This window comes from Alligator mississippiensis, chromosome 15 (genome assembly GCF_030867095.1).
Source record: "Alligator mississippiensis isolate rAllMis1 chromosome 15, rAllMis1, whole genome shotgun sequence".
Lineage (NCBI taxonomy): Eukaryota > Metazoa > Chordata > Crocodylia > Alligatoridae > Alligator > Alligator mississippiensis.
Window position 1 is genome coordinate 9,809,810 of NC_081838.1, and position 141,559 is coordinate 9,951,368.

At 49.7% G+C, this 141,559-nt stretch overlaps 4 protein-coding genes and 2 long non-coding RNA genes across 8 annotated transcripts; 1 reads left to right on the forward strand and 5 right to left on the reverse strand.

The window, feature by feature from the left end:
- Positions 1-874: 874 nt before the first annotated feature.
- LOC109281560 (uncharacterized) lies at positions 875-4,113 on the reverse strand. The gene is made up of 4 exons (XR_002088230.2): positions 2,131-4,113; positions 1,714-1,774; positions 1,480-1,628; positions 875-1,143 (listed from the first exon to the last, which is right to left on the reverse strand). It is a non-coding gene; the product is annotated as an uncharacterized LOC109281560 (long non-coding RNA).
- A 5,591-nt stretch (positions 4,114-9,704) lies between these two features.
- Positions 9,705-24,919, reverse strand: LOC102570139 (keratin, type II cytoskeletal cochleal). The gene is made up of 9 exons (XM_006275687.4): positions 24,420-24,919; positions 23,388-23,596; positions 19,134-19,194; positions 17,745-17,840; positions 16,148-16,312; positions 15,896-16,021; positions 14,393-14,613; positions 13,353-13,387; positions 9,705-12,104 (listed from the first exon to the last, which is right to left on the reverse strand). The coding sequence occupies exons 1-9, from the start codon at positions 24,828-24,830 to the stop codon at positions 11,920-11,922; spliced, it is 1,509 nt and encodes a 502-aa protein (XP_006275749.2). The 5' UTR covers positions 24,831-24,919; the 3' UTR covers positions 9,705-11,919.
- Positions 24,920-24,969: 50 nt separating this feature from the next.
- On the reverse strand, positions 24,970-88,873 carry BCDIN3D (BCDIN3 domain containing RNA methyltransferase). 2 transcript variants are annotated; one of them, XM_059718359.1, is made up of 3 exons: positions 88,617-88,873; positions 84,716-85,189; positions 24,970-25,053 (listed from the first exon to the last, which is right to left on the reverse strand). In XM_059718359.1, the coding sequence occupies exons 1-3, from the start codon at positions 88,845-88,847 to the stop codon at positions 25,003-25,005; spliced, it is 756 nt and encodes a 251-aa protein (XP_059574342.1). In that variant the 5' UTR covers positions 88,848-88,873; the 3' UTR covers positions 24,970-25,002. The 2 variants fall into 2 exon arrangements, with proteins under 2 accessions (XP_059574342.1, XP_006275768.2); XM_006275706.4 differs by lacking the exon at positions 24,970-25,053 and having other exon boundaries at positions 83,594-85,189.
- On the reverse strand, positions 31,339-41,709 carry LOC109281567 (uncharacterized). The gene is made up of 2 exons (XR_002088235.2): positions 37,892-41,709; positions 31,339-35,422 (listed from the first exon to the last, which is right to left on the reverse strand). It is a non-coding gene; the product is annotated as an uncharacterized LOC109281567 (long non-coding RNA).
- On the forward strand, positions 42,549-60,078 carry LOC102565006 (keratin, type II cytoskeletal 80). Its single transcript, XM_006275688.4, has 9 exons — positions 42,549-43,053; positions 46,693-46,907; positions 50,946-51,006; positions 52,036-52,131; positions 54,951-55,115; positions 56,004-56,129; positions 56,757-56,977; positions 57,470-57,525; positions 57,615-60,078. Exons 1-9 carry the CDS (start codon positions 42,736-42,738, stop codon positions 57,845-57,847), a joined length of 1,491 nt encoding a protein of 496 aa, XP_006275750.4. The 5' UTR covers positions 42,549-42,735; the 3' UTR covers positions 57,848-60,078.
- A 17,091-nt stretch (positions 88,874-105,964) lies between the features above and the next one.
- FAIM2 (Fas apoptotic inhibitory molecule 2) lies at positions 105,965-130,427 on the reverse strand. 2 transcript variants are annotated; one of them, XM_019481103.2, is made up of 12 exons: positions 130,170-130,427; positions 126,154-126,334; positions 120,346-120,449; positions 119,697-119,761; positions 119,042-119,095; positions 116,461-116,511; positions 115,931-115,970; positions 114,740-114,777; positions 112,965-113,052; positions 112,298-112,393; positions 111,320-111,373; positions 105,965-107,813 (listed from the first exon to the last, which is right to left on the reverse strand). In XM_019481103.2, the coding sequence occupies exons 1-12, from the start codon at positions 130,182-130,184 to the stop codon at positions 107,664-107,666; spliced, it is 936 nt and encodes a 311-aa protein (XP_019336648.1). In that variant the 5' UTR covers positions 130,185-130,427; the 3' UTR covers positions 105,965-107,663. The 2 variants fall into 2 exon arrangements, with proteins under 2 accessions (XP_019336648.1, XP_059574014.1); XM_059718031.1 differs by lacking the exons at positions 126,154-126,334; positions 130,170-130,427 and adding an exon at positions 121,907-121,982.
- Positions 130,428-141,559: the final 11,132 nt, after the last annotated feature.

Below are 141,559 nucleotides of genomic sequence, written 5' to 3' on the forward strand. Positions count from 1 at the left end.
CCTGTTTCTCTATAATTTTAAGTGGGAAAATTGTTTTCTTCACTGGAAAAGAAACAAGCCTGGAGACATTGTGCATACTATGCAGCTGCCAAGATGACAGAGTCCTGTGTTAACCCACTTGCAATCATAGATATTGGTTGACAAGGTTCCTTGGGTGAATTTGATCTTTTATTAGACCAATTATTATATTGGGTGAGCACTGTAGCATCTCGATGAGGCTTGTGATGTGGAAATAATTTCCAGGAATTTATATAAAGTACTATTACAATAGAGAAATTACAGTCTTGCTACAGTCTGAGGGGGGCAGTCTGGGGCCTAACCTTGTGTGACAGTCCTAGAAACAGATAGTGTCTAGGAAGCCTGGCACTCTGGGAGACAATGTGGGCAAGGCAGCTGGCACCAGAAGTGTCCTGATACAACACTTTTTAGGTGCTCTGTGTCATGTTGTCAGCCATGACCCCGCAGAGAAACCTTTTTGCAGGTTCTGCCTTCTAAAAACAAGGCGCATATTTTATTTGGAAGTGTGTTATATGCAAGAAAATATGGTAAGAGGACAGCTGGGCTGGGTGATAGAAATCAGTCCTAATGGTCAAACTCAATCCTACTGCAACTGGATACAGCTCCACTAGTTGAAATAGAGAGCTCCATCCTCTTTTCACAGGGCTGACCGAACATTTCCCAGCACACAATGAACGTCTCCATACAGCCAGCAGTACTAACTCACCGATGCCCAAGAGGCCGTGCTTACATAGGTTTTGGCACGTGAGATTTCTCCCTCAAGTACACGAACTGTCCGGGTCAGATCACCCATTTCAGCTTTGATTTTACTCAGATTATCACTATACCAGGCAGCAGTCATGCTTAGCTCCTGACATTATGGAGAGAGAAGACAGAGGGAGTCTCCATCAATGCAGCAGCAGGGAGAGATATGGGGTTGTTTCTTAGGAGGATCCACCCAAGGGAAGAGCCTCGATCACTCACCTCTCTCTGGCACCAACCTCCTGCCTCAGCTCGGCTCCTGGAAGCAATCTCATCATATCGAGCTCTGAACCCACTGATGACGTTCCCCATGTCCAGGCCTCGGCTGTTGTTCATTTGCACAGTCACAGCAAATGAAACACAGCTCTGGTGCTCACCGAGTTCCTGTAGTCAACACAAAATACAACACTGGCTCCACTTATTGCTGTTCTGGTTTGAGCCCCCTGTTCTATTTCTTCATGTTTTATTCTGGTCAAGTGCACCCAGTTGCCCATGAAGTATTTCCTTTTTTATCAGTGTCACCAAGCACCATGGAAGAAGTGTAAGTGTCCCACTGAAGGTCACATACAGAGTTCCCATCTTGGGCTGGCCCTAGGTCCTGACACTTGCCCATTCTCTTCTACAAGAACATATTGCTGTCATGCTCTTTTCCTTTGCCCTTGCAAAAGCCATTATGTGAATTTGCTAACTGAGCAGCGGAGGATGGAAAAGATCTGATACCTGTTCAAACACAGCTCTTGAGAGGCTGAGATTTTCAACCTGGGCTTCAGACTTGGCTTCTAGTTCTCCCATCCTCATGAAGACACAGTCTGTACCTTGTAGGGTGGTAAAAGTTGCCGTCAATTTGCTGTGTTATCTCATCGGTCTGTCTGCAGAGCACAGATTAGATAGCAGAAATCAATATGTGTACGCATATAAACAATATCTGACCTGAATTCTTTGCAAATCACTGACCTTCTTCAGTGCTACAAACTCATTATCAGCATGTCTTCACTGACTACGTTCCTCTTCGTACCTGGGGACACAAAGGAAGTAACTGTGTGCTTTAATAGGAAAAACAATGTTGGGTCTCCAAGGGAGCTCTGTCTCTCTATGTTGCACTAGTATAAAACTTTCCGAACACCTCCAAATGTTGAATACCTGCTTTTTCTTTCTTTCTTTTCTTTTCTCTCTCTCTCTTTTTTTTGTAGTCGGCAGACAAAATTGGGCTGGCTTTCTTGAAATCCTTGGAAGTACATGTACACCAGTACCTGCAACCTAAAATCTCATCCTTTGATTCCCTTGGTAGACATGCATCAAAGGAGGCATGTATACTATTTTTGGAGTAGTTTATTAACCCATGCAATGAAGAAAGAGAATTTTCGCACTTACTTTGTCTTGTTATGCTCCAAAGTCGCCTGCCATTTCTTCATTTCTACTTCCAGCTGACTTCTCTCGTTATCAAGAAAATCAGTCTGCTTCTCCAGATTACTGATATACATATCAAGCAGGGGCTTAGTGTGATTTTTGGAGAGCTTTCTCTTCTGGATGAAGTCCCGCTTGGTCTTCAGCCCTATGTTGTGTTGCTCCAGGATCTGCACCTGAATAGCCACAGGAAAAGGATTAAAAATTGTTAAAGCTAATGAGGTGGAGGATGGCCCAGAAGAATCTATGGGATTTGATTCCCAGACTGTGGGAAAACGAAGAAAATCAATTCAGATCAAGGACTTAGACAACTCAAGTCTTTCAGTCAAATAAGATAAATGAAGATGAGAGGGAACTCAATTCCCGTTGAATCAATCTCTGCTGCCATTAGGGGATATTCAGAAATATATCCTTGCACAATAAATAGCCCATGTACAAGTACTGCTGCCAAAGTCAACACCAAGTTTGGGTCAAGTTTATTTCTATGGCTCAGCCTCAACATCAAACTCTGAATCCTTGGCTCACCTTGGTGATGAAACAGGCCAGTTTGCTGTTGAGAGACTTGAGTTCTTCCTTCCCCGATGCTTCATTGCTGAGGCAGTGGCATTGATTTCCAGGTCAAGAAGTTGGAGCAGGTTCTTGTCGATGGTTATGGGTGCAACGGCCCATGTGCATGGTCCACCAGTTCCAGAGCCTGCCAGGCCATAGCTGGTATCAAAGGAACCATAATGCACATTGCCATCACTGTGTTGAGTGATGCAACAGCCATACCCACTTCCAAGACCACCATAGCCAAATCCGTAGCTCGCAGGGTTGCAGCGGCTTGTAGCTGCACCACGCCTGCCAGACCTCATCCCGCAGAGACTTCTGCTGCTAAAGCAGCCTGCTCCTCCATAACCCAGGAGGAATCCCCTTGGTTGGTCGGCAGTAGCGATGCCGCATTGCTTCCTGCTGTTTCTTATTACAGCAGAGCAGGAACTGAAATTTCTGCGGCCCAGTCCAAGTTGGCTGGACATTGCTTCTTAAGACAGTAGAATAGGAGGAAGGGGGGAAGAAGGAAATTACAGAGACCAGGATGTGCAAGCTGAAGCATCCTGGTTGTCAATGAAGAGGGATGAGCTTTATATCTATATGGAGAACTGGGTTTTAACAGCACCAGAATAGGGAGGGCATAGCAATTTGACAGCATTTATGAGCTTGGGATGCTGCATTTAAGTACCTAATAGAGTTTTCTTAAAAGGCCAACTGCAGAATAAATGCAGGACTTCTTTTAAGCAACTGAGTCAAACACATATGTGGAACAGCCTCACTAGCTACTATCATATTACTGTATTATGCCCAGGGGTGGGTTTATGCCTATATTTAGCAGCTGCTCCTAAAGAAAATATTTATCATCCTCCTATTATTAATAACCTAATTATAGAAAATTGATAGTTAAGAGTTGGGACTCTGGATTATATACTCGGAACTGTCCATAATTTACTCTCTTACCTTGGCCTTCCCATTGCTTCAGGTCAAACTTCGGCGGGATCACAAGCTAGCGACTGGTAAATGGCAGACATGTCAAGATGCTTAACTGCCATAATAACATTTGTAAAGGGTTTTGAGATACTCAAACAACAGGCAGTGCACTTAAGTGCTCAGGTCATTATAGTGGGGGCTAGTAAATAAGTGACTCACATTTTTTTGCTACTGCTGCAGATACTCGTTAGCAGTAAAAAGCTAGGGTAATCATTACACACCTGTTGATCTCTGAAGCTGATATTCACACCTAATTAAGGACTTAAAATATTAAGAAAGGCCACATAAAAAAGATAATAGGCTGGTACCTGAACATTGCAAAGTCAGCTGTTATTAGCAGCTGAACTTACATGGGCTGCTCCAGGTGTATAGAATTGTCTCTGGTCAATAATTATACCCATAGTTCAAGCAAATATGGTCTCCCCCGGATAGTGAAAGAGTCCCTGCTTCCATGCACCTTGTCTGCCATATATAAATAACCTCACAACAGTCCTCCAAATCATTTCCTTGCCTTGATACCACATAAATCAGAAGAATACTTTAGATTATAGGAGGAGTAAATGACATGCAGACAAAACTTTAATACAGGAGCTGGTCCAATGTCTTCTAACAAAACATGGAGGAAGAAAGGATAGTGCCGCTACCGGTCAGGTGAGTTATTCACAATAAACAGTGCCATTCATTTGAATACTCAGATTACTGAACTCATATCACATAGGCACAGTGGAGTTATGACAGGCCTCAATCAGTGCACGGTTTAACCCATTGTCTCCAGTGTCTTTACAAAGATGTCAGATCAAAAGCTGTGCCCTTCTGATGCACGGTTTCTACACGTGTTCCAAAGGTCATTTTGAACCTTCATCACATCAACCAAAAGCCAGGGAGGCTGGAAAGGGGTGTTTTCTGAGTTCACTAGTAGGGCTTCTTAGCACCTTGGATATTTTTAAGGACTTTGAGAGTCCTAGCTTTCCTCTCCACTAAATGCAACATACAAAGAATAGCTTCTAACCACTCCAAGTTCATAAGGGTCCTAACAGTGTGGTACCCTCCTGTACCAGCTGTGGCTCCTGGGATGGGGTGCGGTGGGGGGGAGGTATGTCGTGATGCCCCCTTGTAACTGTCTCAATCCTGTCTGGCTCTTGCCTTTGCCTCCCAGGGTCTTGCCCTGCTTCTTCGCCTGCCATGTCTTGTTGGAAAATGATGAGGGAAAGCTAGCCTCAGAGGCAGGTGAGCTTAGGTGCTCTGTCTCTCTCTCATCCTTTGACTCAGTCTCTTAGTCCCTTTGTCCCTACGTTCCTTATGGGCTAACTTCATGGCCTCCTTCTGCCCCTACAGCCATGCCCATGCCTCGCAGATGTTACTCTGTCCACCACTCCATCCCTAGTAGAGGCCTCGGCCCTCTTGGCTTTAGCCTTCCTTTCCTCTGGCCCACTGATTTGAGCCCAGCTCTTTCAGGCACATCCTTGTCTGTTCTCTGTGTCCCTGGGTCCCTTGGCCCTATCTTGTGCCTTGTCTCAGCCTCCCCCCCCCACAACATCCCTGGCCCAGGCCGAGGCTGATCTCAGTTTGGCCCTACCTCCCTGGTGTCCCTGACCCAGGACAAGGTAGGTCTTCCTTCAGCCCAGTCCTGCTGCTCTGGCCAGACCTGATTTGCTCCTTTGAGAAGTATTTTGCTTTTGTATCCTGCTTGCTCCCAGTCTTTTCCTCCTTCCATGTATTCTCTTAAGCAGTCAGGTCCCACCAACTCAGCTCTGGAAGGGGCCCAGGGAAACTCAAAGTCTGCTCATCTGTTATAACAAGCAGTGGGAGTCAACACTGTTGACTTCAAAAGACCTTGGCACAGCAGACACAAAGAGCAGCCCGCTTTTATGACCGTGGTCTGCATGATATGAATATTGTGGTCTATAATAATCAGTGACACTAGGTGCCATTCTTGGGGAAGGCAGACACAGCTGAGGTAGTGGCAGTGGGTACCATTTGTAGACATGGCCATGGGGGTGTCAGTCATGGTTGTCTTATGCAGATGATGGCTTCAAGTGCCCCCAAGTCCCTGCGCTGTCTTTGTCAATGTGATACATACAGACAAAACCTGACAATGGCAAGGCTGTTTGTGTGCTGAGATTACTACCCGCTGTAACCAGCCTGGTTTGTCTGGACTCATTTCTCATTGTTTGGCTTATATTCCTCTCGTAGGCTCTTTGGGGCTATTTTTGCACTCCATGTTGGGTCCCAATCCAAGGCGGGGCCCCCTAGGCTCGAGTGTAAGATGAATAAATAATCATCCCACCTATAACCATCAATGACAACCAGCACCGATCTACCAACCTGGAGATCAAAACACCTAGAGGAAACACGCCAGCACCTCACAAGCAAACCGGCCTCTTTCATCGACATGGCGAGGCGAGGAACCAGACTGCAACTTGAGACCAGGCTGCAAGAATAAACTGGAGCCCTTGGGATACATTGCCGACCTTACAACACCAGTGTACGTTTCCTGCCAGGCACTGTTCTCTATCTGTAGGCAAAGGCGTGACCTAGACACGATGCTGGTTTTATTGCCAACACTGATACACTGAGCCCCTTGTTCAACAAAGCTCCTTTCACTGAGTGTCCCCCGACAGCAGCAGAAACGAAACTTCTCCATCTCTCTCATCTGTCTGGCTCATTTAATGAGCCGAAATCACTGAGCTCCCCCCGCCCTTTTCCCTCTTACACTGGGAATCGGTTTCAACAGGATCCCCCCTGCACCCCTCCATTTGTTGATTAAAGTATATGTTGCTTTAAAATATTCCAGCTTTTCAGTGTTTCATTGGGACGTTCAGATCTCATCCTGGGAATACAGCTCTGATTAGCTAATGGAGCTCCTTGCGGAAAGGAAACCGGGGCGGAAACACTGATCCCCTGTTTGAGACGGATATCTGTAATCTGAAGATGTTCAAGTCTCAAGGACGCACAAAAGAGACACAGGGGTCTCTCATCCACCTGTCTGGGCAGCGAGAGCCAGCCACAGTTTCGGGCTCTTTTAGGCAGCTTATTCTCAAGCATAAACAAATCACAGTCCGGCCCCAAAGCCGGGATGCCCTTGCACGCCCTAGTGTGCCCTTATTACCTTCCAGAAGCCTGTACAGCCCTCTCCACCTCCCTCTTTCCTCTGGAAAGCTCTCTTAAGTCTCCCCATTGGGCAGCACCCTAATCTAGGAGTCCTTTTCACCTGCCAACAAGCTTTGCTCCAGATGAGGGCTGCCTACTTTCTGGTGTTTCAGCAATTAGCAAGTCAGACAGCCCAGCTACAACTTACCAGTGAGTTCTGCTGGGAGATATCCTTCTCTTGCTAAACGAAGGCTGCTAATAGCTTCCTCACAAGCAAGCAACGTGTTGAAGCACATGCTGATCATTCAAGCATAGTGCAAAGCTTCGGGGAGATGCATAACCTAAGAATGAACCATGATGCGGAGACAAGGTTCAGAGCTGTCTGCCGCAAGCACACGCCATGGCAGCATTTCTTGGGCATGGGAAAAAATGGTCAGACCTCATGTCTGTTTGAAGTTACTCCACATCAAAGCACTCCCTACTGTTGCTCTGTTGTCTAATGCCGCATATAACCATGCCCGGGGGGTGAAACCAGAGACTAGAACATCTCACACCTGGCATATGCAGAGGTGAAGCTTGCACGGTAGCACCGGGGAAAAGAGTATCTCACGTTGGCTTTCCCAAAAGGCAGAGAAGCGGCAGGAATCAGAGGTATATTGCAGAGCCTGAGGACGGTTGATCCCAGTCACTCTGCCCCAGCTTACGCTTACTGAGATGAACGAGAAAACCCACCCAAATGACAACGAGGTCAAGTAGCTACAATGGAGAATAAGGAATTGGCCCATCCTAGGAATACACTGCACCTTCCAGCTGAGGAGTAGCTACTGAAGGGCGGTGATGGCGGGGTACAAAACAAGCCCTTTTCTTGTAGTTTCTTACTCCTTCTCGGGATACTTTTGAGGCACACTGGGCATGTCTACACATTCATTAATGTGCCATAGTTATTGGGCATTAAGTTTAGTACTTGGTTAACCAAGTACTACATCAATGCGCAGCAACTCATGCTACCGCGCAGTAGCGCTGGCGCATGGGTTTTTAGTGACGTTTACTACACAGTAGCCCAATACTACTGCGCAGCAGTATATTAGCACAGTTTTTGCCTGACACGCTACTGCACAATGTCATCAGGCTACTGCACAGTTAGTATCTCATGTAGACACACCCACTGAGTCTGGGCAGAGGAAGGGGTTTTGTTTTGGGAAAGTTCCCAAGTATCTGTCTTTCCCCAAAAGGACTGACTTGCCAGACTCGGAAGAGCATTTGCAGGGCCCCAGTATCTGGGAAGCACATAAAAAGGTTCAAAACAATCTTTCCTTCACTCCTTCCACCAACACGGTCTCTGCCCCAGCTGCCAGTGCACAAGAACCAACACTGGAGAATTCGACCTCCATACCTATTATCCTGGCCCAGTATTTGCAGCAGTGTGGTGTGTGCAAAGAAAAAAATTGAACGCACCTAGACAGAGCAACATGCAATCAGAAAATGCCCTTTTCTTCCTTCCTTCCAGCCCGGCTGGACTGAGCAAGCTCTTGTATACCGTTTCTGTTAGGAGAACTGGATCAGGATTTGATTATCTATTGCTTGCAAAGGAGGTACATAAAGTCCTCTTGCCCCAAGCCTTGATCTCACTATTGAGATCACAGTAACCAGTCTGAACTGAAGCTAACTGTGGTGCTGGCATTTCTGCCATGGATATTTGTTTGCTAGCAATCAGATCAAATGCCAGCCATTCCTTTTACCAGAGGTCACCTAAAAGCCATCAGTACCCTTGCCTCTCAGTGCTACAGAAAGTAAAAAGAGCTCACCTCTGAATGCAAGGTGGCTGGGATGAATAATTCTGGGAGCCAGCCAGGCAGATAAAGTAACCTTGTCTTCAGACCGATTCCTTTAGGCCGAGTCAAAAATTAGACCGGCAAGTAGAGAGGGTTGACCCCTAGTGGTTACCAGGAATGGTACAATTCATGCCAAAAATGTTGTCGAGGAGGGCAGAATGATTCACCGCCTCGACAGAAAAGGGCAAACGGTAAAAATCATCAGATGCCGTTATTACCGGGGGCTTACCTGAGTTGGCTGGAGTCTACAGGCAGAACCCAAAGCTTTATGAAACTCTTCCTCCAGGGACAGTCATACCCTTGGGAGATGTTGGGTGGTGCTGGGTCTCTTGAGACATGGAGGATCATTGGGTGTACCTGGGGAGGGGGGCGGGTTTGGGGTATCTGAAGTAGGTTTGCTTCTTTAGCGGCAACTGAGGTCTGGATAATCTCAATATATTTGTTTATTGAGAAATAAAGCCCTGGGCCTGGCGAGCGAAGCTCAAACAATGGAGCCTTATTGTTTAGTAGGGCAGGGCAGAGCCTTCCCGGTCTCGTTTAACTTTGCATTTTTCCTGCTCTTTCGTCTGAATAGAAAGGCGGCAGCCTGAGCGCACCTGAGCTCCAATACGCCCGCCGTGCCAAGCAGATGAGGTGACTCCACCAACCACCTCTGGCTAATTTGAAGCCCACCCAAAAGCAGCCTCAGTCCCTGGCGGACTGTGGGAATCCCCAGAGCGTTCCTTGACACAGCTGCAGTGACAAGGCTGTGCAGTACTCATGTCTACAGCAATGCCTTAGTACCCGGGCAACGTTTTGGCCTCTGGTGCTTTCAGCTCCACTCTTCTAGAGGAAAGGGCCTGGCGAATGGCTGCCACATCTCACTTGTCCCTAATGCCACCAAAGTAGAAGGCCAAACTCCCACGTACTGCAGAAGGGACATGGGCCTGCCCCTTGGACAAGGCTCGGGCAGTTGTACCACGGTCCTGCCTAAGGGGATTGCACCGAGCAGTGTTTGCAGACAGGCAGGCAGTGGTTACCAGCTCCCACGCTTTCCTTTCCCTACTATCAAGGAGTAGAAAGCCACAGAGAAGAAAAGAGACCATGATGGCAGAGGGGTACACTGGGCAAACTTTATTAAAAGCAGGTGACATGCACACACCCATACCACAAAGTCAGGAAATGTTAACCACAGCTACAATACAGGGAGGATATGGTTGATAATCCAATACAAAAGCTGTGTGTGGCTTTTTCTTTCCTCTAAGACAGAATCAACCAAACAATGAGAATGAATGTCATTTAGCTTGAATGCACCGTGGAAAGAGCTAGAGAGCTAGTTGGGCTGCAACAACTGTTTAGTGTAGCAAAACAATGGACTGTGCTCTCTTCTAGCTCTGTGACAGCTAGAAGCACCAAAGAACTGTTTCAATGGTCTCGGCTTCGCTGGAGCTGTTCCCCAGAAAGCACGAATCCACGAAACTACCCCTATTTCTATGCTGAGCAAAGGTACCCGAAGAGAGAATGATACAATTTCCAGCAGTCCTCCTGACGCCCATGCAGCCAATAAGCTCTGTATAACCTCTTTGTTATAAAGCAGCCAAGATCTCAAGTCCAAATGATATCGTCCACATTGGAGCAAACCCACGAAAGAGTTGGGATGACAGGGCATTTGCTTTACAAACAACAAGGCCAGGTCAGTAATAAAGCAGACCAAGAAAGGAGAGAGAGATTCTGTACCGTAGATTAAGTGTCTAAATGTCTAAATGGTAGGCTTCTTGTGTGTCTTATTGCTTGAATCCTTGCAAACCTATTAATGCAAGAGGTGCGTGGGTCCCATTCCTCCTCCTTGCTCCTTTTTGTGACTTTGCTCACGACTAAATTGAAGGCATGTTACAAAACTAAATAGGTCACAGTGTTTCAGAGACATAGCCAGGGTAGCACAGGATCGCACTTAGACACCCATTTGCCACTCAAATACCTAACAAGCGGTACGGCATCTGGACCCTCCGACTCAGATGCTCTGCTGATGTAAATGTGCGTAATCCTACTGAAGCAAATGGAGCTGTGCTGATTTATCCTTGCTGTAGATCTGGCCCATCGTCTGCTGAATGTGATATAATGCTGTATAGAATAGGACCCTGATTCCCAACCACCCAGGGCCTTGCCACCAGCATCTACGCTTAGGCAAAGCATTTGCAATGTGCAAAATGCCAGGGTCCACGTTTTCATAAGCACTTTTCCCAAGCATAAATGACAATACAAGATGCAATACAGGAGTTTTGGTTCCTTCTGTATTTCTCTTTGAGCCTGAGAATCTCCTCCCTTGTTCCAATTTTGCTCTACTGTCCTTAGTCAAGTTATTCTGGGTTTACATCAGCGCGAGGACAGAAACCCATTTATTTATTTTTTTACAAGCTAATTCATTCCTCCCTTCACTACAATTGCAAAGCAAAATTTCCAATGGGCTCTGCACTGAAATGAGAGTAAACCACGGCTGCTTTTACAATGGTCTCTTGCAAGTGTGGAAATTAATGGAAGCTACTTGTTGTTTCTTGATCCTGCACATCAGACTGAAACACAGAGTTGCCAATAGAGAGGCCTAGGCTGGGATATATATTCTAAAATTATATGCAATTTTTTTTGGGGGGGTGAGGGGAGGAAGAGGGAACATTTCAGTTTTCATAATTTCTTGACCTTCATTTATAAGTGAATTTTTGCATTATAAAAAGCCAGATTTAAATCTGTCTACTAGGTTTTCTATAAGAAATTACTTTAATTCAAAGGAGGGTGGTTTAAAGTTTGTTTCTGTTTCAGAAATGTGGGGGGAAATCACCACATTTTAGCAAACTTCTCCTTTCTTTCTAAATAAAAACTAGGACCACTTTTGTGTTCATTAAAAAGGGGGCTTGAGTTTGCAAAGTAGCCTAAGGGAGTTGGGAACTCAAACCTCCTTCACGGGAAGTTAAGCACCCTACTTTTTTTACTCCTTTGAAAACCTTCAGCAGATACGTGGGAAAACTCAATATTGAAATGATTTTGCCTTGGGTGAAATTCAACCTCAAGCAGAGAGGTCATCCAAAGGGTTCAGGAGCATGTAGGGATAGCTTTGCCCTCTGCACGAGGATGAAATTCACCCCAGAGGCTTAGTCAAGTCGTGAGTGGCAAAGCTCACTTTGGGTTCAAGAGCTCAGGATCGAAACTGTGGTTGGGTCGTAGACTGGGATGCGTCTTATTGCTCTTTCATTCATCGTTGCAGGGTTATTGGAGCCATTTTACCTATTGGGACACAACAAAAACCTCTTTCTTTCGGCAGTGGCGATTTAGCTTCTGCAGCTTATCTGATGCTTGTCCTGCTGCTAGAGGTCGTTGTCATGGAGTATGCTTTCACCGGGCTGGAGCCGCCTCCAGTGCCAAAGCTCAAGGCCCCGCTGCCCATGGCTCCTCCCAGGCCAAAGCTGCTTCCATAGCCGATTCCACCTGCGCTGCCATATCCACTTCCACTGCTAGAGCTGACCATCGCTACGGGACAAAACCGACATGATCTTCAGTGCCCGGGGGACCAGAACAGATTTCAGCCTCCCCATGAACAGTGCTTTCTGAACACAGAGTCTGGCGCTGCTTCTCCAGGGGCGGATACTCACCTTGTGTGCGCAGCAACTTGTTGGCACCGGGCTTTTCAGTGCCAGTGCCCCCAGAAATGACAGGGAAAAAGGTCCTGAATATTTTCCTGGGATAGGAAAGTCACTTCCCCTTCCCAGCTATAATGAAAATAGCAGTTCAATCAACTACTCTTGCTTTATCATGCACTGATATACAGAGCCTTCCCATAAAAGAGGCATCTTATCTCTGGTCTATGGGATTTTCCAAACTGTCTGATCAACCTTTCAACTCTCTCCTTGGTTGTGGTAGAGCAGGCAATCCCTGTGCAAAATCCTACAGGGTCGTACTAAAGATAAGCCACAGACTGATTTGCACTTGCAACGAAACTCTATGAGCCTGATTCTCTGTCACGAAGGCCTCGGCTTACACACCGAAGCTGTCATGTTTTAACTACAGTGGTACAGCTAAGGTAGTGTAACTCCCTTATAAGAGGGCTTATAGGAGTATAGGTAATCCCTGGTAAAAGGAAGGCCCCTATATATTGTTATAGCTGCATGCATATGAGGGGTGTACCGGTATAAAGGGGGCATTGCATAATCACACTCATATAGAAACTTTTATACAAGAACAAAACTCAGGAGTGAACAGCTGTACAGCACTCTGGCGTAAGCAATTTGCTGGGCCTATAACTCATTTTTGCTCACTTTGAGGCCTGTCTAAAGTGTCAGAGGGTGTGTCTACATGAGACGCTACTGCGCAGTAGCAATGAGCTACTGCATGGTAGCGTCTTGCTACTATGCAGTAGCACTGGGGGACACTAACCGTGACGGGATGCTATTGCACAGTAGCAATGAGCTGCTGCACAGTAACATCAGGAAAACACCATGCGGGGACACTACTGTGCAGCAACACTGGTTACTGCACAGTCATGTAGGACTTGGTTATGCAAGTCCTAAATGACTGTGCAGTCCATGGCTCATGAAGATGTGGCCAGACGTGGCCAAAAAGAAGCCTTGGTTGAAATGAGAAGCAGGATCTATAACTCTCAGGGGATTCCCTAGAGATATCCGGGGCACGTCTTTTGGAACTCATTGGTTTCATTTGCTCTCCATGGAGGTAAATACAATAAAATGGCCGTTAGAAATGGAAAATTATAAATCAACTCACAGATGCTGACTTTGTCAGGTCTGTCTCCAGCCAGTCTGTCGGAAAGGAAAAAAAAAGAGAAGATTGCTGGTTAGACATCTGATCAGATAGAGTGCCTGGAGGCCTGCGAGGATGGAGACAATGGGGATGGATGATTCTTGTTATCAATAATTCACAGGAGACAGCTGGGCCATGAGAACCTTTTGTTGGTTACCTATGCCTAGCACAGCCCATCCCATTGCCATTGACTCCTAGGGGAACAGACACAAAATTTTCCACCAAAACACTTGTATTTTTAATGGAAAATGGCTCCCCCCCACCCTCCCCATCAAAAAATCTGTTTCCGTTACAATTATTCCAGTTTTGGTCAACACCCCATGTACATTTCTGCAACCAAAACGTGCCTTTTTTGTTTGTTTCAGTAACTAAAAATATAAAAATTGACAGTTTTTAAACAGAAAAAAACCTGAAAATTCTCAAAAGAAAAAAGAAAATCAGTGGAAATGAAAAAAAAAAAAGGAAAAAAAGTCCTCTTCATTGAATTTTCTCCTGGAAAAATATTAGTCCTGAATCAGCTCTACATGGGAGTTTTACCACTAATGTTAATAGGAGCAGACTTCCGAGCTTAAATAAAGCATGCGTGTTGTATGGGCCTTTGCCTAACTTTGTGGCTAGCAATGGAAGTACGCCCCGCAGACTGGTGTGAGGTGCAAGCCAAAGCTTGAGCACCCGTCTGAGCAGGAAAAAGATGTTTCTTCTGCAAAGGATGGGACGCTCAGCAATGCCAGACCTGCCTCCTCACTGATTTCTACTTGCTGTTGTCACCCCTACCTGCGTGGAGCCCCCCCCAGTGACAAATGCAACCATTTGGAGCAGGTGGTACTGCACACTTTCTTGGTACATCTGTTAAAAACTGTTCGAGGTGATGGGCAATGGAGAATCCAAGTAGTCCATGTAAAAGCTGCTCTGCTTGATGTACCTTAAGAGATCCTTTGCTAGAGGACCTTAGTCTACCTCAGAAGATCCAGCCTTATCATTTTAGGCCTCTGTGTTGCACCCACCTGCTCTCCTCGCCCTCTAGCAGTTTTCGGTAGGTGGCAATCTCAATGTCCAGCGCCAGCTTGACATTCATGAGATCCTGGTACTCCCGCAGCTGGCGGGCCATGTCCTGCTTGGCCTTCTGCAGGGCGGCCTCCAGCTCATCCAGCTTAGCCCTGGCATCTTTGATGGCCATCTCACCACGTTCCTCAGCCTCAGCGATGGCTGCCTCCAGCTTGGCACGCTAGAGATGCAGGACACAGGACTTGAGCACGTGTGCACCAGCTGATGGCAGTGACATTTCTATTCTGTTGTCCATCCCTTCCTCCCTGTATGGCATCCATACGTCCATCCCTCTTTCTCGCTATGGTATACATGGTGTCTATATGTACCTCTCTGCCTAGGCATTGCCAACACATCAATTATCATGGTAAAAAAGGACCATTAGAACATTTAAGAAGAATATCCAGGGGTCTTTTTAGAACATCTACTATTTGACTTTTCCTTAGGACTCTCACCACCTGGAGCTGCCGGGTAGACCCTGAGCTACTGAGCAATACGTGAAGTCCCAAAGAAAGACCAAAAAAAAAAAGACCCTTGTACCATGCCAAACCTGCCTGCCTATTCAGCCATTGTATGCCTACAACAACGTTTCCCGCCATCTCAGCGTGACACGCATGGTTAGTAGAGTACAAACTATGTAGGAAGAACTTAACACTGAGCATACGGCTTTTCAATTCCCATTCATTATTCATCAAAGCCGTTCTGGATCGGCTTATTTGCTCTGCAGACACCCTGCCCTGAAACCAAATAAACAGCACTGAGTGACTCACAATAGCTTATCTCCCCGCTTTGTGTGCAGTCTGGTTATTCACTGCAAATATCCAGCTCTCCCAGGCAAGAATTGAACAATGACTTTGACATGATTTAAAAGGTCCCTTCAATAAATGGATGAAAGCTGCAGTGAAAGGGGAAGGTCAAAAAACAAGCCTGACAGAAGTAGCTCTATATGGGACCTCATCCTGGATGCAGGAAGGGAGATGAGAAGTCAGAGGTGGTGAAGAATGGGAATGTCACATCCATTCCTCTAACCCATGCAAGCCGGCTCCACACACCACCTGGTCTGAACCTGGGGAAAGGCTCTGACCACCGCTCTTGTTAGAGACCGCAGCTTCATCTAGCTCAGTCTTCTGCATCTTGCAATGACAGAGAGCAGATAAGTGGGAAAATATGTATGTGAGGCCTATCCAGACTGATCTGCCCTCTGCATCTGGCATTCAGAGGATGAGGGAGTCCTAGTTCTAGGCTGCAGCTCCAATAATTGTCTTTAAGACCCACTGATGGACCTGTTCGCCATGAACCGATCCAATCCCCGGTTGAACCTGTTTAATGTAACAGCCAGAATTACTCATTTCCCACTGAAGGCATCTTAAAAAAAAGTGTGCAGAGCTTGTGAGTGTTGCTGGACTGACAGCCCTGGAAAGTGGGGCTCCATGGACATTCACGGGGCATAGGCTACTCCTCACCTGGTTTTTCACATTGTCGATCTCAGACTGCAGCCGCATGATCATGCGGTTAGTCTCAGCAATCTCATTCTTGGTGCTGCGCAGGTCGTCTCCGTGTTTCCCAGCAGTGGCTTGCAGTACCTCGAACTGAGATATACAAGGATATAAAGGACCCAACCAGCATCACCAACTCACTACCCATTGCCAACCCACAAAGCAGCCTCTCCAGACACCCACAAATGGCAGAAGCTCTCAGCACCCAAGATTGCTCACCTTGCTCTGGTACCAGGACTCTGCCTCCGCCCGGCTCCGGTTGGCAATGTCCTCATACTGAGCTTTGACCTCAGCAATGATGCTGTCCAGGTCCAGATTACGGCTGTTGTCCATAGACAGGACCACAGAGGTGTCAGAGATCTGTGTCTGCAGCTCCTGGAGTTCCTGCAAGGTACATTAACATCCCTGTTTGTTTAGCCTTCTCTTGCTGTACTTTAGAAGCCAATGAGGAGGAGGAGAGGTGAGGAAGGCAAGGAAGAGAGTCCAGTGGAGGGCAACAAAAATGGTGAGGGGGACTGGGGGACATGACTTATGAAGAAAGACTGAGGGAACTGGGCTTATTTAGTCTAGAGAAGAGGAGACTGAGAGGGGATTTAATAGCAGCCTTCAACTCCCTGCAGGGGGGTCCAAAGAGCATGGAGCTGGACTGTTCTCAGTGGTGGCAGACGACAGGACAAGGAGCAATGGGCTCCAGTTGCAGCAAGGGAAGTTGAGGTTGGATGTTAGGAAAAACTTTCTCACTAGGAAGGTAGTAAAGCTCTGAAACAGGTTGCCCAGAGAGGTAGTGGAAGCTCCATCCTTGGAGGTTTTCAAACCCCGGCTAGACAACACCTTGGCTGGGATGATGTAGTTGGGGGTAGTCCTGCTTGGAGCAGGGTCTTGGACTAGATGTGAGCTCCTGAGGTCCCTTCCCACCCCCATTTTCTACGATTCTATGAACATCACAACACAATAGCTGCTCTCAGCCTCCTCCAGCTCCTCAGCTTTGGTTCCCCGAGAGCAGTGCGATGAAGTTATAAAGATCTGAGAGGAAGCTAAGGCTAGCATCCAAACACCTGCAGAATCCAAGGGTTGGAGTGGCCCAGGGAGCTAAACTCCTGGCTGCAATGAGGTGTCACTTCCAAATGTTTTAAAAGCTGGGATGCAGGGCTGTAGATCACACCCAGGTTTGCTACCCAGATGGGGCCAAATCCTGCTTCCACTGCCCGAGGATGTCAGGTGGAACTTTTTTCCTGGTTGGTCTCTCCACCAGCCATGAAACACCAAGCTGGGCTTTTGCAATAAAAATATTTCTGTTTCCAGCCAAAATATTTTGCTCAAAATCAGCATTTTCTGTACGAAATCTCCATTCTCCAACTGCCTCTAATACAATTGCAATTACAAACCAAGAAGCAACACGAGGGAAGTTCTTTTAGTGCTTCTGTCTTGTGCCACAGGTGCATGAATTCACTGCAAGCTTGCATTTCATCTGTGTTCCCCACATTCAGCTGCTAGGTTAGCCATAGACTTTAAGACACCATGGGTCAAATAGGGTTGGTAGGGCTTCATTCAAAGAAATAGACCCTCGCACCCTCCAGAACCTCCTTTGTGTATAAAAAAAACCTGTTTCTACTCTTTACCGTCCAAGAAGTGAGAGAAAAAATTAGATCTATACCCATCCATCCACCTACCCATCCACAGGGTTCACGTGACATACCATAACATCCAGTAACACCTCCCATCTCCTTGCAAACTGCAGTTGTTTTAGCCATCACCAAAATAGATACCCACTCATCAATAAAGCCAGTCTATTTTGCAAAGATGGAAAGGTCCTTACTGCTTCATAGAGGGACCTCAGGAAGTTGATCTCGTCAGTCAAGGCATCCACCCTGGCCTCCAGCTCCACCTTGTTCATGTAGGCACCATCGACATCCTAAGGGAATGAAACGAGATCTTGGTTGGCTTCTGGGGGGCACACGGGTGCTCAGTGGCTGCGAACCAAGCTGCTTAGCCAGGTTTTAGGGAAGGATGTGGCTGACTCTATTCAAGCATCCTTTCATTCAAAAATTAGCACTAACTCCTCACTTAGAAAGGCATCTCCTGGACTTTCTGAAATCCATGTTGCCAGGCTCTACCATTTTATAATATATAGCATCATACCTCTTACAGTGTGCCAGCATCCTGTAATGAATAAGGCACTCAACTGGGACTCTGGACTCCTGGGTTCTCATTCTGGCTCTGCCATGCCCTGCCATTTGACCTTACAAAAGACATTTTTCTCACTACACCCTCCTCTTATTCAGATGGCATCTATTTGGGGACAGGTATTCTCTATGTACACCTTACACTCCCTTTACACTGGAAAGATCCCTGAAGGGTAATTCTGAGAATCCAGTCCAGCAAGTATTGCTGGAGAATGGCATTACGAGTACTCCTCACTTAACACCGTAGTTACGTTCTTGAAAAACATGGCTTTAAGTGAAACGATGCGAAGCAAATCCAGTTACATCACAGTAGTTCCCTACTAGCAGGCGGTGGCCAAACAATGTTTAAAGTCACATTGGGTGGCTTTAAATGAGTATTTCTTTAATAGATCAGTGACATAATAATGCAGCCATGTTAACTGGGATGACGTTAAGTGAGGAGCACCTGTATAATGGTGCATCTTCACTAGGTCAGGGGTGGGCAAAATGCGGCCCGCAGGCCGAATGCGGCCCACCAGGTCATTTTATCCAGTCCCTAAAAAATTTAGAAAATTAATATTTATCTGCCTCTGGATGCCTGACATGCGGCCCTTGATGGCTTGCCAAAACTCAGTAAGCAGCCTTCCGCCTGAAATAATTGCCCACCCCTGATTTAGATACGTGTTAGGTAGCATGGGATAAAAATCCAACTGAAGTCAAGGTTCTTTGGGTGAATCTGATATCTTTTATTAGACCAACTTAAATAGTTGGAGAACAAGTATTAAGCAAGCGTTCGGGTTCAAAAACCCTTCACCAGGCTAAGGAAGTTTCTGCAGTTGGTGTGTGCTCTTCCAGAAAAGCAACGAACTGAAGTCAAAGCACTTTGTATTTAGCAAATCTAATCAGGACAATGACAGTGGATCCACATCTCCTGTCTCAAGATAAAGACCTGCCTTTCTTTTTCCTGGCTAAAACCGCAGGCCTCAGCTTCCAAGAGGCTTGAAAAACCAGCCTCTGCAGCGTCTCAGGATCCAGCCACTCACCTTTTTGAGCACCACAAACTCGTTCTCTGCTGTTGTGCGTCTGTTGATCTCATCTTCGTATCTGGTTGGGGGAAAAAGATGAGATGCCAAGTTAGATGCCACTAACTAAGTTGGTTGATTTATTTTCATGTTTCTTTTTGCAAATCAGCTAAAAGCAGCTTATGTTTCAACCCAGGTGCTTGTCCTATGTGAAATCATCATTTCAGCAAAGAAACCCTGGCATGCTTCTCAACTGGTGTAAATCAGTGATGGGACAGATCCTTAGCCCACCCAGACAGTTCAGCACACGTTACTCCTCTCAGAAACCCAAGCTATGCACTCCTGTTTATTTTGCTTGGATGCCTAAGCCACAAGGGTGTTTCTGCGTCCTGTTTGGATGGGTGTAACTCAGATGCAGATAAGCAGAATTGCTCATTCATAATTCCCTTTCCACAAATGTTCTCCAGTGTTTTTTTCTTCCAGGCATATTGCAGCCTTGGGTACTAGTTCACTGCAGAAGGCAAATGCAAGTACAAGAAGAGGTGTGCGCTGTTCCCCCTAAATCCATCTAAAAACCCACTTGAGGAATTATTTTTTGGAGCACTTGCCCATTATGATTGCATGCACCTTTAACCCAGGATTTCAGTGCATTTTGCAGATGCGCATTGAGCTAGTGGGACCCAAGCAAATATAACTCATGCCACGGAGAAACCGAGTCACAGAGAAGGTTGTGCCTCAGAGTTTCAAGTGGGCTCCTTTTTAGGGGAAGTCAGCTTCACGCAGGCCATCCTTAGGCATAATGGACAAGATCTTCAGCTGCCATGAACCGGCATGGCCTTAGTAGAGCCACATCACTTTAAAACCCCTGAAGGTCTGATTCCTAGGGCCTGACTCTTAACTGCAATGGAAAAGAGCAAGTACGGCAGGACCTCGGCACATGGGAAATACAGATTGGTGCAAGTCACTTGCCCGAGTGCGTGCCTGACAGAAAGGAGGAAAAGTGGAAAGCTTCCAAGTCAGTGACTTAAATCCTCCGCAAAATCCCACTAAGGCTTTTCATACCGGCTGAGTGGCGCCAAACGCCATCCAGGAAACAGAAGCCATTTTCTCTGGCTTTGTGAGAGCTTTTGGAGTCACAATATCTGCTAGGATGACTTGCACGGCCACTGCGGTTTGCAACGGGCTTGGAAGCCCTGCGATTCCAACGGCCTGCAGCTCATGGAAAATCGACACCGTGCTGACTCCCAGCGACACAGGAGCCGGTGCTGCATGAAGGGCTGCATTACCTGATGTTTAAATCATCACACTGCACGTGCAACATGTGCAAGAGATGAGAAAAGGGACCGATTCTATGCTCTTCTATACAGGCTCAGCATGACAGGAGTGAACAGGTGTCAGGGAATGTATTCAGGAGTGACCTGCCCCACTTTAAGGAAAGGCCTTGTCCAAGTGACTGCGTGCTAAGAGGTGGCGAGTTTGCATCTACCGCACCCTGTCTCCCAGGGCATCTTCTCCCCGCGTTTTTAAAAGCGCAAGTCACTAACTTCAGTTTGAAAGTAGAATAAGTTTCTCTGACCTTAGGACACAGGCAGGCTGGCCACATGCAGAGTGCAAGGTCAACCCGTACCCCAGCTGCCTGTGCAGGCACTTGGACCATCCCAAAGGTAATTCTGCTCTTAAATTAAGTGTACCTAGGACTTGATCCTGAGCTTACCCATCGGAAACAGCAGCAGCTCCAGGAAAGTGGATGGAGTACTGCTGCTGTCAGGGAAGAATTGGACCCATGGTGATTTTGATGCTTCTAAACCACTTAGGGCCACATGCTTGTCAACACCGAGGTCATTTTGCATTATTCTGTCCCTGAAAAGCAGCTGGAAATTAAATTACATGTATGAACACCAAGGCCAGTTTGTATTATTCTGTCCCTGAAAAGCGGCTGAAAATTAAATGACATGTATGCTCAACAGCGGCTACTGCACCCTGCCAGAGGATTGAGGTCCTTGTGCTTGATTCTCCACTGCCCATGCACCTTGCACAGGTCTTTCCACCCGGACTGGATTGCTGCAACACGGAGCCGAACACAGGCCATACCGTCAGCAGGTACAAAGCATCACAGCTCAATGCAGCAACATGGACTGATGCCAGCTGAGGTCCTGGCCTGCCCTGCCCAGGTACCATCTAGGGCTGTACAAGGCACCTGTCCACCCAGAGGACAATGCAGGCCCCCGCCTGAGACGGATTGATCCTTGCAGCTGAATGCCACCTTCCTAGACCTGTATGGGGATTACTAGTTATTGACTTTCCTCCTGGCACACCCTGGAGTTTATCTGCTCTATTTGTTCTCAGTTCCTGCCTAATCCAGTTTGCCAGCTCATATATTTTTCCAAGGTTTCCCCTCGGCAGCTGGGTGTGTCCCGGAGTGAAAGGGGCACAGGGTGGGTTGTATTAGCCTTTCCAAGCGGGCTGATTGAGGCACCGAAACCCCTTGTCAGAGATCCCAGCTTTGCTCTAGTTTTTCCCTGGGCAAGTTTTAGCCAGGGGTGTGAGCATGGGGCAGCACCCATGCTGTGGATGGATGGTGCAGTGGCTAGAGCACTGGGTTGAGTATAGGGCGCCTGGTTTCTAGCCCTGGCCGCACTATTTGCTTACTGGGTAAACCTGGGGCAAGGCACCTTCTTGCCTCTGGCCCTCGCTCTGCTCTCCCCACCCCTTCTGCAAAATGCTCGTCATCTCCTGTGTAAAAGTGCTTCGAGGTCAAATCATGAATAGCTATGCACACGGCAAAAGCATTACTCCACGTTGCCCCCCTTAATGTGTTTTTCACACAATACATTGACTTCCCAGTTGCTGCTCCACTACCCCTGTCTTTCTTCCTTCGCCGGATATTCAGAAAAGGCACCGTTAGAAAAAGAAAAAGGAAGTTGCAAAGTCTGATCTCAGTTAACTAAGAACCGTGTCGCTCCCTCGACTAAAGTTTACTTTATACTGGGGTAACCATGGAGATACTGTATCTCGGTGTTTTTCTTTTATATGAGATTGCAATACAGGATAAATCACTAACTATCTGCTAGCATGCATCTATGAATGGGGACAATCTGTAGTCAAAATGTCTCCTGAAGTCAGTGACAAGCAAAGGTTGCAGAATTCAGCCATGTGTCACTAATATCTGATTTGAATTCAGGTTCCCAGCCAAATGTAACACCTGTATTTGGAGACCTAATGACTAAAAGCCAAGTGATAAGAGTGTTTCACATTTCTAGTACTGCCCTTCATAAGCTCCTTTCAGGTTTTTACACTGCTTTTGAAGATAGAGGAGTAGAGATAAGGAATGACCCACCCAGAGCAAATGAATGAGTCAGGAGCAAGGCTGGGAAGGCACCCCAGAAACCTGCTCTGAACACTTTGCGTTCAGACTACTACAGTGCAGATTGCTTTGGCTCTCCGAAATAAAACAGGCCCAGCTGTGCCTTTGATGCATCCTTTCTAATAATGAGTACAAAGGGAAGTTAATCATATCTGTGCAGAGATAAGAGGAGCTGGAAAAAGTGGTTGGAAATGCACTTTTGCAGCAATCAGAACAGTCTGCCGGAGCATGTTCATTCCAACAAAAAAAGTATCCAGGAATTGCTGAGACACTTTATCACTTATTATTGCTGCCTTTAATTTAATTGTAGCTTTTGAGATCTCTTATGCTTCCTGTTATGTTTTGACAGGATTGAAACGGGTCACTGTTTTTGCATTCAATTTTTTTCCAGAATTTTTTAGTGGGGGTGGAGCTGAATTTTCAACATTTTGGTTCTGGACTGAAAATTAAAAATCTGGATGTCTCACAAAAAAATTCCAGTTTCTGACAGTAGCGTACAGGCCCTGTCTACAAATACAAGCTACAGTCTATCCACTGTTTCTTGTGGAGAATGCCCTCCCCCATTTCCATCAATTAATTAAGTTGAATAATCAGCTACAGTTCAACCAGTGGCCACTGAGCTAGAAATATCCTAGATGAGTCTAACAGCAATGTATTTGCATATGGAAATACATGAAAATCCACCTTTTTCTAGCTTTGGCAGGGCAGTGTCACTGGAAACCTGTAGGATGCTTTGTCCACAAATAACAGGGATTAATTACTGGGTGGCCTATGGCCCCTTGTGAAGGGTCATCCCCGCTCAGCCCCCCCTGGCTAAAAGGCAGCACCCACAGAAGAGCAAAAGACCTCCCAGCGGAGATGCCGGAGAACCTGTGGGGCTCAGCAAACCGTTAGACAAGATTATACGTTACTTGTTCTTGAAATCCTCAACAAGATCCTGCATGTTCTTCAGCTCGCCCTCCAGACGCCCTTTGTCGTTCATCAGCCCATCCAGCTGCCGCCGGAGGTTGCTGATGTATGCCTCAAAGAGGGGAGCAATGTTGCTCCGGGCCGTCTTTTGGTCCTGCAGGAGGCTCCATTTGGTTTCCAGCATCTTATTTTGCTGCTCTAGGAATCGGACCTGAAAGCCAGCGAGGGAAGGGAGCCCGTCAGTCACCCGGCTACAGCGGCACAAGGGCAGGGAAGGCTCTGTCTCATAAAGAGAGCTTCAGGTGTTGTGCTTGCTGGGCAAAAGCACCTGAAAAATTTGGATCACTCAGGGAAGGATCCTAGCTCTGGATAGGAGGCAAAGCCAAGGCTGCAAACTTACAGCTAGAGGGCCATCCCCAAAATGCAGCTTTTTATTATTTAACAGAGGGCCACATTTTGCTCCAGCACCTATTAAGGCGAATCTTCCTCCCTGAACCCAGGCCAGCTGCATTGTATCCGCCATGATCTGAACACATTGCACTTCATATAAAAAAACACCAGCCTGGCTACAAAGCCAAATTTTGCCAACAACCCCTAGGCCGGATGTTCCCCTGGTGCAAAAGCCGCCTCGTTGCATGGGCATGGCTCCACTGAAGATAGTGGAGCAGCACTGATTTACACTAGTAATTTCTTAATGGGGCAACACCACACCCGCCTTGCCCCACCCTGAGCCCCATCCAGATCAGACCGTGCATTGCACCCCAAACCACCAGTAGTCATATAGCTTGGTTGGTACCAGCTTATTCTGTAGGGAGGAAGCCCTGTGGCTTTAACAAAAGAAACCTTTGTTGAAGTTAACCTGGGCAAAGCATTCAATAAGAGCCATAAGATTTACCCCAATTTAACTGCCAATATCCTTTTTCAGCCCAATTAACAGAAGTCAATGGAAAGTTTCCCATTGACTTTGCTGGGGCTTAAATCAAGACCTCCCTTCAGAAGCATCCAGGGTGTGGTCACCTCTTCCCATGTCTCACCTTGTCAATGAAGGAGGCGAATTTGTTGTTGAGGGTCTTGATCTGCTCCTTCTCCTCTTGCCGCACCTTCTGCATGGTGGGGTCAATCTCCAGGTTGAGGGGCGCCAGGAGGCTCTGGTTGATGGTGACCTCTTGGATGCCAGGAGATGGGAGCCCACTGCCAAACCCAGCAGCGAGGGCACCGCCATATCCATATCCAGAGCGGACGCTGTAGGAGCTGCCACGTACGATCGGGGACTCTCTCCTGCTGCTAGAGCCTAGGTTATAGAGACTGGAGCTGCCAAAGCTGCCTACCCTTCCCAAGCCAGCACTCCCTCCCACACCACGGGATGAGGAGACGGTGCTGACTCGGACCTGGCTAATCCCTGGCATAGCTGCAGAGCGAGAGCTAAAAGTCACGGAGCGAGACATGGCTATTCAGCTGGGGTCTGGGCTTTCCCCAACCTCAAGGAAAAGCTCAGGAAAGTGGTGCTGGAGAGGAGGAGAGTGAGTAGAGTCCCTCTGAGGCTCCCAGCTGGAACTTCCTCTCCTTTTATCCACTACAGGAGCTGGGCTTGGCTTGAGGGCAGAGAAGGGGATCAGTTTACCGGGAGTGCTGGGAGTGTCTGGCAGCAGGCCCACTGTATTCAACCTGCTGAAATCGGAGGGGGGGTGGGGAAAACACACCCATGAAACAATATCGCCACCTGGCCAGCAGCTTGCAGTGGGCTCTTACCAGCCTCTGAGGCTCTGCAGCTGCTTTAGCTCCTTCCTGGTTTCGCATTTGCACCTCCGCCGTGATTTATTCATTCCTGTGGGTTCCAGCAAGGAAGCAAATAAAACGGTGCATGAAGGCAGGCTCCCTTGTCCGGCGTCCGGAGCAAAGCGCGCCTGATTCTCACCGACATGGAGAGCCCTGGACGCTGCATCAGGGGCTTTCAAAGGAGACCAAACCTTGGATGCCAGCCTTCAATCTCCCCTCGTAGCCTTTATAGTGCCCGAATGGGAGAAAGGGCCTTAATGTAAGCCAGAATCCTGCCCAGTTGCACATACGAACCAGCTCACTGCATACCCCCCCCCCTTGCCCCCCCCCCACACACACACACTGCATAAATATAATGGAGCAGAACATAATTATGCAGTGCAAGGAAAATAAGCAATGATACCCAGGAAAAACCTGGTAACAGGAGAGACATTACTCTGATCTTTGCCAAAACCATTTGATGAGGCAGCAGGCAAATTGTTTTCAAGGCTATCGCCCCACTTCCCCATACATAATAAGGTCTGAGATAAGGGACACCACCCTTCTGCACTCCTTGCCCCTGCTGTTTGGTTGTCAGGCACACGCAACCCGCTCTAGGCTTCTGGAGGGCAGGGGAAATAAAGAAAGCAGACGTTTTGGAGACAGCATGCTTCAAATATGTGCCTGCTTCTCGGTGGGGAATGTGGGAGGCGGCCGGAGTGGATTCCTCCAGCTTTTGCAAGGGAGAGTCTCCTCTTCATGTGTGCAGGGGAAGGGGCATGAAGCGCAGCCAAGTGCCTGGCTGACACAGTGGGCTTGATTCTTCCCCGCTCTGCGCACAGACCTCCGGTGGGCTAGAAAAAGTAGCTGAGTGTAAACCGGGGTTGGTGAACATGTGCTAGCCCAGCCCTGCCTCAGCTGGGTCGCCTGGTTAGTGTGGATGCAGGGTCTGCAAGTCTTTTCCATTCGGGAACCAAGCTCGTGAACAGACAATTTGGTTTCAGTCCAGAGTCACATCCTTAAGGCACTAGCCAGGATGTAGATGTGGGCAAGTCTACCCTGACACAGCTCAGCTGAGCCAAGTGGATTTCCTCCTGATTGTCACCAACACGAGAGAAAAATCAGGCCAGTAGTTTCTATGCGGGACCAAGAAATTCATTTTCCACAGTGTACGCATTTGCAATACAGTTACAGACGTGACTGCAAAGGAGCCCAGAGCTGAAAGCAAACTAATCTCCCCTGCTTCTTTGAAAGGGTTTTACAGCCCATGCTGGCTTCAATGCTACGATGATGAAGCTCTAGCCATTCCCAAGGCAGCTAGCTTAGGGTATGTCCACAGTACAGCCGTACCCTGAGTTACACCTGGGTTTGCACTAGGGAAAGCGCAAGTAGGATTTAGCCCCATACATTTTCACCGGCAGCTCCAGGAGGTCCAAAGTCAAAGTTGCCTTGTGTTGTTGTGGGTGCCATGGTAACACTGCATAGTTTTGCAATGGGATGGACTGATGAATGCTTGCACACCCATGTGAATGACCCTCTGGGGGCTCTGCCTTGCCCGGTCAACAAAGGGAACCAGTTAGACCTCCCTCTTCCGTAAGCATCAACTTCAGAGGTTCCCGAGCCCTGTTTCCAACCTCAGGCTTCTCCCTGGGTGAGATCTGACAGCCCGGCCGGGATGCAAACAGCCCCTCTGCTCTGCACACGCAATACAGGAGGAGGAAGCAATTGAATGAGTCACAGGAGATATCTCTCAGTAAATATGAAGTCCCTGAGTACACACACGGCATGCATGCTACAGTCCAGCAGGCCTCTGCAAAGCGAGGGCCGATGGAGCGCGCCATTCTGCTTGTGCTCAACAGAGCTTGTGTGCTAAGCCGTGCTTGTACACTGTCCAGAAGGAGCCCACTGCCCCCTTGTTTGTCTGAATCCACTTGCTGCCTCTCATCTTACAAACTCTCTGGGACAGGGACCCTTTTTTTATACAGCGCCAAGCACAATGTAGCCCTGGCCCATGACCAGGGTGCCTACATGCTCCAGTACTGCAAAGAATTAAGCCCTCCATGAGTCCAAAGCCTCGTGCAAGCCTGCTGGAGGAAAGCAGCTCCTTCAGAAAGCCATCTGGCATTCATCTGCCAACCGAGAAATGGAGCATACACCACTACCATCGACTTTTTATTCTAACCAACAATTAGATGATCATCCGACATAACTTTGCTGGGCCAGCCATGTCATCCAGGTGTCCAATTCCAGACTCCCAGAGCAAAAATCTTATTCTCCTAGCTCAGTCAAGGGGTCTGATCAACAGTAGGGCAGAGAAAAGTGCTATAAGGACATCCTCAAGGTCAACTTGAAAAAATGCAACATCGATATCAGCTCATGAGAGACCATCACCCAGGACTGCCTTATAGTTTCATAGTAGTTAGGGGTCAGAAGAGACCTAAGTAGATCATCTAGTCTGACCCCCCCGCCACTGGCCAGAGCACACGTTGGGATCACACGACCCCAGACAGGTGTTCATCCAACCTCTTTTTGAATTTACCCAAGGTAGGAGCGAGGACCACTTTGCTAGGAAGTGGACTCAAATGGAGGAAGCATCTGCTGCAAAGATCTCAGTACTGTGAAACCTCACAATGGCAACAGAAGACAGAAAAATGGGAGTGGAAGAAACAGTGTGGTACCGACCGAGCCAAGAACTTGGAGCCACTCACCCTGTATGGAAACGTGCCCGAGATGCAACAGAGTCTGCCGATCCCAGATAGGCATCATCAGACATCTTCAGATCCACAAATAAGATAATCATGGAAGACAATTGTCTTCCAGGTGTCTTCCATGGTTGTCTTATCTGCGAGGGGTTGCCAATGGGATTGCTGATGTCCCAGTCCCTTGACTGCGAGGATTGTCAATGATGTTGAGTCTAATCACCCGCTCTGTTAAAACGTGTCTGCAGTGGAATTTGCCTGGCACTCGCTTCCAGCCATGGGTCCTTGTTACTCCTTTTTCGGCTGAATTAACGGGCCCGTTGGTGCCTGCCCTAAGAACATATTTACAGACCCTACTCAAGTTACTTCTTCATCTTCTTGATAAACTAAGCTGCTTACCATCCTCAAGTTTCTCACTGTGAGGTCCAGCTTTCTCGACGTGTGTGTGTCTTTTCCAAAGTCTCTTAAACAACACGGATGCCACATTCCATGTGCAGAGTGATAAAAATGATTGGAGGCCTGGGAAGCATGGCTTATGAGGAAAGACTGAAAGAACGAGAAGAGAAGTCTGAGGCGGGCTTTGATAACAATCATTAAATACCCGATGGGCGATTACATAGAGAATGGAGGTAGACTTTTCTCGGTGGCTGCAGGGGTCATGGCCTGAAGCTACAGCAGGGGAAATTTAGGTGGGAGATTAGGAATAATGGTTTGACTAAGAGAGTCCTCCGGCATCTGCTGAAGCTGTGGACTCTCCATCCCTGGAAAATTTCTAGAGCAGGTTAGGCAGACACTTGACTGGCATGGTTCAGCTGGGGATGATCCTACCTGGTGTAGGAGGCTGGAGTAGATGACCTTGTGATGTCCCATCCAACCCTACTTTCCTATGACCCTACGTTTTAGCCTCACCTCCCTAATGCCCCACGCCAGAGCTGTTCTTAGCTCCGCATCAGTGTCTCTACTCTAGGTAGGAAGCCAGATGTTTTGAAGGCTTATTGTTCTTGCACTGAGGGTGAACAGAGCATGCCCTGCCCTGCAAGAATCAGCAGGAAACACCAGCCATTGCAAAATCGAAGGTCAGTGAAGATCCCTGGCTAGTGCAGCAATCACAAGCCCACATGTGGCCAACAAGCCCATTTCGTTCTACCTACCAAAGGACTTAGGACTGCAAGAAGCTGCTACAAAACCCAGAGGTGGAAGAGGAGACTCTCACACCCCATCCATCAGTCCTTCATGCTTTCCCCCATTAAACTGGAGCTGTGGAGATGACACTGGATTGCAGCTGAGACCAGAGAGGGGTTCTGCAGTAGACATTGTGAACAGCTCTGGAGGCATTTCACAGCCTGCGTTGGAATGAGACAGCTAAGTAGCACCCAGCCTAGCTTCTCAGCCCAAATGTGGGCTATGGTTTGCGTTGTGAGTGGCTCTCAGGAAGTGTGGCCTTCATTAACCAGCTGTTTTTTGTGTAGGGCCCTCTGAAGAAAAGCCAAACCTTTTAACTTGTCTTTTGAGGGGAAGAGAAGACCTGCCTCTCATTGCTGTATGGACTACACGTCAGGCAGCTCAATGATGCAGTAACTCAACTCCAAGCATGGCAGTGAAGCTCAGTGCGACTGAAAACCTCAAGCAGGGCTGGTTATTCAGGTTAAACCAGGCTGGGATGGAGGCTGTAGGACTGTTTTGACCCACAGATCCTCTAGGATTGTCACCCAGCAAGAAATTGGTTTGCTTTGGTCTCCCCCCCCATCCCCTAACCCCTTCACTCTTTTGGAAATATGTCCCGCCCCACACACACCTTTCATCCACAGCTTTGAAGGTGCATATGCTAAGACATGAGGACCCTTGGGAAAGAGCCGGATTCATTTCAAACTGATCCAAACTGGGAATCGTATAGAAAAAAAATAAGGCTGGAGGGGATCTTAGGAAGTCGCATCTAGTCCAACCTCCTAGTCTAGGTAGGATCATTGCTGCCTGAACCATCTCTCCTTTTGGTTTTAATGGGGAATGTGACAGACTTGAAGGAACCCTGCCTGGGGCAGGGGGTTGGACCTGATGATCTGTTTAGGTCCCTTCCAACCCTAAGCACTATGAAACTATGAACTGAAGACTGAAATAGGGGCCTCTGGGATGAAAAACACGATGCTTTGCAGTTTGAGCTAAAGTAACTGAGGTCACTCTGCAAAAAGCAGTCAAAGTGTCAAGTTATTAGGCTTTCCCCATAAGTGCCTCAGATCTTTTACTGACTCTTAGTTCATTTCTACCCAGAAGAACATTTACAATCTTTGCTCCAATGCCTGATGAAGGGTGTTTGTGCCCGAAAGCTTGCAATTAAAGATTTTTTTTTGCAAAAACCTTGCTGGTCTAATACTACGAGTCCTGATAGCCTTTTACTTTAGACCAATATGGCTACAACCTGGATATCAGATCTTTTATGTGGATTAGGGATCGGCAACACACACAAGTCACACTGCCTGAAGCATCGGCATGGATAAGTTCCCTGTGGCTCCATTTGGTTAAAGAAGACGTCAAAGGCCATTTTCGGCCTGTGCACTCAGACATGCGCACTGGCTTATGGGATGACTTTGCATTTGCAATTCACATCAGTTGTGACACAGACCCAGACTCCATTTTTCCACTGGGAACTTTTGGCTCTCTCTTATTGCCTCCGTTGGATCCCACCGGTTTAGCCCGCATTCTTGTGTCCTGAGCAAACCCTGTCCTTTGAACACAGATGACTTCTGCTGTAGGTGAAGAAAAAGACATTGAGAAAAGGGCAGAGCGGGGAGAGCAGGGAAGGGGCTGGAGAATTTCAAAAGAGCAGGGTGTGTTCGCCTCCTTTTGCCACATGCTGCATTGATCCATGCACGTCTACACCCCATGCAGGTGGGTGGCTGCTGGGGCGTGGGGTGCACAAGCTGGCTATGTAAAACTGTCTGCAGTGCAACACCAGGAAGGCAGGCAAGTCGTGTAATTAGGATACGTGACTATGAAACAGAGTTTCCTCGGTTCTGCTTCTCCCTGTGCCCCATCTTTACCTTAGACAAGTCCCCCTCTGTGCCTCAGTTTCCCTCAATGGACATCCCAGAAATAAAGGATGACATCCCGGAAATAAAGCCAATGAGCGAGGCACCTCCTTGTTCACTGTGCCTTTGGAAAGCACCCCCCTCAAGGCTGTTTGCACAGATAGACAACGGGCCAACTTTTTAGCTGGTGTAAATCAGTGGCATTACTCCCCAGGGCATCAGTTTCGTCAGACCCAGTATTGCACAAGTCAAGTTTATGCCATGTACTGTGGCTGCTGCCATGGTTATTCAGGAGCAGCTGTACAAAGATGAATGTCACCCACAGAAGCAAGGGATTCGTTTGGGAGTCCACCTTGGGGCGCATGGGGGTGCTGAATGTCCCAAGCTCATTACAAAACCAAATGTATTTGAGGCATGTATTTGGTAGCCGTGTTGGTCTGAGTCAAAAATAAATGCAAAACATCTAGAGCTCTTGGTTCAGAGACTATAACCTTTTTTATTAGACCAACTGAGAAATTGCAACAACAAGAATCATATTTTTCTGCAAACTTTCAGGCTCACGTGTCCTTTATCAGGCTCAGGGTAAGTTAAAGATGGTAAAAAGTCCCCCTGTGGATGGAATAAATAATGTATTGGACGCATTTCAGCCAGGAACCAGTCTTCCTGGGCACGCTGGCTTCTCCCCGAAGTTGCTCTTCTGCAGACTGATTACACTTTGCTTTTCCTGTAACTACACCTTTAAATCTCTTCGATCTCTGCAGAAGTAGTCATTGAAACTTCATTTCAATGCAGATTAGCGTGTGGGACACACACACACAAGTGTGCAGTGAGACTTCAGCCAAATTACAAGTCTTACAATGGCAGGAAGAGGAAAAAACAGAGCACTCGGCTGTGTTTGCCCAACTTTGGCAGCTATAATTACAGATCTTAGAGAAAACAGGCACAGAGAGATAACATGGTTTACAAAACAGGAAATACATGGGAGAGGCGGGATATCGTCTAAAATCCAGGTTCACCTCTTAAACAGTGCTAGGACTGGTGGCCATGACTATTCGTTGAAACTTTTAAGCCAAATGGTTGTGCCCTGTGGCTACTCCAGCAGATAAGCAAAATCCTTAGCTCATACAGGCTGGCGTAACTCTATTGAAGTTAATGGAAATGCATAGATTGAACACCTAGATATACAAATTTACTCAGAGGCAGATTCAAAGCAATTGCACCATATTCTATTTCAAATTTGGAATTGCAGCTGTTTCCATCAGCCTTAAACTCATCCAACAAGGGCAAAGAAACAAGCCCATGTGATCTCTGTATCCAGTCCAAATACCAGCTGCACACTCCTGAGTGAGAACAGATGGCAGAAATTATTCAGCAAAGCAGGAAAAATAGGAATCAAGGGGGGAAAACTATGATCTGTTCACAACTGGAAAAAAAATCAGATAAAAAAATCATCGACTAAATCATTTGTTCTGAAGATTTTGCTACCCATCCATTCGCCAACCTCAAAACATGATCTCTGTTTACAAAGAGGGAAATGCTGGCTGCAAAAACATCTGTATCAGAGGTTACAATTCAGAGCTCTTGATTTGGACTTCAACACTTACATTACACACTTCGACACGCAGCCCACGCTATTTCTGTGCTGTTGCTAGGCTTAGTGTCCCTGTCAATTAGGGGAATACCAGTTTAAAGACACTGCCTTGTCTAGACCTTGCAGAGCTATGCATTCAAGTCAGCTGCAATCCTGGCCCACAGATACCATGTAAGGGGAAAAATGAAGCAAAGGGGAGTAGTTCAAAGGGAAAGAAAGCCTCAGAATACCTTTGCCCTGTTCTTTTCCCAGCCTGAAAACTCATTTCAGATGTTGCAATCATGACACTTGCAAGAAGAATGAAATGCAGAACCTCTTCTCTGCATTCACCGCGGGGTCAAAACACTGGTACGGGCAGAAGCACGGGGCGGATTCGATGTCTGATTGGCAGCCCTGCAGCCTGATGATCAATGTGTTCACTGGACTAAGTGCGCGTGCACCAAGATAATCAAGAGCATTCCTCCATCTGCACCTGTGGAGGCTTACAAGGGGATAAAATAGGTAAAACAGGCGCTTACAGTGTGTGGATCCAGTCCCCCTCTGCCCTGCAGTTCACGCTAATTATTGGCACCTGAGCAAAGGGAAGTACAAGGTTTATCAGCGAGTCCAAAGGAAAGCATGAGGTCCTGTGAGGGCACGGAGCTGGTATTCACTCCTTTCACATTACACTCTAGGGCCTGGATGCACTGAGGTTGCAGAGGGCCTGTGAGTCACTGCTGTCAAGTTCAGCCCCAGGAGTTAAAACTCGGAAGAATTAGATTATGCATCAGAATTAGAGTGGATTAAAAGGCTGCTTTTCAAAGTTTTCATTAGGATTCACCCTGACACATGCACACGCGCGCTGGCGTGCACACCCAGCCATCCCCAGCAGAGCCCATCAAGTCATAAAGCAAAGATTCATTCCCCCTTTACCCCTCAAGGGGCAGCACATTTACTCCGAGCAAAGCTGGGACACGACGTATCACATGAGCCACCCAGGGAGGCAAGTTAGGACAGCAGGTGGCACCAGCTTAAGTGCAGGCTTCCAAAGCAAAGAGGCCAGAAGCTAATTGCCCACAGGAGCCAGCGCATGCTTAAAAACATGGCAAAGAACAATTTTTCCAACTATTTAATCCATCTAATAAAAGATATCACATCTACCCAAAGAACCTCGTCTGCCTACAACATGACACACATCCGTGACCTTCCTAATAGCCAAGCCACTGGCCAGTAGGGTCTGTGCAAGTCTTCCAATAGCATCTATTTACACAGAAGATCATGTCCAACAAGTAATGCCTAGCTCATACAGCCCCACCTGTTAGACCGGGAGCTTCTTGCAACATTTACAAGCTGGTCCGTGATGGAAGTGATGCAAATAGCCCCAGGGAGGAGGTGGGGGCAAGTAGGTGGTATTGAAAACCTTGCACTCCCTGCAAACACCTGTTAATGGCACAAGGTTAAAGAGAGAAGAGAATCAGGTACAATGAAGTTACAGCTGCCTCAATAGCAGGAAAATCAGGTTCTTTGTCGGATAAAAGGCTCCCAGTAGAGGTGTACAACAGGGAGAGAGTAGGCACAAGGCAACTGCAAGCGACTCAGACCCGGCTCAGTTCAGAAGATAGGAAGGAATTGCAAGCGGAGCTGGTTGAGAAGGGGAGAAACAATTGTGCAAGACCGTTCCAGTTTGCAGGGTTGAAAATTGACCAGTTCTGAAATGCTCCCAAAGCCACTGTCAAAGAATTCAAGTCTTTGACAGGTTTCCGTTTAAAACTACATTTTAAAAGGCAGATTCCTGCATTGTGGGCATTTCTTGTTTTCAAAACTGTGAACTCATTTCCCTCTTTTTTGCCCTCTTTTCCCTGCCAAGTGCCACAGAAGGACTGATACCTTTGGACTTTTTGTCTTGTGCACGGTTTCCCCCATTTCCTTTAACTCAGGGGTGTCAAAAACATCCCTGTGAGCCCAAAGAACTGTCTGTCCTTGGGTAGGATGAATGGCACTGGGCCAGCCCCAGAGGCCGGATTGGGTCCACACTAGATCCAATGCACACAGCGTCCACTCCAGCCAGCCAGGACCCGAGCTGCATGCAGCATCAGCCCCAGCCAGTCCAGGACTATGTTGCATATGGCACACATGTGGGGCCACACGCGGCATGTGGTGCTCACTCTGGCTGGTACATGCCCCACATGGTATACATGGTCCACCCTGGAGTGGTTGGGGTGGGCACCACGTGCAGCATGGATCCCAGACCAGCTGAAGTGGGCACCACGTGCAGGTCTTGGGCTGGCCGGAGTAGGTGCCACGTATGGGGCACAGCCAGAGCCGGGCACGTGGGGTTGGTCTGGCATGTATCATGTGCACACTGTGGGTAACTCCGGACCCAAGGGCAGCACCGGCCCCTCGGCCATACATACTTTGACCCCATACTCAACTTTACAAACTCCCCTGTACTGGAAAAGACACCTACTGCTATTCATAAAGCGGGGAAAGGGTGGAGAGGGGAGAGAAAAGAAAGCCCATATCCATCAATTGAATCTAGAAACAGGAATCTTTATTTTTTTGGAAACTGAAAGAATACAACTTTATAGTTGAACATTGATATTTAAATCCAGTCCAACTAGGACATTTCAGCAAGAACAAAATTCCTTCCTGACCCAAAATCTCTCCTCCTTTCCCTGCCCTCCTTTCACCCTTAGACTCCATCAGACTCACGGCCACCACTTCCACTGGGACTCAGCTTATCTCTGCAGTCATGTCCCAGTTTACAGCCGCTCACCTTGACACAGAACTGGCAGAGCCTTCCCATTTCAAAAGCGAAAACCTACCTGCAAATTCCCAGCAGTTGTTTTGTGTCTGTTCCAGACAAAGGCCGTATTCTAGCTTCACTGCAAGCAGGTATGCAGCTCCTAAGTAACCATCCCACCTTCCAAACCGCTGGCTGTTCAGCGCTTGCAGTACCCACTGGAACACAATGCATCCTTATGCACGCCCTAAACCAGGAGAGAGTGAGATCCACCACAGTAACAAAGTGTGTCATTTAAAGGGAATGGTGCAATAATGCAAGCCAGACCCTAATCTCACATAGGGGGTGTATATTCAGGGTGCTAAACATGCAAGGAAATCGCCTGCTTTAGTCTCAATCAGTGGCACCCAGCCTTCTGGCCCTGTGGACTGGATGAGTGATGCAGGGTTGGTCCGTGGGTCATCTCACATGGGGCTGGGTCATGGGGTTGAGCTGTGGGCCTGATCCACCCATACACTGCCCCAGTCTTGCCACGAGGCACCCTGATCTCGTGCTGACTCCATTCAGCCATGTGCCCAGATCCAGCTGGCACAGCATGGTGTGAAGGCCATATTATCTGGCCCATATGGCTGGCCACAGGAAATCTGGCGGCAGGAGAGTAGCAATTAATGCTGTCACCGCTCCCCCACAACCAAATTTTCAGACCCTTAGGGAGCTTCACTGGCTGAATAATGAAGCTCTGCAGGTCAGATTTGGTTTGTGGGCTGGGGATTGAGCACCCTTGGTGCTCAATCCAGTCCATTTAGCTTATTGTTGGACAATACTTATTGTTAAGTATTCATTTCAAAGTAGCATCTAAGGGTGTTTACACATGTACTAAGTCAACTTAAAATAAGGTGACTTAACTAAACCGACTTGAGTTGAACCATGTCAGAGCATATGCACATACAGCTGCTTAGCCATAGGATGGCTGCCACTGTGTCAAGTCAACTTAACTACTGAGACTCAAGATAATACAAGTCAAACCATACCCCACCAGGGAGTCTGATTTTGCAAAGCCAGGCATGTGAAGTGAACATAAATGATACAAGTGGGGAAACTGAGGCAGCACATAGTTTCATAGTTGGTAGGGTTGGAAGGGACCTGAGCAGATCATTGAATCCGACCCCCTGCCATGGCAGGAAGGAGTACTGGGGTCAAATGACCCCAGCAAGGTGTTCATCCAGCCTCCTCTTAAAGACCCCCAGGGTAGGAGCCAGCACCACTTCTCTTGGAAGTTGGTTCCAGATCCTAGCCGCCCTGACAGTGAAGTAGCGCTTCCTGATGTCTAGTCTGAATCGACCCTCTGCCAGCTTGTGACCATTATTTCTTGTCACTCCTGGTAGTGCTCGGGGGAACAGGGACTCCCCCAATGCCTGCTGGCCCCCTCTGACTAATTTGTAAACAGCCACTAGATCCCCCCTCAGCCTTCTCTTGTGGAGGCTGAACAGGTTCAGGTCCCTCAGCCTCTCCTCGTAGGGCCTGCCCTGCTGCCCTGGATCATGCGGGTGGCCCTCCTCTGGACCCTCTCCATGCTGTCCACATCCCTCCTGAAGTGCGGTGCCCAGAACTGGACGCAGTACTCCAACTGCGGCCTGACCAGTGTCGCATAGAGGGGGAGGATCACCTCCCTGGACCTGCTCAAGATGCATCTGTGGATGCATGACAAGGTGCGGGTGGCCTTCCTGACCACGTCCCCACATTGTCAGCCCATGTTCATTTTGGCATCAGTAATGACTCCAAGATCCTTTTCTGCCTCTGCACTGACAAGGGAGTTCCCCAGCCTGTAGGTATGCTGCTGGTTCTTCCCCCCCAGGTGCAGCACCTTGCACTTGTCGGTGTTGAACCCCATCCTGTTCTCATCCGCCCACCCCTGTAACCTGTCTAGGTCTGATTGCAGCCTATTCCTCCCTTCTAGCGTGCCCACATCCCCCCACATCTTAGTGTTGTCTGTGAACTTGAACAGGGTGCTTTCTACCCCCTCGTCCAAGTCGCTGTTGAAGATATTGAACAGTGCGGGCCTGAGGACCGAGCCCTGGGGGACCCCACTGCCCACATCCCTCCAGGTCTAAAATGACCCATCCACACCACTCTCTGGGTGCGGCCCTCCAGCCAGTTAGCAACCCATTTGAAGTCACATGATGAAGTGATTCTCAACCATGGTGCCACAGCACCTTGGAGTGCTGCAAGATCCTTTTAAGGGTGCTGCGGGATGCTATGCAACATTAGCAGTGAGGTGTGCAAACACCTACACGTGATTCCCAAGATCAACCCAGAGATTTCAACAGGGTCAAAACCATTCTGTCCTGTCATGCGTTTTCTGAGTTCTTCGCCACACAAGACTCGATCTATTATTTTTCCATAGTCAAAAAATGAGCGAAAGCCAAGGACTGGCATCTGAACTACCCTGGCCAAGAGCAGCAGAACAGATCATTAAAACCAGACTCCTCCCAAGGCCCCAGCCTTAATTCTTCTCAGGCGAGAGGGACAAGGAGTATCTTGTACAGAGTGTGGGCTGCATGGTGTTTTCTTCTGGCCTACCTATGGAGAGCAGAGAGGAAATAAGCCAATGTCTGCAGAGACAGTGAAGAACAGGAAGAGGCTAATGATCTCACCCCTATTTTAATTAGTGTTATTGCTGCTTATTTTTTACTGTGCAAAATGCTCTGGCACTTACGTGACCAGGGAAGGGGCTGGAAACCTTCCTGAGTGCAGAGCCCAGATCCTCCTGCAGACATGTCCCATCTTGCCTCTTCAACCACCTGAGAAATTCTTTGCAGGTGACGTCTTTTATTTTTTAAAAGGAGCTAATTGCCATGAGCTGCTGCGGGACGTCTGAAAAAGAAGGGGAAGTGGGATGGGAAAGTGAGAGGAAGGGAAAGAGAGATCTAGAGGGGCTGGTAAAAGGAAGGGGAGAGAGAAGAAAGACATGAAAAAAGGGGGAAGAGTGAATAGAAAGGTAGGAGAGCAATGGAGGGGAGATGGGACGTGGAATCAGGCTGGAACGGTGTTTCCCAAGCTCTTTCATAGAAAGGCCCTTTTCCACGCTCTGTCACCACTCACTTACGTGAGCGAGGAAAGGGATGAGACTTCCCTGCCAGTGAGCAGTAAGGAAAAGGAGAAGGGACACTCATACAGACACTCATACTCATACCCAGGCTGAGTCCCTTCAGGCCAGAGTCACAAGCCAGACATGCTGGCAGGAAAGAAAGGAGGGAGAGTGCCCAACCAGAAAGTTGAGTGATTATCTGGATAGGTGGGCAGAGATGAGGGGGATGGCTTGTTGCTTGCCAGACCTGGGGTTGGGTCCCTGCTCTGCCACTGATCTTCTGCATGACCTTAGCCAAGTCCCTTCATCCCTCTGCACAATGGAAGTGACAGCACTGAATGAACTCATGAGGTCCCTTCCAGCCCCTAATGTCTATGAATACAATGGGGGACACTAGGTATGACACTAAAGCAGAGGGGCATAAGTACCAAAGAGCAGGAGCATAACTGGGGCAGGATGAGAGGGGCACCAGCCCCAGGCACTGACTTGGGCCTACCCCCGCAAGGAGTCTTTCTGCAACACACACAGCTCTGAGCAGCCTGGCTATTGAAATCAGGTACAGTACTTGACTTATCAGCACTGTGCCCAGCAGTGTATCTGGTGGGGGAAGTGGGGTGATGCCCCTTCCCCGCGGTGGGCTTTGCAGCAGTAGCAGCTTCCACTCAAGTGAGGAGAGCCCAGGCAGGTAAGACTCCTCTCCTATTTTCCTTTCTCTCCCCTTACCTTCCCCTCCAACTCTGCAGTGGTCAGTGTAACTCCCCCCCACCCCAGGTGCTGACACGTTTGTGGTGCTTCCACCAAAGAGAGACAACACAGCGAGAGCAGGAAGGGCTGGAGACCCAGCAGAGGACAGGAGGTTGCTCTCCTGCACACCAGTGTAATTACTCCAGTCTTGAACTGGGACAAGGAGAGGCTGAAGGAACTGGTCCTGCTGGGCTGTGTGTGAAGGCATCATCCTCTTTGCATCCCTGTGAAGCAAGAAGTCTCACAGCCCCATTCTTAACCCCATTCTGTGATGCGAGTTACTGAGCTAGCTAGCCAGGAGCCGAATCCCAGGCCAGCACCCTGCTCCATGGACTTACCCACTCTCAGGTGACTTGGCTTGCATAGGTCCAGGGAGCTGGCCATCCCCAGGGTCCACAGCAATGAACCCCATCCTGCCCACTTCAGATACAACCCACATGTGGCTTCAGTGAACCCCATTCCCCATACCCTGACCAAGCCACGCCCCCCCCCAAGTTCTCTCCCATATTTCTGCCATTTAGACCCCTTGGAGCAGGAACTGATTGGTGATCTGTGCCATCCCGAGCTCAATATGAAGCTACTAAGATTCATTAGCTAATCAAGGAGACCAGCAAGCAAGGTAAAGCTGGGCCAATAACTGGAGCAGGTAACTTTCTGGGTCAAATGACCCCCCCCAAGCCTGACACCCCATTAGACTGGCATGCTTCAGGCAAGGCCAGTTTCGGTAGCCAACAGCACAAAGGGTGTGATGTGGCTCGTATCCAGGTACCTGGACATCCCAGCTCTCAGGGTGGCTGGGTACAGTGAGGAGCTGCACCGACACCATACAGCACCATAATGCCCAGTCTGGCTCATCCATCACTTCCTCCTGCTCTGTTCACCCGAGACTGATACCCAGTCTGGCTCATCCACCACTTCCCCCAGTTTGCTAACAGCTTGGCTCAACCGAGGAAGACCAGCCCATTCAAAATTGCACCAAATACCTGGCCCAGGCGGAGCACTGGGAACATCAACAGGAAGGGAAGGAGCAACCTGAGTCAGAACTGCCTCTCCCTTTGACTTTGGGCCTGGAGACCAAATAAACATGCAGCATGCTGCCAATGGACCAAGTGATGCGGGGCAGCTCCACGCCACCAAACAGCATGGCCAAAACTGAGTTCGATCAATGGGAGCTCCCACACAGCAGGGTCCTGGATGAACTATGTTGGAGTCCCGCCTGTCTGCAAACAGCCCTACCCAATGGGACCCCAATGATGCCAGCTTGCTAACAGCGCAGCTTCGTTAATGAACAGGTGTTTAAATGTTGGCTGCCACATGTGCGGATGCCACCAGGGCTGTGCACTTCCTTGCAGCAGTGCCCTGCAGATACCAGTGCCTTGCCCTTTCCCCGAGCAGTAGCTGAACAAAAGTCATTCAATTCTTTACTAAGACCAGCTCCTTTCATTTCCATTCCCTTTGATAAGAGGGATCATTCCTAAAGAACCACAACTGCCCTCAAAACCAGAAGAAGCAGAGAACCTGCCTGCTGGTCCAAAAACCTGATGTGATTAATTAATATTAATGAGATGCCCATCTTTAAGCCACAAACAAACAGGCTACATAATGAGAGAGAGAGAAAGAAAGAGTGAGTGTGCAAGTCTTGCCTTGTCTTTCCAGAGCCATTAGCTTTGTCAGTTCCCAGCTATAATTTTGTACTTTGTACCCATAATCATTTATGATTTCTATTGCAATAACCTCATTATTATTAAGTATTGATTTCATAGTAGCATCTAAGGGTGCGTACACATGTATTAAGTCAACTTAAAATAAGGAGACTTAACTAAATCAACTTAAGTTGAACCATGTTGGAGCATACACACATACAGCTGCTTAGCCATAGGATGGCTGCCACCATGTCAAGTCAACTTAACTAATGAGACTCAAGATAATACATCTCAGAGGTGAGTTATCTTGTGCCACAGTTAAGTCGACTTTCTGACAGTTAAGTTGGCTTAGCTGTCAGAAAGTTAATACATGCATATGCACCCTAAACACCCCAACCAAAATGGCAGACCCTTCATACTAGATACTATACAAACACATGAGCCTCTAGAAACTTTCCTGATAGGCTCTTTTTTGCTTTCTTAAAAAGAATTTGCATTAATGTGTCAGCTGGACAAAAATTCAGTTTCAAAAAGAGGAGGGGAACCAACATTTCAGGGAGGTCAACTTCATTGAGATGGCCTACTGGGCTTTTTCCTTTTAGAGCTTACACTTCTCATTATCTGAACACAATCACATTTGCATACATACTATTCTATACAATCACATGATTTCTTAAGTTCAAAATCAAGTCTTTAATTTTATAGAAACTGGGAGTTTCAACTGACCAATTCATTCATCTTCCGGGGAAGGTCCGGCTAGCGGGGGAACAAACCAATGTGGAACGAAACAAAGTTCCAAATGGAAATTGAGAGTTTGGGGCACTTCCGACAAAACCTTTCCACAAGGAAATACCAGGCAGCCCTTTCCCTGAAGGCCTCAAGATCGAAAGAGATGGTAGAAAGGAAGTATGATGTTATCCCAGTGGGATTTTCAAAAGTACTTAGGCAGTGAGAAGCCTTGGAGGTTTTTGAGATTCCCCAGTGGGTGGCTTGAAATGCCAAAATGCCTTAAGGGGTGTTGGTTGTAGCCGTGTTGGTCTAAGGACATAGGCAGACAAGGTTCTTTGGGTAGATGTGATAGATTTTATTAGACCAACTCAAATAGTTGGAAAAATTCTTCTTTGCAAGCTTTTGGGTACAAACACCCTTCTTCAGGCAGAGGTGAGCACAAAACAACCCGCAGACACTCACTGTGCCTGAAGAAGGGCGTTTGTACCCAAAAGCTTGCAAAGAAGAATTTTCCCAACTATCTGAGTTGGTCTAATAGAAGACACCAGATTGACCCGAAGAACCTTGTCTGCCTGTGTCCTTAGACCAACACAGCTACAACCAACGCCCCTGAAACATGGAAGTTATTGAATTTGCCGTCTGAAATGAAAATGCCTTAAAAATCTCTGGGTGTCGACGCATAGCTTGTTTTTGAAAATAGGCTTTGGGCTCTTAAATGCTACTGACAATTGTAACTTTGCCGACCTGCCCGTCACAATTACAAGCGATTCGAAAAGCTTTGCTTTTCAGGTGCCCCACTCAAGACACCTTAAGAAGGCCTGGCTTTTAAAGCCACAGGGCCTCTGCAAATAAAAATTAAAAATAAGAAAAATCAGACCTCTTCGTGGTATCTCCCAACTGGGTACTCAAAGTCGCTGGTTCTGTGACCATATGGGTTAAAAAGGCTACTTCAGAGCCAAGAACCAACCCCACATTCCTGAATCCATCTCTCCCGCCTTAGCTACAAGCTAAGCTGGAGCTTAAAGCCTGTTGTTTTCATCACCATTTAAGGATGAGGAAGCCGACGCTTCGCAGCACGTGAGAACCGGCTGCGAGTGATTTAATTTCTGTGTGTGTGTGTGTGTGTGTGTGTGTATGCTCTCCACCCAAATAAGCTCCAAAAAGGAAGGAGGGAGCAGGGTGAAAAGAAAACACAACAGGTTGATCTGGATTACCTCAGTGGTCACACCCACCCCGCTTAATGAACATAGGAGAACAGGTGTTTGCAATGCATTAGCTCAGGGGAGGCAGGAGTTCAAACGTGCCACTTCTCTTCTTCCCCCCGCAGCAGCAGGCAGCTTGGGGCCCACCGCCGGGATGGATACCCCTTCCAAGGCATTCAGCACCAGCTCGCTCTCCTCCGGGGGCGCCTCGGGAAGGATGAGCAGGGCTAGCTCCATCTTCGCTGCCGCGGACTGCAATGGCTGCAGCAGCTCCGGAAGCACAGCCAGCCGAAATTTCAGCTCCGCCAGCATCAGCGGAAACAGGCCTTCTGCCTACCCGCCCCTGTCAGTGGACAAGACCCTCTTGACGCCGCTGCACCTGGACATCGACCCCAGCTTCCAGGCCATGAAGAACTGGGAGAAGGAGGAAATCAAGGTCCTCAACAATCAATTTGTGGCCTTAATCAAACAGGTAAGAACAGCTCCAGCTTCTGGTGGCCAGGATGGAGTGGATAGATACCCTGCCGGTTGTCGGGGACCTCTCTGGAGCAGATGAATGCCCAGGGTTCTCAGCGAGGTGCTCCTGGGCTCTATGTGTTAGTCTAATTTCCCCAATTTGTTCTGCCTTCCCATGGGTTTGAATCATCATTAGCTAATTCTGGCACAGGCCCCGTGCTGGAGCATCTGAGATCCCCGTGAGGCCTCCTGCTAGTAACTGTCCTGGTGGACCACTGGGAAACTCAGACCCTGGGTTGGATCTGGTACTTGGCTCAGCACCACAGACAGGGACTGTGAAGACGGGGCATGAAAGAGAGGGCACTGGTTTCAACCAAGTGACCAGAGAGCCAATGCAACAGCCAAGGTCAGTAATGCTGCTTAAAGTGCCCACTATGCCCATTTTCCAGAGGCTGGAGGAGAGACGTGAAGCATAGAAGGAAGGGAAACCACCTTCCTCTGTGAAGGCCCGGGGTATTTTGGGCTGCGAGGCCAGCGAAGGAAGTTTCCCTTTCATCTCCGAGTCAAGAGAAGGCAGAACATTTTCTCAGAGGAAAACAATTCATCCTCAGGAGGCAGGTTCCTGCAAAGCCCTGCGTCTCTGTAAACAGATAGTAATCTCCTGAGAGAGGATTGCTTCACGGGGGTGTATCAGGCAGGCAGGCGATGCCAAAGTGCTGCTTTGTTTTGTTTTAAAACTCAAGGCAGGCCTGTGAATGAGCCTCGCGATGTCCCCTTCCCAGCACCATGCATCCATCCTGCACAGATGCCAACAGCGCCTGCTGGCACAAGCGACCACCCAGATGTGCAACGGTGCTCACTTGAGTGTGCAAAAGGCCATGCACGTTTTCAAGTGCCCGTGCTGACAATGCTCCCACGTGCACGGGGCATTGAAAATACCTGCTGGGTGAATTTTACCCCAGTGCAGAAAGGCCGGCACGGAGGCCAAGGCACCAGTGAGTACGGGGCTCGAGCAGGATTTAAGGGGCGCAGCTGAGCAGGTGCCTTTTCTGTTGAAGCAGTGAGCGGAGCAGCCCTGGCAAAGCAGCTTTACTTTAAAATGCTGCAATTCATCTGTTTGGCATTGCCGATCCCTGGTTGAGTCCCGATGTGTGAACCCAAATGGCAGCTACTAAGCATCAGCGCTCTGCTGAGCTCTGCTCAGCTGCTGACTGCCCTCAGAGAGGCTGTAGGTGCTAAGTGTTCCCTGTGCGAGTGTGTGTGGCAGGGCGGATAAAAGCTGGTTAGTGGCTTCCCCCTCCTGACATCTTCTGGGGCCTCAGACATGGAGCAAGAAGGCTCCATGAGCAGTATGCTTGGCTAATCCTTCTGCTCTGTGCTCAGAGATGCTGCTGGAGGGAAAGCAAGCTAATGTTGCAGTCCTCTCCCCTCCACCCCCTACTAAGCATATGGGAAAGGACTCTAGGAAGAGCATGGCATGCTCTCCCCTCCATCCAGATGCACGACAGAAAGTTTGCAGCTATCTGTACATCCCAGGAGCGGCAGCAATGAGCAATGCTCCCTCCAACTGGGGTACCAGAGCAGAGCAGCTAAGATGTCCTGTGGCGGCTCTGGAGGCACAAACTCAAGCTCTGCTCTTTTGTGGTGGTCTCAGACAAGAGGATCTGGGCTTTGAGAGGCCTGGGGATCCATTTCCCCAGGCCGCTGTCAGCGGCTCCATGACAGCATCATTCTGCGGTACTCAGTGAGGCATGGAGAGTGAGCCAGCTGCCCTGTATACCAAAAACCTGGCTTTTGCCAGGACCTTCTGAGCCCTGCATCCATCTGTGGGACTCTGCCCAGTGTTTCAGGTCAGACCTTCCTATAGGAACCACTGCATCTAGTCTTCAAACTGGGTCCTTTAAAACATAAAGAGCCTTCAGGGATGAGAAAGGATGGTCTAGTAGCTAGAGGCGCTGGACTTGGGGCCTCAAGAGGCCTGGGCTCTTCTCCCACCTTTGCAGTCCTGGCTCCTTTGCTTCTTCTGAGATGGAAGATGTTCAGGATAGATGTGCCTCTTGCATAAAGGCAAGCACTCAGAGCTTTGACTTCTTTGATGCTCATGCATGTCTTGGTGGGACCTCCTTGCAGGAGAATGAGTCTCTCAGTCCCAAGAACCTCAGTATTTTGATCTCTCCCCTGCCCTGCAGAAAGGTTGTGGAGCGTCTGTCATGGCAGAGCTTAAGTGCGAGCTAAGGCAGGGATGGTTTAGGCTCCAGGGGTGGGCAATTATTTCGGGCGGAGGACCGCTTACTGAGTTTTGTCAAGTCATCAAGAGCCACATGACAGGTAGCCAGGGGCAGATAAATATAAATTTTCTAAATTTTTTAGGGACCCCATGGGCTGGATAGAATGGCGTGGCAGGCCACATCCAGCCCACGGGCCACATTTTGCCCACCCCTGGTAGACAGAGAGGAGAAGGGGCTAGGTGGTTTTGTAGCACCCCTTCCAGCTCTGTTTGTATGTGGTCACATATTTGCACCCAGCACTTGCCTGTGAGCCACCAAAGTGAAACTTCTGATCTTCCCTATTACTCCTTTTATGACAACACCTTAAAGTCACATGTGGGATCCCATTATGCAAAGGGGCGCACTACCGAATAATCCAGAGAGAACCAGGAACAGAGCAGCAAGGTAAAACGCAGTCCTTTAGCAGATGCTATCCCAAAAGGCAACACATCTTTTCCATCCCATGGAAATATGAAAGGTGATTCAGCCCGCAACTACTCAATATACAGGACTGGCAGGGGGTGACACCATCACATACACGGTGCTGTACCTTTTCATATGAGAAGGATGGATGGGATGTTGTGGAGGAGCAATTCCTCCTGATGGATTTAAAGCCACAATCTACTACTGGAGGCAATTATCGGTACATTAAAGTGATTGCAGACATTTGGTTTGTACACAGAGCAGGGAAAGGGGGGAGGGGGGGCAGCGGTTAAATGCTTGAAGCTGGTCCAGTGCTTTGGAGATGCTACCGCTGCAGGACTGCCAAGCATTAGCACTAGATCACAAAGTTTAGGGAGATTTAAATGGATGGTGGATGGCAATACAGTGCTCTCCATAACCAGGCTTCCCTACCCCAATGGCTGGCCAGGATTATGGATTATTCAGTAGAGCTCCAGAGCTGGGCATGTTGTTTTACATTACAAGCCTCCAGTCCGATTCATTATTCCAGCTTTACCCCAGTGTAAACCGATTTCCCGGCATATGCTGCAGTAGTGACTAAGGTCCACGGTTGCATTTTAGGGCCAACGGTTCCTAGTGGCATCTTCTGTGAAGCAAGTGTCATGTGAAGCCATCCAAGCTGAGGAATATCATAGCAGACTGTGGTGCCCAAATTCCCCAGCTAAGAAACAAACCTCAGTCATGCTGGAGCCCCAGATAGTCAGAGGTAATTAGGCAAACTCCTGTTTAGGAATCTGAATCCCCGTGTCCAGCCTCTGTATGCTCAAATCAGCAAAAGAGGCAGCAATGTTGAAGCTTAGGTTGAGATTTGCCTCTTGAATTTATGCAGGGAAGTCCAGGCTGTCAGCTTTGGAGGTCCGCAGCCCCATGGTCCCCTGCGGTCCCAACCACTAGCCTTCCTAAAATCTCTGGATACTGTTCTGCAGGTCCAAAGCCTGGAGCTGCAAAACAAGATGCTGGAGACCAGGTGGGACTTCCTTAAAGATCAGGACAATTCCAGCTCTGAGGTGGACATTAAGTGCATCTACGATGAGTACATGGGCAGAATGGAACAAGAGATGAAGTCGATTGACCAAGAGAAAGAAGAGCTGGAATCCGAGCTGACAAAGGTGCTGGATTCAATGGACGACTTCCGAGCCAAGTAGGTATCTACACATGTTCATTCAGAATAGGAGGTAAATCTTCTACCTATTGCCAGGTATCAGGTCCATCATATGGCATAAGCAACAGAAAGAACATGAAATTGCTCTAATGCATACATCCCATTATGGATACTAATAAGCACAGAGGGGGCAGATGAGCTTTCCATAGTGGAAAAAAACCAAACACCGTTCCTTACTCTTTTCCTGTTTAATGACATTAAAGACAAGAGGGAAAGGGTACAAAGGAATCCACAGAGAAAGAAATAGCGAGCAAGATACTAAGGAGAAGCAGGATACAGGAGAACTAGGTGATGATGAGACTTATGCTTGGGGAGTATTGCAGCGGAGGCACAGAGAGGAATATTCCTGTGAAAGATTTCCACCACACGATAGATAGATAGATAGATAGATAGATAGATAGATAGATAGATAGATAGATAGATAGATAGATAGATAGATAGATAGATAGATAGATAGATAGATAGATAGATATGGGTTGGGTTATTAAAATAATGTCTTGATCAAAATTGGTCATTTGACCAAAAAGCCATTTTCCATGGAAAATCTACAAGCCACTGCAATGAAAAAAAAATTCTCAATCACTAAGGACCTGCTTCAGCCAAGTACAGCAACCAATCGATCCAAACCCCAAAGGAAAACAGGGACCTATGGGCACAAAGCCCAGCACACCGACCTTCTCCAGTCATTTCATTCCAAGCACAGTCAAGCCGGGATGGCTGAAAAAGCAGCCTCCCAACATGCCCCAAGTCAAGAAAGGCTGATGAGCTTCATTTTAGTTCAATTTACAGAGAAGCTGGTGCAGGACACCTTAGCAAGCCAATGACAGATCCAGGAACGATGCCCAGGAGATGTGGCTCTTAGTCCTGTGGTCTAATCATTCCCTCCAGCAACAAGGCACAGAGGCGCAGCAGATTACTCTAGGAATTCACATAAGTAGCCATTGTTACCAATATTAGAATATAGCTAATATCTTTTAAGGAATGTTGCTTATTCCACCCTTTGCATGGTAGCAAGAACTCTGCAGAAGTCCCAATGAGTGCTGTGTTAGTTCTTACAGATCTAGGCAGGCCTAATTCCTCGATATACATACAAACACATTCTCCTAGCCCTGCAGATCACAATTGCCAGCAAAAAGATGCCTCTCTTTTTATGCAGTGGGGTCAGCATATCCCAGGCAGGCAGAGAGACATAAATACGCCTGTCTGTGCTGATGCACCTCATGTATTACCTACAATTGATGCTTCCTTTCTTCAATGCGCAAGTTTTTCCCCCCATGCCTCCTCCACTAGTCCATAACCTGCAGTGGGCCTTGTCCATGGTCTGAAGGAGGTGATTAGTCTCATCAGTAGGTAGTCAAGTTTCATCACTATCACATCGCAATATTAACCCCGAATTCCAGGAATAAATGAATTCCTGGGCATTGCCACATTGGTTGCAGTTCCACCTTGGTGGGGCAGTGAGTTTTCAGCAGAAGTGTGATGACTACATGCAAACCTGGATCCAAATCAAGTTGTAATCCCCACCTACACATCAGTCCTGTTACCCCCCTGCTAAAGGGCTGGCCCATTGGACCACCTGGCTTCCTGCAGTAAATGGTCTCATGGCTGTAGACTAAAGAAGTGGTAGGGCTTTTGTGAACACGTTGAGACAGCTTTTCCCAAGGGAAAAAAAAAAAAAAGCTTGGGAGAAACTTGCTGCCGGCATGACTAGGGTAACCGCTACATTAATACCTCCTTTTTTAATTGCCATATAATCCGCACATAAAATAAATCAGTTTCATATTAGACACGGTGCAGTAGCTAGAATCTGTTCTCGCTGCCAGAGCCTGGCACCACCCTTGCTCAGTCGCGTTCCCTGAAACTCCCAAGCCAAATTTGCAAGAGGGGGGGGGTCTTCCAGATTAGGCCTCTTAGCTGTTGGTCCCAGCCACCTCAGAGCCAGGTCACCAACTGGGGTGAGATGAAGTCCAGGGTGCAAAGGTGATTTGCATCAGCTGAGCAGCTATGTACATGCCTAACCAGAAGCTGATGTGCAGTCGCACCTGCACAAGTGCCTCTCATGTTCCCAGGGTGTTGGTTGTAGCTGTGTTGGTCTGATATAGGCAGACAAGGTTCTTCGGGTAAATGTGGTCCAACTAAATAGCTGGAAAAATTACTCATTGCCAGCTTTCAGGCAACGAACATCAAACACCAGCAGACTCTGCCTATGCCTGAAGAAGGGTGTTTGTGCCCGAAAGCTGGCAAAGAACATTTTTCCCAACTATTTAGTTGGTCTAATCCAGGGGTGGGCAAAATGAGGCCTGTGGGATGGATGCAGCCTGCCAGGCCATTCTATCTGACCTGCAGGGCCCCTAAAAAATGTAGAAAATTAATATTTATTTGCCTCTGGCTGCCTGTCATGCGGCCCTCGATGGCTGGCCAAAACCCAGTAAGCGGTCCTCCACCCAAAATAACTGCCCACCCGTGGTCTAATCAAAGATATCACATTTACCCAAAGAAGCTCGCCTGTCTCTTGTTCCCATACATGCACAGATCCCCAGTTTGCATGTACGGCATGTCACCTGCATGTCCAGATGTGGGAGTTTTAGATGCATAAGCACCCCTCTACCCAAGTCAATCACGGGTGTTGCACTGCATCTTACCTATTCCGAGGAAGGACGTCCCCACAGCCCAATGACATTTGCAAGCCAGGGGGGAAGCAGAGCTGGAAGAGAACTCAATTCAGTCCCTTTGTGGACTGGCCCACCCCTAACCCATGTAGTGCAGCCTTGCCCAGAAGTTTTGCTTACCCTGCTCTATTGCAGAGCAACCAGCCACATCATACTCAGTTCTAAAGAACTCAGGATTATCTGTACAGAGGTAGCCACGATCTGTTTGCAGTCTGAAAGGAATACTTAGCCCTGCCAAGAGCCACCTCTGTGTTCCCAGCCCTTCCAGCTCCAGAGAAGACCCCCCGCTACCCCTTCCCCTGTAGGTGTATTGCTTGCTTTGCTGGCTCTACCGCAATCCCGTTTGATGATTGTTTGCTCTGTAAATGAAATGACCTCAGCACCCTGCAATGCACAAAGCCTTTTTTGGCAGGCTGAGGCAGACAGGGGGTAGGGTGAGGCCTCAGCAAAATGAAGGAGCATAGTATCAGACTATAATTAAGCACAACACGTGCATGGTGGCAGCGTATCTGCCATTCCAGTTTGGGAGCAGAAAAACCAGAACAGCCAATGCGTCTCCCATCATCCATACCATCAGGGCTTATGAAACAGGTAAGTACTGCAGTAAAGTGGAAACAATGTCATTGCTTGTTTTTTGGTTTTGTTTCCACATCTTCCCCCGCCCCCATTGCTCATCTTCTTCCCCTGCATCCGAACTGCTTTGGGTGCTTAAGTTAGCCCTTGAGGTGTAAAAAAGTCTTTCTGGTACAAGTTTTTAAAGCCCCTAGCACTAAGGACCGTGGCTTGAAACAGGAACTAAGAGGAATGCAATGCAATTATTATTAATACACCTTTGTTGGGCAAGGTAATTCCTTTATCATTTAAATTCAAGGTATTATTTATAGGTTAAACTCTCTCACCACCCAGTAAAATTGCAATTATGCCTTGTATTGAGGCCGCATTTACATCACAATAGCATGTGCTAATGAATGATTAGCACAGGATAGGAGCAGCGTATGCTATAGAAGGCTTTTTGCCACCATAGCAAGCCAGAAGCCTTCATCACTAAAAGTGCAAACTGCACAGATTGGACTTAGACAATCAGTATTCTCCAAAACATTGCAACCAACTCCTCCTCCTCCTCCAGAACAGGCATAGCCTTCATCCATCATCTGCTACAAACTCAAGGCCCATTTGCATTTCTAATAGGACACCAGTCCAGTTGGGGATGAGGTGACATCTCTGGACTAAAGCAAACATGTGTGCCCTGCTGATCCAGCCATAAATGGGTAGAGCCAAACTTCACAGCCCTAACTATGATTGTGAGCTTAATTCTCCAAGATTTCATCCCAGTCTCCTCTCTCTGTAGATACGAAGGTGAAATGCAATTGCGCAATAGCTTGGAGTACACCTTCCTGGAGCTCAAGAAGGTCAGTAGCAATGGGCTAGATGTCTGCCTGTTCCTGTCCAGGCTGGAGATGAGCTTGTAGATGGTTCAGCAGCCAAGCGTGCTCAATGGGGCCTTGGAGATGTAGGTCCAAGTCTCAGTGTAACCATCTGTAGGGTTAATCCTCCCACCCCTTTGTGCAGCAAAGCATTGAGGGCAGGGTCACAACACTAAATGCCCTCAAAATGTTCAGGTACTTCAGGAGCAGAAGCCATGAAAGCGCCTCAGTGATAATAGAGTCATGCTGGGTCTGTATTTGAGCAGGAAACCTGCCCCTAAGGAAAACCTAGGGTGCTAAAGGCATTGGTGGTGCAGATGAGTAAGGGGCATTTCTCTCATCTTATATCAGACCTCCCAGCGTGGTCTCTACTGTCCAGACTCACTTTCTGAATCTCTCTGTTCCCCTGCACCATCACCATGCACCTCCCAGCTCAAATCCCTGCACTTACCACTCTGACCCGCCTCCCTGCAGCCTCCCTTACCTGGGGCTGCCCTATCATCCAACCATCAGCCCTGAAGCTCTTCTCTTCTTGATAGGCTGGAGCCAACTGACCCCTTAACTCTGGCTTGCTCCTTATATACTCTGAAGTGGGCAGAGCCAAAAGTAAGCTGCTCCCCTTCCCTTAAAGTGCACTCCTCAGAAATAATGGGGAAAGGAGCCCCCACTGTAAAGGCATCAGAAATGAAGTCCAGACCATTTGGTACAAAAGCATGGCATATTAGGTCCAGGGTCTTGAGCAGATGCTGTCCCATCGAGACTTTTGCATTGATTCAATTACAAGGACTCAGCCCCTGAACTTCCAGCAGGGTGACAAACAGGCTGCAGACGCATCATGATTTTTCCCATTTCCTTGATAGAAGAAGGACCCCCCAAAATATTTCACCTGCTCTGCAGGCAGGAGAGCAGAGTTAATGGGTAATGAGTGCACAGTAGGAAAGATCTCTCAGCCCCAGACACAAATCCCAGCCCAGCCTGCAAACCACTCATGGTCATGTCTTTCTTAACCCGCAGGATCTGGATGCTGGCACCTTGCACAGAACAGAGCTGGAGGTAAAGCTGAATGGACTTCAAGAGCACATGGAGTTGAAGAAATCTGTATATGAGCAGGTAAAAGGCAGCGATAAGGACAGAAGCATAAGTGTGAGCTGCTGGCTGGGGAACCCTTGTCCCCTGCAGGGAGGTTTCCCTATAACTAGGGAATGGGCTCACAGGGGCACTACAGAGAAGGAGCCCAAGATGATGCACCAAGTGGCTGAGACTGTATGCTCTCCACTAGGGCTCCCACAAGAAGACAGTCCTAGCCTCACTTCTCTAACCACTGAGCCCTGCTGCACCCTCATCACAAGGCAATGGGAACTCAGACCCAGCATATCTACCAATGCTGACTGCATCTGTGGGGAAAAGACCAGTGCTGCACCTATGCCTCCAGGGCTGCTCACTTAGGAGGAGCCCTACCCTCCCAAGACATAGGCCCATCGTCCCCTGGAGCTGCTTTGCTTAGGGACTCATGCTGTTGACTTTGGCAGCAGGTTGCATTTTTGCATGCGCCCTTTGTGCAAAGTGACAGCTGCCTGGCTGGTCCCTACTCCTCCCTCCTGATGGAGCTCAGCCTCCATGGTGCTCCTGGCTGAGCTGAGGGACATCAGGGATCTTGCTTCAGCTTGGACGATCTCCTCTTTTCCTGTGGGGGAAGTCCAGCGTAGAAATCTTTCTCAATCCCTGCATGCTAAATCTGTTACCCATAACTTTTCTTTAGCACAAGAGGTCTCAACCCCTGGCCAGTGGAGCTGTCATCTGGCTCTGCATGGATCTGAAAATATGGCAGTGAGAGAGCAGTGGCAGCAAATTGCTTCTCCTTTGCTGTCAGATTTTCTGAACCCAGGAGAAGCCACAGAAAGCAAGGCCCTGTGAGCTAGATTGGATGCATAGGGCCGAGATGGGGCTGATCTGAGTGGCACAGGGCTGCTTGGGGAGGCAGCGTGGAGCTCATTCCTAGTGCACGAAGATGCACAAAGGTGGCATGGAGCCTGAGTCTGTTGTGCCAATCCAGCCCACGGACTGGCCCCATGCCACTCATCCAGCCTGTGGTTGAGCACCACTGCTCCAGTATAATCCACCACTGGAAAGGAAGGGTCTGCAGTCCCAGTGGTTTGACATTTCCCACGTCTCACAGCAGAAAATCTTTCATGCTGCACAGCCTTGTGTTAGACAAGGATCAGGACAGAATGGGAGCCAGGACTCCTGGGGTCCGTTTCTAGCTAGGCCTGGTGGACTAGCAAGTAGAAAGAGAGCCTTGATTTCTGGGTTCTGTGCCCAGCTCATGGGGGGAAGGCAGTCCAGTGGTCAGAGCAGAGAAGGAAGACTCTTGGGTTCTGTTTTTTGCAGGGAATACAGTCAAATTCTGGCAAAAGAAGGGCAGAAAGGGGGAGAAAGGAGAGAGAAATTGGAAAAATCATCCTGATTTGATTCAAAATGAGAAATGTTCACAGCAAAGCCTCAAATAATCAAAAGAGCATTAATGACATTGGGCAATAATCCCCATTTTCTTCCCCATCAACCCACCCCCACTAAGAAAGGGGTTACAGAGTTTACCACTCTGCCAAGGTAAGAAAGATGATCTAGAACACGACTCTGCTCTCATGGCCTGTTTCACATCTGCGTAACCCCTGATTCTGGGCAAAAATCAGCAGCAATGTATTTATTGGCATAAGGAGGAGAAGAATTAGCCCTCTGTGTTCATAGTATGCATATGCTCATCCAAGTGTTAGCTGCCTTTTGTATGCCCCCTAGGTATATATACACTAGGGATTAAGCACTGGTAAGAAAGAAACACTTAAAATCCTACTCCATGAAAAGGGGTTTCTTTTCAAGGGTTACAGTTGAATCATCCAGCCTGGCCTGGCTTTTGTTCTGCCAGTCGGGGAAAGGCAAAGCAAACAAGGTCATTTTTCCTCCTGAACATATCAAAGCATATCAATGTATAAAGGAACAAGAAGGTGGAATGAAAGCAGGGTGACGGAGATGAAAGGCAGGGATTGGAAGAGGCTTATTCTGCTCCCGCTGGCATAAATCTGGAAGAGCTCTGCAGAAATCAATTGTGCTACACCACTGAAGGAAGGGGAGGACTTCTGAGCTGCAAGGAAAACTATGAATGCCATGTTTGCTGTGGGGTTAGGAAGCCTTCAGGTTTGGTCTTGCCTGGCTGCAATGTGTAGAGAAACATGGTTTACAAATAGGGATTAGGGGTCCTTTCAGATCCACTGAGCTGTATCTGCATCCATCATTGCTCGGATCCTCCCCTCCACCAGTGCCATGACTGTATCAATCATCAAAATAAATGGCCCAGAGCTGGGAGCTGCAGCTTTTGTATTTTGGCTGGCATGTGCTTGCAGCTACTGTGGTTCATCGCCTGGGTTCAGACGTTCTCGAGAGCATGAGGTTCACTCTGGGACACGTGTGATGCCGTATTAAAGATGCGTCTCCTACTGGATAGAATCAGAACTGCCCAGGCATGTGTCCTAAGCCCTATAGTGTTACAGATTAATGGAGATTCTCCATTAGCTCAAGGGCATATGCTGCAACAAACGGACGTAGGTAGCTTCAGTAGCAAATCCCAGCACAATCTCAGCTACGAACCATGCAGGTGGCAGGGCATAAATACGTTCTTGCATTTAGCACCCAAAATAATCCATGCTGCCGTGTCCCTAGCTCACATGCCCATTGCAGGAAAATGTGGCATTTGGGAAGATGCACAACCAAAATCTGTTGCAGGGGCAGTGCACCAGTGGTCTAACCCAGCACGGGTTACAAACTACATGTGGGAGAGATTTGGCTGGTCACACACAGCTGAACTGCCAGGGCTGAGCTGATGAGAACTTCCCTTCCCACACATCAGCTCCCCTCTATTCTCCTTCCCTGTCATCCAGGAGCTTCAAGAGCTGCTAGCAGAGGTGAAGGACATCTCAGTTGTCCTGGGAATTGATACCAGATGCAACCTTGACCTGCACAGCATTGTGGAGGAAGTGAGGGCTCAGTATGAAGCCCTGGCTGTTTGGAGCTGGAAGGAGGCAGAAGCACATATCTGGAGCAAGGTAGCTGTCTAACCAGCATGGGAGACCCAGTGCTGGTGTGGGAGGAAGGGGAGAGAAAAAAAGTGGCAACCTCAGTGATAACTAATGGATGGATGGGTAGATGGGTGTGTCGCTGAATTAATGGAGCGAAACGGGTGCACAGGAGAATGGGCGGATGGATGAATAGATAGCAATTAGAGGGCGGAGATGGGTACAAGTGAGGATGAATGGATGGATAGCAACTGCAGAAATAAAGGAGCATGTGTGAGCCTGGATGGATAGAGAAAGGATGAGATGGGCACAGATGGATGACTGGATGGACAAGTAGAAGGCTAAGTAGATCAAAGAGCTGGCTGATAATGCCTCACCTGCAACCGAAAGACGATACTGTGATCAAATAGATGCATGCTCATGAGACGGATAGACACGGGGATATGGGTACAGGGGCTCGGTGGCTGGAAAGACAGATGAAGTAATTAAGTCAGACAAATTGAAGGGCAAGAGCCTGAGAGGGAAAGGAGCAGGTCAGCAGGTGAACAAGGGAAAGGAGAGAGGAGGCAGAGAAAAGGGGAGCCCAGAAGTTGAGAAAAAGATGACAGGGAAGGGAAGGGAAGGGAAGGGAAGGGAAGGGAAGGGAAGGGAAGGGAAGGGAAGGGAAGGGAAGGGGTGGGAGGGCCCAGCACCATGTCACTCCACTGCCACACAGTGTGTTTGCCATCCTGACATGGCCACAAGAGACCCCCTTCCCCACCTCTGAACCCTGCTGCTGTCAGGCTTGGTCTTGTCCCCACAAAGATGCCTCTTTCAGTATCCACCCCGGTCCCAAGGACAAGCTCACCTGCTGTCCTGGGAGCTGCCTTCTCCGGGGCTGTCGCTGGGGTGCAATTCATGCCAGACTCTTCCCTGCAGCTGAATGAAGGGGTCCCACGCTCCGCCACGTATGGGAACCATCTCTTCAACAGCCGGCGGGAGATTGCTGACCTGAACATACAGATCCAGAAGCTGAGGTCCTGCATAGTGTCCCTCAAGAGCCAGGTGAGCTCGGCATCTCAAACAGGAGACAAATGGCAGCTGCGCCCCGCTCAGAGCCAGCTCCCCCCAGGCAACAAGTCTCCTGGGATTGACTATTATTTATCGTTAGATCCAAGGCTTCTAGCAAGATTAGATCTGCATGGTGCTAGGCACTGTGCACAGACTAGGAGACAGCCTTTGTCTCATGAGGAGCTCACAGACAGAGATGAGAAGGGAAACTGAGGCATGGGGTGGGGTTTTGGCTTGCTAAGATGGTTTCTTATGGAAAGGTACATTGGCTGGTCTCAGGCCTGGCAGTGCTGGGCCCTCGGTCTCTGCCCCTCATCAAAATGCTGGAGGCTCCCTGAGAGCTCAGGCTGGACATAGGGCATTGGGATGAAAGGTCACAGTCTAGGCTATACAGACTGCAGTGGATCTCATTGTCCCTTCTGGCTTGAAGCTGTAGGCAACACTGAGCCCCACTGCCCTAGATGCTCACTGCAGTGAGGCCAGCCCACAGGATACTCCAGAGAGCACAAGGGAGGCCATGCAGACAGCAGGTAGCACAGGCCCAAGCCAAGGGTGCTGGGGGGTGGATACTTCCAGCTGGGTCCAAGCCACCCATGTAACATCCCCCTTTGAACCTTCCAGTGCCTGAGTTTGGAAGAAAGCATCAAAGAGGCTGGGGAACAGGGTGAGTTTGCTCTCCAGGATGCCAAAGCCAAGCTGGCCAGTTTGGAGGAAGCCCTGCAGAAGGGCAAAGAGGATGTGACTCACCTGGTGAAGGAGCATCAGCTGCTAATGAACACCAAGCTGGCCCTGGACGTGGAAATCCTCACCTACAGGAAGCTGGTGGAAGGGGAGGAGAGCAGGTGAGTCAGTCTGACTGGCCGGGGAAGGGGGAAGAGATGTTCATAAACTGCCCAGGGAGCCATGGCTTGGATCTGTGCTTGTCCAGTGTGCTTTCAGGACAGCAGAAGAGCAGGCCCAGAGCACCATCCTGTGCCTGCGCCCTGTCTCTGTTATGAGACCCAGCCTCGGGCTCTGAAACGTACTGCCTTCAAATCCAGGGGTGGCTCCATGGTACCTCTTGACATCACAGCAAAGGTGGTGGTATAAGAGAGGGGGACCATCCTGCACCCTCAGCTAGCTCCATGCTCACGGAGAAGTTCCCACAGACTCCACCAACATCTCCATTTACACCTAAGCCAGCCCCATTCTGGTGGGAATGGCACAAGGGTCAAGTCCCACATCCAGGACCACAATCCCTTGGAAGTCGCTGGCTTCTAGCAGCGTGGGTCCATGTTTTGGGAAGGGGAGCGTTTTGCATCAGCCCACCTTACTGCCGGCCGTTTGTTCCACAGCATAGAGTCTCCAGCGCCCACGGTCATTACCAGCATCTGCTCCAAACCGAAGTCCGGTAAGTATTTCTCCCTTTACCTCGATGAAACCAGCAGCAAGGTGGGAGGCGAAATCCAAAACTGCTCCCGTCCTCTCTCTCCTTTGCAGCTGCAACCAGCTTCAGCAGCTCAGCAGCTTCCAAAGCAGATCCTAGAGGAAGGGGGAATCCCACAGAGAAGATGAACCTAAACAGAGGCACGGTGGAGGCCGTCCTCTCCAGAAGCCAGAGCGATGGCTCAGCCTCCCAGAACACACCGGCCCAATATGACGGGGCCCGTCCAAAGCCTCGTTCCCTGTCTAATGTAGAAGGCCACCTGGAGAAACCCAACCAAGAAAAATAAATCCCAGGCACCCTGGCAGCTGCACCTGAATGGAGACCACCTGATGCCCAGTCCTAGCGAGCATCTTCAGCTGGAACTGGGATTCAACCTCAAGCCCGCCCCTTCCAACCAACACTTGCCATACATCATCCCAGTTTGCACCTCCATTACCAGTCGGAAATGGGAGCCTGTATTGGACATGACCCCCGCTTCGAACTTGCCAGACTCTCACATCCAAGCCCTACCAAATCCCTCCAGATCTTAGGCCACGTAAAGCTTAACATGCTTCAAGATCGTTATATGGAAAGCCCTGCAAAAGTGGGAAGCGTCATCCCACAAGCTTCAATGATGCTGAACCAGAAGCCATCAGGACAGTCCTTTTTACCAGTATTACAAAGCTGTTCCTCTCTTTCCTTCTTGCTTTATTTTGTGTGTAGGGGATTGAGGTTGTTCCTTTCTTCTGGCTTACACGGGCAGCGCGGGGTGTTTTCAGCAAGTCGATATTGGGTCACATACAAACACTTGAAGCCCAGTGGGTTTGCAAGATCCAGGCTTGTATCCCACTTAATGATATTTTCCTGTACATGCTGGTTACCGCAGGAGAATTTTTGGCTAATACCAGAATCCTTAGTAAGAGGTGGAGGTTTTCCTTGTTGCCAGAAGGCATTGAATTTTGCTGATGTTCGGCAAACCACCCTGAGAGCCTGATTCTAATCTCAGTAACACCAGAAAAACCTCATTGACTTCCAAGGCATTTGGTCAAATTTCTGATCTTAATTACAGTGAGGCAAAGCCAAGATAACTCTAATTATAGGTGTTGCCTCTCATCATCCTTACGCTCCCAGAAAGCCAGAGTGACTCCAGTTACTTAGCATTTGTGTTGTAGCAGCCAGGATGGTCCAGGGAACATGGCAGAGGATAGATCTGCTTAATGATCTTTATTACTGGACCAACAGCATACTTGGGAGAGATGTTAGACAAGCTTTCAGGAACCAAATGCCCATCCTTCAGGCTCGGAAAGAAACCTATACAGCCTGAGCTAAACAAAGGTAGAGCAATGACTTCTGTTTAGCACTATTTTGTAAAGCAGAATGGTTACTCAAAAAAAAAAAAAAGGTGGGGGGTGAAGGTGAAGAGAGCAGTAGGAAAGGCTTCAGAAGTGTCTTCAGATCAAGCAAGCAGATCTTAAACCCCCCCATATCTTTCTAAATGCCCATTTTTGTATTACCTGTGCTCTCTCTGATTTTGTGGGGCATGCAGAGGACTTTAGAAGAGACGTCTGAATATTTACACAAGTGCTTTCGGGCAGCGGTTTCCAAGCTGCAGTCCACGGGCGATGTGCCTGGGCACTGGCAAGGTGTTTTCAGATTGAAAAGGCAAGGATCGTGACATGTAAAGATTGGATGCAGGGACTGTGCAGTGATCCACGAGAAATGGAGAGGGGTGACAGTGGTCTGTTGGCCTAAAGTGCTTGGCTATCACTGCCCTAAGGATGTCCTGTTCCTTGATGGTTAGGAGGTTCCCATTGGCTTCCGACCTCTGCAAGCTTATGGGCAGAAGTCACCCCTGCGCAGAGAGGCAAGATGCTCAAGATGCACTTAAGCGAGCAAAAGCAGGACTTCAGGCAAAGCCCTGCCAGAGCAAGACAGGGCTTGCAGACAGGGGACGATAAGATCTTGCCTCAGAAAATTCATCCTACAGCCTGGTGTATACACCATTAACAACTGGGTTCATTGCTGCTTGTTCTGGGATATTTATTGGTCTTCCTTTAAATGGAATAATCCACATGACATTATGTATGTGTATATATGGGGTTTTTTTGTCATAACTTATAATGTGGCTTTTAACTTACAGGGCCAGGCCTCCCAGGTCACGTCAATGAATATCACTTCATTGACATCAGTGGAATGGCTCAACTGATAACAGCGGAGAATCTGCCTTGAAGTATATAGATAGGTCGATGGATTCCTTTTTTTGCACATAGTACTATACACCCTGCCTTGCAATATTTCTCTATACCAGGGCCACACTCAGCATTCAGCTCCATTCATGCAGCCCCATTCAAGTTAACGGGCTCGCACAGAAGTTGAGTTGATAGAGAGGGCCTCTTTGTGTAGTTCTGTTGAGTAAAACACAGTATTTCCACATTTCTGTACAGTAGCTAATTGCTGTAGCATCCCTGTAACCAGCATGTCGGGTCCCCAATGCTATGGTTGTTTAATAAAGTACGGAGTGGGCATGGAAAGGGAGAAGGCTGGTGGGTGTCAGTGATTTTCTTACAGCATCCAGACAGCAGGTGCCTTTGAGAAATGGGTTGCTCCTTGCTATGCAAGTAGGGAACCTAGTTTTTGTCACTCACAGAGAGGGGAGGTATCTAGGGGAAGATCAGACGAATGCCCCAAAGAAGTGAATGCAACATGCATATGCTAAGGCTTCCCACTGTGGATGCTCACCTTGAAGAAAGATTAAGTTACAGCTAGTTAAGAGCACTTTGCTCTGGAATAAGTGTCCACACAGAGATTGAACGCACTTATATGACTTACCCTTCCACGCTCCCAGTCCAAGATGCAGACCCCTACTCTTGCTGCATTTGTATGACCTTTCCTGAGGATCCCCACATAGCTCCTTACCCACAGTGCACCTTTACTTCAATACCCTGCTAGGAGAGTGAATCAACTGAGCTCCAGGGTGACTCTTGGCCAGCACTGATCGAACACATGCCTTCCCCAAGAGCATCCACCATGCCTTTTCTGATGCCTCATTGGAGACACTCTGAAATGCCACAAACAAGGGGAAGAGCTGCTGTGACAACTTCGTCTGCCCAGCCAGGAGGTCTGAATGTGCCTTGTTCACTGCAGGGATTGCATTCCTCTCTGGGAAGGGCAGGGTGGCAGGCTCTCTTAGTGCCTGGCTGCCCTTCCCCTGGCTGCCATGGGGCAAAGCCTCTGGCTAGAGAATACTGGGCACATCTACACGTGCGATTAAGGTGACTGAATAAACTCAGGAGCCGTTTGCAGTGGAGTTCATTGCTCCAGGGTATGCCATTTGCATGTGAGCATGCTGAGCCAGGTTGGAGCAGCCCTGGCTGGTAAGGGGCCCCAGAGGTCAGCTTGCCAGCCCGGAGATGCTCTCACTCGGGTCGATGTGCTGCGGAGGGGCTAACTGGAGCACGAGGATGCTCCAGTGCGGGGCTAGCCAGCAGGCAGCCCCATCAGCATCTACACATGTATTGTAGTGCACTAAATAATTGCACCGTAGGATAGTACTTGTGTTTGGCAGTACTATCCTATGGCAGAGTTAATTAGTTTACTCTGTCCTGACAGCACCTCATATGTAGAGGGTGATGTTTTACTGCAGGGCTTATTAGGCAACTCCACAGCAAAATCTCGTGTAGATGCACCCACACTTGCTCAGATTAGATAAACTGGAACACACCTAGGAAGGTGCCTGGATAAGGATACAACCATGGACTCAGGTTCATATCCCTGCCCTGCCTGTGCAGCAATCTGGGACAAGTCACTTAATCTCTGGCTGACGTGTTGTATCCAAGAGCTGCTGAATGGAGTACAGGTCTTGGAGCAGGAACTAGGACCCAGGACTTCTTCTCAGGTGCCTGCCCTAGCCATTGAGCTAGGCAGCCAACCTCCCTCTCTCTGGGCCAATGAATGCTCATATGTTCCCTGCAAAGTGCAGTATCTTCAAGGGGTGGCAGGGGTGTAAAAATGCCCCACCCTGGCATACACATATCCTGGCCATCAGAGCTCCCCTGGGAAATGGAAGAGGTGGGCATGTGCCCTCTCAGCCTCAAATAGAGAAACTGCAAGGGTAACAAAGGAGCAGCCAGGGTATGGAGCCCAGAGGCTATGGTGATGCCCCTACAATGCCAAAGAACTTATTTGCTCAGGTCCAGCTCCTCCTACCCCCAGGGCCAGATTAACCCTGTAGTGAGCCCTAGGCAAACAGCCTCATGGGCCCCTCCTTAACACTGTATGTCTATATTACTTTTTTCACTCAATAATTATAATATGTAAAATAAGTACAACTGGGCCCTAGGCATGTGCCTAGTTTGCCTATGCATTAATCTGGCCCTGCCTACATCCCTTTCCCCACTTACAAAGCTTGGCAGCTTTGGATCACAGGCAACAGAGATGCTCGTGGTTAAAGGTTAGCAACAGTTAGCTGTAGTTGGTCACCTGCCAGCTCCAGAGCAAATTAGTATTGTTACAGATGGGGAAACTGAGGCACAGAGACACAGCAAGGTGCCCAGAGTCACCCCAAAAGAACCAGGAGGAGAACCCAGGTGTCCTGAGGCCCACTCCAGGATACTACCCACTCAGCCACACTGGCTCCCCCCCACGGGGTTAACGAAATCACTCCTCGGGGTGAGGGACTTCAGAATCGGGCCTGCTAATGCTTGCCAGGGGCTCGGACTGCTCTCAAAAGGTGAGCTATGGAGAGACCTGATTGCAATGCAGTGCATTTCCCACTGCTGCAAAGCCCCGCCTGGGTGCAGGCAACGTCCCTGGGTGCAGAGCACCCCCTGCCGGCGGGACCCAGCCCAGCACAAAGCAGGGCTTGTGTGAAACAAAAGGTGCATGGAAGCGGGAAGATGAAGGAGGCGGCTCTGAACAGCACCAGCTACATTGGAGGCAGGGAGCTGCTGGAAGTGCTGGGACTCCCAGCACTGAGCGCACAGCACAGTCTCTGCCTCTTGAGTGTTGGGGCAATTAAGGCATGGGGCAGGCTGAGAGCCATGGAGTGGGCTATAACCCCATTGCAGCCACAGACAGCCCTGCTGTCTGCCCCTAAGCTGGGCTCCCTTTGCTTCTCCCCTCCCCGAGGTCTCAGGACCCACCCCTCCAAATGGCAAGGAAGGAGGTAGAGGAGTGGGAATACGGGTCTGGTTCTGGGACGAGGAGTGAGATCCCACGCTTGGAACAAAAGACCAGGAGTCAGGATCCCCGTGATCTACTCCCAAGTCTAGGAGGGAAGTGAGGTTTCGTGGTTGGAACGGGGGGGGAACCAGGAGTTGAGATTTCTGGGTTCCTATTTCTTCCATCAGTGACCTAGGGCAGGCCACTATACCAGTGTGCCTCAGTTTCTCCATCTGCCATGGGAAAAGTAACATTAACCAGCCTGGCTGGGGAAGAGGGGATAATACGCCCACCAAGGAGCTGGCCCCATATGCAACTCACAGGAACCAGCTCCAGGTCTCCTCCGCTGAGAAACCAGCAAGGGATGACAGCAGCAGAGGCCCATCCTGCCACGGCCACCCCAGTGCATGGACCACACAGCTGTGGGCAGAGGCTTGAAGCAGCCCCCATGCATGGGGCACTCTCAGGAAGAGTAAGTGTGGGTGGGGGCAGGATTGTGGCGGGGAGCCCTGATCATCCCAGAGTTTGGGACGATCGATAATCTACACCCCCCTCATGCCTGTGCTCCACAAAACTAACTCCTAAGGGAGGTTTTATGTGACCACCTGGTCTTTGCTCAGTGCCCTGCATCCATGGAGAGCATAGAAGTTGCTCCTGTATCACCTGGAAATGCTTCTCAAAGGCCACCCTGGGTTGCTGGCAGGGAGAAAAGCCCCAGTGCGGGGTACTTGGACACTTCAAGCCCAAGGCACGGCCCAGAGTCTGGAGAACGCCCCAAGCCAACTGCTCCAGCTTGCAGCCAGCGACAAACAGCAGCAGCCCCGTGGGAGCAGGCGGGCTCCCGGGGGAGGCACTCAGCTCTGCATAGCACCACCTGGAGTGGGATCCAGAGGACGTGCCAGGGCAGGGCCCCATGGAGATGTCAGGGCTCATCCCTGGCTTTCAAGTGTGGGAGAGGCTCGGGGCCAGACCGCATCCAGGCCCCGCTGCATTCCTGGGCCATGCGCTGATACAGCTCCCTGCACCCAAGGCTGAGCTTCTGGCACCCTCTCCTGGCCAGGTGTGGGCATTGCAAGAGAGGAATGCACCCCCTCAAGTCCAGGGGATCCTCCATGCTCTGAGCTGCCCCTCTCTTCCTCCATGCTCATGCCAGGCCCAAATGAAGCTGCTAACCCTGGAACTGGCAGGGTGAGGGGATGACTGAACCACCAGCTAGCAGCCCCAGCCAGGACAGGCCCTTCCGGCGCAAGCGCTGAACAGCCACAACAAAGACAAGGCTCCTGTTCCCAAGCCCGGATAGCTCAGTACTGCAGGCCCCTGAGCACCTTGCAAGTTATCTAGAAAGGGGGAAACTGAGGCACAGGGTTTTGCTCTGCTCCACAAGGGAGAGCCAGGCACAGAACTAGCTAGTCCAGCTCCCAGGCCACTGGACTTCACTGCCTCTGCCAGAAGGAAAGCCCAGTGGGAACACTGGTATGCTCCTATAACTCTGCCCCTCCTTCCAGCCTGCATTTGTTCACGTTTGTGTGTGTCTATACCCCCTTTTATCCCTACCCCTTCCCAAAGGCAGGCAGCCCCCATGAGAGCTAGCCTGCAGGCAGGGCACTGGATTCCCAGCAGAATCAATGACACCAAGAAATCCCAGCGAGTGAATGAACAAATGGCTTCCCGCTCCTTACTCCTTGGCACCAGAGCCTGGGCGGCACCCGGCCCTGGCAACACAGGCTGGTGTTTGTGCTGGAAGTATGAGCATTTGTTCAAACAAAGTCCTGGCCCTGAACCTGATCCTGCACAAGTCCACAAAAAGCCAGGTGTTTGGCAAAAGTCCCAGCTCAGCTGCCCAAGGAGAAGGGTAGCCTGTGGGTGTGGAGACCCTCAAGCTGGGACTTTGGCACTGGGTGTCTAAATCCCACAGGGACTGGGCAGTTAAGTCCCATGGAAACCCCAGGCTCTAGTCTATCTGCTATGCAGCCAGGGAGATACTCTGCCACAGGTCTTCTACCATCTTCTCCTCCTCCATAGAAACAACTGAACTGATCAAACAAGCGCTGGCAGAGATGGAGCAAGTCACCTGGGCCCCAAATAGATAGGCAATGTTTCTGGCTGCTCAACAGGCATCTGGTCCAAAGCAAATTGCTCCCAGCCAGCTCCAGCTCATGCAATTCAGTCCCCAGCCAGCAACCTCAAGGCAGTCTCCTCCATGGGGCAATGCAATCTGGGCCCATGCCAGCCTGCAGGGTTCTCACCCAGGGTCTTTCAGGCTTTGGCATGCTCAGTTTGGGAATCCCTCCCTTGCTGATGACTGGATGGGACTGGGAGGTGGGAACCAGCTAGGAAAAGCCCTAGTCCAGACACATTCAGTTCAAAATTGACCCCCACGGGGTGCAATTTTGCTCCTTATAGCTACCAGCCTATCCTAACCCAGTCCTTTGTCCACTACAGCTCAACCAGCATCCCCGTCTCTCATTCACTCCAGCCCGCTCCTGGCTTCTGTGCCTCCAGGCAATGCATGCACGGATGTAAACACGGGGACAACGGGTCTATTGCCTAGGGCAGCAGAACGGGGTTCACCATGCTGACCGTCTTGCTATGTGCTGTTACAATACCAGTCGGTCAAAAAGGGGGACAAAGGAGCCCTTCCTCCACCCCAGCCCCATAATCCCGTCTCTCCTGACAAGGGACAGACAGTGCTGAGGGAGCCAATTCATGTTGCACAATGTGTTTTTAAGGCCATGTCGCTGGCTCCAAGGCCGAGGCAGTCATTTCCTCCAGGGCACCTCTGCTCCCGGGAGAAGGGCAGAGACGCACCCGGGCCGGGCCACCATCTCCGACTTTCCCAGCATTTCTTTCTGTTGTAGAGGCGGAGCCCAATGGAACAATTTTCATGACCGTATATGGCAATCTCATGCTTGGTTGCTGGCACTGGCCAATCAGAAGAGGAATGCAAACACCTTGGCCTTACCTGAGATCTGTGCCAGGGTTGTCCCCCCCTCCCCCTGCTAATACACGGGTAGGGATTTGCATGTGAAGGGGGGGCAGTGTTGCTGCAAAACTTCTGCAGGTAAACGCTCAAAGTATCTGATCAGAAAGGAGCAGGGGCAAGACCTCAGGCCTCTACAATCCCCCTGCCTAGCACAAAGCCCTTGGGTTTGGGGTGAGCAAATGTCACTCAGTGAGAAAGCGCTATACCTAATAGCCCTTCAGATGACCCTGGCCCTGGGAGGTCCGTGTCCCCCCACCCCCTGCCCCCAGGCACAGCCCCAGAGCTTTTGCATACACTGGTTGTTCCAGTTGGTTGCAACACCAAGGGCACGATCTTTAGCTTGGGGTCTGACTCAGCCGGCCAGACCAGGGTGTGATCAGCAAACTGAAAGCAATCCAGCTGCAATTCAATGCCCCCCTTCCTAAATCTACCCCAGAAGGCAATGCTTTGCAAGCACGCGACCACTCACTCCCCCAAACCCTCCCCAAACTCTATATATAACAGTTGGAGAGACCAGGGTGTTGGGACTTGCAGGATGAATTGGGTGCTAGGCTGCAAAAATCTCCCCAAACAGCAGCAAAATTCCCTCTTCAGGGTTCCTCGAAATGTCTTCTTTTGATCAGAGACTTTTCCTTCCACTGGCAGCCCTGCAAAGCTTGTTCTTTAAGCTATCTGATGCCTTAAAAGCCCAGAGTTCACTGGAAAAAAACAAGCTCTGTTGAAATGAAGAACCAAAACATTGCATTCAAAAGAAATGTTGGAACAGGCTCTTTTCCACATGATTGCAAAGTATTTATCAGGAAAAGAGAGAAAAAAACCAAAAACCTAGAGTATTTCAATCAAGTCTATTATTCACCCATTAAACACCCTGTTCCCAGTCCCTTTTTGCCCAAAGGCGTGCCTTGCTCCTGCCATCTCGCCCTCACTCCTTTCCCCTCGGCAGCTATGGGAAGGTGCTGACAGGGCTCCAGGTAGGTGGTCACCAGCTTACATTTCATGCTGGGAGGAACTGGAGCCTGGCAAGAAGGCACGGGAACTGCCGACTCCCCTTATGAGAATCAGCGCTAGTCGTAACACGGCTCTAAGGCAGGAGCTGATGGTGGGTGAATGTCCCCATAACTGGCCAGCTGCAGCCCGTGGCCATGTGGCTGCCAGGATGGGCTACGTATGGCAAGGAAGGCAGGAGCCTGGCATGGAGCTGCTGCAAAGCCAGGGTTTGCTCAGGGGCATAAATGCTGCAGGTACAAGTCAGACAGAGAAACCTCGCCCTGCCACAAGCTGAGACCTCCTTAGTTGGACCCTGCTGTTGGTGGGACAGCATGAGAGCAGGTGGCCGTGGCTCTCCAAGGAAGTGGACAGCGCCATGTTCCCTGCAGAGCCCAACGTCCCCCTCAACGAGTTGCCAAGCCCACACCAGCTTTGCAGAGGCAGCAAGGCGGGCACGTGCCAAGCCAGCCAGGACTCTGCATGACAGGCCCTGATCGTACGAGCCCAGGAATGCTCTGGGAAGCCAACGATCCCTTGTTGTGCTGCCAGGACGCAATGTCCTGCCTGCCAAGAGGCTTGGTTAGAGCAGGCGGGATTCCAGAGGGGCTGTGTCAGCTCACCACCTCTGGGCTTGCAGGGCGGAGGCCTCCGCAGGTGCCCACGCCTCTGCCTGGAAGGAAGCCAGGCGCTCATTTGCACACAGCAGCAGCCTCAACGCGCTGCCAGCCCAGCCCAACCGCTGGGGTTTCCACACAGCCACCCCTAGGCCTTGCAAGAGCCCCAAACAAAATGGCAGCAGGAGCTGGCCACGTGGCACAGCCCACGGTTCTTCTGACTGAGCCGTGGTGCGAGGAGTGGGTGCGCACCGGCAGGTGCAGGCGCCAAGGGTTGGGTTCCTCCGGAGACACGAATCAAGAGGATGGAGCACCCCAGTCTCTTCGGCGTTGGCTTGTGGTTTGTTCACATCAGTCAAAGCAGAGGGCGATGGGGCAAAAGCATCGCCCAGCAGCATTTGGGGGTCCTCGTGGGGTGACAGCATAGGAGAGCAAAGGCCATTTTCTCCCCATACATGGGAGGGATGGGTTAGGGACCCAGCCTCCCTGCCTGAGGTGCAACGGATCAAACATTTGCACACACAGGCGGGCATGCAAACAACATGGTCACGGCACGGATGGATTGCATAGAGCTGTACGTACCTCAGCTGGCCTCCTGCAAGCTGGGACAGCCTTGGCAGAGACAGAGACATTCCCTGTGCTGGAGGAATGCCGTGCCTCAAAAGGTCAGGCTGTCTGGGACTTTTGTCACGACAGGCAGACTTGCCTGAGCTGGCTGGAGCTGCCCTGGGTCTTTGCAGAGGATCATCTGTATGACGGTGACATCCAGAGGTCCTGGTGAGATCAGGCTCTCCTTGTTCCAGCCTCTGTTCAAAACCACTTCAGATCAGACAGAACTGTGTACACAACAGGGCCCTGAACAGACCCCAGCTGAAGTCAGGGCCGTCCTGTATCCGATACTATTTGAACCCACAGCCAGAGGTAGCTCCCAGCAAGACTGAGGGTGGCCAAACACTTGCAGCAGGGAGTCCCCGCTCCCTTTGTACTGGAGCCAATGACAAAGACTAAGATGGAATACCACCGGGAAAGTGACTTGCCCAAGGTCACAGAGACAGTCAGTGGCAGAGCTGGAAACTGAACCCAGGGGTCCAAGTGCCGGTCTAGCTCATTGCCTTCAATGGTAGCATGTGTTGCTCACCACGTTAGCTTAATGTAGTGCAGGGAGCCATAGCAGGAGAAATGCAATGTGGGCTGTAGCACATGAGAGCAACCAGCCGATGCAGCACGGTCTGCAGAGCACTCACCCTCTGCTTGGTAGCACGTGCAAACCCAGCACAGCCACTTCTTCCTGCCTGCGATTACCCAGGCTGCCTAGATTAACCTAGCACAGATATGGCTAACACAGTCTAGCCTAGCATGCAATACCACAGCACCTTCCTTTCACCATGCAGGCACAGATTTGAGTGTGTAGAGAAGGCAGAGACTTCTAGGTCTCAACATCCTCATATTGTGAGCACCCACTGTTACTCGAGTCTCTTGGTGGGAAGATCTAAGGGTATTGGAGAAGCAACAAAAAAAAAAAAAATCCAGCATGGAGCAAAAATACAGACCAGATCCCTGTCTAAATCAGCCGCAGCAGGCAAGGATATTATCTCAGGAGCAGCTTTGCTCTGAGGGGGTTGCCCAGCAAACCCTTGGATACTGCCAGGGGTCTTCCAACCCCAGGTAGGCTAAAGCTGCAGCCTGAGCTACAAGGAGGCCTGGGTGAGTTGAGGCAGTGCCAGGGGCAGGGCAGGGTGGAGAAATTATTTGAGATTGAGGGCGAGGCAGCAGTGAGTCATGCCGGAGCACAGGGACTTGAGCTGCCAGCGCTGCAATCTCCACCCCTTGCTCTGCAGAAGCCTGGGAAGGCCCGAGCCGTGGGAACCAGGACCGGCCGGCAGGTGGGATGGGTGCAAAACCACAGCTGCTGCTGAGAGGGGATGATAAGAAACCCAGACCCAGGGCTTAAGGAGAGGAGCAAAAACCCCAGCGCTCAGCAGCTCTGGGCGCTCCAGGATTGGCGGTGGTGCCTGGCAGGGTCCACATGGCAGCGGGCCAGGTATTCACGGCTCAGTGGGAAAGGCGCTGGCTTCTTCCTGCCGAGGCCTGTGCGTGTTTGTGAGCTCTGGGGACACACCCTCTGATTCAGGGCTTTGAAAAATCTCAAACGCAGCAGCACCCAGGAACGGGGAACAAAGGAGCCAGCTCAGAGCTGAGGAATCTGGCCATGAGTCACGGCCTCGAGGGACCCAGCGCAGGGGACCGGGTGGCCCGACCAGGGTCTGCAGGCTTGGGGGAGATGGTCCGGGGATCCACCCAGGCAAGGGGGTTAATCCTAGCTGGTGCCAAGGGAGACTGGCTTCTTTAGTAGGAGGGCAGCTAGTACAGACAAGCCAACTTTCCCCCCCAGCACCAGCAAGTCTGGTCCCTCACGTGAAGCAATCATGCCTGGTTGCCTCAGTGTAGATATGCCCAGGACCACTTACTGCAGCAGTGGGATGACAGATCCCCCCACACCCACCAATGCCCACAGCTGACCCCTCGCCTCAGCACTCTGCAAGACAACCCTCCACCCATCCATGAGTTCAGCCCCATGGTGGGTTTCAGGCTGATGAAAGCCAAGCCTTGCAGATGTCCCTCACTCCCAGCCCCTGGGAGTCTCCAGGCAGCAAATGGGAGGTGGTAGCTCAAAAGGCAGCAGAGGAGGGGAGAGCAAACTGAATAAAGACAGGCACCTGGCTTTCCTCTCCATGCCCCCAGTGTAAATCAGGAGCATTTCATCATTTACACCTATGCAAGTGGGGGGGGGGGGAAGAGTCACTGCTACTGGTTTGCAGAGTTTGGAGCCCTTTGCATTGGGTTAAAAACAATGCAAGGAGCAAGGCCAGGGAGTTGCAAACCTGCAGGCCTCGATGAAGTCCCTCTTTATCCCATTTTAACTACTGCATGAGTCCCTGAATTAGTCTGATCCCTGGGGGCTGTAAATCAGCCACAGCACTAGGAGCCAAGTGTCCAGGTGGGGCAAATCAGCATAGCTCTACTGAACTCAAGGGGCTCAACAGAGGTATAATTTAGCCCAGCTCTATTGAAGGGCCTCATGGCATTATCCCCCCGCTGCTAACATCACACACTAGACATTTTGTCTTAAAGCCCCAGCACCCAGAGTCAGGCGATGATGTGGGGAATTCTGTGTCCTTTTGAGGGAAGTTTCTAGCCCTGACGGTTGCTGGGAAAGCTTGAAAGCAGGACCCCAAACCAGACAACTCATAGAGGAACCTCAAATGTTCTTTATAAAACTCTTGTCATTACTAAGCCGGGACCCCGGGTCCTGATTTTCTGCAGTAGCTGGGGACTTAAATGCTGCGCACACCACCTGAGCATATGACCCATATACAGCTCTCAGGCAGTCTGCTTTCCAGCAGGAATTGCTCTCGCATCTATTTTCCCGGGCTCGTTCCAAGCTAGGCTTCTGTGTGCCAACCTGACAGGGCTTCCAGGTGTTTTCCAGCAGGATGGAGAGAGATAAAACAGAAGAAGAGCCACCCATGGCCAGCACAGAGGCAGCTGTGTGTACAATGTACCCACGTTTGTGCCACCTCCCGCCAAGAGGGCGTGCTCCAACCGATTGATTCGATGCTCCCCTGGGGTCATCAACCACATATGTACCTGGAGTGTGCTCTGGAGGTTGTGTAAGCTGCATGGGATGACAATGTGAAGCCTATCCAGAGAAAAGGGCTCCAATCCTGCTAGGGCCTGGGCATGCATAGCTCCTAGGTCTTCCGTGGAAGTGGAGGGCTCTCAGCATGGCCAGGGTAGAGCTGAAGCACTTCGCAGGACCCCTCGGGGTGCAAAGTCTGCCACAAAGGCAGGATTTGGATAGTACTTAGAGCTTATCGTGGCCCTTGATGAACCCTTAGGATAGGCAGGTAATGTCTGAGGGCTGTCTTTTTGGAGGATGTAAATCAGCATAGCCCCAACCTCAGTGGAGAGAATCTGGCCCGTTCTCCAGTAAGGGTCAGTGGTTCTCTCTTCACCCTCTCCCTTAGCCGCTGTATCACAGATCAACCCAGCTTACCCCAAAGACCATCCATCTCCCGAAAAGCCTGCCCTTTCCACTACCGCTTACTTCTGCTGCGAGCAACTGGGGTGTCCTACCAGTGAATTCCCAGCTCTGTCTTGCCAGGGCAAGATGGGACAGTGGTTAAGGCTGTGAGATAACCAGAAGCAAGTCTCTCCCCTGCTGCAGATCTCTTCATTTGCACAAATCTCTTGGTGTATCTCTGTGCCTCAGTTTCCCACCCCACAAAGGAGCCCATCAGAGCTGCTGCAACTGGAGCTGGAGGCTGATGGGTTTTTTGTTGGGTTTTTTTTTTTGGACTGGAAATGTTTTTTTTGGAAATTGCCACAACATTTCACAACTCTGTATCCAGCTGTTTTAGCTGGAAAAAGAAAATCTATTAAAAAGGGGGGGGGGGGAAGCACTGTGTTTCAACACTTTCTAAAGAAAACATTTCAATATTGTTCGCTTTGCTGAAACAAAGGGGTTTGAGGGCTGAGCCTAAATGAATCTGTATTTCCTCCAGAACTGCAAGTAAATCAAAATAGCGGTTATTGGCACAGTCCTACATGTGAGGTGCTCACAGACGTGTGAGTTTTAACCAGGTGTCAAAAGTGCTACCCGAGCTGAGACGATGCTACTACAGACACACAGGACTGGGAGCCACGCAGCCTGGCTTGGACCACCTGAGTTGTGCTTCTGGGCTCACATCCAGCAATATCAATCAAAAACCACTCCAGGTCTGGCTCTCCTTTGGTTTCTACCTGCACAACTGTATTGATTTAAGGCCAATTCCTGGTTTACTTAGTCTGGGGGAAAGAGCAGAATCTACTCCACTGAAGCTAGATAAGCTAAATCTGAAGCTGGTGGTTTGGGAGTTCACCCGCCTCTCCTTTGCTGATATCCCTGCAATGCAAGCCTCGGCCTTTCTGCAAACTATCCCTGCCACGAGAGGAATGGGGTGGGGATGTTTTCACACAGCAGGTTGGATAACTTGGAGCCCCCACCCGACCACCTCCCTCCGTGCTCACCTTTTCATGCTCTCCTGAAAGTGTTTTTGTTTCTTGATAGCATCTGGGAGTGTGTGACTCTTAACAGCCAGACACCACTTATTAAAACAGGACTGGGGCACTTAAGAAGTGAAAATTCAAACAGGCACGGGGAGATTATAGGGTGCTGAGGAAAGTGCCTGAGATTGTGAACACTCCTACATGTCGTGGGGATGGGAGGCCTGGCACGCGCGCACGTTGCTGCTCTCGAGCTCTCTGGGAAGGGAGAAGTGTGCATACGCGAGTAGAGGGATCCCTCTCTCTCGTTTTCTTGGGTCGAAGAGCAAGAAGGAAAAGTTCTGTGTAATATGCTGCAGGCGTGCATAAATTTGTGTGGGAATGGTTTGCCCACGTGTCAGTCTGTGAGCTTGTGCTTGCGCCTGTGTGGGTCCAAGTGGATGCTTGTGTTAGGGTCTTGGTGCCTATGGTTGTGTTTGCGTGTGCTAGCATGCACACACAACATGTCTGAGTGTGAGTGCTGGCGTCTTGTGTACAGATAAGACTTTGAGTATGCAATGGCCTGATTCTCAGGTGATTTCAATGGGCAAAAAACATTGTAGTGACTTCCGTAATTGATCCCAGCTAAGTGTTAGGCCAGGGACTGGCTCATTCTCATGGTTGTTTCCTGGAAAACATCCCACACAATCTCTTGCCATTCAAAGAAAGCACCGGAGTGGAAACCTGAATGGGAGAGCAGAGTATCACCTGTGTCCCTGCAGGAGGGAAAGGGGAGTAGCTTCTGGCTGCCAAACCAGAGGTAAAAGAGAAGGAAGGAAAGCTGCGAATTTCTCCCTTGTTCCAGAGTCCTGTCTACACTAGTGACAGGGCTGGCTGCACCTCTAGCTAGTGTAGCAATGGGACAAAACCATTTTCAGTACAGGTGCAGGAAGTTTACATGCAGTGGGTGGATTCTTCTGTCACCTCAAATCAGGAGTAACAGCAGGGAAGTCAAAAGGCCTGATTCTGATCTCACCTAGAAGAGAGTAACGGCAGGGCCCAGCTGCTGTAAAATCCCTTAGCTCCAGTTAGCACTTGGTGAGGCTCTGGCCCACCGACTTCATCTGCATTTACACTCTTGCAAGCGTGACCTGACACCTGGCCAACAGTGGCACATTTGCTTGATCCAGTGTGAGGTCCGAATCAGAGCTCGGGTGTGGCTGCATGGCTCACAGTGGATCTTCCTCCCTCCAATAAACTAACCCATTTCCCCCTCCTCCCCCCCATCCAAATACACCAGAACTTTGCAGGGCGCTGGACCCAAATCCAGACAGGTTTGTTGCATCTATGGCACAAGATTGTGTCCCAGGCTTGTGGGGCTTTCTGCCCCTGCTGATCCCCCTGTAAGCCCCTCCAAGGGAACGGACCTCTTGTTAGCAAGGTGCCAGGGGCTGGGGTCAGAGACAGGGGTAGCACGGGGGCGACTTCTGCCTCCCTGACTCAGCACGGTCTAGCGAGAAGCTGCATTGGGGCCAGCGCAAAAGCTCTGTGACCCCTTTGTCCCTTGCACGCAAGTGCCCAAGTGCAGTCAATGGTACCACCATCCACCTCTGCCCATCCTGTGCAAGCAGGCGGTGCTGGGCCCTGAGAACCAGGGCAACAGCAGGCCTCCTGCTCCTCTTTCCACCTCGCTGGCAAAGGAGCAATCATGCTCCACAAAGGCTGGCCCTGCCCTGCCCTGGAGCGGGATTTTTGTCAGCATTGTTCACAACCGGGGCGGGTCTCAGCCCTGCCTTCTGCTTGCTGTGTTTGCTGAGCTCTGCTCTTGCAGGTGGTCTGTGGAAGGGGAGAAGAGAAGAAAGGAGTGACTGTAACTATGGTGGGTGGCTAAATCCCATTTTTTTCCAGGCTTCAAAACAGCCTGATCAGTGACCTGCCTTAAAAGCAAGCCAGCAATTCCCTGGTGGGCGGTCAGAGGGATGCCAGGGGAACTTGGTCCATAGGCTCTCTGCCGCTTGTAGGGCCCAGACCTAGCGGGGAAATCCACTTTCTGTCTTCATCTCTGTCTGGGCCCTGTTAGCACCTCTGCTCCTCAAAAGCCCTGGGTGGGTTATATCAGCACCAAGAATCCACCTCTGAATCTAAACCCAGCAGTGTCTCCTGCCCAAGCAGGAAGGCTTAACTTTAAGGCTGTGGATGGCTTCTGGTGAGCCAGTCCCTGAGCAAAGAGAAGACAGCGTGTGCGTGATGGGATGCAATTAAGCCAAGGCTGGGTTTGTGCAGAAGCTCAGCTCTAGGAACAAGGCTGAATCCAGGTGACGATGAGCACGCCACAAGCCTTGGGAAGCTGGTACAGGCCTGCAAGCCCCTCTCTGAAATATCCCACAGCCTTTTAACAGGATTCGTTTCCTCTTGGTCTTGGAGTGGCAGCTCTAGAGGAACAGGAAGAGACTTCTGGGTAATAGTATACAAATGAGCACCCTGCAAGGTGGGGCATATACCACTGGGGTCATACACACTGTACCCACAAATACCATGCAAATCCATGCAAGCACACACATCCACTTGCAAACACATGTGCTCATGGCCTCGCAGGCATGGTGCAGACCTACGCAAAGGCTCATTCTCCCACACCGAAGCCTGCCCTCTGCATGGCTCTTCCTGCTAAGGTCACAGGTAACCTTCACATATATTTTCCATAGTAACTTTTTGTTTGCCATTCTTTAGAACGGCTCTGCCCCCACGCCAAGTCACCCGCTCCCAAAGATGCCTGAAGTCAGCACTTTGCACAAACCAGCTGAAGCTGTTCTTTGCTCTTGAACAAAAAAAGGAGAGAGAGAGAGACGCACACATGTACCCAAATCCAAGAGCAGTTACCAGTTGAGGCCTGCCACTTTGGCAGGGAGCGGATCAGTTCTGCCGGTGACAGCACCAGCTAGAAATGCAGATCGGAGTGAGTTCCCCCCTCTCCGTCTCCACCCACCTGCTCGCTAGTCACTTGGGAACCAGGCCAAGGAAGGACGCGTTTTGCACCCCCACTCCGCCCACCCCTTGGGTCTTTGACCTACAGCTCAGGGAGCTGCTAATGAGCTAATGGATCCATTGCATCTGTTGAAACCATGCAATGACCAAGGAATATGGGTTGAGGGTCTTCCTGGAAGCCCACTGCACTGATCTCAAGCTAGGTCAGATCAGATACGGAGCCAGGAGCTTCCTATTCTCCTGGGCCTCAGCATGGCTGCTGTGGTGGGAGGAAATATAAGGATTTTAAGGCCAGTCAGGGCCACTGAAGTCACTTAGGCTGGCTCCAATGTCCCTTCCACTGCTGACTATCATTGCCCTTCATCTTTCAATGCAGCTACAGCCTTCACGTATGCTCCACTGCTTCTTTCCATTCCCCTGAGCCAAATAAACTTTCCCCAAGCTCAGATTCAGGGAAAACTGAATAGAAGAGCCAGAGCGTGGTCAAGTTTCCCCATGGAGCAGGCCTCCACAGAGGACGTCCAGCTTTCCCAAGGTCGCTCTGCTCGGGCAAAACCTGTAGCCCTCACCGGAGGGACATGAAGGGAGGAGACTGACACTACCATTGCCTTGGAAATCCCTAACAGGACCGGTGGATAACTGCAGAGAAGGCTGGGTAGGACAGGGGCTCTCACCAGCTATTGCTAATTAGGCCGTTCTTCCTGACTCGGTTGTTAGGCTCCCATTTCACACTGGTTTGAGGAAATCTCCCATGCTGTCCACCTTATATTCCTTGTGTCAAGAGCTGGAAGACCCCAGTTTCAATGGACCACCCTGCTGGCTTCTCTCAAGCAGACCAAGCTGAAACAGTTACTTCCAGCCCAGGGGTTCATCCCAGCAACAGCAACGGGACAAAGCTTCCCATACTGGCATGTGCCTTCCAGAAGGAGCAGAAGGGAGGTAGTGGAAAGAGGGTTCATTTGCCCTGGCCTTGCTTAGCCCTGATGTGCATAGTCTACAGAGCGTAGCCACATGCATCTTATGCTCAGGAACACCTTGTTGGGGGTGGATCAGACGCAAAGGACAAAGAGGGTCCATCTCGGAGCCATTGGCGTTGTCTCAGAAGAGCCTGTGTGGCAAATGCACAATTTCCAGGGCCTCTTTTATGCCTACTGAAGTCAACACTGGCCTGGTAGACTACCCCCATCCCTCCATTCCCCTCCAGCAAGAAGCATCTCTCAGTACGACTGAAGTGGGGGAAATTCAGCCAAGGGGAAAGAGAAGCCCAAACACCTCGAGTGTCATCCCTGTCCCACCAGCATCCCATTCCCATGCCCCAGACGATGATAGTGACGCTTCTGGGAGGCCATGGAGATTAAAGGGACAACAGAGGAAAGGAGCGGAGAAGTCTCATCCTGCGGAGACGCCCTGCTGATTCCCTTTGATCTGCCGGCTCTGCCCCTCTCTTTGATGTGTCACCCTGGAGCCTGTTCTCTCCAGGGAGGGCAGGCTTGTTGCAACACGACCGACCGCTTGGGTATGTGCACCTGGGATTTCAGCCACGCTTGCAATGCTGGGCTTCCAGCAGCTTCGGTGTGTTCTGCAGACTCGGGAGTCTCTGCAGGGAGCCCTGGGCAAAGGAGGAGATGACGCTGGGCCACTACCCTGATACTCAGTCACAACCAAGCCACTGTCACTCACACAGATGATATGGAAGTTGCAAGTGCAGCAATAAAGAGATGACTTCTGCGGGATCTGTCAACACGGCCCTTCAGAAAGGAGCTGGGACAAATGAGCGAGCCATTGTCCCACCCAGTCCAGTGTCCTGACCCTCCTTGTAGGCAATGTGAGATGCCTCCAAGGTGGCTCCCCCCTCTGTGCATGCACGCTCACCCCTGACCAGCTGAGCACAGAAGGGTGGGAATCCTTGTCTGGTAAATCAGAAGCATTAGCACCCCAGTGCTGGAGTCCTAAGTGCAGAAGAACATTGCTGGTAGACCAAGACCAGGTCACACCTTATGTCCAGCCTCATGGCATCCAGTCTCTATGCAAAGGGTCTCCAAGCCCCAGAAGCTAGCTGCACAGAGTACACATCTGAGAGGGAGACAGCCACTAGGGATTACTTCATAGGTCCAATTGGACTCTGCTGACTCCCAAGTCAGCAGGAGTCTTTCCACGGATCTCACATTGAGTCCTCGCGGCCCTCAATGCCTGTGGATCTCAATGGACTTTGCAATCAAAAATCACTGTCACTGTACTGAGTTCACCGATGGAAAGAGAGAGGAAAGAAGAGTGTTCAGAAGGGGAGCGGCTTGTCCAATGTCAAACAGCTGGTTAAGAGAGGTAGGAACAGAACCCACCATCTCCTGCTCTGGTGTCCCATTGACTGGACCATGGGGTGCATCAAGAGTTAAAGTGTATGCTCATAACCAGTTTGGTCCTAAATACCCATCGTAACCTTGGTATTAAGATGAATCTTGGCCTCAACCACGATCCCGACCTTCACCCAAATTTTTGTTAACAATCCCAATCTTCTGTGGAAGCTAAACCCAACTGAGAGTCCAACTCAAGAGCAAAGTGGATGCTCAGCACTTCAAAAAAACAAGCCCAGGCTCACTGGGCCTGAATTGGCGTGCGACTCAGTGACCGGGTTTTCGTCCCAGACAGAAACAAGCAACGAGGTAGGAACAAGTACACGGTTTAGAAGGAACCAATGAGGAATAGTAGATGAAACAGTTCAGATGAAACTAGAGAGCAGGAGGAAACACAGAAGCTCTAGACTGCTTCTAGATCTAGAATACAGAACTCAAAAATGAGGGTCAGAGAGAGAAATGGAAAGATGAATGCTTCCATTACCCCCTATACTGGGTTATAGCCGTGGAAAGGTCTGAGAAAGAGAGATTCATGCAAGATTGAAATGCTAGAGTCTAAAAAATAAGGGCAGCACAGGAAGCCCCACATATGCACCAAGGTCACTGCCTATGAACCAATGACCCCCATCCAGAAGGGTTACCCCCACTGCAGAAAAGGGAGCTCTGTTTTTAGGCTGCTCATTCACCAGAACCTTGCAAAGGCGGCGGGGCCGAGTGCGAGGTCTAAATTGGGTACTGTGCAGTTTCCATGCTCCAATCCCCGCCCTGCTTTCCAGAGCTCAGCAGCTCTCCTGCTTTCTCTTTTGCTCCCTGGCAGCCACGCGCACAGGCAATGAGAAGGAACTTGTTCCCGGCTGGCTGCAGGCCACTGAACCCCCAAAGTGCGGCACGGAGCAGCTGCAGCTTCTGCCACGGGGGCTTGCACCAACAGGCTCTGCCTGGCTTTCAGCTCCAGGAAGCTGTTTGCTGGGGAGGGAAGGGAGGTGGGGCAGAGAATCAGTGCTCGACTCCAAATCCCCCTGGAACACTTGCGGCTTTCCCAGGGCAAGAACGAGGGGACCTCTCTGTAGCCACCACTTACCCACCTAGACAGTCCTGGGGCTGGGAGAGGAGGAGCTTTTGTAGGGATTGGTGTGTGAGGATCAAGACGAACTGACCTCTTTCTGTAGCTTCTCTGGTCTCCAAATTAAAACCATCTTCCTCCCTCCGTCTGCCATTGGCATGGGCTCTGCTCTGACATGGGCAGGCTGAAGTCCCTCCCAACCAAACCAGGTGGCTCTCATCTTTCTTCTTTCACTCGGGAATTTCTATCAGTTTGTTTCCTCAGCCTTTGTTCTGAGACTGGGCTCTTGCAACCTGATTTTACTGCATCCAAAACCCTCAACCCCCACCCCAGACCTGCGGGGCACTGCTGTTCATGGATGCCAGGGATGCAAGCACGCAGGAGCTCTGGTTCTTGAACGCTTGGGGCACCCTGGAAATGGCTTCTGCAACCTGCCCTTCCTCTCTGGATGGGCCAAGGACCCACTGGTCCCCCTCCATCAGTTGGCAGGGTGTTATCAGTCTGATCTAGCTTGCCATGTCAGGAAGAAAAAGCTGTCCCTGCAGCTGGGCCTGGCCTCCTACAAAGCAACAACTAGCAGTTGTCAGTGCTGAGCCTGGTGCAGTTCTACAAAGGCAGATCCCCAGTGGCTCACTTGTCCCATAGAAGTGCTTGGCACAATGACCTTGAAAAGCCACAGGCAGGGACAGTCTAGGAGACATACAGATCATAGAAGTTCCCCATGCTGACATGGGCCCACATAGCCATACTTGTCATCACCAGCATGCGGAGGCCTGGGAGCCTCGCACCAGCCTGGGAACTGGAATGCTAGAGCGCTAAACCCAGCCCTGACATTCCCTTATTTGGCTGCAACTTGGTTTCTCCATCTCTGCAGTGGGGAAATTAGCCCTGCCTTGCTCCACAGGGCAGAGGGGGAGGCTTAAGGAGCTAAGGCTCTTTGAAGGTGCAAGGTGTAATTAGCACGTGAACAATGAGCCGGAGCCACCAGTGTCCCACGGCTTCAGGCCTAAAATGGCTGTGCAAACACTCACGCAGTTTCCCCTGGTGTTGCCCCCATTTTGCAGATGGGAGAGACTTGAGTCAAGGAGAGCCAGAGCGTGGATAAGACCAGTGCCTAGGGTAGGAATTCCCTGCCCAGGCCCTTTGTGGAGCCCTCACCTAGGAGCTGTTGCATTCACTGCTGTTTAATGATCCCCCAGCAATGCCCCATGCTCGTTTGGGACAGGAAGCAGCCATCTCTGCAGGCCTTGCTTTAACATCTACATTAGGGACAAGGACGTGAGTCCAGACTGGGGGGTCCTATGGGGAAAGCCATGGGAGTGAGCTTGGAGGAAGAAAGTTCCCCCTTGACGTTTCAACAGAAGCAAGGGAACTTCTTCTCCCTTGTGTTGAAGGAGTGATCCAGACCCCAGGGAAAAGGCATCGGCACAGTCATTTCCACACCAGCTGTGCAACTCCAGTATCCCACCACTCTGATCCCTGGAGACGCAGCTCAACCAGGGGCCATCCCTGGATCCCTGCTTCAGGAGGATCAGTGCTGAGAGTTTAGAGGTAGCTCCAGAAAGCATCGTCGCTGGGAGGGTAGTGAGTGGGGGGTCTCCAGCCCTGCCCCACATTCAGTGCAACAGGGTAGCTGCTTGTGCCTGGCACATACTGGCTTCTGGGAAGAGAATGTGGCAGAGCACAGAGGGGAGACAGGATCAGGGCACGGAGGATTTCTCCAGCTCACGGACATGGTTGGCATAGACATGGGCGACAGCCTGGCCTGCTGCTCTTTTATAAAGTGCTGTGTGCAGAGACCCCTCTCCTGCTTAGCTGTGAAATATCCGAGAACAATACTGACCCACCACAGAAATGACTTTGAACTCTAGGAAGGGTGCTGGCTTGCTGCAAGCTCTTCTTTACTCTCGCTTTCCTACCCCCGTAATTAAAGCACTTTAGTAACCCCAACTGGGAAGTGCTGGAGAGCATTCGAGAAACATTCCAGAGCCTTGCTTCATCTCTAAGTAGGATCCACCGGGCCCTGTCTTGCTCTTGCGTCCTGCAGCTCAGAGGCAGATGCAGCTGATCGCAGATCTCCCAGATCTCAGATGCAGCGTAAGGCAGAGATAGCAAGCCAAGGGAAGGAAAAAAGAGAGAGATTTGTCCATTTGATCTGGGTTCTGACTCCTCAGCGCATTTACTGTATGAGTGTCAAAGGGAGTGAGGGGGGAAAAGGGCTATTTGAGGTTGTATCTGTTGCAACATGCAAGTGCATAAAAGAAGGGCACTAGTCTTTATAGGCAAAACAAAGCCCCCCTCAGAGGCTGGCCATTTGATAAGTGATGATGGTACACAGTGACATTGGCATGTTGCTACTATGGAAGGGGTACGGAATAGAGGGCACTTCCCCCTTGCACCCTGGCTGGGCCTGGCACAAGGAGGGCAGCATTTAAAGGATTAATGTAGCTATCTTTCTTCCAAGAGTACAAGCAGGCTTTCATATCACAGGCCTGCAGGACAGGGTCAATTATGTTGCTGAGCTTCCACACAATAGGAAGGTTTAACCCAGACAGGATAAACATGCTACAGGTCATTTCCTGAACCAAGTGGCCCCCAGACCAGGAGAACATCTGCAATGTGGACTCCTTGGCTGCATCCAGATGAGTGCGGTCATGCGGTACGTGGCACTAAAGACACATCTGCAGCGCCACATACCACACATTTAGCTGCAAGGCAGCAATGTGGGGAGGGCTGTTGACCCCTAAATATCCAGGGATCAAAAAAAAAAAGCACAGTAGTGCGTATGGGGGCAACATGTGCCACTCAAAACTGGAGACTGGCTGACCAGAGCCATACTCCAGCTGCTGGCCAGGCTCCAAGCGGCAGGATCACTACTGTTGCAGCAATGGAAGCACCCAGGACTGCAGGTGAGGCTGCTAATACCAGCCCAGTGCTGGCCCCAGCCTCCCCTACCCCACCCGGGGTAACCTGCTGCTGGCCAGAGGGTGCATGGCACAGGCGCTCCCCAGAGACAACTAGCAGTGGCACAAGGTGCCCTACAGCTAGCTGTCCCTGGGGAACCAAACATACATGCTCATGTGTATGCGGCCCTAGAGAATGACAAGGGGAAGGGAACAAGGGAAGATGCAACTTACCCCATTTCCCCAGTCCCATTCTGTATATATGGGAGTGGCAGGTACATTTATGTGTTTGTCAAGCGATTTCAGCCTTATCGCATTTCACTGGGCAAGCCTTTCTGAACACCATCCACCACCCAAGTCTACCGGGCCAGCTTTTGATCTCAGATTCATGAACACCACTGACCTCAGGAGACTTATTCCAGATGTATGTTAGTGGGGCCAAAAGGAGAATCAAGCCCTGGACAATCAGTCAGGCTGCAGATGACATATGGCACAGTCTACACCATGGACAGGTCTCTTTATCTGTGGGCAGAGCAAAGGTGCCCTCATGAAACACTGTGGTTAATCCCTTCTATGCTGGTGCAGTGGCTCTACAGGAGTTTCTTCTTGGACCAATAATATAACTTGCCTTTTGGGGCTGATTGTTCAATACTGCCCAGATAAATACTGGATGTGCTCCATTACAAAGCCACTCCTTCCCCTTTGATCCAAACACTGTCTGATCTGAAACACGTGAAGATATAAACCTCCACAAGAAAAACCAGCAGTACACAGAAAAATAGACAGGGACTTGAGAGCTGGAGTTGCATGGTACATCAGCACCATCAGCTGGACAATTTGGGGAACAGCAGGCCCAGGACCTACGAAAGGTACCTCTTGCAAAAAGATCCTGTGTAACATACCCTGAAGGTGTAGTAGAATACAGCAGGCACAGGATGAGGTTCCCAACTGCTGGGTACCATAGAAGAACTGGAGGCAGATTAAGGATTTGGCTAAACCCTTAAGGAAGTAGGAGAAAACCATGTCCCACTTCCTGTAGGGAGAGTAAAACGTGTCCAGGGTTTGAAAGCAGATAGTGAATTATAGCAAAGGTGTTAGCTAGCATTTGCACCATCCATCTTGGGACTCCACTGAGCAACAAGCTGAAGAACCACTTGTGGTTCAGGGGCATGGCTCAATAATACCGCCCTTGAGCTTGGATTGGGCACCCATTCTTTTGCACTTCACTGTTCTCTAGTATTAGTCCTGCGTGCCAGCTTATCAAGAAAGTGTGTCCGCCTTTTAGTAGTAGACAAAACATCTGAGGCCTGCTGGGGTAAGGGAGTTTTTGTGAGCATCAGTCATAGCTACTTTACTTTTCTTTTTTGAACTAAGCTGCATTACTGAAAATGATCATTTAATTAAAACCATTTTGATTGGCACATACTGTTGACCCAGTATAAGCGACCTAGACTGTGACTGATGGTGATTGATTGGTACCTTTGAACCCCACCTACCCACTGCATCAAACACACCTTTGTCTAGCACTATTCAGAGATTCCAGGAACTGGCTGTTCCCTCCTTGAACTCAGAATTCCCTGGCTGGCTGGCTGGGCACGGCAGTCAAAGGGGTTTGGTTTTCAGACTACTCTCATTGTGAGTTCATTGGAACCGATCAAGGCTCTTAATTTGTTCATGCACTGAGCATAATGATAGTAATAGCTGGAAAGAGCCAACAAGAAAAACAGCCACAGCACAAAAGAAATTAAAAAGCGTTTCCATACCTGTAGAGAATCCGGGCAGCATGCCCAACGGCATGAAACGTTAGATGAGAACTCCTCCTGGTGGAACACTGTGGCACTAACATAGGTCCCTACATGTTACATTTAATACATTAATTGTATTCTATTAATAACTTACAGTATTAACCAGACTCAAATATAGACTCAAATCTATAGATTAAGTCATCCATATCATTAAAATAAAGCTAATGAGAGAAAGGTGAATTGATTAAAAATACTAAAATATTTATTGATTTCTTAACTTTACTAGATTTTAAGACGTGATTGATTATAGCAACCTTAACTGAGCATAAACAAGTTTTAAAACCTACCAGATTCTTTAAAATAAGGTATCATTTCACTGAAAGCCTCCAAAATAATGAAATATTACTGAACTCCTTTTGATTAAGACACAGGCAGAGGCATATTTTAAGGGAATTATAAAATCAATGACTAGAAGCCATTCAATCTTAAATTGTAATTGGATAAATTGATTGGTTGAATGGGGGAAAAAAAATACAAGAATCAAAATAAAAGATGATCAATAAAATGTGTGTTTGGCAAAGTTTTTCTTGAAAGAGCTCTTGCTGTTATAGATACATGCTCCATAAAAGTGTCATTCTATGAAAGGAAGATCAGGCTGCCAGAACTTTCTCGTGCCTACAAAGTTTACTGTTACTTCTTCTCCGTCATACCAACAGCAAAGGTGCACTGATAATACAGGGACCACTCTTAACACCAACCCAGCTCACACCCCTTCCATCCTTTCAATGCCACTTGCAAATGACTAGGAGACACAGCTGCACCACAGAAGTTTCTCTGAAAAGTTTGAGAGAAAATGCTACACAACCAAGATAAACATAGACCATGAAAAACAGATCTGTTTTTATTCCCCTTCCCTTTGAATTCCTGGGAAGGGAAAATTCATGGTTCTTTCATGCCATAGCCCCTGCATACAAATGAAACACTTGAACAGGCACTTAGCTTCCAAACCACTCAACAAGAACAGTCATTAACCCTCAAAATACAACATGAGGTAGGTTAAAAATCATTCTCCCCATTTTTCAGAGGGAGAAAACGAGGCATAGCAAGGTGAACAGGCCAGCAAGATCCACCAAGGGAATCAGTGCGATACCTGGGATATAGACTCGGAAGCCACAGACTCAACCCACTAAACTTCAACTCCCTTCCTCTCCAGGATGTTGTCAGTGCCAGTGCAGCTCTTGCTCATGGGACTTTCTGAGTCAGTGCATTTGATTTAAAAAGCAAAAGGCTCCTGTCCCAGCTGGTGCTCCCAAAGCAGCACACCAGCTCCATGGCACCGTCCCTGGTTAAAATCTGGGTTACCTTCTCAGCCATGTCCCCACTGATGGCAAGAGATCGGAAGTGATCAAAGTCGTTTCTGCCCAGCTTCCGGAGGCGGCGTGCAGCGGCTCGGTAACACTTCCAGGGTTGGGGTTCAATAAGCAGGTACTCACACAGAGAGGCGAGGCAGGATAAGAACTCCACCAGCCCATTATCCCCATGGTTAAGGTGGATCCACATAGTCACTGACATACAGAAGCAGATGTCAAAGGTGGAGCGGCCAAACTTGCTTAAAAAGTTGCTCAGAGAAGACTCCCTGGCACCAGCATCCATGATATCCAGGGTGGTATAGTGGATGGAGGCTGGAAAAGGACTGCACTGCTGGGCCCTCTCAATCAGCGCAGCATCAATGTCACAGCATAGGAGGTTCAGGTCTTTTGCCACTACAGGCTGATCGGGGCTGGCTTCGTTCTCCGGCAGGCCAAGGAGATGTCGGTATAGAGCAACACTTAGTTCCTGCAGGAAGAAAAACCAACATGGGCTCACACATAACTAAGTGTATGTGGGCTCCCCAAAATAAGAGCCAATTTACAGGCAAAATGGAGGCATTAAAACAGTTAACTTGGGATCATTCCAGGAGGACCCAATCCAAAACTCATTTAAGTCAATGGAAGTCTCTTTATTGGTGCTGTTAGTCTTTGAATTCAGGCCTCGAGTCAACAAACCCAGGAAAAGAATTCAAGTATCCTGATGCCCAAGATCCTAGTTTAGCTCTAGAGATTAATTCCATGTCTTGTGAATGCCCCCTTCCTTTGGGAGACAAATGCTATGTTTGACCTCCCACAACAGGGCTCAAAGGACCTGGAACAGGCTGCAGGCTGGCAGTCTGGATCAGTCAGGCAGTCGGCAACAAGCCACCCACGTACATAAGAGGCCTCAGCTGGCAGGCTATTAACGATAATGAGGGGAAGTGACAGGATGATTGGAAATAAAAAAAAAGGAAGAGGGAGTGGGAGGAACCAGGGGGGTAAAAAATGTTGAGATAGAGGGAGGACTCCTGTACAGAAGAACACGGGGCAAGAGTTAACCCATGCTGGGAGTGTTTATTTTGGATTGTTTGATATTTGCAACTGAACCCTATGATGCAGATCAACCCTGGGGTTTTGAAGCCTGTGTTGCTGGGATCAGGCTATGGGCATAGCCTTTTGGATGGTTTTGCTTTTGGCTGAGCCCTGGGAAGCAGAGGAATCCAGGGTATTACAGCTTGTGGTATTGAGCCCATAGAAAGATTGTGTTACTGAAACCAACAGAAGGACTCAAGGACTGATTTGAGCTAGGCGAGCCGGTAACCCACTACAGAACCCTTATAGCAAGAATAACCATTGATGAGGCCTGCATTATAGTAAAGACCAGATCAGACTTATCCATTCATTTCTCCAAGTGCTATATTTCAGTATACTTGAAGCCATAGGACTGTAAAATAGGGTTATTTTTTCCCCATTTCCTTTTGCAGGTTAGACTACATGAATCTTCTCTTACAAAAGAGCTGACATCATCCAGGAATTTAATCACAGAACAGTTATCTGAGTATGTCTTCAGCATCCAAAAAAGAAAGAGTATTGGGCTAGACAGGAACACAGTGTCCTCTAGTGGACAAAAAGCCTTTCCAATGCCTTCTGCCTTTTAAAGAGAATTACAGCCTTGTGACTAGATTCCTGGCTCGCCAGTGTTAAAATCCCTTTGGAAATGAGATGCAGTGTACTGCTATAGATAACGCAAAGAACCAAAGCAGCATGCAGCTTCCTAAAAACTATCATAACAATGACTCTGCAAATGCAGGCAGCAAGAATGAAAAAATGGCCTTTTCATTATGAACTGTTGTTATTAATTTATGTTTAAAGACATGCATATAAATGTTACATGAGAGAGTAACATAGAAAAAAAAAGCTATGTACAAAATCCCTCATGCAGACTTTAAAAAATTGGCTATATTCCCCATAACAAGCCAGAGTGTAGAATTTGCACTCAGCTTTTCATAGTGTATTCTGTTCTTCAGAAGTGTCAAAAAACATTCTTTAGTGCCTCTCAATATAGCACATAAAATACATTGCTCAAAAAAGCTTAAAAAGGCCAACTACTCATAATCAATCCCACATGGGTAACCAGTCATCGTTACCAATCCCACTAGAGTGACAAAGATGTGCAACAACAATACAGTATCACTGTCTGTGTTCGGACCATGCAGACATTGAGCCTCATTGTGCTAAGCTAATCTACTGCTGCTGGAAATTAAATAATGAAAGCTTGCCTTGCCTTTTATGATAAGCCTCACACCTAAAATCCAATGGGAGCTGGGTCTCTACATCCTTTAAGTTTGATACTTGTGGCCTATCTAGCCCCACAGGCTAGATGATGAGTGGGAGGTAAATGCTAGATGATGAATGGGAGGCTAGAGATGAATGGTGCAGGATCAGGATCAGGGACTACCCCCACCCCCAACCCACACACAGTGCCTGGTTCAGCTGCTCCAGGACGCAGTGAGAGGAGGCCCTCAGGCACTTCCCTGCCATCACGGGAACAAAGAGCAGGCCACCTGGACTCTAGTTGTGCCCAGGGGAAGTTCCCTTATTGCAGCCAGAGTCTGGGCAACAGTTTGCAGGCCAGAAGACCCAACTCTGAGGGTCCAATCCAGCCCACGGACCAGACATTTGACACTCCTGCTTTAGGCACCTTCGAAAACAGCATCTTTAACTACCTGAACCCCTGGTCTTGACCTGGGACCAGGGCTAGTGCTCCAATCATCAGCCAAGGGACCACAAGATCCCATTAATACAGCATAGCTGGGGAGCAAACACCTGCACGCAATTCACCCAACAAAGGCAGAGATCTTAGCTAGGAACCCACAGCTTTGGGGACATCCCAACCTGCTGCCATCTTCCCAAGTCCTTTACAGCAGATGACCGGCTCCAATACTTCTGCATGACCAGGAATGAACAAAAGGACGGGCTGGACTCCCCTGGGCCTGGGCAGAGCGCTCTAGTATCTCAATTCCCTCCTCCAGTGCTTGCACGGGCTGATGCTACAATGGGACGCACCCACAGAGTGGTAGTGGATGGGTTGGCGCTGACCTGCAAGGATGCGGGCAGTGGAGTTCCCCAAGGCTCGGTCGTTGGACCAGTGCTGTTCAATGTCTTCAGTGACTTAAATGAGGGTGTGAAGAGGACGCTGTCCAAATTTGCAGATGACACCAAATTATGGGGTAAAATAAACACCCTAGCGGGCAGGGAACGAATCCAAGCAGATCTGGACAGGTTGGAGAAGTGGGCACAACAGATCAGGATGCAATTCAACAAGGACAGGTGCAAAGTGCTGCACCTGGGGAGAAGGAATCACCAACGCATCGGCAGGCTGGGGGACGAGCTTCTCGGCAGCACAGCAGCAGAAAGGGATCTCGGAGTCGTAGCTGACTCCAAAACGAACACGAGTCGTCGACGTGACGAAGCAATCGGTAAAGCTAACTGCTCGTTACCGTGCGGCAGCGGGTGCATCACGAAAAGCTCCAGGAAGGCGATGCTCCCCCAGATCGCACTCCTGGTTTGGGCGCCGCACTTCGAGAGGGATGTGGACAGCGTGGAGAGGGTCTGGAGGAGGCTGCTCGTGTGGTCAGGGCCCTGCAGCTAAGGCCCTATGAGGAAACACTGGGGGACCTGGACCTCTTCAGCCCCCGCAAGAGGGGCTGTGACCACCTACAAATTCATCGGGGCGGGAGGGCAGCAGGGAGTGGGAGATGCGCTATTGATTAGGGCACCCCTTGGGGGAACTACCAACAACAGAAACTAACTGACGGAGAGATTTCTCCTGGGCTCAGCCAAGGGGCCTCTCCCCTTCGTCCCAGCGGTGCTCAGCACCCCCTTGTACCTCCTCAGCCCCCGGACGCGCTCACCCCCGAGTTGCAGCCCAGGTCGAGGCCCAGCAGCGGGCGGGCCCGGGCCCGGGCGGGGAAGAGGCGCCGAAGCAGCCCGTTTGGCAGCAGGCGGACGCGGCCCTCGGGCGGGTGGAAGCGGGAGTAGTTGGGGAAGTTGCCGTACGGCGCCGCCCCGGGCTCCAGCCCGCCCGGCGCCGCCGCAGTCCGCCCGGCCGCCGCCGCGGCCTCGCGCCTCATGGGCGCCGCCATCTTGAGTGCGTCGGCTCCTCCTTCCGGCCGGCAACGCCGCGCCCGCCCGCCAGTTCCGGTACACAAGGGTTCCGAGTGGTGGAACTGCGCATGCGCGAGGGTGGAAGGGACCTTTGCAGGGAGCAGAGAACCAGCTTAAGGGTTCTGGGCATTAGGGGCCTGTCCCATTAGCCTGGCTGGTCTCACTGGGAGGGACTTCACCCCCAGCAAAGTCACAGCCATGGTAGTAAGATGGTCTGGGTGCTTGCACCTCAAATGAGCCCCCCCTCCCCAGGGGCAGGGATGGGGAAACTGAGGCACGGAGAGAGCGAGCGAGGCGCCCCAGGACTTCGACTTGTCAGGGGATCTTCACCGTTAGGCTGCGCTGCTCCTCTCCAGCTGCAGCAAGAGGCAAGCTGCACGAGGGCAAGAAGAGAGCAGGGAAAGCAGCGTTGCATGGATGGAGTCGGGAGGAAGGGGCGCCCTGCCTGCGGTCCCGTGGCAGAGCAGGCTTCTCGTGCCCGCACACCCGCTCCTAGCAGAGCCCTGATCGCAGAGCTGGATAAGTCGATGGTCTATTGAGGTCCCTTCCGACCCTAACATCTATGAATCTATGAAAGTCAGCGGTGCAGCCAAGTCCTTGGGCGTGCCCGCCAGCTGGGCTGATGGCCTCCAGCGCCTGGGGTGACCTTGCAGACAAGGATCTTTGGGTGAATCTGATGTCTTTTATTAAACCAACTTAAATAGTTGGGGGAAAAATATTTAGCAAGCTTTCAGTTTAAAAACCCTTCATCAGGCTGAGGAAGTCTCTGCAGTTGGTGTGTGCTCTTCCTGGGTGGAATGAATAGTCAAAGTGACCTTGCAGCTCATTTCCTATGAACGCTAAGGCTCTTGTCACAGAATCAGAGAACGTGAGGGTGGGAAGGGAGCTCAGGAGGTCACATCGAGTCCAGCCCCCTGCTCCAAGGAGGACCAGCCCCAAGTACATCATCCCAGCCAAGGTTTTGTCTACCCGGATCTTCAAAACCTCCGAGGATGGAGAGTCCACCGCCTCTCTGGGGAGCCTGCTCCAGTGTTTTACTACCCTCCTCATGAGACTGTTTTTTCTAATATCTAACCTACATTTTCCTTGCTGCAATGTGAGCCCATTGCTCCTTGTTCTGTCACCTGCCCCCACTGAGAACAGTCCAGCTCCATCCTCTTTGCAACCACACTGCAAGGAGTTAAAGGCTTTAATTAAATCCCCCCTAGGTTTGTCTCTTCTCCAGACTAAATAACCCCAGTTCCCTCAGCCTCTCCTCGTAAGACATGTGCCCCAGCCCCCGAGCCATGTTCATTGCCCTCCACTGGACTCTCTCCAATTTCTCCATCTCCTTTCTTTAGTGGAAGGCCCACAACTAGACACAGGACTCCAGATGTGGCTTCACCAGTGCTGAATAGAGGGGAAGAATCACTGCCCTTGCCCTGCTGGCAACGCTCCTACCAGTGCAGCCCAGGATGCCATTAGCCTTGGCAAAAGGGGCACGCGGCTGGTTCATATTCAGCTTTTATTGTCCACTGTAACCCTCAGGTCCTTTTCTGCAGAGTTGCTGCCAGTCAGCCCCCCGCCTATACCAGTGTATGGGACTGTTCTGTCCTAAGTGCAGGTCTTTGCACTTGTCCTTGTTGAACCTCAAGAGCTTTCTTTTGGTCCAGTCCTCCAATTTGTCAAGGTCTCTGTGAATCCTAGCCCTACCCTGCATTGTGTCTACTACACCCCCCAGCTTGGTGTTATCTATAAACTTGCTGAGGGTGTACTCCCTATCTTCCAGGTCATTGTCCTTTGACTTCACTGCCTTTGAAGTGATTTCAGCAGTGGTGCTCTACCTTTTGGCTCTGCGGACCAGATGAATGGTATGGGGCCAGTCCACAAGCCAGATCAGGCCCCTTGCTGCTTCACCAGGATCAGGACCTACACTTCCCACCCTCATCTCCATGCACCTGGATTGGGCTGCTTGCTGCTTCTGTGGGCCCTGCATGCCCTGATTGGTCCTGTGCTGCCTTCAGCTAGATGCAGGCAGTGGGCCGTGCCACCATCACCCAGCCCAGCACACCAGGATCGGGCCATGCCACCTCTGCTTGGCCCAGCGCATGGGATCAGCCCCTGCGCTGCCTCTGCTGGGCCTCATCTGCTCAATATAGCACACATGGGCACGTTATCCAGCAGGGAAATGATAATTGCTGCCAGCCAAATTTTCAGACTTGTACGGAGTCCTTTGGGCCAGACAACACAGCTCAGAGGGCCAGATCTGGCCCATGGGCTGCGGGTTGAGCACCTCTGAATTACAGCATCACAAATGGGAAGCAGCCTCAAACCCCGTACTGCATACGTGCTGCTGTGTCAAAGGCACAAGGTGTCTCTTCTTTTGAGCTTGGGATGATTGCATCAGTCACCAGCAAGGGGATGCAAGTGAGTTAGGCAAGACCACACCTGCAGCCTCATTCCAAGGAAAGCTTCTTCCCATATGATGGCTTGTGACCCATATTTTAGATCAACAGAGAGTCAGTCTGGGGATTAGGACATCTGTGAGCTTCTAGGCCTCATTTTATCAGATGCAGTCATGCCAGCTCTCATGATTTATTAACACATATCACAACTTCTCACATACTGTATTTCCTCACAAACAGCACACCCTCAAATAAGATATGCACCTTCTTTTTGACAGGCAAATGAAGAAAAAAAAATCTCTCCTTGAAAACACTTGTAAGTAGCAGAAACTGGGTGCATCTACACATGTGCGTTACTGTGCAGTAGACTAAGTTACTGAGCAGTAAAGCGTCACCATCTATACATGTATCACAATTAGGGTGCAGTAGATTAATTTACTCTGGTGTAGGGTACTTCTGATAAACACAGGTACTATCTGACAACAGAGTAAATTACTGTGCTTAAATGCACATGTAGATGGTGACATTGGGATTAGTTTACCCCAGCTCAAATTGCACCAGAGTTTATTCAGTGCCATTAATTACATGTGTAGAAGTGCCCACTGACTAGCAGCAGTAAAGGTGCCATCCATACTCATTCTGCTTCTCCCTGTAGAGCACATGCAGCATTACTTTTGCTTCTTCCTGGCAGAGACCTACACTGCAGAAATCCCTATTACTGTCTCTATTACTGTAGTTCTTCACTTATGTGCACCCCAATTTTCAGCAGCTGTTTTTTGGGGGGGAAGTGCATATTCTATGTGAGAAAATATGATATCTCATACTGTCCACATGCAAAAGTTGTTCTAATAATATGTCCACCTTGCATTTTCAGGTTCAGTTTTAGGGAAAATAAACTGGCTTTTTCCCTGAATATAAGTCCATAACTATAGAAAAAGAAGTGGAATGGCTATTGCCCTTTGAAAATCCCCAAGAAAAATCAAGTAAATAAGGAAAAAATTAAATACGGTAAACTGTTACAATTAAAACCATACTGGAAAAAACTGCTGGATTGGTATTTCTATTGTCTTCCCAAAAAAAACACTGCAAGGAGCTTCAGGAGTTTTGAAACCCCTGGACTAGAAGAACTGTTGGCATCCCATCCAGCTTGACATTCCTGTGGATCTATAGCTGGGGGAAAATAACCATGGGCTGAAGCATGTGATTGTTGTGCTCTGGGGGCTGGGGCACCACTCCTGGATACCAGAAGAAATGGGTTCTCATTATGGCTCATTGCCTTGTTGTGTGATCCAGACTAGACTGGAAGCTCTTTAAGGGAGGAACACTTTTTGCCTGCGTGCTTATGAATCACTGAGTCACTGGGTCACTCATTTTAAGCAGGCACTCATCTCAGAGTCAGAATACTAGACTGTAAATAATAATGAGGCGAGTGAACAAACAGGCGGTGCTTTTGGTCGCTCTCTTTGAATGCCAGCTTCTCCTAGATCCCTCAAGATCTGCTTTTCTTCTGAAGGGCTGTTTCTAAGGACTCGTTTTATTTAATCATTCAGTTATAATGACTAGTATTATTTCTTCTTTGCCAAATGGCAATGCAAGTAATTCCACCCTGCCTCCTCCCTCTTTGCCACCCTTCACTGTTGGAAGGTGGTGTGCTGTTTAAACAATGCCCCCTTCCATCCCAGCAGCAAGTGCATTTCAAAGGGTGCATTTCAAAGAAGTCCAATGATGGGTTTGGATTCTGGGAGGATGGAACAATGTAGATTCAAGGGATTATGCCAAATAAGTAGAGATCTACTAAATAGAAGAGGCTGTCTGTCAGGCAGCCCTGCCCCTCGGCACTGATGGTGGGAGAGGCATGGGACCACATAACAGGCAACCTTCCCAGTTGCGGCGAGGGTGGCAGGCAAGTGCATGCAGAGAATGGCTTCATCATATTGTTAAGTGTCTGTGAACCTACCTTTCAAGCTAGTGATGAAGACAAGAATGGTCTCATTTCTGTGAGTTTTCTCAATCTCTTCTTCAAGTTGTTGGTAGACGACATTAATACTAGGGCTGTCCGGATCGAAGCGCTGCCTTCGTTAGGCTTTCCTGAGAGCTTCGGAAAAGCATTGGAGCCTCTTCAGAGATCCGGCCATAGGGTATAATGGGGAACAAATGAAATATCTATAACTTTGTTGTTTTTTGTCTGATTTGGATGCAGGTTGCAGCACTGGTAGTCTCTGCTGAGAGCATGAAGCCTGCCAAGTTTTAAGAAGTTCTATGCAGGGGTTTGGGGGGGAACTGCACCCCAAATTCTTGAAAGCAAAACTCAGGTCATGTATGTGTGTTACACCACAGTGGGGTCAAAACTGCAGAGTTGGTGGCCCCTGGTGAGGCTACAAAGCCTGCTAAGTTTTAAGGAGATAGGTGCAGGGGTTTGGGGGAAACTGCACCTCAAGCTGCTGACAGGCAAAACTCATGACATGGGTGAACCTGTGTGTGTTAAGGCGCAGCAGGGTGACAGCTGCAGGGATGGTGGCCCCTGCTCAGGCCACGATGCCTGCCAGCTGTCGAGGAGATCAGTGCAGGGGTTCTGGGTTCTGGGGCCCTGCACCCCTAGCTGCTGACAGACAAAACTCATGACATGGATGACCCTGTGTGTGTTAAGGTGCAGCAGGATGAAAGCTGCAGGGATGGTGGCCCCTGCTCAGGCCACGATGCCTGCCAGCTGTCCGAGGAGATCGGTGCAGGGGTTCTGGGTTCTGGGGCCCTGCACTCCTAGCTGCTGACAGGCAAAATTCATGACATGGGTGCTTGTGCTCCTGTCTGTCTCTGTCTTGGGGCAGTTCATTGTCTGCATTGATTATTTCCTCTCCTTAGTCTGTGGTTTTGTGGGTGTTAATCACAGCTAATTAACTAATTATCTAGTAGCTACTAGTAGCTAGGTACTGTGTATTGAGCTGGTCCCTGAGTGAATCATGATTAATTGGTACCAGGTAACACAGTAGCTTAGCAGCCAGGCCTGCAGTAGTCCCCGTCCCCCCCACCCCCAAAACAGACACAGCTGCACAAGCACCCATGTCATGAGTTTTGCCTGTCAGCAGCCAGAGGTGCAGGGCCCCAGAACCCCCCTGCACCCATCTCCTTGACAGCTGGCAGGCGTCATGGCCTCAGCAGCGGCCACCATCCCTGCAGCTGTCACCCTGCTGCACTTTAACACACACAGGGTCACCCATGTCACGAGTTTTGCCTATCAGCAGCTTGAGGTGCAGTTCCCCCCAACCCCCTGCACCTATCTTCTTGAAACTTGGCAGGCTTCGTGGCCTCACCAGGGGCCACCACCCCTGCAGTTTTGACCCCACTGTGTTGTAACCCATAGACGTGACATGAGTTTTGCTTTCAAGAATTTGGGGTGCAGTTCTCCCCAAACCCCTGCACCGATCTCTTGAAACTGGGCAGACTTCATGCTCTCAGCAGAGACTACCACTTTTGCAGGTTTCATCCAAATTGGACAAAAAACAACAAAGTTATATATATTTCATTGATTCCCCATTATACCCTATGGCCAGATCTCCGAGGCGACTCCGAAACTTTGGAGCTGCTTCAGCCAAATTGAAGCGGGAACCCAGTGTGGTGCTGCAGATCGGATCATTGCCATCTGAACCAGCCGGATCCAAAGTCAAATCGAATAGCTTCCTACTCGCACAGGCCTAATTAATACATTCTGTATTAATGCATGTGTAGACACTTGCACTGAGTATCTACACATGCATTAATACACTTTAGTTAATGTGCATTAAATCTAGTACCTCCATGGTCAGGCTGATGCTTGTCTTTATGTGCATTAACTAAAAAGTACGGGGTGCCTATACATGAGCAGGAAGGCTGCTCGGACATGCTAGAATTGTGATTAATTGAGTCGGCTGCAGCCTGGCAATTACCACGCTCCAGCAGCCTCCTTCATCTCATGTATCAGTGTACCCATGCTTCAAAATGGCAGTGGGGGCGCTTTATCTAAACCTCATTTGACGAGCTTCAGAGAAAGTGCCTCCATTGCCATTTTGAAGTACAGGGACGCTGATACACAAGACACCCCGGGACCTTTAATTAGAGTGGTTCTCAAAGCTGCTCTCATTAAAGCACCCCGTCGTCCCCCTCCCTTGGAACATGTATATAAATGCCCATGGCTGACATAGGTGAGAGCTGTGGTATGTTCCAAGGCATCAAATGAGCAATTAGTTCAGTCAAGAAAACAGCTCTGCTGCAAGACTTAAACAGAAATGCTGAAGGACTCCTAAGATATAATTGTGAGCAAGAGCTGACTGGGATTCAAAAAGGGTCAGAGAGTTATAGGGGAAATGAGAATATCCACCATTGCAATAAGTAAGAGGAGATAAATTGGGAGTGATAGAAGCTCCTGCAGTTCAAGCAATAAACCAACCTCAGAAAAAAAGACTAGACAGGCACAGCTTGTACCCTTTCCTCTCAGATGAACTGCTGCTGTATGACAATTCCTAACTACTTCTGATCCAATTTATTATGAGTACTGCCTGCTACGATACATGACATAAACTCAGCTGGGATTGACCAGCAAATTCAACCCCATTCATTGAATGCTGAGCATCAAAATCAGCGTGAATCATCAGCAGTTTATTTTGTCAGTGATAATTAAAGGATTGTGGTTCTATGATTAGCCACAACAAGTTGCTCACTAGCTCTCTTATGTAACGGTTAGTTAGCGATAATGATGTTTATGCAGCACCGTCCCAGTTCAGTTACTCCTCCAAAAATGTTATCCCATGGTGGGACTAAAATGATTAATGGCAGCATACTGCAGAATTGTTGTATGCTACTACAACCCTACGCATTGTGAGAACTAAGCCAGGAGTGTGTATTACTGCAGTGTATTACATGGCTGTCAAAACACCAATGACACACATAAGGCTACATACACCCAAAACACCAAGTAATGTGAATTCACGTTGCATTTCCCACTACCTGTGGGCCAGCAGCAGAGAGAGCCAGTACAGCCTCCTGCCAGCTGTAGGGCATTTTTCTACAAAAGGGGGTAGTGGGGATTCAGAGGAGCCATGAAAAGGCTTGCCAGACCACAGGATAAAAATCTAGCCTGAGAGCAAACAGCAGCAGTGGCAGATGTTGCTATATTTACTAAGGAGACAGCTATTTTAGTCAAGGTACCTGAAATACAGTTGTGGGCTATATAACTCTGAGCTTTATTGATCTCTTAAACTGAGCAAAGTGAAAATCGGGGTTGGGAGCATTAGCAGAATTTGCAAGTATTACCAAGTATTATCCGACAGGTAGCATGACATGAATGCTTCTGCTATGATTCCTCTGCCTAGACAACTCATGCAGAGACAGTCAAAAAATCCCAAAGATATGGCGACATGCTCAGGGTCAGGGAAAGATCCATCTGACCCACAGAGCTTTGGACTGATCTCTCTGCTATGCCACACATATAAATTGTATGAATGACTGATATTGAACCAGCTTGGCCCATATGTGGATAAACACCTAATCCCTGAACGGGACAGCTTTCATGCTGGAAAATCAACAATGAACCAGCTGCTCAATCTAACTCAACTGTTGAAGGTGGTTTTGAAAGAGGCCAAATTACTGGAGCTGTGTTCATCAACCTAACAGCTGCCTACTGGTGACTCCTCCATAAGACCCTGGAAATGACAGAAGATCTGCACCTTACAGAGTTGATATGAACCCTGCTTGAAAACAGACTCTTTTTTATCAAACTGGATGTGAAGTGAAGCAGATGGAGGTGACAGATGAATGGCCTTCCCCAAGGACGCATGCTTGCATTGCCATTAGAATAATTTCTATAGGAATGATCAACCAATTGATTTGGAAACAAAATGTTTCATCTATGCAGATGACCTGTGCAGAACAGCCCAAAACACTGGCTTTGACCACATTGAAAAATCCCTAAGCGTGGCACTAATTGGCCTAACTTCAAGCGAGGCACTAATAGGCCTAACCTCATACTGCACTGAAAACTGACTACATGCCAATCCGGCGAAAACACAAGTATGTATGTCTTCCACCTGAAAAACCGTGAGGCCAACTGCCCGCTCAACTTTACATGGTCCCCCACTATCCCTCTGTCCAAACCCAGTTTCCCTTGGAGTCACCCTAGATCAAACCAGCTCATACAAAAAACACACCATAAAGACAAAAGCAAAGGTGAGCACTTGAAATGATATACGCTCACCAACTTGAAATGGGGAGTTAGCTCCTCAACTGTCTGAACCACTGCTCTGGCTCTTAGCTTCTCCTTGCCTGAGCATGCATGCCCTGTATGGGAGAGATCCATACACACTAAGTGCCTTGACCCCATGCTGAATGATAGCTGCCAATGCATCACAGGATGTCTCAAGCCTACCAGCCGAAACAGTGCGTGCCTGCTGGCTGGCATTGCTTCACCTGGCATCAGAAGAGCGGTGGCTGGCCAGCATGACAAAACCACTGAAGCAAATTGAAGATGAGAGACACCTGCAGTACCACCATCCTGTAGCACATGAACGTCTGAAGTCATGCAGGAGTCTCCTTACCAGCCCCCAACCTCTCAATGCCACATTCAAGGATACACGACTACAGATGCAGGATGAGTGGCAGAAGAAAATATCTGACAGTGAAAAAATGGACTTTCCAGCAGCTGAGTCCTTACCAGCAAGGGCTGATGAACCGTGGCAAAGGTAGTGATGTGTTAACCGCCTATGTAGGATGTTCCAAGGAAGGAATGAAGAAGTGGGGCTATCCCATTGGTTCAACCACCCGTGACTATGACACTAGGTACATCTATATGTTCATTAATGTGCCTTAATTACTGCAATTTAGTGCTAATGCTCATTAAAGCTCCTGTGAAAATGCAACCAGTAACTTCAATGCCAATGTAAGATTCGGATGCAGTTTTGAGAATTGGCCTGGTATTCTGGGCAAGCACAGAATTGGTAAGATGAACGCTAATGGCCAATGAGTGTTAGAGCTCTGTGCAAGTCAAATATATATGTGTTACCAGCTCTTACTTTGCTGGGCAAATCACAAGAAAGACATCACGGAAACATCCAAGATCAGGGCACTGGCACCAATTAGCTCTAGTGCTGATCAGGAAATCCTGCACATGAGGTCTTATCACAGTGCTGACTGTGATGCTGATCATTTAGTCAGCTGCAAAGTTAGAATCAATGCCCAAAAGATCCACTGTAGCAAATCAGTACTTGTTTAATGAATGACTAAGTAAATGCACCGTAACTAGAGTTAATGCCCAGTAACGCTGGCGCAAGGTTATTTTGTGATGCTTACTGTGCATTGGCCTAATAACGCTGCACAGTAGAGTATTAGCAGTTTTTAACCGCCATGCTACTGCACAGGGTTATTAAGTTAATGTGCAGTAAGTGTCTCATGTAGACGTGCCCACAGAGCCTCAGACTATGTAACACTTGCTGCAATGCCCACTGCTCGAAGGCATGTGTATAATGAAAGACCTCACGGAGTATAATAAAGGAGCACAAGCACGTGTAACAGCATGTGGTATAAAGACACAAGAGGAAGAAGGCTGAGCAATGTGAGCTTTGTTCTTCAAATGCTGAGTGTCAAAATCAGTCTAAATTATTAGCTCTTTATTCTGTTGATATTAATGACAGGATTTTCCTTAAGGCGTTGCCAACTATCCTTGTTATTTACATGTTAATTGCTATCGTGTTGCTGATGTGGTAATGTCCCAGTTCAGTTATCTTTCCAGGAAACGTCTTAGTCAAATTGTTACCTGTAATACCTACATGTGTGCATTTAATAACTTTGTGGAATAGGAAGTGAGGGCAGAGTGATACCGAGGAAATCTGTGATCATCACTGCAGAATTTCTGTAACTATTGAAACACCGATGACAAACTAGTAGCGATAGGCGCTTCCAATAGTCCAAGCCATATCAGTACATACAGAATATGCCTATTGTGCTCAACATCTGAGATCCAGCAGAGAGAAGGCCAGGGCATTTTTCCACAGCCCACCCAGAAGTGGGACATTGGGGGAATAAAGGAAAATGTTCCCATAACATATAAGCACTCTTGGGCCTCATGAGCTTCATTCAGTGATCACCCAAGTCAACAGAAAGACTCCCAGTGGGTGTCATGGGTCCTGGGTCAGGAACTGTGGTTGCTAACCCAAATCAGACATAAGCACACAGCCACGGGGAATGTATGGGCATTCTGTAGACTGGTTTCACAGAGATCTTGAGCAAGATTATCTAGTTCTTGGATCCCCAGTCTAGAGTTGGTGACCTCAGGGATGACAAATGGGGTGCTGTAGGGTTGCCAACTCGGTCTGAATCTATTCCAGGAGGTTTCCAAAACGCCAACGTGCCTGCAACACATAATGCAAATATGGTCGCATGCTTGTGTAGATCAGCTATGAATTATGGTACATAGCTTTTACGTCAAGGCAAATGCACATTACATTTAAAAACTTCACTTGACTACTGTATAAATCAGATTCAACATTTAATATTCATTTTCATGAATGCCCTATTATTTATCTCCCAGGTGGTGCTCAGCAGTCTCCTGGAGATTTATATCTAATTCCTGGAGACTCCAGGGCAATCCTAGGTCCCTGCAACCCTAGGTCCTGTTCGCCATACCATTCCCTACCTTAAATTGGAGCTGGGCCCTGGCTAGAGGGTGGGAGAATGAGTGGCCTCCATATGACAAAAAGTAGCTCTGATCCAGCTTTATGCTTGTCAGCTAATTCCCAACAGTCAGTTCTCCACTTGTTTTAAGCATCTCAAATCAGAGAGCATCCCTCCCTATCCTAATTAGGGGAGAGACCATGACATGTTTTACCCTGACCCCAAAAAGAGACTTCAGCTCTGCCTTTGACCTGCCAGTTGACCTCACAGCCCAGCTGCCTCTGCACCCAGCACTTCATTAATCCCTTTTTTTTCCCTTCGCATACAGCACTCACTTTTATCCCCAAAATTAGCCATTGGAAATGGGGGTGTATGTCATACACAAGGAGACTGATTCGGAGCGGTTTGGTTAAAAGGAAACATCTTTCTTTTTTCTTCATTCAGCCTTCCCAAAACAAGGTGCATGTCTTATGTGGAGTGAATGTAAGTAAATATGATAATTGGATGCTTTTTCAGAGAAAAACTGAAATACTTTTGAGAAATACTGATTTCATCTTTAAAAAGGCTCACAAGCCAAAGAATGAAGAAGGCTGGTCCCCAGCCAGCACAAGATTACAGTGGGGCTATCCCTTGCAGGGGGTCTGAGCATGGCTCTGGCCCCTCCATATCCCTGCTCTTAGTAGCATATTTTCTTGCTCCTCAGAATAAAATACACACCTTTGGTTTTTGAAAGGCAGACTAAAGAAAAAAAAAAGCTTGTGCCTTGTAGTAACTAAATAGCAGCAGAGAGGGAGCTGAGGCTGCTCTTTGTTCACCCTCAGTGGATTGCTGCATATTTTACCAATAAGCAGTGGAAACTGCTCTTCCCATATTTCTCACATTCAAATTTCCAGCAGTGGATTTTTTTGGAGAAAGATGCGAGAAAATACGGTATTTTAATCATTCCTGCCCTGCTAGCTCTGAGGAAGGACATGTTAGATGGTCTGGGAACACCCCAGTGAAATGCCATTGTAGCAGCACTGTCTTGGCTCTCCAGAATTCAAACCAACTGCCCTTGAGAAACAAATGTCCTGAGTTACACACAAGGCAGAGCTAGGCATGCAGATGCTGGGTGGCACGGGGCAGCTCCCCATGCAGGCTGAGTACCCGGGCTAAAAATGGGGGAAGCTCTGTGCCTGCAGGCTGGGTAGGAACAAAAACCTCTATCCAACTAGGTCATGGTGCATTAGTAGATCTGGCGTTCCCACCGCAAACCTCTGTGGCCCTTGGATCCTTCCAAATTCATCCAAGCCAGAGCCCATGGACCAACGGACCCCTGACTCAAGAACCAGCGCTTGCACCCAGATGGGGAGCCCCAGTCACACTGAGGTGTGCGATCCTGCTGTTTCCCCTGCATCCCACTGACTACGAAGCAGAAACCCAGCTACACTGTTTGGATGAAGTGGTGGCACGAGAGCAAGAAGTTAAATCCCAGGCCCTACAGCTGTGCAAAAAACAGTTAACTCCCCTCCTCTCTAAAAGGGGGTGCAGGGGGTTGGGTTTTGTGGTCACAAAGCCACTAGCCATGCCCTGCTGTCTGCCACCCCCCTCCTCCATACTGGTGCAGATGAAGACCTAGAGAGCCCAGGCTTGCAAGGGGGCACAGAAACCCATCAAAAGTCTCTTGCATCTTGCCCTTCTCCCTTTATGCCTTCTCCTGCTGTCGATGCAGATTGGCCTTGATGCCCATGGGGCTGTAAGTACAATATAGAGATTTCCTCCTCAGGTAAAACTGCTCCAAGCTGGTCATCCCTTTCCACTCAGGGCTCCGTCTTCTGACTGCAAAGGAGTTGAAACATAGGAGAGCCTTAAGCAGCTCTGTCTATTTTGCTTAGCAGAAAGATCCAGGTGTAACTTGACTGATGTGTCTCACTCTTCCCAGGAAGAAAACAGCAAGCGCTAAAGGGTGGGAAAAGGCACTGCAATAACCAATCGCTGGGAATTAAAACCAAATTCATGTTGGAAATTAGGCGTGCACATTTTTTGCAGGGAGGTTGATTAACCATTGGAACAAGCTATCAGTGGGAGTAGCGGGCTCCCCGTTCCCTGAACTCTTCAAAGAAGGGTTGGATGTCTTTGTAGAAGAGATGTGTTATTGCAAGTGATTGGGTTCTCCATACGTGTAACTGGATATGCTCTGTGTAACACAGGAGGCTGGACTGGATCAGCGGCTCTCAAACTGCGGCCCGTGGGAAGTGGTCAATAGCTGGTCTGCAGACTGCGCTGGCCATCTCCCTTTTTAATTCAACGGTTGTGAAAAAGAGGGCATAGCACTCCGAGAGAAATCCTAAGGGCCAGCAGTGGCCCGTTAGTCCAAATGGTCTGGGAACCACTGGACAAGAGGATCTAATTAGTTTCTTCTGGCCTTAAAAAACCCCCTCCCTTGATGGATTCAGCTCTCCAGGAAGCCATCTCATCCCTTCAGCCCATTCCAGAAAGAAGGAAAACAACCTAAGATCTTCCCAGCTTTGTTTTGCAACAGTTTATTAGCAATGTCCAGAGAAAATACAAAATTGTATTTACAGTGAAAACAACGGAGCGGCCAGAGGGAGGAGCACGCAGGCCAGATGCAACCAGGATGCTGAGTACTGAGAATAAGCACATACGGAAGGAGATTAACAGCCCTGCACTGCCCCCACACAGCTGGAGAAAACCTAGCCCCTGCCCTCCAATATTTCTCCTTTCCGGCCCCTATCTGGAATCACCGAAGCTAGCGGGGACTTCAGCAGGCATTTATACATTCCTCACGGCAGAGGGCCTGGGACCTTTCAATAGAGAGTGGTATTGGGCCCCTTCCTAGAATAGCAGTGCTGGTTGCAGCAGAGGGAAGGAGGGACCAGAGGAGACATGCAAGAATGGGAATGCCTGCACTTCCACTGAGAAACACGAGGGGGTAGCAAAGCTATTGCGCACGGTGCTGTCCAAATGGCTTTCAGAAGGGATAGAGGAGCGGGTGCCCTGCAGAAGCTTTGCACTGGGCAGCGTGGGACTCGGGTGGCGGCAATAGCTAGAGGCAATTTGTCTCCACACTCGAAGACGGTGCAGAAGCAGGGGGCCAAAAGCAGTTCCAAATCTCTCCCTAAGTCCAGCAGGGATATGGCTCCAGGGCTTTGCTTGGTCTCATGGCATTGGGGCCAGCTGCAGGGTTCAGATCCCGGTCTGGATTTCACGGCAAGGCTCGTGGGTGACCAGGTCGGGGCATGCTAGCTGGAGAAGTGCATGCAATAACCAGCCACCTGCTCTTCTCAGCCCTGGCTGCCGGCGGGGTGGGTGGGGAAGGGGCTGTGATGTGGGAAATGGCTTCTTTGTGCAAGGGTGGGGGGGGTCTCCAGGAACCAGCTCCCACCTCACCCTGATTTCAGCTGCTCCATCATTTCTCAGCCAGGACACTTGTCCCCCTCCTTCCCCACTCTGTCTATTGTATCAGGTGCAAACAACTGCCCTGACATGGGCACTTTATAGACTGCCTGCTCCTGGAGAGAAACCAAACTGCAACTGAGTGTCATAGGCCCTGTATTGCCAACAGTTCATGGAGATTCTCCTTTACCTCCAGCTGCAGGTGGGTGAGCTTTTGAAGCAGGAGGATTGGTGGTTTAATTTTGCTATTGCTTTGAAGTGCTGCATGGCTACTGCAGCCAGGACAGCACTAGCTAGGGTCTATGTGATCACAGATTTGCTACAGCATGGGACTCCCCATTTACCTTGGCCTGCTGCTTTTTTCTTGCACGACTTCACCTTACATGACATAGGAATTTCATAAACGAGTTATCACTGGAACAAGAGCTATTGAGTAAAAGGGTGCATGCTCAAACACACGGGGAGGGCAGAAATGTTGGGCAAGAGATGATTCGGAGACCTGCATGAACCCACTGCCTCCTTCCCCTGATGGTGTCAGACGCTCAGGCCTACTTTTCTACTCACCTGTCCCAGGGTTCATGGTTTGCACCAGTGCAAAGCACAGCTCTCACTGGATACTGTCTTAGCCCCACTATGCACCAGCATCAATGAAAACCCAATGGAGAAATGGGTCTCAGAGCTGGGAGCCACTTGCAGCTGTCCCCGTGAGCATGGAAATGTCTTGGGATGCCTGAAGAACAATTTTTGCATTTCATCCTTCCACCAAAGCAGCAAGGGCTTTGTCCACGGGAGAGGCTCCTAGGCACCACCACAGCAGGGTTATTAGTAGTAATACTGATTCACAGCCCCACTGGGGCTGATCTGGGGGGAATGCACAGGCAAACGGCCCATCTCCCAGCAACAGCTGGTGAGGATCTGGTCCCAAGGGGCCAAACCCAGTGCTTGCTGTATCATGTAAATCTGGAATAACCCCTAAGTGGCACAGCATCACCCAGGTACCAGGCAGCTTGAGGTCTCACACAAATGCATCAATTGGGATTAAGGCAGCAAGAAAGGGAAGGGACATGCGAATGGCCTGAAGAGAAGCAGGGAGACCAAGGCTTTGCTTCTGACAGCAACGCACAGTAATTTTCCTCTCCTCGGGCACATGTGGCCAGGGTATGCAGTCACGTGAGGGGTAAAAGCCAGGGCAGCATCAGTGAAGGAATGTACACTATTGAGCCTTTGGCATGGGCTCCCCTTCCAGCACCCTGCAGCCGCCAGAGGCAGCTCAGTGACGCATATACCCTGGCATTCTTGGGGAGATGGCAGATAACAGCCCCTATCAGCTGGAAGGATCGCCTTTTAAAGACGACTTAAGGCTCTCTTATCGCAGCCTCAGGCCTGACACTTAGAAATCAGCCATTGGATTCCCAAATGGGGAATATTAATAGGGTGAAGATGGAAAGATAACGGATGCACTCAGCAACACACGAGCCAACTGCAGCAGTGGCTCACCTCGGAGCTGGAAACGACCAAGCTCAGGGCAGAGGTGACAGCTGGAGTAGCAAGGGGGGACGGGCACAATGCTTTCATGGCCGAGAGTTGTTCAGTACGAGCTGAACCTTTGGGCTGGGCAAATTTCAGGGAGGCAAACAGTTTGTTTACTAAAAAAAAATAAAAAAAAAAATATGCAGTTTTGGTCACCTTGAAACTGTTCAGGAATTCGGCAAAAGGTTTGACTGAAGAAGACATGCAGCCAGGCCCTCTGAAACACGGATGGGGCTTCATTTGGACATTCCCAGGCACTGGTTTGCACAAGACAGGAGTCATTTGCAAAACTGAAAAGCAGACTAGGACCCTTCCCCTCCCTCCTTTATACACAGAGGGTGAAGACTAGTGATGGGGGAAAGCTGGGTGCAAGACTCGACTCTGCCTGGTCAGAGGAGGGGCTTGAATCAAAAGCCTCCCGTATGCTAGGTGAGCAGCCCAGCCCCAGGACTCGGCTATTCTGCTTTTCTCAAGCTCTCCTGCCAAAGCTGTTTCATTCTGGATAGCAAGCGGCCTGAACTCAGCTCTCTTGTCCAGCACATCCTAAGTGAGCTCTGGGGTAAGGGACACCTCCAGTCCCCTTCATGCTATGACCGGTGCCGAGGTCCCTATGAGAGCCAAGCCCTTTGCTTTCACTAAGAATGCCAAGAAACAAAACCAACAGTTTGTTTCAGATCAAAACAGATTCAGTCCACCAGAAGCACCTATTTTTTTTTCAGTTTGCTGAACCTTTTTAATATTCTACTCCTCCTCTCCCTGCCCTGCTCTTCAGACACCAACCCGCTCAGCTTCACCCAGGTGCTCCTTGGGGATTTCTCATACAACCCCTTAAATAGCAAATGGGTTTTCTAGCTTGGGTGGCTGCTAATAGGACCTGCCCGGCCTGGCTGCCAGGGTGAGTCAGGAGAAGTGCTCTGCATCTCTTAGCAGGCTTTGTAAACCTGGGCCCCATTCCAGATGGATCTACTCAGTGTCACCGCAGTGGTCCTTAGGGACAGGTGTACATCTCGGGCACTTCTTGAAGCATCGGCCTTGCTTAGCTCAGATCTTCTAAAAACCTGGGCTGGATTCCCTTGAAGATGCAACGATGGGAGAGAAAATGCTGAGTAGCTCCTTTAGGGGGGGGGAAAAAAAAAAGTCCTTGCTGGTGATATGGACTGGTTTTTTTTATTAAGGGATGTCCTGTCTGGTTGCAACTCAAATCCTTCTCCTCCTTGAAATCTGACACTTCACCAGCCTCCATTCGGGATGCCCTTGCTGCTACGGTCAAGCAGTGGGCTGAGGAACATGCTGTGGGGTCCACCTTGTTCCTGGGGTACCACATGCATTCCCGGGCAGCGGTACAACAAAGAGCAGGGAGAGGAATCCACGGCTCTTCATGCTGGATGCAAATTCATACACAGCAGGGGCCCAGCTGTCGCATGGAGATCCTGCTTTATGGAGCATGCTCTTGGCACTCTCTGCAGTTCCTGGGTCATGCAAAATGAATACGGCTCCAATATTTATGAGCTGTAACATTCCCCACGGTCTCAGTAGCTCAGAAATGGCCTTCTGCTGCCCCTCTGCCTTACTCAAAGGCCAGAGCACCCAAGAGGAGAAAGGAGTAGGGTTGGAGACATGGAAGTGGGGGCCATGGAGGCTTGGTCAGTGGCATTCAAGCTACCCCATACAGGTGGGGGTAGAGCATTCTCCATGCACAGCAAAGACAACTACTCCAGCTCCCTAGGTCCAACCTGCTGCCCAGAAAGCCACCCGTGGGGCATGCCTATATTGCACTGTGGTCCAAGACCCTTTGTACTTTTCCAAGCTGGGAACATTCACCCAGGTATATGCCATGGGTGAAGATAGCCCAAGGTCTTGGATCCCATATGATGGACATGTAGGTCTGGGTCTGGCCTCACTGTTTTCTCCCTGGCCACCTTTTCCATCCCAGGACCTCCTCATCCTCCTCTCCCACGACCCACCTCCCATGAAGTCAGGATCCTGTCGCAACCCTTCCTCTCCCCATTGAACAATACCGGGCCAGGCTTTTCCACCCTCCATATGGTCCTGACTCCCACATCAGTAATTCAGGCCTTAAAACAGCCCCAATCTAATCCTGCCCTGGGGATAGGTCAGAGGCATCCGTGATCAGACAGAGCTGGCCTGGGGTATAGCCTTAGATGGGGAATCATGTGGAAGGGAGACACAGGAGACTGTTTATGAGGTCTTTTATGGGGCTACATCAGATGAACAGCAACCATCTTTGCACCCAGTAGGTACATCTCCTGCACCTCAACCTGCCAAAGAGGCATCACTTTCTTTTGGGCTGAGTTACTGCTAAAGGCATGTGATCCTGTACACAGGTGCAGACAGGAAGGGAGCAAGGGTGAGTGTTTAGGGCATCTTGAAATCCCTCAGATCCAAGGATCCCTTCACCTAGTCTCTTTTTTGCCCCAGCTGATTGCCCTGCTAGGGACCCATTCTCAACCCCCATCCTTTCCAAGTGAGTTAACTTCTCAGTAGCAAGTGACATACTGAAATCCAGATGGGGAAGCCTGCTGCCTTTGGAAGAGCAAGACCCTGGACTAGTGCCCTACTACTCCTACAGCCCCAGCTCAAGTTTGATTTCAGGGCACAAACAGGGGAGGCATAGCATTGAAGCCACAGTTTGCTTTCCAAGTCACAGAGGGTTAACAGCATATATACAAGCTGCAGAAGGAACCCAGGGCGCTGTGCTCAGTTGATGGAATGGAGCCTAAGGGGCCAAAAAGGTTGGTTATTTTTTTCTATTTTCTTTGTTTTCTTTTTTTTTCTCCTTTTGACATGTTTGTGTGTTGTCAGGGGGCAGCAGGAGCCTCCTGGCTGCACTCACTCCTGACTGGAGCCAAAGAACTGCAGGAAGAAGGAGAAGATGTAGATGATGTCCACGTAGATGTTGAGGGCACCGAAGATGTACTCCTCCGGGCTCAGCGCATACCGGCGGTTCCCCATCAGCATCTGCGTGTCAAATGCCAGGAACTGGGGAAGGGGAGAAGATGTGCAGAGAAGATCAGAAAGGATGCAGCTTGGACAAGGGGCTGTTTCTCTCTAAAAAAAAGTCCCAAATGCTAGTTGTGAGGATGGCTTTCATTTCCACCCTGCTTAAAAAATGCAGCTGCTGCTTAACATCGCACAGGAACGCTACAAAACGTTTATCCCGGGTCTCGGGCAACCTGGAGTCTAGCTGTACCAGAGCTAACAACCATTACCCCACAGCACATTGGGTTTCTCCCAGGGTGGTGGGAGACATGGGTGGTCACCCAGGGACAGTCTGTTAACAAAACATCTCCCCGTACTGCTCATGGGGGCAGGCCAAGCCTGCAAGCAATCCCTGCCTCTCCTCTACCCCTGCAGCTCAGTTCCAGGAGCACACGAAGAAAGCGGTGCATGTCAATCCCATCCAAGATCTCACTGCTTGCTGAAAGCTCTGTACCCATTTTCACCCTGCTTCAAAACAGCCTTTTTATAGAGTCAGGTACCAGCAGCAGGTAGGGTGAGCATGGAGCAATGGCCATGAGGGCAGAGGAAAGGGTTGGGTAGGCAATGGGGCATCAGGGTAGTACAGGGGAGTTAAATCAGGGAAGCCTGCTGGCTCACTCCAAAATCCCCAGCTTCTCTGTTAGGTATTCAGTCATTAAGCTACCCTGTCCCTAAGCCCATCCTGACTGTCAGATAGTTGCTAAATTTTATCCCAGCTCTTCTCATCAGGCCCAGGTTTATCTAATGACCCTGTTCCCCTCACCCCTCCGCAGGGCAGCTCATTGCCACCAGCCTGTGTACCCTGCCTGGGCAGCCTCCCAGCCCAGAGCCAGTCAGCCCCAGTGCATCACCTTCAGCAGCTCATGCCCAGGAAGGTTTACTCCTCTGCCATTAGACAGCTACAACCTCTCCCAGGGCTCTCTGGCTCAGACGTCCCCGTGCAGATCAGGGGATGCGGATGGCTATGTAGGCATAAGGGATTTTAGGGTGCCTGCTGGGAGACCTTTGCCTTTCCTCTCCCAGGAAGTACTGCACAGAATGGGGGAGCAGGACTGGCTATGCAAACTTGCCCAGGATCAGGATGCAGCCCTGAAAGGTTTCCATGAGCTACAGTCTCCTGCCTTTGGCATCCAGCTGGCCTCGCTACAGCAGATAGACACCAACCCTGCTTCGACCCCTGTCTCAAGGAGCTAAGCCCCTCTCCCTACCCTCCTCTGGAAGCCCAGGGGTTGCCCCCACAGGTTAATTCTCTAAGCAGTGTTTTTTTGCAGGGCTTTCTCCATTCAGGTTTTGCAGGTTCCAAGCACCACGTCCCTTGAGGAGATAATGCCCCATTACAGCAAACCCAGCTGTCTTGTATGTAGCCTTTAGCCAGAGTTACAGCCCTACTTACATACCAGTGGCAGTAGAGATAGCAGCAGCTGCCATCAGGGTCAAGGGCAGACTTGTGCCCTGCCAGTCACAGCCCTGTTTGCAGGGTAGACATACCCTGTGAACAAAGCCAGCAAACCACAGCGCGGCTCCCCCATAGACAGGGAGTGGGGGCTAACAAACAGCACGCTGGCTAGGGAACCAGAGCGCCTGGGCTCTATTCCCGGCTTCTCGTCCCTGCATCTGCTTTCCCCTTCTGTCCCTTGCCTGCTCCACCTAGTAGCCCAAGGAAAGTCCCTTTGCCGCTCTTCTACCCCCGCAGCTCAGTTCCAGGAGCACAGAGAGAGAGAGGCATGTGCTAACTTTGTCTGATGCCATCCAAGATCTTACTGCTTGCTGAAAGCGAGTTAAAAATCATACAACACGAAGGTGGGAAGGGACCTCAGGAGGTCACATCTAGTCCACAACCCCCTGCTCAAAGCAGGACCAGTCCCAACTACATCATCCCAGCCAAAGCTTTGTCTATTGGGTCTTAAAAACCTCCAAGGATGGAGATGTCACCACCTCTCTGGGTAACCCGTTCCAGTGCTTTACTTTCCTCCTAGGGAGAAAGTTTTTCCTAATTGCTGCTTGTTCTGTCGTCTGCCACTACTGAGAACAGCCCAGCTCCATCCTCTTTGGAGCCACCCTTCAGGGAGTTGAACGCTGCTATTAAAACCCAACCCCACAGTTGTCTCTTCTCCAGACTAAATAAGCCCATTTCCCTCAGCCTCTCTTTACCAAACATGTGCCCCAGCCCCCTAACCATTTTTGTTGCCCTCCACTGGACCCTCTCCAGCTTGCCCACATCCTTTCTGTACTGGAGAGCCCAAAAACTGGACACAGTTGAGCGAGACCAAGATCTCCAAGACTGAGCAGGCTTGTGTGCAGCGCCTAGCACAGCAGGGCCTATCTCATCCTCCCGTAATAAAAAAAAAAAAAAAAAAAAAAAAAAAAAAAAAAAATCATCACCATAAGTGACCTTGATTAGACAAATCCCGAGCCTGTATAAATGAACCTGGGCATATACAAATGGAGCTGCTAGAGTCTGACTATGGAAGTTTATGGGCTAATTATAAGCTCCTTAGCCTACATATTTTAAAAGACAATCATGAAACATGAATCACAGCTAAAATGCCCAAGCTCTTGCCATTGACTTTAATGTAATAGCAAATAAGGGTTGGAAGAGATTTCAGGAGGCCACCTAGTCCAACCTTCTGCTCAAAGCAGAACTGTCCCCAACTATTTCATCCCAGCTAATTACTAGCTATTAAATATATTGCTCAACTGCTATTGTGATTCAGTGAGTCCAGATGGTACCGCCTCACCCCAAGGCCACCGTCATCCTGATCCCCCCCAGCAGAGGCGACTCCCCCACGCTCTCTGCAGAGACACCCTTATGTTGCACATAGCAAGCAGGACCCCAATGAAAACCAGCCTGGCAGCACCATCACGTTCATGCCAATTTGCACTGAATTTACAGCCTGTTCTCTGCCTGCTCTTCTGGCCCTGGGCTTTACACATGGCTCTGCATTTCTCCTACGCATGGTACACCCCCACTACCCAGTCTGGATCTCACCAGTCTCCCAGCTCAGCCGCAGCCCCCACCAGGTCTTTCAGGTACCCATTCTGATGGCAGGAACAGGGTTATGCTTGAGCGACAAGACAACCCTGGACTCCTCACTCACCTCTCAGCTTCAATTCTGACTTTTCTGCCAGGTTTGATGTCCTATCACACACACACACCCCCCCTGCTAGCACACTTTAGTTGTGCTCAAGGGCACTAACTATTCCACTGAACTCTCTTCCCAATGCCCTTTGCTGTTCCACAACAAGTCGGTCTTATTCTAGCATTTGTCCATCACACCAAAACTTTGCCGTGTTCATCACGTACTAGGGGCTGCGCGGAGGTGGTCACACTGATTGCAACTCACAACCCACATCTGGACAGGAAGGGGTCCAGAGGGGAAAGTAGGGCCAGACCTATTTGAAGTATGACCCTGCCTAACATAGGTGCCTGGTGTTTCAGGGCCCCAATGGTTTGTTCTTCTTCACTGCATTCGACTTCTCATCCCTTGGAGCCGAGCGCCACTTACCATGGTAAAGAGGATTGCACCCAGTACCGCATACACAGCATGGAGCCAGGGGACCTATGGAAAATAGACAAGGCACCGCTCAGTTTCAGGGAGGAAATAAGACTGCAGGTGAGGCAGATCTCCTTCTCACTTGTTCCCACGTGACCAGAAGAGCCCAAATATATAGATGGAATGACACTGGGGAACCAGTAATTGGCTGGACCCTATTGAAGACCCTCTACCACACTGGTTTAACCTGTGGACCCCTGGAGGTCCACAGACTATGTCTAAGGGATCCGTGAAAAGATGACTATGGTCAATCAAGACTATGTGAACGCCCACATTTACAATTCAAAGGGGTCTATACCTCCATGCCAAATTTTTTTTTTTTAGGGGGTCACAAATGAAAAAGAAGAGGTTGAAAACTGCTGCTATTGGGAATGATTAAAGCAACTCCTGTCATTGTAAAGGGTCACTTCTGACCGGCTCTGTCCCCGTCCTGGTCTCTCCCACCCTAGGGGAGTGGATCAAGGGGAACTAACTGCTTGGAACCAGCTTCCTGTCTCATCATTTAAGCTGGGGATTAGGTTTGCGGGAGGCAGAGGCCGTGCACCCAGTCACGGGTCTGGAATAGGAGCGAGGATCTGCAGACAGAACAAGGAAGCCTATTGTTTCCCCACAGCAGGCATTTCCATCCCCAGATCTCAAGCAGGAAGGAAACCAAGACTCATGCTCTGGTAGAGGTAGGGCAGGGCAGGGAGACAGCAATAGATCAGCGAGGGCTCAGGAGAGCACTAGGGTGTGAGAGAGATGAATAGAGCAGGAAGGCAGATGAGAAGATGAAACTCCCACATTGCTAAGCAGAGGTTGAATAAGGAAGCTGGAAGTGCCACAGGACAGCAGGGAAACTACCCCCTCCTCCCCACCCCCGATTGCTTCAGCAAGAGCAAGGAAGGGAGTGTACAGAAGTGCGGAGAAAAAAAAAGAGAGGCCGCTCACGTATTGGAAGGGGAGAATCACGGCCATGATGATTCCACCGAAGAACAGCACCATCAGCATCACGAAGAGGACGCCCTGGCAGGAGGTGAAGTCAAACTGGGGGAGAGAGATATTAGTTTCACTGGCTGAGAGCAGGGCGCATGCTGTTGTGGTAGGGAGGGGTACAGGCACCAGGCCCCCAAGCCTTGCCTGCACCCCAAAGCCCTTGCCCCCTATATCCTAAGCCCAATACCCCAGAATGCATCATACCCTGCCTACACCCCAAACAATGTGATCCAGCCCTTGTATCCCAATCCTCATATCCCAGACCTTGCCACACCCACTGGTGCCCCAAATCTTACATTTCATTACTCCTTGTACCCCAAACCCTGTGACCCCAGCACCCCTTATAACCTAAATTCATACCTTCCCCTGTACATCCCAGCTGTACCCCAAATGCAGTACTTTCATACCCATACACCCAGCCCCATCTGTCGTACAGATACCCCCTTGCCGCCATCCCACTGCCATTAGCCAACCCCCTACCCATCCAAGTTCATCCACTGCGCTGCATGTCCTGCTCTCCTAGGTCCCCTCTTTGTGGACAGACCTGTGCTTCTCTTCCCCCATCGAGACCCTCTCCCCCATAATCTGCCCCTTGGAGAGGGACTAGCTCAGATCATCCCACCTTGGTCTGGAAGCTGAAGATGGTGACAGAGAGGCACACCAGGGCTGTGATTCCCAGGCACAAGAGGACTGACTTGGTGTCGTAATAGCTGCAAAAGTTGCATAAAAAAACCCCCCAAATTCCTAGTAAGAGCCCAGTAATCAGAGTGTGGGAAAGAGAATCAGGTAGAGGGAGAGACAGTCCCAGTATCAGGGCCTTGGCAGGTGGGTGCATAAGTAATAGGGGCAGATGAAAGAGCTGGGGGTTGTGACCATCTGCACTTGCCCCAAGAGTGGCCAGATGGATAAGACACAGAAAAGACAAGAATGAGTGTCCTGCTTCAGGCAGAAGAGGACACCTGGCAGGGCATATAGCAGGGGTGGGCAAAATATGGCGCACAGGCCATATCTGGCCCACTCATTGATCCTATCCTGCCTGCCAGCCACCACCACCATCTGCGCCCCATGCCTCTGTTCTGCTACAGCCAGGGCCAGGCACACAGGCTCCTCTGCATCCATCCTCCTCCACCTGGCTTCCTGCTGGTGCCGTGGCTACCAACAGAAGTGCACCAAGTAGCTGACCTGCTTGCCCGCTGCAATGAGCCCTTGCCACAGCAGTGCCACTCCATGCTGACTGCAGGGCAGTGCTCAGCCCAGGGCAGTGCTCAGCCCAGGGCAGCCACCCAGCTTTCCTGGTGCAGCAGGAGCATATCTTGGCAGGCAGGTGGGCGAGTTGGCTACTTGGTGCACTGCATCACGCTTGGTCTTGTACAGGTTCAGCTGTGGCAGCTCCAATGCCAGGACTATATAGTGCCAATGGGAAGTGGGGGGGATGCAGGGGTGCAGAAGACTCCATATGCTGCATGGTCTGGCCTGGCAGAGCAGCATGCAGTGCAGCCTTCCCTCCTCCAGATCCTGGTGGTAGCTCACAGGCCAGATGGGGAATTGATCCTACCTCCAAGCAGCTCACTGAAATTCCTTAAGTAGCCCTCTAGCCCAAATAATTGCTCACCCCTGGCATACAGCCTTAGGCCTGGAATTTAGGAGTGTAAGGCTAGAGGGGAGTGGTTTCATCACCAGGGCCCATCCTGGGTGCTGCAGGTGATGACAGCTGAATTCCTTTCTGGGGAGAGCTAGGACTCAGCACCAACCAGGGAGGAGGAAGGATGGCTCAGAGTCCAAGGCTACGGGCATAACGTGCAGCTGCTCCTTCTCTATTGATTGCAGTCGAGTTACGTCAGAGAAAGCGTGGGCCGACGCATCTTACTGGTCTCTGCTGCTCCTTCTGAGATCCTCGGCATTATCTCACCGTTACTGCACCCACCGCATTCCTTGCCCCCAGCACCCAAGTGCTACCAGCCACTGGCACACTCGCCCGATCACCAGAGACCCATGCAAGTTGGGGAAGATCTTGGGAGTGAATTGCAATAGCAAAAAACACAAAAAGTGAGTTATATCAGCTCTGGGCCATGACAAGAATTCCTCGTTTGAGGGCAGTGTTCCTGCATCGCACCCTACAGCACCTCCAGCTGGGAAAGATGGGGTAGGAGCACATGGAAACCTCCCTGAGGCCCCTGTTCCCTACAGCTGTTCCTGCTGGGAGAGGCTGGAGTGTGTGGAAGCCAGCAAAGACAGACACTGCCTGTGCCCCATTCGCTTTAGTAGCTCCCTCCTGAAAAAGCCCAGATTTTGCAGAGCCAGCGCTGCTGTCCTGCTCCATGCGGCACTTCTGGCTGGGAGTGGCTGCAACAGGGAGGGGAAAGAAAAAGATGTCCGAGACCGATTTGATTGACCTACCTGGAGAGCATCCCAGTGAGATAGGACATGGAGAGCGTCTGGTGGGGAAAAAAGAAACAGTCACTGCTGGGTGGGACATGCACTCGGCTCCTCCAAGAACAATCCCACAGCTACCCTAGAGGTGTCACACAGTCACCCTGCATGGAGGGGGGAGCAGAAGGAGCATTGCTGATGACCTCCCACTCCTTCCCATTTTGGAGATGGCCATCATGTTGGCCAAAGATGGCACCGGGGGGGGGGGGGGTAGGTGGATCCTTTTTGGAGGCCTAAGGGTGTTGCTGACATAGATGGTCTGCCCACAGGTTCACTCACACTTTCCTGCATCTAGCCCCTCAAATGCTAGACATCTGAAGGCTGCAGTGCCTGAGGAAGTAAAATGCCTTCTTAGCTTCAAGGCTTGTCCCACAGTCCAGCCTCACTGTACCCAGCTGGATCTGGATACCCAGGTGCTCAAGCTGGGGAGCTAGAAGTGGCCAGATGTGATCAGAGCCACATTGCTCTTGGCTGAAGACGCTGATGGCCCCAATGGCTCTAACCCAGGGGAGGGCAATTATATTGGGCGGAGGGCCACTTACTGAGTTTTGGCAAGCCATTGAGGGCCACATGACAGGCAGCCAGGGGCAGATGTATATTAATTTTCCAAATTTTTTAGGGGCGCCACGGATAGAATGGTCTGGTGGGCTGCATCCAGCCCGCGGGCTTAATTTTGCCCACCCCTGCTCCAACCTGATGGGGCTTCTAGGCTCAGAGGGATCAATTGTATAAAAGGTGCACTGGCTTCCCATGCCCAAGTGCACAGCTCATGAAGAGGCAGGCATCCATGTTAGACCATGTTCAGCTGACAAATGCAAGCTCAAGCGCAGGGAAATCACCCCAGTAGATATTCTTTGTACATGGTTTCTGCCCCCATTCAAAGGGTTTAAAATGAGGTCATTTCCCAACCCTTAAGGCCAAGTATATTCCCTCCACCTGTTTGCAATTCCTCAGCCAGTGCTCAGTAGAGCACTGCCATCACCCTCTCCTTATCTAATGCCAGCTCAGTCAAAGTTCTTGGCTTCAACGCAGTGCAATTACTGGAAGAAATTGCCCGTGTTACGCAGGAGGTCAGACCAAGGGCTTGCAGTGGTGCCTGCTGGCCTCAACATCAATCAGATCCGTGAAAGGCAGTCACCAGTCAGTGGCAATACTTACAAAGATACTCAAGAGGATCAGATTCCATGGGAAATACCTCCTGAAAGCAAAGCACAGAGGGCCAATCAGCACTTCTACCCAAGAGCAGAATCACCGAAAAGGGGCTGCATCGCGTGTTGCATAATGGGGGTAATAGACCTAATGATCTGTGCAGAATAGGGCAGGGAGGCAGCGATATGTTAATTCTAAAGAGCACCTAAAGTTATGTAGATACCACACAGGAGGTTTTTCTCCGCTTCACTGCAACTTGCAAATGCACCATGTAGCCCCACACAATCATTCTCAGCACCAGCACACAACGGTATCCCCTGGGAGATGCACCACTGCATTCACGCTACAAAACAGACCAGAACACGACTTCAACCCCTCTGCGACATACTGCAGCATCTGGGTTACCTCTGCTGGCAGAGACAGCCTCAGTTTATGTTTGATTTGGTGCGGCATGCAGAGACCCTGGATTTGGGACAGGCCAGGAGAGCACCCACAGGCCATTTCATTGTGCTGTGCAATTCAGAAAGAAGTTATTTTACCTAGGTCCAGAGCAGCAAGCCAGAATCATGTACGTCACGAAGAACACAGCACTGCAAGAAAGAAAAGAAAAAGTAAAGAAAGAGAGAGAGAAGCAGAGGGAAGGTTAGGAAGGAAAGCCCCTGGCATTGAGAGAGATGTTTGACATGGGAAAGGAAGGACTTCTTTTCAGCTAAGGATTTTACTCCTGTATTTTCTGTGATGAACCGCAGAACCTGCTCAGAGCCCCCTGCAAGATGGACACGGGGGGGTGGGAAGAATGATAGGTAGAGACATAATGGATAGATGGGTGAAGAGATAAAGACAGGAAGGCAGGAAAGAGGGATGGGTGTAAAATGAGAGAGAGGAAGGGAAAGCCAGCCGGCCAATGATCCAGGAACACATCTCTCAAATGCAGCCTGCAACAGGATACCGTCTGGGGTGAAACAGGTTTCCTTCCTAACAGAAAGTAAAAAAAGGAGACACAAAGAGTTGGAAAGAAATGAAAGAGCATGATGGGGACCTGCCTCGAGAGGGACACAGGTGAGAAAGCAAGGATCTGGCCGGGACAACAACATCTGTCCAGATCTACAGAAAGGCAATGCTGCCTTTCAAATCTACAAAGTTTAATGCCCATGGAGGAAAACAAACTTGTCCCCTCCTGCACCTCAGATACCAGCCTCCTCTACTGCTATTTTCAGTCTGCCTCCAAAGTTATACAAGCCATGGTCCCTCACTCAGGGCCAGAATACAATCTGTACCTTGGGTATGAACTCATTAGAAACAGGTTTGGAGCATCTTCTTCACTGTCACTTATGTCTCATGCCCTGCCAGTTTAATCATAGGCAAGGATGCAAACCATAATCCCATTGGAAATGCTGCAGCAGCAAATACCTTAACAGTGGGGCACAGCTATAAAAAGATGTTCTTGGCATTTATTCAGACCTGGAAGTGGGCTAGCATGCCTGGTGGGTGGGGTCAGAGGTCCAGTCTGGCAAGCATGCATTAGCAGTTTTCTCTGTGACTCAGATCATGGCAGCTACATCCAGTCTGAGCTGCCTTGGGTCTACCAAGATTATGGTTTTCACCATGGATTCTCCAATGGCTGTTGAGACAGGAGGAAAGACCCTAGCAAGTGCAGCTCCCAGCAGCCCCCTTGGTTTCAATGGCACTACATCAGTTTACCCCACACAGCTGAGAGCAGGAGTTCAGTGCAGCAGTGCCAAGGAGCCAGCTATGCTGCCAGAGGCATGGCCTGGTAGCAAGCCTGGTGCTCCCTAGCACAGTGGGATGGCTTTGGGACCCAAGTCCTGCCTTGGTGATATCTCCCAAACCCTCTCTGCTCTGACTTCTCCCGAGTTCAGCAGGTGAGAAGACATGATTTCAAAACTGTTTGTCCGGAGGTTTCTCAACAGGGCTTTGCTTACCATGCACAGGACCACATTTGACAGCACACAGTGCTTTTATTACCTCCATCTGACTGCAGCAGGACACCTCTAGCTAACATCACACGGCAGCATCCCCTGCACAGCTACAGCTTTTTACCTGCACAGCTTCTGTTTGGGGCAGTGGTTCAGATCCAGTAGGCTGGCCTGGGGGGCAGGGGATTGCCTCTGGATAAATTCAACCATTTCCTCCATGTCAGGTTGGCATGGACTGCAAGTGGTTTTGCCTTCCTCAGTAGTATGGGCGATAATTAGTCTTCCTCCAAGTATCTACTAACCACTAGGCCTCATCTGGAGTACTCTATCCATTTTTGGGCCCCACACTTTAAGAAGGTTGCAAACAGTTTGGGAAGAGTCCAGTGCAGGGCTCAAAAAAAACATTATTAGGGGCCTGGGAGGCAACACATACGAGAAAAGGCTGAAAGAACCAGTTATTTAGGCTGGAGAAGAGAAAATTTGATAACAGTCTCCAAACACTTGAAGGGCTATTACAGACAGGGTGGAGATAGGCTTTTCTCCGTGGCCATAAGGGATAGGACTAGGAACCAATGGCCTCAAGCTGCAGGACAGCAAGTTTAGGTTGGAGAGGAGGGGGAAACTTTGAGTACAAGGGTGGTCAAGCTACCTAGAGCAGTTGTGGCATCTCCATCTTTGGAAGTTTTCAAGAGCAGGGTAGAGCAACACTTTGCTGGGGTGGTTTAGTTAGGGACAATTCTGCTTTGAGCAGGAGGCTGGACTAGATGACTTTGAGCATAAAGTGACACTTAAGTATGGACAGTGCAGGGGCACAACTCCATGCTGCTGCCACCACCACTGCCGGGCAGTGGCTCCAGCCCCGCACCCAGCATCCCACCTTCAGCACAGAAATCTCCCCCAACCCATGTCCCCCATGTGTGCAAGGTCCCTTCCAGCCCTACTTTCCTACGATCCTTGTGTCCTGTTGCTGTAGTGGCAGCACTCTCGTCTCCCCTGTTTTGACCTACAGGATGGGCCTGGTGTGTTACAGGATGGGCCTGGTGTGTGGGTCCGTGCTTTGTAGTGGTGTGCAGGGGTTTGACAGTGATTTGGGGGATTCTCTGGGTTGGTAGTTGCACTGGCTGGCCCCATTCAGCCCCTTCTGAGCTGTTACAGGTAGGAAAGAAAGCCACTGGATACTCACTAGGAGGCCCAGTACCAAGCTGGGTGGGTCTGGATGTAATCTTTGACTGGATCGCTGCGGGTGAGAAAGGAAAGGGATGTGAGAATCATTGAAAGTATACAGGGCTCGCATCTTTACTTCCAGGCTGCTGCTGTAACCGCACCCCTCCATACGCCTGTGAGAAAGCCATCTGATTCATGGCCTGTACTCACAGCTCCCTAATTCTTCATGTTAATTATAAAATAACATGTTTCTACAAGTGCCGGCTGTACCCACCCCAAAGTAAATGATCAGGAAACCATGTTCAGCAAAGGGAAGCAGCTTTTGGCATCTAAGCCAAGGGATTTCGCGGTTGCAGTTCAAGCCACAGAGATTCATTATTCATCCCAGAGGTAATTTGAACTCCATGCATCTGAAGCCGTAAGTTATCTGAGCTCCAAAGCGATGGCTACTTGAGCGAAGGTACTCACTTCCTTGAATGCACATCGCCTACAAGCTGTCCCGGTATCAGTGACAGCACCCACCCAATGGAAACGTACTCAGATTCCTTTGGTAAGATAAACAGGTCTCTGGGCGACTGCTACCCACAAGAAAGTGAACCACTTGCCCAGGTGACCAAGAACCCAGGAGAAGCACGACGCCAAAGCTGAGGACTGTTGTTAAGCCAGGCACCTACCAGAAGGTGAAGAAAGCCACAATGTTGACCGTGACCAGCAGCTGGACCATGAGAATGGCATAAACCTGAAACAATAAGCCAGCACATCCGATTTGTGTGGGTCAGGCAGTCCATAGGCAGGAAACTCTGCCCCCATGCACACTCCTCCCACAGGGACGAGGCCAGATCCTCTGCTGGTGTACAAATCCTCTCTGCTGGTGTAATGGAGTGGCAAGGATTTACCCTGGCTAGGAATTTGGCCCGCTTGCTTCAGTGGCACAACACTGGCTTATGTCAGATGGGAACTGGGCTTGGGAAGCCTGCACTGCCCTAGTATGACATAAGGGCACCTGCTCCAAGTCTCAGGACCTGGTACGACTGTGCTAGCACTTCCTTTCTGTATCCCTCTGGGCTTAGGCTCAGCTGTCAGCGGACATGGTCGAAGCTGGGCAGCTCAGATGCAGATCCCAGCATGCCCCAAACCAGGTTAGCAGCAGGGCCGAGATGTGTCAGTAACTGCGTCTCCCTAGCCTGGCGTTTTCAAGGGCCATGCCTGGCTATATCTACAGAGCTGCACTCTCCCTTCCTTCTCCAGCCCCTCTTCACCCAGGGACCCATTAACTGGTGGGAGCATCTCGGAGGATGTCCGAGACGCCATCCAGGACATTACCTTTCTGATGAACACTCTGCGCACGTTCCTGTCATCCCAGCTGAAGGTGGTGAGCATCTCCGTGTCCCCTGGGTACCCTCCACTGCCATAGCTTGGGCTGGTACCTGAAAAGGGTGTGAACGGAGGACATATCAGCTCCCAGCCCTGCTCCCCAACATGCACTCGGGGGTTTCTAAAGCCGGTTGGCAGAAGGCCTGCATTGAGTCAAAAGGTCAAGGTCTCCCATCAATATTACATCACAAGCCCAGGGAGGCACTTCCTCCAGGATACACCTGCTTGCTTCCCACTCCTGAGTCCCAGATCTTCCAAAGCAGCCAAGCATAGCAAAAGCTGTTCCCTGTTGCTCTGATGGGACATGAACTGCTGCCTCCAGATCCTGCCTGTGCATAAAGTTTGCATGAATGTCCCCCTGGCCCGAGACACAGCTCAGGGCCAAAGGAAAGATGCTAGGCAGTAAATCCTCAGCCCCTTTTAGCCCAGGATAACTCAATACATAGACCCAGGTCTTAGCAGTTTGGTTTGAAAGGGAACCAGACAGCTCACAAACATGCAGAAAGCCAATACTCATCTCAACTCTGACCCACTGCCCCTAGACATCTTCCACCTTTCGTGCAATCAGAAGACCCTCCCTGTGGCCACATCAGTGCCGAGTACGTGAACTGCAGCAGCACGTGGCCATTAGTCACAAGGCTATTTGCGTGACGACTAGCATCTGGGGAATCCAAGCCCTGTACTGGAATGTAAACCCAGAGCTGAATCAGGCAGATGGGCAGCTGCCTACAGCAGCCTCACAAGATCCAGCTTGAGTAGGTGGGAAATTTTGCATCGGACACAAAAATGAAGGGGAATAGTAAAGGTCTCCGCTGTATCTTTTGTCCCCATCACAGCAGCAACAGAGCACATGAGCACACTGGACACCAGCTTGCCATACAAATATGCAAAGCAGTCAATAAAAAGTGCATGGCACTGATGATAGAGACCAAGCAGTTGACATATCCCAGTAAGGATGTGAACAAGTCAGGGTCGCAAGGGTGGCCGTGCAACCATGTCCTGCCCATCTCACCTTCCACACCTTGATGGATTATAAATTAATTCACAAGAGAGGGTACCTACAGACCTGGCTGGGCCTCTATAGTCCACTGTGGTCAGCTGGGCACCCAAAACCTTATGGACTAATTGCATAACCCACTTTACCACACCCAAAGCCTTGCAGGCATTACCAGTATATTCTTTTTCTTGCAGCCTCAGCCTCTTATAACATAGCTAGGGCTTCTAGCTTAGGCCCACTGAATAGGACCTGGCTTCGAGGTACTGGCTTCCCTTGTTCTTTCTAGGCACCAAGCCCCTAGTCCCTGCATGCTGGGACCTGGGACCCTCTATAGCTGCACCCCTCTCAGATGCCTCCCTCCACTCAATAAGTGTTTAAGCCCCGAGTCTGCCCCTGGCAGGGTTCAAGGCAATCAAGTGCCCCCCTCTAGACACTGCCCCTATAGCCTCATTCACAACCTACCAGTTAACACAACAGAAACACAAGCCCCAGAGCTATAACATAAATACCAACATGTAGCAGCCTTCCACCCCTGCAAGAGTATAAACCCACACCAACCCAGCATCCTAGACAAGCACTCCTTCCCTGGTAGCAGCCAGGGAAAGACTACCCTAGTAGCTCCACCCCTGAGTTTATATGCTCCTCTGGCCCTGCCTGAATCTGGGCATCTGACCACCTGCAGGTGCTGGCTAATCATCCTATTAGCCAGTTGCCCTGCCCCCTGCCTGCCTGCAGAGCTCCCTGGCTGGGCTGCTTTTCCTCTTTAAGTAGCAGAGATGCCTGGGGCTTTCTGTTACAGGGTCTTACTAGTGAAATACAGAAGGCAGATGATGGCAAGAAAGGTTTACCAAGCTACTGATGCCACTTTGAGCTCTCTGGCCCTTTACACACACAAAAACCTCCATGCCTTTAACAATGACGGGCTCCATTCCACCTCAACAGTGTCATTAATGAGGCTTTACAAATGAGGGAACCGAAGCAGAGGTCTTGTTCGCAGTCATGCTGGGAACAGGCAGCAGAGCCAGGAATTGAACCCAGGAGTTTTCAATCCAGATCAAGGCCTCCGCTGCTGCAATCTTCTGCACCGAGACCTCCTCTGCTGTGCTCCTAGGGAGGTTCTCTGACACGTGTACAGTCCAGTGCAATGCAACCCTCGCCCTCCAGCATGCCACGTCTCCGTGTCTGCCTCGGCTATCAAATGTAACTCAATGTCATCACACCCCCCGCAAAGTCAGGCGCGGGTTTAACCAGGGAGCTCTGCAGCCCTAAACCTGCAGCACAGCGCATGCCCTCCTCCATGCCACACAGGACCTGAGTCTTTGCCATCCGCCCATCCCAGCTCCAGCAGACACACCTGTTCCTCTGAAGCATCCCAGGCCATTGGCCAGAATAGCAACTGTCCCATCAGCACACGGTATTAGGTGCTATGTCATCCCAAGCCTCTTCCCCTTCTGAATCACTACTAACTCGGGTTGGCAAGATCAAACTGGCCAGTCAAATATTGTCAATTGACTACATATTTTTTGCCCAGTCAAAGATTTTAGCAACTTTACCAAAAAAACCCCCTCAAACCTTACTTTTTTTGTAATTTTTTGACAGAAATATGCTTTTTTATTGTTTTTGACACATTTCTTAATGAAAAAGGTGTGATTTTTCTGTGTATTATATGGACCTTTTGGCAATTTCTTTTACAATTTTGGACCAATATTTGACTAGTCAACTGCCTGAACTTTATTTGACCGGTCAAATACCCAACACAACTATTAACGTGGCTGCCAGATTCCCTCTCACCTGCGTTGACACCCTCACCTCCCAGTGGTATTTATACAGCCCCTGTTATCAGGCTATCTGAATGCCTGGCTGTCTTTGGTGTATTTCTTTTCCCAACACTCTCAGCAACCGTCTCCATTTTACAGGCAGAGAGCTGGAGCACAAAGATCCCCATCCAGGAACCACTAAGCAATTAAACCCTCACTTGAAGCTGATGGGAATTCAGGCACGTAAATGCCAAGAGGCCAAAGGGTCAAGACTAGGCCCTCAGGGTGAGTGTGGAGCACTCTCACGGGTGCAGTTTCAGCTTTGGACTTAGGTGGGCAGGTCCTGTTCAGCCCAATGCTCCACCAGCCCTGCTGCTGACATGGTAGAGACAGGCCCTAAGCTGTATTGAGTTGCCTTTTGGATGGAGCCAACCCTCTGAAACCCACGCCAGTTCGGGGCCAAAATATCTCTGAGGAGCTGAGCCTAAGGAACGTCCTCATTTTACATTCAGGAACCATTCACTTCTTCCCTTGCAATGCCCACGAACATCCCTCTTGCTCAACTCCACCAGAAGTTTGCTGAGTACAGGCATCAGGTTCTGGCCTGTATGTAATCAGATAAATGCCTTCCCCTGCCCTGTCCACGGGTGGGCAGGGAGTGTGGCTTGCCACGGAAAAGCCAACCCCTCCTCTTTCTGCCTCAAGATATTTTGTGCACTACCCAACCGCCATGCACACAGCCCAGTGGGATGGTACACGCACTGCCCAGCTGTGCTGAGGCTGCAGAGGCTGACACCAGAGAAAGAGGAGATGGACATGAAACAGGAGCTCTGGGGGCCCTGAGTCAGGAGCTGCTGGGGCAGGCAAGGGATCAATGCAAAAATCCACCGAACCGGGACCACGGCTGCAGGAGGGGAAACCGGAGTTGCAACATCCCTTTGCCGTCACAGGCAGCCGTTATCAGCGAACCTCGATATCATAAACTGCAAGGCTTCAGTGCATCCCGTATGCCTCAATCCATCACCTTGTATATTGATCACCTCTGCTCGGGACGCAAGCACCAAGGCAGGAGATTCAGGCAGGGTCTAAGGGTCCTAAGGGAGCTTGACGCAAACATCTCATGACTAGCTCCAAGCCTCTCTGCAGCCAGCAGTCCCCATGGGCAGACCTCCAGAGTCATTGAAGCCCCAGGGCTGTAGTTACAGGATGCAAGAACCTGCCCACACACACACACAGACACACATACACACTCTCTCTCTCTTTCTCTCACTATTATGTGCACCAATCTGGTCATTAAAATCAGACAAGCCAGAAAGGGGGGGGAGGGGTGGCCAAGCTGGATCTCTGTATGCAATATAACACAAAACCACAGCACACAGAGGTGATGTCATGTTGCACACAGCATCCACGTGGAAACTTGCAGCTCCATAGTCCTTCTGCTCAGAGAACGAACCCTTGTGCCCCTGTTGCTCAAGGTGAAAGGAGAGCACCTAGCCCTGGCTGGGAGCAGAGAGGTGAACGGGACACAGTTGAGCAATTGCGATTCCACCTAAGAAGGGAATGCAGCATACGCACAAATGGTCTCTCTCCCGCACACAGAAATAATGCATGCACACAGACACATACCCAGTCATGATGCACAAGGCAGCGAGATGCATACTCCCACACACTCACAGGAACAGCAGCGATGCATGTATATACGCGCACCCGCACGCACACACAAACAGCAGCCGTGCATGTGTATACATTTATACATGCACACACACATATACACACAGAAACAGCAGCGATGCATGTATATATGCCAGGGGCTCTCAACCTTTTTTCATTACTGAGCACTGCGCTGGCTTAGTTTTTTTTCATGGAGCATTAAAAGAAAAATCACTAGATCTCAGTGTCAGCTCATCATCAATTATACCTTTCGGTGTGATTCTTGGCGTGATTGCTAGTGCTTTCGAGCACTGTTTTTGGACCTGTTAGAGAGCACTTAATCCAACCAGGAAAGCACTATGGTGCTTGCGAGCACCAGGCTGAGAATGCCTGCTATACACACGTGCACGTGCACACACATTTACTGCCCTCCTCCTTTGCATCCTAGTAGGCATAGCTCAGCTGCTATCCATTTCCCTTTCCCTTCTGCACAGTCTCTCTCCATCTCTGCAGCCATGGGCTCCCTGCCCATCTTCCCAGCTGCCTGGAGGAATCAGGCTAAAGAAGCCCCATGGGACCCTTTCTAGCAAGCCCAGTGGAACAAGGAGCGGGCACTGCAGAGCCCCTGCCCATCCTCCCCAGGGCTTGGCTGGATCCTGAATGCTCCCTGCTTGCAGCATTTTCCCTGAGTCAGGGGCCAGCTCATAGTCAGACCTTTGTTCCCTCTGCCAGGCCCACATGGAGGCTGCACAGGGTATCCAGGGAGAGAAAAGCCATTTGTTTGCTTAGGAATCAGCTGTGGCCCAAGAGCCAGCGGGGGTAAATTTAGCAATCATGCCCAGCTGGGGGGCATTTTAACCCTAGAGATAGTCTGAGTTCAAACCTTGCACAGATGCACAATGTTGGCAGATATCTCAGTGGTGTCACTTCAAGTGGTGAAGAGAGGAGTAGAAGCTAAAGGGAGTATTACTATGAATCAGGATACTTCGGTACTATCCCCAGCACTGGGAGGCTGTATGTGCTAGTGGTTAGTGCAAGAGACTGGCAGCCAGGAGTCCTGGGTCCTGTTCCCCAATACGGGAGGGAGTGGGATAGGCTCTGATTACAGCAGGGAAGACAGGACCCAGCTGTGAAAAGAAATAGGGTCTCTATGGGTCTAGGGGTGCTATTCTAGCCCTGGCTGTGGGAGGGAGTGGGAACTATGTTTGCTCGTGTAGGATGGATGCCCCAGGACTCCTGGCTCCGCCACCAACTTGTTCCATGTCCCTGGCCATGTCTCTGCACTTTAATGTATACAAGACACTAAGTCAGCATCCAGGATCTCACAGCAATGCAAGGGGAGGGAGAACTCACTTGGGTCCACGTAGGCCCAGCTGGGATGGAGCGGCACTGACGGCGGAGTGGGGAAGGCCCCCGCTTTCATTCCTTCCCCTGACGTTGCCTCCTCGTAGCTGGGGGGTGCCGAGGGGGCCACCGCGTTGTCCCTCTTGTCTTCTTGCCCATTGGAGTTGGGAGGCTTGTTGTTCACGGAGAGCTGCGTGGCAGAGAGAGCGAGGTTACACACCCAGAGCACACGGACAGGAGGCGAGACCCATCCTGCTGCCGGCAGGTCACAGATGCCAAGTCACCCCCAGACTGGGCCTGCTCCAGCACTGCCTGGAGTCTATGGAGAGGCACCCGTTGACCTGCAGCTGAGTGGAGTGAGCATTACTTTGTTCCCTGCAGACCCCCTCACTGCTTTTACTTGGCTCTGTCCTGTCTCTGGAGTGGGGTCTAGTGGGTTAAAGCAGCCAGCCTGGACTCCTGGGATATTCAAATGCTCCTAAGCGCCTCACTGCTGCCAAAGCCAGGGGAATTCGACATGTAACCCACCTGTCTCCATCTTCACCGCCAAAACACCTTCATAAATCTGACCATTGGGTGTTATCCCATGCCATCAGACTTGAAGGCAGAATTTGAAGGAAGATCTCAAGTAGTGTCCCTACTATGAAGCATCGAGACCTGAGAGCAGTGGTTCCCAACCAGCGTGCCACGGCACAAAAGCGTGCCGTCAGAAACGAACAGGCATGCCGCTGAATTTTGCCACGGCAATGAGCTACAACGAGCTGCCATACGTATGAGGATGGGGGATGCCTTAACAGGTGTACCGTGGAAAATGTTTATGAACGTAAGTGTGGCTTGGGCTGGAAAAGGTGGGGAAACACTGCTTTAGAGAACCCCTCTCCCCAATGAGTCCTGCTCTCAAATGGGACCAGGACAGATGCATTTTGACAAGTGTTTTGCTGGCAAACAAGCACAGCCGGGAGCAAGCGCTGTGTCCCTTCATTCAGATCCCCTGCCTCGTGCAGGCCACAGGATACCAGCTTGCAATTCCCATATCAAGCATCCACGTCCTGTGTGCACTTGGGCACAAATCAGAGTAGGAGGTGAAGGCAGACACTGGAAGTTTGCTATATAATGATGATCTCAGACAGGGTCTAAAACCAGTGGAGGATCCTGGGCTACCCAGTGGGCTATTCAGACCAGATGTAAGGCATAGGCTTTTATGCAAGGCATATGAGCATCATCCTCCACTCAAGGCACAAATGGACTCACTCCCACCCTGCTGCAATCTTGATTCATAGAATCATGGAAAATTAGGGTTGGAAGGGACCTCAGGAGGTCACATCTAGTCCATTCATGTTAAACCAGGATCAAGAAGGGACAGATGCATAGCTATCCTGATATAACACACACCTGGAGGCTCAGCAGGAAATAACTGGTTGGCCTTTAGCAGATGCTTACCCTGGGATGGATGCAGGCAGATGAAACCTGCACTTGTGTAACAAACGGAGAGGATTTTCCCCTCGCTTCCTTCTTAAAAAGCATCTAAATCTTAGGTGCCTACCTTGAAAATCCCCCAGCATCTTGCTGTACCAAGCACCTTTCCATGGTCCAGAGCACCCCCAAGCCATTTCCAAACAGGGCCAGGCCTGCAAGAGGATCCACAAAAAAACCTCTTCCCCAACCAAAATAAATTAAAAGTTGACCCAAATGGACAGATCCTATTCCAGTTAGCAGGTGTCCAAGTGGATGTGGGCACCGAAGAGATTTGATTCCTCCCTCTCAAGTCCCTGGGAAACAACTGATGCAGACCTTCCTGCTTCTTGCTGCTTTATATTACTTAGTGTTAAGGCTAAGATGACAGCGTGTAACAGAAGTAGCTGCATCATTGTTTTCTTCACGGACATGAGCAGGGGGAAACAAAATCACCTACAGGCACCCACGTCTATTTTGATGCCCACCAAGTACAATACAGGTGAGTCGAATGGTTCTCATCTTGTCCTTGCCATCCCCCAGGCCCCCAAAAGACCTAGCTAGCACAGTTTCTGCAGGCAATGCCACACAAGGAAGCAATGTAGTCGCCATCGTGTCCTGCTGCTTCTCGATTCCCAGACACCACTTACAGCTGGATCAACTTTTGGAGGAGAGCGTGAACCCCCTCGTGCCTCTGCAGCTGCAGCAAGATACCGTAGCCACTCTACCACCACCAAACCTCCCCCCCCCGAGAGCCAGGATTGCACAGGATATTACTTCATGTTAATTGATGGAATGAATCCTTCCTTGCAACCTGATCCAAACCTGATCCCATTGCAGACACTCCAGCAACAACACCTTGTTTTTTGCTTTAAACTCAATACAGCTGCACCCAGACTAAAGGCTAGAAAAGTGGCCCATCAGGCCAAACTGAAAAGAAAATAAGCAGAACGACAAGTGGAGAACTAAAACGGGCCACGGGGATCATCTGTGCTGTCACTCGAGTGACACCATTAGCTTCATCCTGTTTTTATGCCACTGCAGCTGAAAGCGCCCGGCGGCCCTGAAGAGGCTGCCACAGGCAGGAAGGAAACCTGTGCAGAATCTGACCGCACATAATGTCTTTCCCACCGCAACATGACAGAGATCTATGAATGGAAAGTGCTAGGTAAGATCTAGGTATTATGAGAGCAGTGTTACAGCAGCCGTGCAAGAGAGCAAAAGGAGTTCACAAACACTACCAAACTGCAAAGAAACCGGAGACGTACCTGTACCTACACACACACCGATAACACACCCATAAAGGGCAAAGCAGGTATGAATGGAGCCCTCCCAGTTTAAACCACCCCGTTCTTTGGCCCAGCCACATATTATTATGGCTGCCTTCAAAATTCACACCAGTTAACTCCAAAGGGGCCAAATAAACACACCAATATGAACCCATTGCTGATGGTGCCAATTCAACCTGCCGCTCATTTGGCCTGCGACCAACCACAGGCCCCTTGGCCTCAGCGAACAACCATCATTTGCTAGGTGAGACCACTAGCGGTCCATCACTGGCTGATTTAACGAATGCAGGCCAATCAGTAGCTAAGCAAAACCCACCATACGTGGCCTGTGTCTGCTATTGCTGAATCCCAGACATTGCATCAATGCCACATATGTCAGGGGAAAAATGACCTCAGTCCACAGAGGAGAAGGAGGCTGAAGGTGACGATTGAAGGAAAAGTCCTTGCAAAATGGTTGGTGAATGGAATGACACAACGGTCTCTGGGGCAAGAGGAAACAGGAAACAGAGCCTGGTATCAATCCTCTCCCACACAGATTCCCCACCATGCTCCACGAGTGTTACCCACTGCAATACCAGCCATGTCTCAGCCCCTTCCTATGAAGGACCACCCTTGCAGAAGCATATAGCAGCCGGAACAGGGATAAATAACTTGCTTTATCCTAGCTCTGGTCAGTCTGATGACGTACCGGGCTTATGTAACCAGCCCAGGGATAACACGGTGTCTGGCAATTGTCTGCGTCCGAGCAGCCGTGGACTTGGCCGTTACAGTTACAGCGCATCGTGCCTGTGCAAGGCTCTGGAAACCCTTGAAAACAGAATTCAGCTGGAGAATACCGCAGCCCAAACTCATCCGGGATGGGGAGCAGGGAGGATGGGGGAAACACCCACTATTGGCAACTGATGGATGCTGTGTTACCATGGCATCTCGCGGGGGAAGAGAAAAATTCAGAGCCAGAGGGGCGGGGGTGAAAGATTCAGATACCCTCTCCTTCTTGGCCAAGATGCTGATGACAGGAAAAGAATAATCAAATAGCAGCGACGGATCCATCCGGCATGGATGGGGGTCTGCACCAAAACGACCACCCCAGGATGATGCAAATCTCCCTGGCGTTTCCCTGCCGAACCCCCTCGGATACCCGTGTCAGGCAGCCAGGCAGTGTAGAGATGCCCATCTCTCTGCCACGTTGCAATGCTTCGATATTGCTCCCCTTCCCCAGCAAAACTGGGCCAAGGAAAGGGGAGGGTTAGAAACATCAGCCTGGCATTTGGGGTCCCAACCTACCTTCCCCTGAGTCATGGTGCCTTGCTTGTGACGCAGACTCCTGGGCTGCGCAGGGGTGAGCGCTGGCCGGGGTGCAGAGAGGCAGCGCCTGTCACGCCTGGTTGGTGTCTGCCTGGTCGTAGAGTGGCTGGATGCAGTCGCTGCAGCCTCCGCTGATGCTTTTACATTCTAGCAACATCCACTGAGCTGCCAGCCGGCTGGAAAGAGGACTGTACCATTGCCAGCCCGCAGGACAGGGGAAGCTGGGAAAAGGGGGAGAGGATGAAAGGGGGGGTGAGGGGTGGCATTGCAGCTTTGCTTAGGGGGGGTGGAGGAAGGGAGATGCGGAGTCACATGCCAGAAGAAAAGCCCAGCAAATGCCAGAACCGGGCTGAATTGCAGAGAGAAGGGAAGATGCAGTGGGAGGAAGGAAGGGGGCCGAGGGAGCTTGGATGCTGCTTTCGCACAGCATTGATCCCTGCTAGGTCACACACCAGAGCCTCCCGCAGCCCCGGGGGTTATGAGCTCCCCAGGGTCATACGTGCAGCATGCGTCTGCCCTGCAGCCAAGCAATGGAGAGATCAGCCTCTAGCAGCTTATCGCGGGCGCTGCTCTCGGCTGGAGAGGAAAAGAAGGTCCCTGAGGATGCCCGACAGCGCGGTGCCATCCTAGCTCCGGGGAGTGGGGACCGCACGGTCTGGAGGGGTCAGAGGCCTCTCTCTGCCCCAGCCCTGCCAGGTCCCATTGCTAGACCCATGCTAGACCCAACTGGCACCAGCTCTATGGCCCGCTGTGATGCCAGTTATATCATTAATGTGATCAATACCCTGGAGGGCAACAAGGAACAACACAGCCTCGGGGTGATATAGCTGTGGGGGGGGGACCTGCTTTGAGCAGAGGGCTGGACTAGATGTGACCTCCTGACATCCCTCCCAACCCTCATTTTCTATTCTGGATAGTCTGCAGCTTCCCCCCCCCACAAAACTGTATCCCAGATGTGACTTCAGAGCCTGGAGAGGCACTGTTTGCTGAGCGAGGGAAGGCGCAATCCAGGGGGCTGCTCCATGTGAAGAGTCTACCGTACAGGACAGGATTTTGTGCCAAATATCGGAGTGGGGCGGGCACGAGACAGGACGAAGAGGAGGTTTGGATCTGGGACTTCAGCGGATGAGGTGCACTGCTCCCCTCGTCACATAAAGACACTCAGTATTAGCCAGTCTCCTACGACCCTCTGGGACACCCAGTTGCACAGACAAGCCGACAGTCTGAATGGTTTTGGTCCTATGGCATCATAAAGCAAAGCGTTGGAGACCGGTGTGTGTGCTTGCTTTTCTCCCAGCAGCAGACGCAGGTTTTGAAAGGACAGGGGGCCGGTCGGATGAAAACCCCTGCCTGGCCACCAAGGAAGGATCTCAGCTTGACTGTGACCCTGCTGGAAAGCTGGGGACAATCACAGGAGCCTGACGCTCACTCATGTCACCAGGAAGATGAGGCGGAATAGGGAATGCTCTGAGCAAAGACAGACTCCTGGAAACCTGAAAAGAAACCCTCAGGCAAAGACATTTAGGTGAGTAGATACGGTGAGTATTTTCCTACTCTTTAGTCAGGACTTCCTCAGACGCAAAGGAGGAACCCCTCTCCGTGGTACTTAAGCAACCAGCAGTCATGTCATCAGAGGAAACGATTGCAGGGCTGTCTGAATTATCTAGGAGTGGCACCCCGGGGTCAGGGACATATGGGCAGCTGGATCAGAGACAAAATAAGCCTTATTAGGAGAAATATCAGGCACAGAGCGGGGAGATTGCCCCTGCGGTGATCCTCCGGCCCCAAGGGTTTCGCGCGCCCCCAGACCCTGGGTATCATGGCCATGATCCCTAGGGCTCAGGGGTGCATGAAATCCCTGGACCTGGGCATGGTGCACCCCTGTAACTGGGAGCCCAGTCAGCTGACGGGGTTACTGGGAGCAGGGGAGCCCCTGCTACATGTGCAAATGAAAGCTGGATAGCAACCAGCTATCAATTTAGTGCCGAGTTAGTACACATTTTCAAGGTCCAGCTTTATAGCTTTTTCATAGATTTCATTGATTTTTAGGATCAGAACGGACTTCGGCAGATCAAGTCTGACCCCCTGCCCTGGGCAGGAAAGAGTGCTAGGGTCAGATGACCCCACTAGGTGTATGTCCAGTCTCTTCTTAAAGACCCTCAAAGTAGGGGAGAGCACCACCTCCCTTGGAAGATTATTCCAATTCTGATAACCCTTACCATAAAGCAGTTCTTACTAATGTCTAGTCTGACCCCAGCACTCTTTCCTGCCTAGGCTTGATGGTCTGTTGAGGTCCCTTCTGACCCTAGCATCCATGAATCTATTTATAAATCTACTCTCTGTCAGCTTGTGCCCATTGTTTCTATTGCGTGATAGCTACTTTGCACATGTAGCTGGTCTCCAGGGAACTAGTTAATTGTGCAATACCTGTAATGTGTAAAGGGGTCCTTGAGGCTTCTTGCGTGATCCACAAAACAGCCAAAAAAAAGGAAATCTTAAATGCCGGGTTAAATCATCAGAGGCTTTTCCTGCTTCAACAAGTCAGGTTGGGAGGATCTGTTGCTTCCTTCTGAGTCTCTTCTCCCCCAATTTCCCCATTCCTTTCGTGCCCTACCCCCGGAAGCAGAAACCGATTTCAGCTCAAATGTTTAGGTTTTGTTTTTCCCAAAGAAAACCCGGAAGATTTGGAAGGAAGGAGATGCTTTCCCTCACATTCAGTCAAACCCCAAGTTTCAAGCCCAAAATGTTTCAAGACAACATTTCTGTCAACTACTGCATTAACCCTTTCAGCCCCATGGCTCAAACAACCACCACGATGAACTTAATATAAAGGGTGGGCCAGAAAACCAAGGGTGGGATTTGACTCCGTTAGGCTGGAGGCCAGCGACCTTTATAAAACACTGGCTGGAACAACCCAGCCCCTGTCCAGCATGGGCCTGGTGGCTTTGGTGACACAAGAGCAGCGAGGGGGTTTGACCATGCCCGCACTTGGGCCAAGCAGCTGGAGGATGCACCCGTGCTGCTGCCACTTCCCCCAGCCCCTGCTCTCCAAGTTCAGCATGAATGCAGCTTCCAGCCAGACAGCAGATCCACTGGGGCTAGCCACCTGAGAGCTGCACCTGGACCATCACTGCTTCTCCCTGATCCCAGCCCCCAGCTACAGCACAAGTGCAGCTGCTATCCAGTGGGGAACTGAGTCAGGAAACACTCTTGTGAGAGGTCACTGAAGACCCTAAATGGCCTGAATCCTGCACAGCTGTGCACCTGCTATCATCATTTGTGCCATGTGGGCATACAACAGCGACCCGTGTGGCTGCGTGATTGCTCACCTTTCCTTTACTCTGCCCTAAGTGCCTCTGCAAGGCATGGGGTAATGTGCTGCTTCACAGGAGAGTGGAAGTATCAGCAGACATCAATACCGGACATGCTCAGATGACACAGAGTGAGTCATGGGAGGGGACGCATTTATTATTACTAGGAGAAGAATTTATTTGTATTATAATAGCATCTACAGACCCCATTGCTGGACCAGGACCTGCTCGCATCAGGAAGGTCCCAACCCAGAAGGTCCCAACCCCACAGGCTTCCAGGATCAAAATGCTAGGACCAGCATAATGCTCATTTCTCCTGCACAGGTGGAATATCACTGAGCTCTGCAAACCTAGCCTGAGAAATGAATCGGACACAATAGGGTGGTTGCAGGCCTGCCACCCATTCCCCTTGCCAGCCTGCCCTGGCACAGAGGGCTGATGAAATAGGCATTACACTGTCCCCTGGGCATATCGCCGCCAACCTAAGAGATCTTCTGCAGGAAGTACAGTGCAGCCATGCCCTCCCCTACTGCAGGAACCATCCCTGGGCTTGGCTACAATGGAGTGCTGGAGGAGGAAGTGGCTACACTGCTCTTACAGTCGGGTAACTCTGTTTTTGCAATGCTCCATCAAGGCATGATTTAAAGCAAAGGTACCAACTGCCAGCAACCCCAGGATAGGGGCTGGAGCAGTGGTGATGAAGATCTCTAAACCCTGAACTATCCCAGAATTGCACAATCCTCTTGCTGCAACCCGTGTCCTTCCTCATCCATCCCCCCCTGCACCTAGCTGTGGTTTGTCACAGCACCATCTTGCATCAAGTCTAAAATTAAATTGTTCATTGAACCAGGCACTAAACCAAGCTCTTTCTTTTTTTTTTTCCCTGCTTCCTTTGCAAATGACCCTGCATGTCTGGACCTCTATAAACAATACAAGATGAAGGAGACTTAAAACAGGCTGCCTATGTGGGGGAAAAGAAAGCGCGTTGCCAGTTACCATCTCTGCACAGAGGTGGGTGGTTGAAAGGGTTAAGAAGAAAGCATGAGCTGGGAGTGAAAGAGCCGTAGACAGCTGGCATCCGTACAGAGGTTTACTGCACCATTCAATTGGAAAGAGACTGGATTATCTCAAGCACTGCAGGAACTTGTCAGGATTATTCAGAATCAATGAAATGGCTGTTAACCACAAAGTCTTCAAGGGCTTTCACTCTCCGCTGGAGCCAAAATACCGTGCAAGTCCCAAAAAAGCAGTGGGGGGAGGAGTACAACCAGGGGTCCTGGTTCTCTCCCTGGCTTCTGATGAATGGCAATAAGTCATGTGATGCTTTTGGAGGACTTAGAATCACAGAATCATAGAAAACGAGGGTTGGAAGGGACCTTCAGTGACATAGCTGCCGATGAGTTTCCGATGGCTGAAATCACTGCATTGCGATTGGTCCTGTTGTGATGGGGGGGAGGAAACACAGGGGAGGGGCAGGGAAGCCACGGAGGTCAAAAAGGACAAAACGCTGCAAACTCTGGAGGCTCTGCCTAGCCCAACCTTATAGGTTGACACTTTTGTTACTGGACCATGCTAGGGAACCTAATTTTACTTCATCCCGGTCTTTATCGACTCATTAGCAAACCGCAAAAGATGCTCCATTGACTAGCAAAGAAGCAAAACTGCTCCTGGCCTGGGGAAAAAGGAGGCAGATGGCATCTTACAGCCTGCTGGTGTATCGAGAGCAGACAGCAATGGCCCACAGACCCACTGATCCATCCAACTGAGATTGCGGTGTACCTAGACCGGCACAAATGATGCCCTCCCTGCTCCCACCTCCCCCTTCCCCGCTACCAAGATCTTTTCCTTACTCTTCAGCAATGCTAGAATAAGGCCTGGCCACCCTGAACCTGAGCTAGAGTATCTCACCCAATCCCAAGGAAATGCACTGCCAGGAACACTGGCAACCTGGAACGAGCACGGAAATCATCTGAGCACCAAGCCATCTAAAGAAAACAGCTCTACTTCCCCTGAAAAGAAGACAGGGGTGAATCCTTCTGGGCTAGAAGCTCCAGATCCATTCCCCAAAGATGTCTCCACCAGGTTCCTGAGCGTGCAAATGTATTCAAGAGCATGAAGAAACCAGCTTGTGCAAGAAAGAAGTGTCTAGTTCAGTTAAGAGAGTGTTTAGGGGATATAGAAGAGCAGGTTCCAAATCCCAATAGGATGCCCATCAAGGCAGGAACAGATGTACTTAAGATTGTCCAGAAGGAATCAAGATATATAGCGGTGAGGCCTCACAACTGGCAGGGAGATGGAGGGAAAGTCGGTGTTTAATTGCCCAGTCTTTCACTGGCCTCTGGGAGCAATGTGGGCCAGTGAAGGGAGCCCTGGACCAGGACCCAGGACACCTGGGTTCAGTTGTTAGCTCTGTCACTGGTCAGCTAATGTCCCGGGCAAAGCAATGTGGCCTGGCTTCTCTATCAGTCAAGCTGTACGATGGAGAAGAGTGAACCCCCTCCCTTCTACTTAACTGTAACCCCAACCTGGAAGTTTGTTGGGTTGACCTGTTACAACCTGAGTGCTAATAGCGAAATACTGTAGCCCATGGGAAACAAGCAATTATTTCAGCCACAGAACACAGCATTGGTAACATCTACGGAAACACCCATAATCTCAGCGTGGCATCTCAGGGAACCAGCAACTATTACCTAACCACATAACCCACAACAACTTAGCTGCATCGTAGCTGCAAAGTATAGAGGGGAGTGACATGAGTTTGCCCCAGAGCAGTTAACACCCAAAAAACCATAAGGCATGACGGGAAAAAAAATCTGTGCTGTGTTTCTGGCTGGAATTGGGACGATTTGGTGGGTGGATGGCATCTTTCCAGCATCGGCTGTCATTGAGACTGAATTATGTATTGGTTCATTCTTTTGACGGCTGCCCTTGCGATTCAAACCAGAGCTTGAACTATGCAGAGGTCTGGCTTCCGTTAGGTTCAAAGCCACAGGGGGCTCGTTGGCTTATCACCTGCAGCTCCTTGCAGAAAATGTTATCAACATTTTGGGGTATTTTTTCACCTCCATATGCAGCTGCAATCATTTAAACCAAGGCAAACCTTTAGCAAACACAGAGGCAGCTGACTGCTCTTTCCTTTTCCAGTGCTAGCCTCTTGACAGAGTAGGTTGATGCCTATGAAAGCTCCTGCAGCTCTGAGTTAGTCTCTAAGGTGCTACCTTGCCCCACCTTCTGCCTGCTTCTCTCTCTGAACTGGAGTGCATTTGCCACAACCCCCCTGGGATACAGATGGCGGTCTGGAAAGCCCATATGGACCGGGCCTTTGAATATGCAGGTTTTCAACCCAGTGCTAGTCCACAACACCTTCATGGGAAATGGAGATGCTCTGCTCTAAGCCTCAGCCTCAAGAAATGGGTCTAATAATATGTGCCTGGAACAGAAGGGGTAGGTGGTGCGTGGGTGAAGATTTCCCAGCAGGATAATAATTCAGATGAATTAATTGTTAAAGAGTCTATAACAGATGGTTCCTGTTATTGCCTCATGGGAGATCAATTCCTAAAGAGGCAAGAATGCGACTCTGGTTGATCGATTGTCCCCCTCTCATGTTACCTGCCAGAGGACAGGGATCGACCATGTCCCCTGCTCATCCCTTTAACCTCTGCTTCGAGCCAGCTTCGACAGCAAAGCTTAGGATCATGGAGCAAAGGGCTGTTATTGTACTGACGGGAGGATCTGAATCATATTCATCTGCATAAGGCAGAAGGACTTTTCCAAAATGACGAACATTCATCAATTACAGGATTATCTGCAGCACCCATCACAATCTGCCAGGAACCTCGGAGGATTAAAATACTTCTCTTGAATATCCAAAGGTGTCAAAAATATGTCAAGAAACAAAATGAAGGGTTAATTAAGGCAAGTGCCATGTTAACACAAGCAATGAGTCGGTAATGGAAACATGATTGTCTGAAACCGTGGCTCCATTCAAGTTCTCATGAACGGCAAAAGGGGCCAAGACTTTACCCCTAAGGCCTGTAGCAAATGAATAATAAAGAGATGATAGTAGGAAATAAATGATAAATGGATGATAAATGCTAAGTCCTGGCTCCAGCTCTGCTTGCCGTCTGCAAAAGGAGCAGAAATCCTCAGGAAATTCAGACTGTGACTCAAGCAGGTTTTGACAGGGGATAAGTAAGCACTCCTGTGCCAGCTTCTGGCTCTCAGGGGTCGGGAAGAAAGGGTCCGTCATGCCAGGCTGTCTTGCGGTGGCTTACGGCTTCTTCCTAGGAGCATAAGAGTGGAAGGGACTTCCTTGGTGGTTGAGACCGGTAATGATCAAGTTCCACCTTGAGCTAATTAGGCTGCATGCCCGCCCCGCTCCCCCTCGGGAAAGATGACATTTGGGAACCCTTCTTCAAATGTCTAGCCTAAATTGCTTCCTGACTCATTTGTTTATGTGCATTAGTCCTTGCGGCAACTCTACCCTTCAGTCTAAACTGCTCTCCTTCCTTTGAACCCAGGAGAACTTTTACAAACTTTTCTCCAATGCCTAAGGAAGGGTGTTGTGCCTGAAACCTTGCCTTTAAAGGTTTTTTTTTTTGCAAAAATCTTGTTGGTCTAATACAAGATATCATCTCTACTGTGAGTCCTGATGGCCTTTTCCTCTAGACCAATGTGGCTACAACCTGGATAGCCTCCTTCCTTTGCAGTGCTCGCTTTCCAGATCTGCTTAGAAAGAGCGATCATTTCTGTTCCCAGCCTTCACTTTGCTGGGCTGAACAAGTCTTTAAGCCTCCCCTTGTTAGCTGGGCTCAGCCTTCTCCATCACCTGTCACATAGACAATACCAGAGCTGATGGAGCGCTGCTTCGATCCATCTGTCGGTCCTCACATCTCTCTTCCTCTAGACCATGCAGAAGTGGAGCCACATACAGGGTTACAAGTCTTTGCGCTTGGACAAGCGCATGCTTTCCTGGATCCAGGAGCCCCCAAATCCCGTCTTCCCCTAGTCTACTCCAAATGAGCTCAGCTTGTCTAACACAGCAAAACAAAGCCTGCCCATGCGTTCTGCATCAATACATCAGCGGGGAAGGAATGAAAATCTATAAATCTATGAGTCTATGAAGCTATTTAAGTAAAGGACTGTGCTGGCTGTCCTTCCAACCGTGTTTCTGGCAGTATTGCAATACAGCAGTGTGTGCTCAACACCATATCAAGTGTTGCCTCTGCCCGCTCATGGAGAGTTAGGATACAAATGGTCTAAACCAGCTAATTTCCTTAGGTTTCAGCATCCCACTGTCTTTCCATGGGAATTGGTTTCTGAGTTGTTTCGGCCAAATATCACCCTTGTTTCATTCAGCACCTGCAGGTCCAAGGGGTGCGCATTTGGCCTCATCACCCTCAAGCAACCATGCGGGGCAAAAAAAGGAAAAAAGAAAAGGAAACAAAATGTGTGTTCTCCTATAAGCGGTTTAAACTACACTAGAGGACGAGAAAGACAAATAAAAAGCTGAGGCACTCCCTGGGGATTAAATTGGTCATGCATAAAAGAGGACAAACTACCATCATCACTGCCAGGAGAACACATTGCTACCTTCATAGTGCAAATCAGATGCTATTAGGTGAAGCTGACTACACAAGCGTACCTGGCTGCATCACTTAAACCAGGGGATTAAGGCAGGTTCAGGTCTTGTTTGTGCACGGGACTGTCAGGCCAGCGGGCAAGCCCTTTCTTTAAAGTAAACTACTGTAAAAGTGCTTTACGTAACACAATCCAGAAACATGAGCAAATGATTTTTTTAAATGCTAACCAGGTGGAGCAGTGGTCGATCTGGGCCCTTAAAGGGACCGAGCGATTCAACAGGGGAGGCACAGGTAATTATGGTGCAAAGGAAACTAGAAGTAGGTATTTCACCAGTCCGGCTATATTTGCTCACAGGTTTCTTTGGAGCAACAATTTTGATTCACAAATTTGACTTTGAATCTAGTTCTAAAACAAAGCATAAGAAGCAGCCCCCTGAAACTACTCAGTGCTAGGAACAAGGCTATTTTTTTTCTGCTTAGCAGGCTGAAATCCTATTAATATATTGCAACAACCATCTATCAAAACTACATTTAAGGTCAAATTTATTTCCCGAGTTGGTCTAATAAGCAAAACAACTCTTCACAACAGACCTACTTAGGGATTTGAGTGGACAAGATAAAACCTTCCCCAAGAGCTTGGCACCCAGCTCCAGCACTGCCTGTCTCCTACATGAAATAATGGATATAATGGATAGGTCCTGATCCCATCAAAACTCAATAGGAAGGAGCTCCCTGTGACTTCATTGGTCCAGGTTCTTCTACTTACACTGTAAGCACTTTAGGGCACAAACACTTTGCTCTGGGTTTGTACAGCGGGGTCCTAGTCCATGGGTGGTGCTCCTTCGTGGTCTTCAAATAACAGGAATTCCTTCCCCATGGTACTTCCCTCTGAGTTTTCATGACTTGCTCATGATCCCCCAAATCTATTAACAAGCACAGTCCCATAGTTATAGACCCAATTACCTGTTATTCTTTGGGCCTAGATTTACAAGGAGAAGGTGTGTTGTTCTCATCTTCAAATACCCTTAGGGCACTCTACCTGCATGGTAAAGGACCTGTGAAATTATAACAGTCCATCACGCGTACGTCCTTCAAGGAAGAACAGCGATTACGTTGAAATCGGACTCCATTCACAGGTCCAGAATGAATCCAAAACCAATGAATCCAAGACCAATGGAGCCACTTCAGACTAGCATCTGGTCAAACGGACAAAAGCATGCTGCCCATCAATCCTTATGGCCAATGCTTTCATAGCGAGAGCCCTGGACTAGATTTTATATCCCTTGCTCTGATTTGGCAGGCTGGGGACCTCGGGTGAGCCATTTTACTGCTCTGTGCCTCAGTTTCCACATCTGCAAAAAGGAGAGAATGGTAGATGCTGTGTGTAAAGCCCTTTGCAGTCTACTCACAACAAGGTTGCTCCAAGTAGTCTAGGAGCACGCTACTCATTGAATGGCAATGGAGGGACTTTTGCTCCTAAGCCCCTTAGGTACTTTTGAACACTCCACCCAAAATATAGATGTAGATATCTGATGACAGAAAACAGTGCTTGCAAAGGTCTCCCAAAATGCTGCCTGTGTTATCAGCCTTCACATCTTGTCAACCACTTAGCTAGTGTGCCAACTCATTGCCTATAGGTTTCAATCAACAGAATACCCAGTTAAGGACAAGGGCCGTGTTCTGCTACTCATTCATAACAATTAGTAACGCCTGCCTTGAGCGGTCCTGCTTATTTCAGTGGAACTACTCCAGCAGCGACAAACCTTGGAGACATCCGCAGTCCTCTAGGACAATGCCGATCGCAATGCTAAGAACAAGCATGCACAAAACAGTGCCGAGCATTTCCCAGTAGAGGGGTTCCACGTACTCAAAGCTCGTCCCCTAAGGGACTAGGTAAAGAGCCTGCCTGGTTTGAAATCGCTGCAGAAATGTTCCTCTTCAAAAAACAGGCAAGGTTTTTTGGGTGAAGCTGATAGCTTTGATTAGACCAACTTAAATAGTTAGAAAACAATGTTTAAGCAAGCCTCTTCAAAAAGTTTTTCTACTACAGAAAGAATGCTGCTCTCAACAATGACACCCGGCCTAGCCAAATACTCCACCCCAAAAATACCAGGGACAAAGCAAACCACCAGCCAAAAATAAACCGCACAAACAAAAATAACCCAAGCAGATTTTTCACTCCCCAAAATGGAAGAACCAGAGACTTCAGGTTTTTCCACAGAAGCTTGTGTTATTAAAGTGGTAGCTAGTTGGGCATAGAGGGAGTCAGACAGATCCTACTCAATGGGTGTGGCTACATGTGCTTTTACGTGCACCTACATTTAATGTGCATTTGCCTAATGCACCTTAAAGGCACGCGTCTACACATGCATGCACTAAGGCTTATTAATGTGGTGTGTTAGTCCCAAGTCAGTCAACATACACAGCGTTAATGCACCTTAGCACATGTACACATGTGTTAAGGTGCTTTAGCTAT

What these genes read in the sequence shown, in the direction of transcription:
- LOC102570139 (XM_006275687.4), bottom strand. Translation starts at nt 24,830, where the DNA reads ATGTCTCGCTCCGTGACTTTTAGCTCTCGCTCTGCAGCTATGCCAGGG. An exon ending in AGTTTGTGGTGCTCAAAAAG is followed by an intron (nt 17,841 to 19,133) that starts GTGAGTGGCTGG and finishes TCATTCCCTTAG; the next exon opens with GATGTCGATGGTGCCTACAT. An exon ending in TCGACAATGTGAAAAACCAG is followed by an intron (nt 14,614 to 15,895) that starts GTGAGGAGTAGC and finishes CTGCATCTCTAG; the next exon opens with CGTGCCAAGCTGGAGGCAGC.
- LOC102565006 (XM_006275688.4), top strand. Translation starts at nt 42,736, where the DNA reads ATGGATACCCCTTCCAAGGCATTCAGCACCAGCTCGCTCTCCTCCGGG. An exon ending in AGAAATCTGTATATGAGCAG is followed by an intron (nt 52,132 to 54,950) that starts GTAAAAGGCAGC and finishes CCTGTCATCCAG; the next exon opens with GAGCTTCAAGAGCTGCTAGC. An exon ending in TAGTGTCCCTCAAGAGCCAG is followed by an intron (nt 56,130 to 56,756) that starts GTGAGCTCGGCA and finishes TGAACCTTCCAG; the next exon opens with TGCCTGAGTTTGGAAGAAAG.
- BCDIN3D (XM_006275706.4), bottom strand. Translation starts at nt 88,847, where the DNA reads ATGGCGGCGCCCATGAGGCGCGAGGCCGCGGCGGCGGCCGGGCGGACT. An exon ending in ACCTGGGCTGCAACTCGGGG is followed by an intron (nt 85,190 to 88,616) that starts GTGAGCGCGTCC and finishes TTCTTCCTGCAG; the next exon opens with GAACTAAGTGTTGCTCTATA.
- FAIM2 (XM_019481103.2), bottom strand. An exon ending in GCTTGGTACTGGGCCTCCTA is followed by an intron (nt 116,512 to 119,041) that starts GTGAGTATCCAG and finishes TCTTTCTTGCAG; the next exon opens with TGCTGTGTTCTTCGTGACGT. An exon ending in CTCACTGGGATGCTCTCCAG is followed by an intron (nt 113,053 to 114,739) that starts GTAGGTCAATCA and finishes CAACTTTTGCAG; the next exon opens with CTATTACGACACCAAGTCAG.